The sequence below is a fragment of the Chaetodon trifascialis genome, chromosome 16 (genome assembly GCF_039877785.1).
Source record: "Chaetodon trifascialis isolate fChaTrf1 chromosome 16, fChaTrf1.hap1, whole genome shotgun sequence".
In the NCBI taxonomy this organism is placed as follows: Eukaryota; Metazoa; Chordata; class Actinopteri; order Chaetodontiformes; family Chaetodontidae; genus Chaetodon; species Chaetodon trifascialis.
In genome coordinates, this window is record NC_092071.1 from 10,891,492 (window position 1) to 11,004,058 (window position 112,567).

The following is a 112,567-nucleotide window of genomic DNA, read 5'->3' on the forward strand; positions in this document are numbered from 1 at the left end:
CCTGGGACATAAGTGGAAGAGTGAGAGGGTGCAAGAACTGATACAAGGAGGATTTTAATATGAGAGCCTGCGTATAACTGCTTCATCACACACAGGCTTCTTGGCTGTCATGCCAATGAAGCCTCTTTGAATGGTGTGTGTGTGTGTATGTGTGTGTGTGAGAGAGAGAGAGAGAGAGAGAGAGAGAGAGAGAGAGAGAGAGAAAGAGAAAGAAAGGGAGGGAGGGAGGGAGGGAGGGAGGGAGGGAGGGAGAGAGCTGTTCTGCCTTTCATCAGTCACATCTCGCAGTGGGAGGGGGATTGAAGCGGCTGCCTCGGAGCTCTCCGGTAACGGAGACAGTAGACAGCACTGACTCACACCGTCTATCCGCACACAGCACACTTCAGACTCCACCTGACCTGCACCCCGACAGGGAGACGATGATGGAGACATAAAGGAACTTTCCTCTGATTTTTGGGCTCTTTCCCATCCGCGCTCGACAGTATATTTCTCTACAATTCAGGCGTCAACTTAAGTCAGAATGCATGTTATTGATCCATAAACAGCAGATGGCGGCGAGTTGAAAATATCACTGAAACACATCTGAGCGTGTTGGGACGGGACAAGGTGTTTTTTCCCCTCACCTCACACCAAGAGCGGAGAAAACTTCGTTTCTACCAGTGGCGGACCTTCTATTTTCGTCCTTAATTTTGTCAAACATCATCCGACCCCCTTTTCTTCTTCTTCCTCCTCCTCCTCCACCACCACCACCTCCTTCTCCTCCTCCAACCGTCTTCACTTCAGAAAACAGCCACCGAGGAGACAAGACTACAGCTTGCCCGCCAGCGGTCAAAAGGAATCAAAATAACAATTTGGTGAACAGCAGCAGAGGATCGGACCCTCACAAGGATGCTACTCCCGCACAGACACTAGCCTGCTCGACGGTCCAAACAGCCGCTGCCAATATGTTTATGCGAGGTAAGAGAAAGAGGCATTCACTTGTTTTTGTTGCTGATGCTGTGGAGCGCGTGCGGCCGGGCTGTTTATTGGTGTGGATGTGTGGGTGTCTGTGAGTTGGTACACATTCTTGGAGTGTTCTTTCCATTTTATTTTATTTTATTGAATTCATTTATTTTTTTTGTGGCTAAATGGAGTCTCAAAAGGAGCCTCATGCTGCTGCTCCAACAACTTACCAGCCGTCCTTTATCCGCTCTGACGGCCGAGAGAGGAAAGGGAATTAAATATTTATCCACTTCATGTAAAAATCATTCTTAAAATAGCGAATCGCTGCCGCACTGCAGTTTGTAGGACTTACCTGCATGAGGATGGCTGGTGCTGTTGCTGCGCGCGCCAGTGTGCGTGAGGGATAAAAAGGAAAGGGAGCGCGTGAGGATGAGGCTATTAAGGAGAAAGTTGTCAATTGTGCTTTTCGTTACGAAAAGTTTCACGCGTTTGGGCACTTGGTGAGCGCGCGCACGCATGGCTTGAGTGCGCGCGCTTATGTTCGTGTGTGGTTCCAGTGGCGTGGCAGCACGAGGCGCTCAGCCTGCCGACAGCACGATATTTTGACTTTTGTCTGCACTATAGGGAGAGGGTGGACCGGCGCGCGCCCTGCTCCTCGCTGTTTACTATCACACACACACGCGGCTGCTCTGTGGTGAGAAAAGGTATTAAGTTTTACCACAATGACCTTGCCCGTGTTTGTGTGTGTGTGTGTGTGTGTGTGTGTGTGTGTGTGTGTGTGTGCGTGTGCCTGATGGGGACGCACCAATCCAATTGTCAACCTCCTTTCTGTGCATACACGCGCACATGAGCGTGACAAAGAAAAGGTCCAATTACCATCACTTTTAACAAATCCTAAGAAATCCTTGCGGTTATATGTTAACACCACTCATTCAATCCTAACTGAAGATATAATGCAAAACATAAAAGTAGCTACACACACTTGGCTACACACAAACACACACACACACACACACACAGATAGATAGATAGATAGATAGATAGATAGATAGATAGATAGATAGATAGATAGATAGATAGATAGATAGATAGATAGATAGATAGATAGAGAGTCGTGTTTCCATCAGTTTTGGGGACAGTACATAAACTTACATCAATTTCCTGGAAACTTACCCAAACCGTAACCACTGTTTGCCCTTAGCCCAAGTCCTCACCCTAAAAATGGACATTTTATGTTACGGGGACTTACGTTTTGTGCCAATTTGGTAGATGCGTCCCCACAAAGTGACTGTGTGAACAGACATGTGTCCCCGCAATATGAGTAATACACGCCCACCCACCGACACACACAGTAGTGTTTCCATCACCTTTGGGGACATTACATAGACTTGCATTTCTTGGAAACTTACCCAAACCTTAACTTAACTTATTGTTCAGTTTTTGTTTGTTTGTCTTTTCGTCCTGGTTGAGTTTGAGTGTTTTTTTCTTCTATGCAAGTACACTGAGTGGGATGTTTAAAACAGAGTCAAAACACACATTCTACATGATTCTGATAATGTTAACCACAGCCACTCTCTGCCATGCCCTGACTCTAACCTTAACCTCAACCTAACTTCACCCAAATCTTAACTCAAGTCTTCACCCTCAAATTTAATAATTCATGTTATGGGGACTTACATTTTCTGCCTATACGGAGGAAGAAGAAGAAGAAGAAGAATCGGAGGGACGTGTTCCTATAGCGTAACTGTGTGAGCGGATTTATCACCCCACAATGTGATTAATACCCGACCACCCACACACTCACACACACCCACACATGACGTGTTCCCATCACTTTTGGGGACAGTAGATAGACTTACATTCATTTTTTGGAGACTTACCATAACCCTAATCCTAACTACAACTTGCCTAACCTGAACCCATTTCAGGGACATTAACCCAAGTCTTCACCCAAAAATGTAAAGATTTGCCTGATGGGGACTTGCGTTTTGTCCCCATAAGGAAGATGCGTCCCCCACAATGTGACTGTATGAACTGAATTTTGTCCCCACGACACAACACACTGTCACACACACACAAAATTGCACCATATGCAGATACATTTTAAAGAGAAGTATTTGTGGAGTGGTGACTCATCTGCCAATACCCCCCCCCCCCCCCCCCCCCATATAAATAAATACAATACAGAGGGATGGCGGTGAGAGGCAGATTGTCAGGGTACTGTTTTGTGATGAGTGTAGCGCAAGGCTGACTGAACCCTGAGAACATAATAGAAAAACATTCTTTAATAGAGACACTGGAAGTCTGTCATTTGTCATTTCAATGCAGCCCAACGCGGAGGAGGCAAACAACACTCATACATCCATGCACATCATTATCTATTAGCTCACTTGGTTGGCCCGAGTCAGGGCACAAGCTGGGTGATCTCCTCATTAAGGGTGGGACCTAATGGGCTTGACAGAGGGCTGATTAGTGCTGTCGTTGTGTGTGTGTGTGTGTTTGTGTGTGTGTGTGAGTGAGAGAGAGAGAGAGAGAGAGAGAGAGAGAGAGAGAGAGAGAGAGAGAGAGAGAGAGAGAGAGAGAGAGAGAGAGCAATAGCTTGCTGGCTAAAGTGAGACAAGCTTTAATTTTAATCTTCCTGTAATTTCAGATGGATAGCACCCACCCACCCACCCACACACATGCACGACACACGGTGGTGATGGCTGATGCGTTGCTTTGTGTCTCCTCCTACAAATATGTGGCTGTCAGTAACAATAATAAAATTCAGAGTAATTGTGCAGTCTGCCCGAGATACAGTTATCTATGTCTGTCACCTTTACCCACAGTATCTCTCTGCGGTGGGATAAAACAAGAGCGAGAGAGGGAGAGAAGAGGGATAAGTGTTTCTGTGTAATGAAAACTCCCTCTCTCTTTCTCTCGTTGTCTGTCTCTCGTTCTTTCTCTATCTCTCTGCTTGGCCGGTTCCTGCTGCCAGCCTCAGTCTGAGAGGAGAGAGGCCTGGCAGGCTGATTGGCTACTGGCTGGCTGGTTTGGGTCGCTGCCGAAGCTTTGTTTCCCAGCTTGTTTGAAGCTGGATTTGTTTCCCTTACTTGACTTTGCCTCTGTCTCCAACTCTTCAGTTGTCTCTCGTTTTATCTACAGCGTTTCACAGTCATGTACGCGCTGACACTGCACGAACAAAAAAACATGCCAAACCTTAAAACTTGTTATGAAAAGAAAAGCTCTTTTATTAAGAAAGGCACAAAAGAAAGGCTTTATTATCCCCTGTCACAGCCTGTAAAAGTGCAGGCCCGTCTTAATTAATCAGTGTCTATTAAATGTCAGAAAATTGTGCTGCTAAATTCTAATTTCCTAAAGCTGAACTCTTCAAATTGCTGTTTTATCCAGTTCAAAACCCGACCCAAACCCAGTTCACTATCATATATGACCAATAAAAAACTTCTGAGGAGCTGGAACAAGAAAATATTTGGCATTTTAGCTTGAAAAAGAATGACTGAAATGATTAATCTGTTGTCAAAATAGCTGCAAATTAAATTCCATCAGCCAATTAATAAAGTTATTGACTATTTGCTTCACCTCCACTTTCCTGTTGTCTTTCTACATATGACTGTGAGCAAGGAATTTAGTTATGTTCTTAAAGCTCAAGCTCATTTTGATGCAGATTGTGCCAAAGCTTATGACTAATCACGTAGTTTTCCTTTTAGGAAATTGCGTAGAAAATTGATTTAATTAATCTTTCGTCACATCCAACACATAATTACAGCCATAAAGCACAGGTAAACCCAGCATTTAATTCAGAAAACACCATCATTCAGTGCAAGCTGATCAGCAGCCTGAACGTGTGGATGAAATTAAGAGTGAACAAATGCGTGAAGCTTTCGAGTCTGTCGACTGTCGTGGATCAGACAAAGAGATCAGCTGGAATTGATCAAAACAAAAATCTTTTATTGGGATTTTAAAAGCATTTGGATAGACAGGATATTCTTTAAAGAACTGGAGAATGGCTCTGCTCCACCTTACTCTGCTGCAGCTCCTCTATGCTACTTTAAAACGAGGCTACATCATCTAGAATAAAATATACAGTTAAATTGACAACATCATTTTGAGGCTTTCTGGGGAAACTCCTGAGAGTATTGGTTAATTAGCAAACTGCCATCCAGTTTCAGAAATATCAGAGACTCAAAATCTAAGGTAAGAGTATGCAAACATTTACAAATGGCCTGCGGAAACACTTTTTATGCATCACATGCTGGTGGCTGAACTGGAGTGAGAAATAAATGCAGTGATTCTGAAAACATTGCAATGCATTTTGATTAAAGCGACGACATTATAAGTTCTGGCAAGTTCTAATGATTTTTCTAAGATTTATGGATTTTAAAGAGTACATATTTCACCTCACGCAGTATCTTTGCCTCACATCTCTCCCTCCTTCAAACTCTGATCGACACAATCCATGATGGCTGCAAAGCAGTATGTAGCGTCTATGGATTTGATGGTGTAATAACAGGATACATAAGTTCAATTTATATGTAAAACAGCATAATTTGAGTCGGGTTTTGCATAAGCAGTTTGAGTTTGACCAGATAGTTTCACATTTTTGCGGAATAATGTCATGAAATACACTTGAGAAGTACAACTCTTACTTCTTGAGTTGTGAACCTGAACTTCTAAAGGCTCGACACTGTCTCTTCTTCTTCTCCTCTTCCTATCATTACATCTTAATTTGATTCCATCCTCTCGCTTTCGCTCTAGGTCCCGCCAAAGAATATCCACGAAAAATTTGCAATATCTGAAGTACTGAAATGTTCTGTGATATTACCTTCAGCCATGATAATGTATAACTAACTTCAGCTCAGTACTGAAATTCACTGATCAATATCAATATGTGATGGTAAAATTGCTCGTCACTGTTCATTCAGACTACAGTCTCGACCTCGCTCGAGGGCCAATGGCTTTCTCTGGGCCCAACAGTGTGAATAAAGTCTGGCCTGATTATGAAACTTTCCAGCAGCATCGCAGACTTCCTGCTCAACTTGAACCTAAACGAATGCGAAGTTTGCCCCGATTGCACCCAAACATTTTCCGTACGTGCTGCATGTTCATGCTGAAATGTTGACCATTCGTGCTAATTCGGCTGAAGCAATGTGTCATCTTCAAAGGCGCTTTCTCATAGGATGAGTTTCATTTGATCGACGCTGTTATAAACATATTATCGCACAGTGTATCTGATGGCACTGTGACAGAGACTAATGTCACATCCTTACTTTCTCTCTCTGAGCTGACAGTTGCGTTGGCACACATACATTTTGCCTGCAGGCCACTGTCAAAGCTACAGTCAAACAATTAGAAGCTGCTGTTGCTGTTTTGTCTCTCTCTCTCTCTCTGTGTGTGTGTGTGTGTGTGTGTGTGTGTGTGTGTGTGCACGCATCTATGATAGCCTTGGTGGATGATAATAACATATGGATTAGTGACAAAATGTTTATTCGGGTCGTGAAGCACCAAATGGTGGGATAATTGAGTTCTGAGATTGATCCAAATTTGCTCTTGCAGTACCGCCATTCCTGAGGCAGTTGACAGATTTTACAGATTAGGCAGAGAGACACAATATAGGTACTTTGTGTGCACTCTGTGAATATATTAGATAACTAAATCATCTTGGGATTTGATGACTGGAATGGAATTCATATGATAATCAATTAGATGTCTAATGCAAGTCACAGTGAAGAGCAGGATGAAACGCATCACCACACACACCGCCACACACAGCGAGCGTCCGTGCGATGGCCGTGCATATCAATGACCTTTGCAACCGCTCCTTCTGCCTGATCTCAAGGTCACTCACAGACTCCTTCTTTCTTCTGCTGTATCCTGAGCTCAGTGCGGTCCGCCTGCTGAATTCTGTTTTATCATTAAGTTGCACAACAATTTTCTGGAATGTGTATAGCATTTACAATCAATACACCGTGTTGAAATGCGTTAAAATAATTACAGGGACCGATGTTTTACAGCGTGGAGCTCATAAACTCGCAAACTCACACAAACGCTATGCGAAAAAAAGAAAAACTGGAGCACTGAATGAGCAGGAATCGCTTTGATGGTAAATAAACACCAAGTGCTACAAATGATGCTGTACAGACCATGAAATGGCAATTCACAATGGCCCTGTGGTGTTTTACTCCAACTTTCTTGGCAAACAAAGCTCCATGACACATTTATCTTTATGTGCAAACCTACTGTTTTGCACTTTCAACATTTTTAACCAGGTCACAGTGCAAGTTAATGGAGCCAGCCACAGCAAAGGAAGCATTACTCTGCACATTGTTACATTGTTCAACCCCCCCTCCCCCCAAAAAAAGGGGGGGGGGTGTAAAAACCATAAGGCTAGCACAGCAAAATGAACAAAGCAGAAATGGTTTATGTCTCAATTGCCTCTAATTAGACTTACTCTACTTGTTTAATTGCAGCTGCAGTAAGGTTACTGATGAATTGTTGGTAAATACGGTGCGCTAATATGCTTATGAATCTCAGTGGTTCACCTTGAGAGTCGGCTGCACGCACAGCAGGATGGTCCTGTGTGAATAGAGTGCCCAATCAATTGAGACATTACTCCGTAACAGGTGCCCTGTGGAGGCCTCTGATTGCAGGCTCACTTAGCAACAGCTAGGGCTAGCCGTGCATGTACTGTGTGTGTGTGTGTGTGTGTGTGTGTGTGTGTGTGTGTGTGTGTGTGTGTGTGTGTGTGTGTGTGTGTGTGAGAGAGAGAGAGAGATTCAACAAGGCAGAGAGTGAGATGCATGGGTGTGTGTACTTACATGAGTGTTTTGAATGAAAGTGATACAAATAAGTATGATTGCATAGTGAGTATACAGTGACTTTAAGGATTATGAGTTTGTGTGTGTGTGTGTGTGTGTGTGTGTGTGTGTGTCTCAGGAATCATTAGTGTAAATGTCAGAGCGGGAGGACTGCAGGAGTTATACTGTATATCAAGCAGATGCTGATGCAGACATGTGGAATGAGAGGAAAGGCAGAGAGAGACAGAAAGATGGAAACAGGAAGAAAATGATTATTTGGAAACAGGCTTCACCTCGGGGATAAGCGAATGCACAAGGAGAGAGAGAGAGAGGGGGGCGGGGGAGCCAGTGGCGAGTGAAAACTGCGCTGACGGGAGCTGATTTTGTGCGTGTGTGTGTGTGTGTGTGTGTGTGTGTGTGTGTGTGTGTGTGTGTGTGTGTGTGTGTGTTTCAGGCTGATTTTCACTTTCTCCGTCTCTGGCCCAGGAACTTTGGTATTTACTTGTCTCCAGAGGGAGAGACACTTGGACAAACCACTCGCTTCCAGCAGCTTCCTTGTTTACTAACTGAAGTGAAGGAGCCTCTATTATTTATGTTAATGCTGGCATGTCTTATCTTATAATCCGTCCACTTAAAAAAAGTAAAGAATAGACAAAAATACACCTACTAACACCTCTAAAGTTCATCAAATAACAGGCTGTACCCTGTTTGTTTTTGAGCCAGTTCATCCACCCGGTTGTAACCGAGGTTGCCAGATCAGTGACCACTGGTTTTAGTTTGTGCGCAGGCACAAAGACACCAAACTCCTCACTGTACACTTCTCATCACAAATTTGTCAAACAAACGAGGTGCAATATGTCAGTTAGTGAATTTAGAGGTCATGAGGCTCATTTTTCCTGTTGGACAGAGCAAGACAACCTGAGCACTGACTGCAGAGCCAGATTGATTTCTCGGGATCAAAGCAATGAAGCGTATTTCCCAAAATGTTGAACTATTCCTTTAAACGAAAGCCATTAACATCAACCTGCATCTGACTCATTGTCAAGTTGTTGAACTGGCACGAGGCTTAAAGTACCTCATTTGCTCCTGGTTGCTGATACATTAGTCAGGAAGTGATGGCTGCATTATCGATGAGCATGCACGATATAGCATGTTTCTGCACACATTTTCACACACACACAGATAAAAATCCAATCCTTTGTGACAAACCCCCACGCAGGATATATCTCCTCTAACCCCCCCTCCCCTCAAATCTCCTCTCCTCCCATGTCTTCTCCTCTGTAGCTGGTTCGCTCTGTACCTGTTGAATAATTGATAGCTGTTTTGGTTTCCGATAAGGCGTTTGGGGTCCACAGCTCTCAGCAGTATGGGCTTGCTGCTTTCCTCACGGCAGATCACACGGCTCAGTCCATCCTTTCACTCCCTCTCTCTTCCCCTTCTTCACTCTGCCTCCCTAGTCTTTTTATCGCATCTTTTTATGATTTTTCCTTCCACATGCCAGTTATTCTGATATGCGCCACTCACGTTCTCTGTAATATGTTTGCATGCATGTACTGTATTGTAGCTAACAGCTCCAATTCCAGGTTTTATTTTAGATAAGCTTTTGATATCCATCTTCTTCTCCTGATTACAAACAACCCTGCCAACATAAACAACTGGATTTTTTTCTGGATATTACCATGGAAACAGAACTTGTCGAAACGGAAAAATAAGTAAATAGGATAAGGTATTTAACATGCCTCCATAAACTGGCTCATACTGCAGCATCTCTGCTATCACATGCAGATTGTTGAATGGGATCTGAGCTTCACCCAGGTGCTTTCAAGGGGTAGGCAAACTCAATGTGAAAGATTTCCAACTTGAAAGCAGCTGAGTCATCAGAAAGGTGGGTCAAATTGTCTGCATGCCAATTAGCAGCATTAACAAACTCCCTCTATACTGTCCATCATATCCCTGTTGGTTATCTTCAACCTGACACTGCTGTTCCTCTGAGATCAGGCAGCATCTTCACACTGTCCTCCTCAGAGATCATGGTTCATAGTTGTTTGTTCAGATGCCCACCCCCATTTGTCGGGCAACAAATGGCGCATTCAGCCTCCTATGATTCATTCACAGTGTTTAAGTTTAAGTCACTTGATAGTTGATTTTTGACTTGATTTTTCATTCATTATTGATGTTGTTTTGTCTAGCCCCTGCAACAAATCTGAACTGGAGCGACTGGAGTATCTGACAATGCATTGGTGTATTAATATGCATGTACCAAAATTGCTTTACAACCTATATTTGTTCCCACGGCGTCTAAGGCTCTCTGCTCTTCTGGCTCTCTCTCCTTTTCTGCTACCTCTGCGCGGTTAAGTGTTTAGAGCTGGCATTGGCTGTTACCCAGCGTGTGGGGAATTGAAGGAGATGGGTTAAAGAGGGAGAAGAGTTCATCAAACCCAAGACAACAAGTCAATTCGTCCTGATTTAGCACATCACTCCCATCTGTCCCACACTGTTCCCATACACACACCTGAACACGTGTGCACACACATAACCACCGGAACAGACAAATGCAGACACACACGGGGCCTTACTCCCAAGATCTCATTTACATATTCTCCCTCTCCCCCCCCATCTCTCTCTCTCTCTCTCCTTCTCTCTCTGTCTCTCTCTCTCTGTCTCTCTCTCTCTCCCTCTCTCTCTCCTTCTCTCTCTGTCTCTCTCTCTCTCTGTCTCTCTCTCTCTCCCTCTCTCTCTCCTTCTCTCTCTGTCTCTCTCTCTCTCCCTCTCTCTCTCCTTCTCTCTCTCTCTCTCTCCCTCTCTCTCTCTCTCTCTCTCTCTCTCCTTCTCTCTCTGTCTCTCTCTCTGTCTCTCTCTCTCTCCTCTCTCTGTCTCTCTCTCTCTCCCTCTCTCTCTCCTTCTCTCTCTGTCTCTCTCTCTCCCTCTCTCTCTCCCTCTCTCTCTCTCCCTCTCTCTCTGTCTCTCTCTCTCTCCTTCTCTCTCTGTCTCTCTCTCTCCCTCTCTCTCTCCCTCTCTCTCTCTCTCTCTCTCCCTCTCTCTCTGTCTCTCTCTCTCTCCTTCTCTCTCTGTCTCTCTCTCTCCCTCTCCCTCCCTCTCTCTCTCTCTCTCTGTGCTGCAGTACAGACAGACAGGAGCGGCAGCAGTAGCAGGTCTTACATAACTACATCACTGCATTAACGAGCCCATCTGCTTCTGACTGGTGCTTACGCTTCGAGTTGGAGTTCTGTTCGAATGATACACGTGCACACATTATAAGAGCACCTGAAGTGTCCTCACAGGCAGACTGACCAGGTGAAAACAGACTGAAGACTCCCCGTTTTTTGTCTCACCTGAGCACATTTTCATTGTTTAAAAGGAGATGTAATCAAAACAAATGAAGCACAAATGCAGCTGTTTTGCAGCTTTATCGCCACTTTTAAATTTGAAGTTACAATCAAGGCAAAATGCTATTGGCATGTACACTCAAATTGCCAGTTTATTAGGTACCCCCAGCCAATACTGATGCAGTCTTACACAACAAACCCCATGAAGGTTTTAATGAACCAAATGTTTTAGAGAGGTTCTCATGCTTAGTGAACCCTCATTGATATAAATGTGATCTAGAAAATATTGGAAGCACCTGTCAGTATTCAGTTCAGCGGGAGCATAAACTTCAACCTCAAAAGTGACTGCAAATTATGATCAGTACCTCTCCAAAACAACTTCAACAAAACTGAACATTCTGACATTCACGGAGACCAGATTTTCTGCAGGACTGTTGTATGAGAGTGCATGAGTTTTAGCCAGGTGTACCTAATAAACTGGCAACTGGGCCTGTCCTTTGGATTGCTTCGCCAAGGCCTTACCAGCTCTATATGGAAAGTGTCCTGAGACAACTTCTGCAGTGATTTGGTGTCATATAAATAAAACTGAATTGAATTAAATTAAAAAATTCTGTGCCTCTGTGCAGTTCTGAAGCAATCATCAATTAGCTGAGCGTCAGAAAAGAAGTCTACAACAAGTATGATTACTCAGTAATTGCCAATTGATATTTACTAAACAAAAACGCCTGATAATTTCTAGTTTCAACGTCCGTTTTTCTTTTGTTTGAAGACATCACAATGGGTATTTTTCAGTTTTCTGATGTTTAATCATCTAAAATATTTATCAATAGATAATTAGCAGATAACAGCAATAACAGAAAGAGTCATTACTCGCAGCTCCGTCTCTATCCCTTGTATACATATGTGCTTTTTTAGGGATTTAGTTTGCATAACAACAGACTCTCAACACACACACATCCACACACACACACAGGCATTGCCAGGACCCACCAGTGGGTTTAATGAAGTTCGTCCTGATCCATTTTTACTGATGCTAAATCCAAGTCCTGACTAAGTTCCTAAATTAGCCCTAGAGCAAATAGGGAAAAAAATACCCACACATAGGTGCACCAGCACACACACACACAAAGACAGTGACGCATGAAACGGCTGAAATTAGAAGAAGTGTCTTTTTTGTGGGAGCTTGTGTTTGATGTGTGCTTCAGAGTGACGAGAGGAAGTAAAGATGGAGTGATGTGAGAGAACAGGAGATGAGGGACGTGTGAGAAAGTGTTGTTTGTCTGCTGCCACAGCTTGTTTGTGTCTTCGGTCTGAGTCTCATTATAACACTGAGGCTCGTGTGTGTTTGTGCGCATATGAGTGTGTGTATTCACGTGTGTGTATGTGCATGTGTGTGTTTCGCACTTAGTCTTACATAACAATCAGATGCTCAGCTGGGACACTGTACAGATGAATCCCATGACGCCCTTTTATTGGATCTAGTGTGGAGGTTTTCTGGAACACAACTAAAAAAGTAATCAGAGACGAACTTTTACAGAGCTGGAAAAGTCAGAAATGTGTGCTCACTCTAATATTCAAGTAAATCAGCATCATTATTATACATCGCTGCACAAACCACAGTCATTTTCATGACATTGCATTTATATTTTAGGCGTTGCTGATGCTCTTTTCCAGAATGACTGAGTCAGAATACTTCAGATGGGCTTTTACATATTTAGTTTTTAGCTGTTTTTTTCTTGCCATATTGAATTCAAGCCTAGAAATGCTATTTTTGTAGCTGGACTGTAATAAAATAAATGCACTAATAAATGAAAGTATAATGAATGAAGCTCTATATACAGTATGTTTTAAATCTTGAACATATCAAAGGATAAATACAAAACACTAAACCAACCCTGCCCCATTTCTGCTTTGTGTTCAGCAAATTGGACGTGATTTGTACATGATGAGCTAAAGGTAGCAGCTGTAATAATCCATAGTGAGTTTTTCGATTATGTAGCGAGCTTTGATTTTATGTCAGCAATCATTCAAATGGTGGCTCATCGCCGGGAATGAAACATCTCATTTATGCCACGTACACAACTGAATCATGGGCAGATTACTACAGGTTGATATGGTAAGAATGGCCCAGAATGTTCACCCCGAGCTACAGTATGTGCTGAGAGAGACAACATTAAATATAGAGAGCTTTAAATAAAAGTGTCAAGATGGTATAGCCATTGTTGATAGAGCTGGTTTATGGGTGTGCTGCTGTCCCACGTAAGTGGTGTTTATGGGAGACTTGTCCCTGCAGCATCTGTGTCGGAGGGTGCTGCACAGTTAACGTAGAGGGTTAGGGTCTGTTAGAGGATGATTACTACAATGCAGAGACCAGTGTATGCTTGTCTCACAGCTGAACAGAGTGTTCAGCGGTGAGAGGGAGGAAGGGTGAAGACATCCACAGTGCACCCTCCGAACTCCCTCTCCCCCTTTAACCAATACTGCATTAATCTTCTTAAGCTGTCAGCGTGACCTAAAACTGATGATGCACAAGTGCACAGAGAAGAGGGAAAAACTCTCACCAAGTAGACAACAGCTTGTGACTAATAGTGAGTTTAGCACAGCTCACCAAGCTCATAACTGAGTTGTAGCAGCGTCACCTTGGCACAATTCAATTACTGCTTTGAGAAAGGTGCTTACCTCAGATGTTTCGGCTCACTCATACTGTAAGTCAGTCCAACTCGCTGCCTGCTGCCTGGTGTGTGTGCATGTGTGTGTGTGTGTGTGTGTGTGTGTGTGTGTGTGTGTGTGTGTGTGTGTGTGTGTGTGTGTGTGTGTGTGACCTCCCTGTGAACCAGGGTGCACCACAGAACACTGTGAGACTTTTCAGACCTTTTTATCTCCAGATGTGCGATTGAACAGATGGCACCACCGGATCATAAGTTAATGTCAGCTCACCCACACAAAACGAGACACTCATGTGCTTATGCAGGTGTGAGTTAATGAAAAGTGTGCATGCAGAAGAGGTGTGAAGCAAATGCTGTAACGCCGGGGAGGATGTGTGAAATAGTGAAAAAAGGAAAATGAGAGAGAGGACCAGAGGTGCGCACAGGAACAGAAACATTAATGCTCATGAGCTTCACAGGACAGAATTTTTACACCTTTGCTTGCACCTGATATTTAGTGATATGATGACCTAAGAGATAATCACAACACAACAGATGCCTACCTAACAATACAGTGAATTCCAGAAAGCCTGAATGACCCATGTTGTTGTTATGATTACAGCAGTGCCACTGCCCCAATAAGGATCTGGATACACTGCAGCACAGCTGTCATGAAGATGGGCTGCCTGCCCAGCTACACCAGCTGTGCCAGCCCAACCATCACTTAATCACCCTGGGAGGCAAGGAGGGAGGGGACAGGAGGATGAGTTGCGAGGTTAAAAAAAGAAGAGCAAGTTACGAGGGTGAAGAAGTTGGAGTCAAGAAGAAGAGCGTTGAAGGCAAAAACTGCAGAGAGGAACAATGGAGGAGACAAGTGAAGAAGTGGTGAAGGGGGGAGGAGGATGGGGACACTTAAGCAGGAAGGAAAAGGTGATGCAAAGAAAGAGGAATGGATGCAGGGAGGAAAAACACAGAGGTGTGAAGAAAAGTGGAGCAAGAAGTGAACAGTCTTGATGGATGAGGGTGGGGTGGAGGGTGAGTGTTGGGGAAAGAGCGATGGCGGCGAGAGCGATAACATGAGGAGAGGAGAGGTGAGGGAGTGATTTGTAAAAGGAGGTGGAGAGGTGAGGTGAAGGAAAACGGCCCGTGCTGTTGAATGATGAAAACGACGGAGGGCATAGTGTGAAAGAGACGGAGCGGGATGGACGAGAAGACGATGTCAAACATGTTTTAGGTCGATTTCTCAGCCGGCCAGATCAATGCCGCTGCAATCAGTCTTGTAATAGCAAGAGCAGTATGCAACCACACTGAATGCAGCTCACTGTATTCAGCAGCCGGTAACTTCTGACAGGCTTTCAGCACCTGCTCAGGTACGAACACAAGGTCTGACTGCAGTTAACATCTCCTAATGAACTAGACCAAATGCCACAGTAAACATTAAACTGAGGATGAATCAGCTGACCTTTGAAACAAAAACAAACATCATTATTGCGCATCTCTGTCTTTCTCTCTCTGCCACCTCCTGACTGGCCTAACTGCCTATCCATCATATTCCTCTCTCCCCTCTCGCTGAATACGTGCCACTAACATCTTCTCGGGCGACGGCTCTCAGAGCAAATTATGCGTCTCCAGGGCAGATTTGTGCTGCGCTGCTCAAGATTTAGGGCAGCCCAGATGAGTAAATTTGTCTATATTGTAAAGACAGGTTGTTCTTTATCTTCATGCTGACGATGAATATGCGCTGACGGGAGGATCACTGATCACTGAATATTAAACTTGGCCATAAACATATTTTTTCTGCCAAAATAAATGTGTTGCATAAGTTAAAGGGAGCCCTTGCATTAACCTGATCAGTCAGCGGCCATTGACCTGAGCACATGCAATCCTGGAAAGCTTCACATTGTGCTGAAACCACAGAATCTCATGTTGAGAATTGATGGAGACAACTGACACTGCTGCAGCGCTGCAAAGCCCAGTGTAGTTTATTTAAATGGAAATCTACCTGGGGCCATGACGGCGACAAGAAACACAGTATTGATTTCTGTGGATGATAATTGCCATCAAAATAAACCAAATTTTTGTGTTGGAAAGCAGAAGACTAATCTGTTTTCCACAGGAGTGGAAAAAAAGCGGGTTTACGTGGAGATCAGAACAAATGAGCAACGAAATGAAACATGAAAAATTTAATCAAAATGAAGAATGGTTTTTCGCATCCTATCAGAAATGTACAAAATGTGAAACCATTAGAAATATGACACTAATACAGAGTGCCAGGGTTCCTGCCTACCTCTCAGGATGTGTTTTGGTCTGCATTTCCCCCTGCCTCCTCCTACCTGCCCCGTCTCTTCCCATCTGTCTCCTCTGCTAGTCTGAGGGACCTTACACGCTCCGCTCGGCAACAGATCAAGACAGCTACATCGTCTCCAAATGTCATTTCACGAGCAGTTCCCCAGACACGTTCAGAGAAGAGGTTTTTCATGTAGTCACATGTGCATGTGCGCTGCTGGTTGTACAACATGCGGGAGTTGAGCTTCTGAGGACGCCGCAGGAATAACCAGTTAAGTCTTACATGTGTGTCATCAGCAGAGATGACATGTTTCCACGCCGGGAAGAGACGCAGGATGTTGGGTTAATAAAGTATTGTGTTGTTTAAATGGTGCAGTCAGAGATGGAGGGACTTAATCCTGAGATGTCACCAGAAAAGAGGGTAATAACATGTAATCCACTTCTTCAATCCCCTCCCACTGCTGCAACTTGTTTGGACGCTCGTTTGGTGTTTTACTAACGATAAGAACACTTCAGCAAAGGTAGATACATTGGATTAAACCTGTAGTATAGATACAAAAAACACTGCACAAACTCTGTTGTGTGACTATTTTTGCACCTTTAGCCGGGCACTGTTTACCACCACACCCCCAGCAATCCCTCAGCATTAACCCACGAGCCCCCCTGTGGTCCAGAGGCGACAGAGCACAGGCTTACCTTAAAGAGTTAGCATGGTAATACTTTCTGGAATCAGAGTCACTCAGCCAGGCCGGAGCAGAGTTAAGCCCTTGCTCCGCTCACATCAAAGGGGATGGACCATCCACAGCAATCTCCCAGAGAGAGAGAGGGAGAGAGGATGGAGGGAGGGAGAGAGCGAGAGGAGGGCTGGGGTGGAGGAGGGGGGGCTGTCATATATATTCCCTTTATCATGGGGAATTTTATGGTTCAGACCTGTGATTCTGAGGGGAATTTTATGGCCTGGCCAAAGATGGGCAGCTTCAATTCAAAAGTAGAGCTGTCTCATCACTTCCCAAGGTGTGTGCGTGTGTGCAGAGTTTGTGTGTGTGTGGTTGTGTTTGTGAGTTTTGGCCCATTTGTGCCAACCTCACCTTTCTTTACTTTAGGCATATTTTATCATGCTGACAGCTTATTGTTTATCAATCCCACTCTGCACCAGCTGACTCGTGCATGGCTGTCGCCTTCCGCTCAGAGCTGCATTTTTAATTGAACGCTTCTCCCCAGGGACAGAAAAAGAAATCAAATCATTTTGGGGGACAAAGTTGTGGCGTTTCTCTTGCCTCGGACAGCTGCATCGCTTTAACGCCAAACCTGTCAGCACTGTTACTTCTAGATGCTCTGGTGATGTTTTATGGCTGGATTATCAGACCACGTTGTTTTTATAGCCCGACAGAGATGTTATCACAGGATGACGTCGGGACAGTTATGTGTCATACATAAATGTTGGAGTAAACGCACCAGTTACACTGCGTTAATGAAACATGTTCTCTAGAGATTATTCACATTCAGTTTTAATTATGAGATGGTCTCACTACACAGTAAGCTTCTTATCTGACTGCGAGTATCAGTTTATTTCTAAATGAGCCACTGATATCCAAAGCACACACACACACACACACACACACACACTCACACACACACAACATATACAGCACCTAATGCAACCATTGCTCTCTAGAATTTCAATTATATGCAAATATTTAGTTTGAATTTAAAGGCCCTGAAAACATTTTTTCTCAATCTGCTTCTTATTTTGAGTGAGTCCTACATGAACACACTGGTTCCTGTTTTGTTTATTTCACATGACGTCTTCTCGCTGGTTTAAGATGGACAGGGCTCAGTTTGGGCGGGGGGTGGGGGGGGCGGCAAAAGTCTGCTGAGAGCTGTGCAGTTGTTTGCTTTGTTGCCAGCCGCTGTCAATGACATCTGATCAAAACAGCCCTTATGGAGATTAGCTGACTTTCTGAGTGTTAAACTCTTAATAAATAATCACCAAAGGCATTTTTTTTTTTCTGAATTTTAACACTGATTGTTACTCATTTAGTCATGAATATTTAAGATTTGAGACCTAGTTTTCAGGAGCTTTAGTACATTTTGGGGGAAACATAACTCAGACTGCTTTTATTATGCTAACATATCAACAAAGCATTCCTTCTGAACACAACATGTTTACTGCCAGCGCCAACGATTTTGCAGAAACATTCACACAGACCATCTGCAAAGAGACAAGTCGATGAGTTCCTGGGAGAAAGGATTGGCTAATAATTACAAGCTCAGTCACATAAGCACACTGACTGTAATCACTGTGGTCATAAACACATGGTGACTGTGTTTCCTCACGGTGCACATCTGTGTCCCTCCACTTCTGCTGTCCTAAATCATAAATCAGTGGCACACGTTCGAGTATTTCTCCACATAAGTAGATTTAAACAGGCATTGACAATGCACTCTGCATCAGCAACAACTTTCACAGATATATACTTATCACAGGTGAAGTAATGTCGGGTTGCAGTATTTCCGGTACAGCTAAATACCAAAAACTAATGACGTTTCAGTCAAAGGGCAAAAGCTTCCCACTCTTCCACAGAAGACGTAGAGAGGGCAACTTCTCCATTAATAGTAGCATCTACAGAGCATGCTGCAACATCATGCAGCTTACAAGCAAATTTACGACATTTTTGCTTGAGAAATTGACTGAAGTGATGCTATCACTCTCTGATAATCGGCTATCAACTAATCGACTAACTGTTTCAGGTCTATAGTATGTTTTTAGTCAGAATTAGCTTTCATTTATTAGATTTTAAAAGACATGGGAAGTGAAAGTCTCCTCTGAGGGGATTGTGGGTTATGACTCAGACACTGCTGTCCTGACTGGAGAGGGAGGTCACTTGATCTCCAGGGAGCAGAGGGATTAACAGTTCAGACTGAGTGGAGCGGCAACAGGTCACATGTCATCCAGCGGTTAGCACAGAAACCGTGAAGTTGATATTTCTCATAAGCCACATGTGCTCATTACAGTAAACACACTGGAACAGTTTTATCTTTGGTTTCTTGTGCAGCTAGTGATGCATAAATAGAGGCTTAGTCTGCTGTAGTGCTGATTGCTAAGTACTCAGTGTAAGAGCATCATCATAGTAAATATTAAATGCACTGAAGTATTCTCAGTAAAGAGCAGTTCACTGTGCTGGTTTCTATTATAGAACAGGCTAGACCCAAAAAAGTACTGCATTATTTTTAGTCTTTCAAACTCCACTGCAGATACTCTGTCTGTCTCAGTCTCACACAAGCACAGACATACTCACACACACTAGACAACAACAGAGTATTGGCCGTACTGAATGAAGTTTGTTCCTGTGAGTACGTTCATTGACTGTGTCACCATGGTATTTGGGGTAAACCAATCAATTCTCCTTCATCTAGAGAAAGCTAGAGAAGCACTAAGCCTGTCTACGCAGTGGCAGTATAGACAGACCAATTAAGAAAGAGAGACCGAACTCTGGACGGAGATGAGACAGTGAGGCAAAAGACTGAAATGCAGGAAGACAATGACACAGGGAGACTATGCATAAAGTCAGATTGATGGCGTCGAACAAAGACGAGATGGAAAAAGAATGGTTTGAATAGATGAGAAAGAAAGCGACTCATCGAGCCAACACAGCGAGATCGATGCAAATGAACAGCGTTAAAGTCGAGAGTGTATTGGAGCAGAGAGTGGGTTTTTGCAGCGATATAAACCTGGTCCAGTCACTATCACTCCTCCAACAGGAAGGGAGACGGTACAGTGGAGTGGATGCTGCTGTTTTAGAATATATAAGCACAGCTGTCGCCTGCAGCTAAAGCAGAACGATTACAGCTTAACTCTGTAACATCTGCTGCTCCCGGGCCGGGGAGAGCAGACCGCTAGAAAATACCGTAGAGACAGGAATTAAAAACAAGGGTAGGTGTAGGCCAGGGGTCCTCTACGCTATGTCACTGTGTCCATCTTATCTGTGTCACCTCTACTTGTGATCGGTGTCATCGTCCCACTTTCCTCAGAGGTAGAAATGAGAGACGGAGAGGGAAAGAGTGAGATGTGTAAAGCACTGACAGATGGAGAGGAGATTTTGCACCAAAGCCACGAGGGTCTGCAGCACCACCCTGAGAACTGATCGGGTGTGAGCGTGCATGCATGAGTACGTCTGCACGTGGGTGTGCGTACGTGTGTCCGTGTGTGAAAACGGAGGTTTGGCCTCATTAGGAGCTTGTTTGGTAAGAACAGGGCAGCGCTACCGTGAGAATGAGGATCAAGAGGGAGCAAAGAGGAAGCTTGAAGTATAGCGGGGATTGAAGGCTAGTCTCTGCAAAGACTGAAAGAGAAGGACATCAAAGAAATGCAAGAAATACAAAGTTAATGGGCTCACTCATATGTGCAGGGCCATTCATGTAGCCTTGGCTGAACAAAACCTTTTAAGTAAGTGGAAAAGCAATGGGGATCCAGAGGAAATTATTTCATTTCCCATAATAGATACATTTTACAAGACCATAAATAATTTCAGTATTACATATAATGGCTACTTCGAATCCTGCAATTAAAACAGAGGGGCTTACAGTCTGAAAAACAGTCCTAAGACTCCAGGGTACAGCAGAGCTGGAATGACTAACAGAGTGATGATTTTACAAGTTTTACAGCCTTTCCAGTAAGGCGACCAAAATGGTTTTAACTGAGAGTGGAGCTTGAGGAGAGGCCAAGGGGTCATTAAAACCTAAAAAGGTTTATCCCCATGATACCATGAACGTGCTCAGCAATGTTCCCGGTAATCTGATGGTGTCAGACTAGGACATTTCTTCATGTCATGTTGTTATTGTGGACTAGAATTCATCCTCCGGGACCATGAATGTCCTTGGTTTTGATAGCTTTTGTACACAGTTGACAATTTGACACAAGAGGAAAGCATCTATTGTCTGGGTATCGAGCAAATCAAGTGCAAAATAATGGAATTTAATTCCAATAAGTCAGAAGTTGACAATTTGGCCGGAGGGAAACATTAACATGGCAAGATTTCATCTTTTAAGCATGAACAAGCTCATGCACACACAAACACACGCACATATATATAGCTGTGTGATGATTTAGGGGACCTTGTGACACAGTTTGATGTCAGTATGACGAGTAGATATGAAAATATTATGTTGTGGAGCTGCACAGAGATGAACGGACTGACCTCCACCGCCCCCATCCTGAGGTAAAGGATTGAAAAATAACATATAAGAGCTGATGATTCATCAGGAACATAGTATGAGTCAAAGTGGAATACAGTTCCATATACATATAGGATTTTTATGGCACATAAAAGTAATCATGCTGCTAATTCTTTTTTTCTTTCCTTTATTGTTATTGTGAGCTTTTCCTTCCTGCCACATTATGTTACCGATGGAAGCTTTAGAAACCTGCAAAGTGCATTGTCAACCTGTTAGGTTGTTGTGCTGTGACTCTCAAACCCACAAAGCTTCACACACGCTCGCACATACATCCCAGCATGCACTGGACAAGAGAAAGAGATGCACGCTGAGCAGGTCGTCGGTTCAGCAACACAGACGGAAAATGATTGCTTCCACAGCAGTTCATCTTGCCACTGGATCTGATGTGTGATATAGGAGACAGTTCACAATCCTGCTGCATTTATCTCACACCGTCACACACACACACACACTCACTACAACTGTACCAAACAGTAGAAAGTGTATACTGTCAGGGAGGTCTATCACAAACACACTGTCACGTCAGTTTTAATTTAATCTCTGCAGCAAATGTACTGTAGTTCCACAGGAAATGGGCACCTCGGTGCACAATTATATACACATTACCACGTTTTTCTATATTTCTGGAATCAAAGATAAGTGAACTCTGATTTTGTTTGCTGTGACGAATATTTCTTTTACTGTGACCATCACTGTAATTGCAAATGCTCAGAATACAATGCTATAATACACTGGCTGTACTGTGTTTGCCGTAACTCAGCTCTTTGACCATTGTGCATATCACAATACTTGTACTGTGAGTGCAGTAAGATTGAATTCAAGTCTAGTAATCTTTGTCACAAAGACTAAGTAGACGGCGAATTAAAAACCACAGCGAGAGAGGAGAGAAAAGAGGAATTTGGAGCAGAATTGATGAGGTGTAAAAAGAAAATGGGGCTGCGGTGGCTTTGATGTTTTCACACAGCATCCCTGACAGCCATGCTGCAATGGGACTAGGAAATTTTCCCATTATTTAAGCCGTGAATGTGGAGACTCTACCTAGTTAACATGGAGGAAAACCAAAAATAGCCATGTGAAATCAAGCAGACTTCAACGTAGAGCTTTGGTTTGTTGAGAGGTTTCTATTGAGAGGATGCATCAGGTCTGAGTGGCTGCAGAGGTGGCTCACACATCCTGTGTTTTATCTGCGCCGTCATATCTAAAGGGCTGTCAGAGAAGCTCAGCTCTCTGAGCAATACAATATTTGTTTACATCATTTTAACAGGCACTTGGCTCCCTGCATATAAAGCAGCTCTGCAACAGGACTCCTCTCCCCAGTGGATTTTATTGTGTTAACATTTTATTTCTCTACCTGCTCATCTGAGTCACCCTTCCTTTTTTTAAACTGCTGCTGATTCCTTGCTCACGTGAACAACGTGATAAAAATAAATAGTGGGAAAATAGTCCAATTCGGTGGTAACGCTGCAATATGAAAATGCTCATAAAGATACGAAGTGACAGCATGAAAACTTAAAGTTTTACCGGCAGCAAAACTGAGAGTATTCCCTCTGGAGGACAGCCCTGTTCAGAGAGCAGGATTACTGGTGGTCACGCAGAAGCTTTGTCGGACTACTTCATATTAAAACTGCAGCAAAGGTCAGGTATTAAAACCTCATGGTTATATTTAGATTCAGGAAACAGAAGGTTAAAGTTCACTCTGGGAGCCGTGATCCAGTCTGAGAGAAAGAAGCAGAATTTGGTACCAAAGTACTTCATATATGGCACTAAAAGTCCTTAATTATGCCTCACTTCTAAGAGACAATCACAGCTACTTTACAAGAGGCAGCTTTGACAGACTAATGGGCAAAACACATTTCTCTACAGAGAAGCAGCACAGGGGAATAATTTGCCCACAAATCTGAAATGGAGTGTTTCATAGAGCATGTTTAAAGAAATGGGGACAAAGTAGCATTTTCGACTCTAATTTCAACTTTCCGTGACCACAAAAACACGAGCGTGTTGAAAGTGCCACCTCTCCGCCTGCTACTTCTATTCATATGTTGATTGCATTGCTTTCGCTTGTCTTGTTTGCTGTTTTGCTTTTATCTCGTGGTGTGCTAAGTGTTATACAAGAGGACCACAATGGAAATAAGCCTTCAGGCTTTATTGTGTTTTCATCCTCTGTGATTTTTAATTATATGTAATGACTTCAGTGCGACGTTATGTGTTTTTAATCAGTGAATAAATTCATTCATTCATTGGGTAACCTCAGAAGGACCGATTGAATGCTAGAGAAGCACCACCAAGAACATGTCACAGAGACACATGCACACACACACGCACACGCACACACACACACACACACGCACACACAACCTGTCATGCACAACTTAAATATAGAGAAAGCACACACACCAACAGGTAGACAGAAGAAGGAAAATAAACAATTTCTCTCCCCACACACACACAGACCCACACACACCCACACACACCCACACACACACACACACACACACACACACACACACACACACACACACACACACACACACACACACACACACACACACACACACACACACACCCACCCACACCCAGACTTGTGGAGGTCAAAGAGGACATGCTGCTGATTACAGAGAAGAGGTTTCATAACACCGTCCACTGCCAGAGTCTACAGAATTAGACACAGGGTGTATGGGGCTTATGTTCTGTATTATGGACGGAGGAGCAGGATCAAGAGAAAATAGAGCTCTCCCGTTTCTTTCTGTGGAAAGAAAATAAGTGTTTTGATACAGATGTGACTGCATTGCACTGTGTGTGTCTAAGGGTCAGGGGTTGTTGCATTGTTGTCCAGGGTCTTTTTGACATCTGAAAGTCTGACCCAAGGTTCATGTTACAGTGTTTACATCTGATCCAGTTAGTTTTGCTTTCACATTGCAGTTATTCTACCGCAGTAAAAAAAACTGTCACGGCCTGTCCTCATCTCCTCCGTGCGCTGCGTCTTCCTATACTTGCAGTTGATTGGCTGGTAGACAGACGTGTGTCTGACGTCGGCGTGTTTCAGCTCGATTCAGTTCCTCTCTCTCTGATCCTCTCAGAAAGAGAATGAAAGGTGTCTGATTTTTTGTGAGTTTTTTCCAGCTGGCTCTTTAGAAAGGTGACGGACCAAATGTCAGTCAGACATCTGCTCCCCTCCTCTCCCCATGTGCCACCGCGGCTCATTTTGCTTTGCTGCTTTGTTTCTCCTCTTTCTGGATGCAACAATGGGCTGCCAGAACTTCCTGTAATTGGTCCCAAAGTCCGAAGCATCCAAAAAAATACTAGAAACAAAGGGAAACGGTCCAAATTGATCTGGAGCGAGACAATATCTTTTCTGTCGACCAAGGTATGTGGTCCTGACCACGATCCAGGGGAGGTTTCAAATTTCTAATTTTGGTTCGGACCAAACTGAAAAGACTGAAAGTCTGAACCAAACAAAGTAGGCAAGAAAGGGCTCAAGAAACTCAGCAGAGGTTCAGCTTGAATTCAGGTTGGATATCCATCCATCCATTATCTATACCGCCTATCCCTTTCGGGGTTGCGGGGGGCTGGAGCCTATCCCAGCTACAATGGACGGGAGGCGGGGTCCACCCTGAACCGGTCGCCAGCCGATTGCAGGGCCACATGTAAGGACAAACAACCATTCACACTCACACCTACGGACAATTTAGAGTCATCAATTAACCTAATGAGCATGTTTTTGGTCTGTGGGAGGAAGCCGGAGTACCCGGAGAGAACCCACGCATGAAAGGACCAGCCTGACCCGGGGATCGAACTGGCAACCTTCTTGCTGTGAGGCACACGCACTACCTGCTGCGCCACCGTGCAGCCCCAGGTTGGATATATAATTAGATATTTTTCTGTACTTTTGTATTGCATATCAGTGAGCAAGACTGCTTTATTCAATTCAATTCCAAATACTTTGCAGTATGTCAATATTGGATTTCCAGAATTTTGCATCAGTGTGACCCTAAAGGTACCCTGTGCTGTTTTTGACCACTAGTGGTGCTATGAAGCAATATTTTTCCATTCCATTCAATTCCAGTTTCCATTTTTGCACAGTGCAAGACTTCGGCTTTGCAAATGTTTTATGAAGAAGGAAATCCTCCTTAAGGACACACGCAATATGTTTTGGTGAGACTGCTGTGTATTCTTGTCAGAGAGCGTGTTTTCTTGTACACAAATGTGTAACTTAGCTCAACTTTCTGCAGCTGGCTGGTCCCCCTTATGTAACACTGTTTCATATTTCATATTCTTCTATTTCAGCCCCGCCGCTTGACGTCGGAGGGTTCGTAGATAGAAGATGAGGAAATGTCTGAGGTGTGACAGACGTGTGGAGAAAAAAAGGGAGGAAAGAGAGAAAGAGGGTGAAAGAGGCAAAGGCAGACAGCAGAAATGGGAGTGGGCTGAAGTGACAAAATGCAATACTCAGGCGTACACACAGACCTGGGTCAAACAGCATATACAGAAACTTTTCATAGTTTGCCATGACTTTCTGGGATGGCAAATTTAGAGGTTTTGCCACTCAGAGGAGAGCATTTAAGAGGCCTTTCAGCATACTTACCATGACTGACTACTTACCTGATGTGACCCGACGGTTTAAAACCCGCGTATCTGCCGAGGTTAAACCCAATGCTAATATTTACACGCAAAAGTGATTCGTGCCAGGTCTCTGGGCGTTTTAAGTGAAAAAGTTGACTTGGTGATGTAACATCACGCCTGTAATCCTATAAAGACACAAGCAGGAAGAGGCGTAACATTCAAACCCTCAGCAAATATTGTTCAGCTGTCATATTCATCAGAGTCTGATCCCATTTGCAGGGATCAACACCCCAGGAACATAATCTCACAATAATCTCTCTCTGTGCATAAACACAAGTATCCCACTGTTAAATCAAATGTGCTTTTTGTAATAGAGGAAAATGGACTCACATTTTATTTCACGTGTTAGTGTCCCTGTCCAAATCAGAAACAGAACTTATTTAATACCGTAGTATTGGCTATTTAATGCCTTCGTGTGAGATGCTTTCTCATCATCTTTTAGACTCCATCGCCTGGAGGTTCACATTAAATCATCTCCCCATATTCCTCAGACAACAGCCGAAACACACACACACACACACACACACACACACACACACACACACACACACACACACACACACACACACACACACACAAAATCTAATCCTCCTTTATTGTCCCCATCCACATCTTCTTTCACGGGGCCGCAGGAGGAAGGCATTTATGCAAAACAGGCCCAGTGCACCAATAAGGAGATACACAAGTACATTCACACATATGTTCATATCTACACATGTGCACGCACATGCACGAGCTCCTTCTCTCCAATTGTGTCCCAGATGAAAATGTGCCAATTACCACAGCAGTTTTACAGGAGATTTCATTGCCATCACTGTAAATAAATGCCTTCCCATCAAAAAATAATTTGCTTCGTCCCCCTCCTTGTTTTTGTCACACACGTGCGCCGCAGTCATACACACTCGAGCACACCAGCACGTCAGCACAGACAAACTATGAGAGTGAGCGGCAATAAAAAAAAATCTGTCCAAACTGGAAACGATAAGACAGCTGTGGCAGCACATCACAGCACGGCAGCACGTTCATTTGTAAGTAGCCTGCAGAGACACGGGGGGACTGTGTGACGTCTGCATGGACGTAGAATATGCATGTACACAGGTGTGTCGCGTGGAGTGAGCAAGCAAATGTGCGTAGATTACAATTAATTGCAATCAGCTGAGAAGGTCTGCGGCAACACAAGCCGTTTCAAGGCTGAAAACAAAGCAATTAAAAGGAGAGATGACAGCGTGCGGTCAGGTACAATCAGAGTTAATGTTAGTGTCAGAAATTTCAATTTCAGATGATTCTTACCATATTTTCCCTCGCTGAGGAGCAACTAGGCTGAATGTGCAAAACATGAGGGACATCTTCCTGATCTGGAGCTGCTGTCACATTTTAATTATCATGAGCTTTTCACTGGAACTCATCTGCTTCTGTGAGCAGCATGTTTGCGTGTTCTGTTTAACTTGTGATTGATATTTAATAAGGGAACTCCATAAGAGATAATGGCTCTTGCCTGGATTCACCTCATCAGTGTACCTGATGAAAACAGCAACCATCCCTAATGTGTTGTGCATTCAGTGCACAGCTACACACCCACTGTGACTTGAGAATATACCAGGGTCCCACCAGCTGTGGCAGCTCTGTCCATTTTCGTACATGACTCTGGAAACCCTCTCTATTACTACTGACAAATGTAACGTATGTCAAGATTTCCTCCACACAAAAACAGACACAGTTCCTGCAGCCCAATGCTTTTCTCCTTCATCTTCTCCTCCCCTGTCAGTTTTCACCTCTGTGACAAACCTCCCCTGTTCTCAAATCTGTGAGATCTCAGCCACTGACCACGCCAGGCTGGTTGCAGCGAACGTGAGAGGATGCCCAATAGAGTCGTGACCTCAACCACCTGAGTCACGGCCCTTCTCCCGTCGCCGCTCAGAAGAAACTGCAAAGAAATTGGAAATTCAGCCTCGATGTGAGTAGCCAAGTTCCTCCATCCCAAGCTTTCGCTGTCACACATCGCCTCAAGCAATCTGCATCCTAAGTAAACACAGACCCATTTCCAAAAACATTTTGTTCCTTCACAGCTATAAAACCTACCTCGACTGCTTCTTCCTACATCTGCCACTTTCAGCATTAAACGCAGCACACGAATTTAGTAACTAACAACAAAAGTTTTTCCCGTGATGGAAATCACATGGGCAACAAGTTAAACAAACTTGAAATTGGGGGATTGTCGCAGTAAACACTTCATTTAAGCACAAAAAAAAGCATTATCTTTTGTCTGCTAAGGAATAAAAAATAAGTTTCAGGGACAAACAATAGGGCTGCAGCTGTGCTTGGCAGTGGTTGGTTGAAGTGTGGGAGGTGTTAAGACAGTTAAGACAGTTCTGCTGAAAAACACTAAAACATTTAGAGCTCATAAATATTTTAATTCCCTGAACTGGCTCCTTAAAGCTTTAACTGAGATGACAGGCAATTTTATTTCACTTCGCACGACTTGATGACATTAAATACAAAAGATATACTATTAGCTCATTGTGCCGTGTTGGTAAATGTTGGCTGTCTATTTAAAATGCTGTATTGTTGTTTTTTAAACACTAGTTTAAACGGTCACACAGTAAACACAACAGAAATAATAGTGAGCAACAAGACTCCGGTGTTATTATTTCTTAAGTAGGTGGCTTTCTGAGGGTGCACCATCAATTTTGTGCAATCAAATAATGGAGAAGTTTTGCAGTTTATAATGCGGATGGATGAGGTTTCTGGATACAAGAAGAACATATTGCAAACAGTGTGAAGAAAATGCTTTGATGTTGATAATGATGGCGACAGATCTTTCAGCACTCAAGGGTTATTCACAATGCCAAACCCATCTCAGGGTCTGAGACAATTTCAAAATGACCTTTACATCAAACAAAGAGAGCTTCATCTGCTGTAAAATTGAAAGCCAATGAAGCACAAAGCCAACAGCAGCCAATGCAAAGGAGGCAACAGCCGAATAGGGAAGCTCAGCGTTTAATGCAGCCAGCGTAGACAAAAGAATGGAAGCTATCAAAATATGTTCGCAACACAAATGGATGAAGTATCCACTTGACATCATAGTGCAGACGGATGGACAGTAGTTCAAACTTAAGGCTTATATTCTCAAACCAAGCGGTGCATGAAGCAGAGATTCTCTGGGTCATCAACATGTTATATCAAACTTCTTATTCAACTCAGGCTCAGACTTGTCTAACATTCATGGGCAAATGTTTCCAGACACTGAACTTGCAAAGTTATATTCATGTTGTGCAACAAAAACAGCTTCCCTTTCATGTTTTGGTCTGTCATCTTACTTCAGAGGGTAGGCACTCAACTATGCAAGGTTGTCAAAGAGCGATGTCATGTCTTTTGAAGAAGGTTTAAACAAACTGACACTGTCTGAAAAGATAGTTTTACAGTGCTGGAGTGTTAAATAAGGAGAGGTTGTTGTGCTTTACCTGGATTCAGAGCTTGTAGATTTGTGATAAAACTATTTTTTTTTTCTATTTCTTCAATGTCCGTCTTCAAGCACCCCAATCTCTGTCTGGAAGTTTTTAAAGATTCTAAAAGCATAGAAGTCCTGAACACCCAGACATGTCAGAGGTTTTCAGTCTTGGCAGATGTAGTCCACAGTGCACTGCAACTTTCATCAACAGTGCAAAAAGGCCAATATTGGAAACTGGGTGATGCAATGTTCAAATGTAGTCAGGCTGGCATCTTGCTGCCATCTGTCTGCATTTACTTGCATCTGGAGTTCAAACATGACTCATTCAAACAATGGAGGAAACTCAGTCACATGATCACGTCATACCCATGCAGACCATATTACCAAACATATATTAAAGTTTGAATTCTTATGATCAGTGGATTTGCATTCAGTAATGAGTCTGAATGTAGTAGTTATCATTTTTAGTGACGCAGTCTGCCTTTCCCGCACTGGACGAGGGATTCTCAGGAATTGAGTTGTTGTAATTTTATCCAACTGATATCATCCTTACTGTTTACTGTTTGCTCTCCTTAGACTATATTAGAACTCCATCAGTTTGCTACTAATATGAACAAATGGAGCAGCTGCAGTGAGCCGTAATATTGAGTCTGTGCCTGCTACTACACATTGGGGTTGCTTTAGGACTCAAGATGTAAGTCAGTTCAGATGGATGAGAGCAACACTTTAAGACCGCTGAAACGACCAGAGACACTGGGAGCCCTGAGAGCCACTTGGAAACTTGGCAACTTTCCCCTAGATGCACCACTAGATGTTTTTGCACATCACTATTTCCTTTCAAATTTCCTTCAAAGTTTTGTGTCAACGGTTGAAAAATGCAAGAGCTGAGGAGCATGCAGGAATACATTCACAGCCAGAGAGGACTAAAACTTGCAAAGCAGAAGATGTCAAAGTGTCCTCATCAGCATCCTACAGTACTCTGGAAAAGGCCACTGCTGCTCATGGACATGAGTGGCATGACAGCAGGTCCCCCCATGCGGATAACCCTTTGAGGCAGAGCCACAGCTTTTTCTTTGTTTCAGTGCAGCTAAAACATTTCTGAAATTTCAGATAGATGTCCCAGTGGTAAGCTTTTAGGTAAAGGAACTGGAATACATGGAGGGGGCATCCTATTAACTGCTGCAAACCTCCATGAAAAAACAGTGCAACGAAGCAATATGAAAACAGTCTATGCATAAACGCAGGCTATCGAAACCACCAGGAAAACCAGCAGAGCTTTAAGGAGATGACGACAGAGTGCTTCTCTCCCACTCCCACCATCAGTGCAAAGTTGATTGAGAGTGCTGCTCTGATGTGTGCTGCTGTCAGACGCATGAGCTCCCTTGATCCTGTGCTCACGATGCAGCATGCCAAGCAGTTGGAGAACGTCCTATAGATTCTACTTAAGTGTTGATCTGCTTCCCAGAGTGGCAATATCTTCACTGAATACAAACCCTTTGTGACAGAGATGATTATAAAGTACAAAGCACTGTTACATTTTGTATACAGCGTCTCCTGCTGAGCCGCATGATTGAACAGTTAAAAGGAGGTAGTCTGTACATCCTGTTGGGCTTTTGAAATCACACATGCTGCATAGTGTTAAAAGTAGAGTTTCCCAGCCACCCACAGACACACCATTTGTCACACAGTCATATCTTGTAATAGCATTTTTACGAACTTATTTGGCATTTGTCTTCCGATACATTTGCATGCATTTGCACTCATGCATTCTCATCTCCTCTAATAACGGGTGACTCATCAACAGCTACGTCAGTCTGAATCAGGCTGTCCGGTGGTAAAGACTTCTGTGCGAGCATGCTCCCTTAAATCTGTGGCTTGAATCCTCTGTCCACAGTCAACAGAACTTCAGCACAGGTGTCTATGCTTAGTCCACATTGTCTTTTTGCACAATGCTAAACGCTTGGACCAAAATAATCCAGAACTTATTATGCATATTATGAAAGCAGAAGCATAATTACTCATCAACATGGCAGCAGAACGCTGCTCATGAATCATATGTGTTTTGTAACTAGCTCCTTTTATCAAGCCAGTCATTAACATATATCATGGTTTTTGTGTGTGTGTTGTTGTTTTTCTAATGAGAGGCAACATGTTCTTTTTTAAACTGCTCTGGCTCATATGCACCAAGGTCAGCGATGTGTGCGGCACATCAACAGCCCTCCACTGTTCTTCCCCTTGACGTTACTCGCTGATGGAGGATTTCCAAAGCCTGTCCTTCCTTTAAAACACCTACATACTTGGCTAACATGTATTTGTAAATGGTACACACTGTGATTTATTGTTTGATCTATTTCTAAAATCCTCCTCCACTCAAAGATGCGTTTCTCATTGTTACTCCACCTGGATGTTTGACCTTCACTGTGCAGAGTGATGTACGTGAGTTAGACACTCGAAGGCTGTTTTCACATTCATCTCTACAGGGACTTTTGTGCTCCTCTTAAATCTGAATTTAACACGTGCGCATACAAGCAATATTTTGAGACATAATGACGAGTCTGGTAGCCAATCATGGCCCCATATGAGGAAGGGAGGGAGGTCATTTTAAGAAAAAAGGTCATTTTTTTTAATAGCCGTATAGGTCGCCTGTCTACAACCGATATGGCTGTGGTCTACGGTGACCTCTAGTGACCATACTAATTACGACGGGAGCAAAGGAGGAAGTCCGGTGACATAGTATAAAGAGCAAGAAAGGCCACATATGGAGGAAGGTGGGACGGATGGAGGGGTCAAATAAACACAGGACTTTCACTCAGGAGACCGCCGTTCACATCCCATCTACTACTGGAAGCCAACGTCGACTTTTTTTAGACCTAGGTTACATAACATATTTAACAGTAACATTTTAAACCCAAAACATGATCTTTTCCGAAACCTACGACGTTAACCACATGATGACGAAGGTGCAGCTGCTGGTTCTCTCCAGCGGTCATATACTGTATGTCATTCACAATGGACCTATTCGGTCATTTAGGAATGAAGATATGTTGATTTCAAGTGCAATAAACAAAAGACTATAAAATGCTAAAACTTAAAGGAATAATGCTGAAAAATGAGAGTAACAAGACGTGACTCAGATTGGCTCTACGTCTCTGCTAATGCGACAGGGGACTACAAATTCATTGTTTTATTAAACAGTTATTGCTTTTGGCACAGTGTATCTTTCAACCACAGTAGCTCCATCATTTAGTGCATCATTTAGAAAGGAAGCATGTCCTTGAGCTAGAGACTAAATCTCTGAAGTGTTTTAAGGAAATGTGGAGCGACGGCCCTGTATGTGCATGTGAAGTAACTGCAGAGTGTACGCATGTGTTGTCTTTTTTCCAGTCAAATGTTCCTCATTGTCAAAACCGCCACATGTTAAATCCTCAGGGCATCCTGGTGGCTCAGTTGGCTCAGCAATTAATGCGTACCAGTGATGCCCCGGTTTCATGTCTGTGACATTTGTCTCACTCTACTGTCGTCTGTCACAAAGGAAGAAAGACTAAAGGCCATGCGGTAAATAATCTTTGTGCTCAAAACATATTTTTATCTGCAGCGAAACCTTCCCACAGCAGCACAGTTAACACTCAGGACTTACTAAACCAGAAATTTGAAACATTGTGCTTCCAACGAGGTACTGCAGTCTCCTTTCTATTGCTGCTGTGCTCCACAAGGACACCACATTTAGTACTGTCAATGCTGCTGTAAGCTCTGACCTTTTAAAGTCTATTTCCATCCCGTGGATCTGTATCTTCAGTGGTTAGTGTGCACGCCTCGTGGAGCAGAAACTCTGTTCCCCAATAAAGCAGAGAAATGACACAACAGTCATCTCGTGCTTGTGTTTATTGCGCCCTTTATAATCTCTGCTCACAAATAGCTGGACATTATGTAATGATTTATGTTTGTGTTCATGTTATGTGCTCTAGATTTATCGCCAAAGTTCGTGGTCACATATTTGAGCAGGTGCTGAAAATGACTATTCATTCAGTTCAATTCAATTTATTCTTCCCTCAAGAGGTGATTCAAGCACATGTAGACAATTCATTTACACACATAAAAAACTAAATCTAAAAATACAAATATGAGCGATGTGTGAGAGAGACATACACCTGACATGCTAAGGTGCTCTGATTTCTATTACATATATTTGAGTTTTGGCCTGTTGGTTTGAAGATGTGTGGCTTTGAGACCTGGATGTTTTTTGCATGGCTCTTGGCATTATAAATATCTCAAGCATTTGATGGATTACCATGAAATTTAGTACAGGCATTCATGCTCCCCTGACTACGGTGACCTCCTCACCTCGAGTGCCACGTTGAGGTCAAAGTTTTACTGTGGTTTGTGCTCAAATCCCTGCGTCCCTGCCTCAGCTGTGCTTTGTGTTTTTAGCTAATTTACAAATGTTAGTATGCTAAGGCGCTCTACAACTGGCAAACGTGGTGAGCACAACCTGATAAATGTAAGTATGTTAGCATTGCCATTGTGAGCATGTTAGCACGCCAACATCAGCATTCAGCCCATAGCGCCATTGTGCCCAAGGACAGAGTCACAGAGCCAACAGCAATAGCATAGCTAGTTGCTATTTTATACATTTTATGGACTAAACTATCAATTCAGCTGTCAAAACAGTGATCAAGAGCTCAATAAGGAAATGTATCATTAGCTGCAGTCCTAGTTTAGGTAATGCACAACTTGATCAGTGTTCCTGCTGTAATTACAGTCTCAGGTCTGTTTTCCTCTCTGCATCACAATGAGCATCTCTCCATCGCACATTCACAATTACAGCCTCTCCCGCTATCTGTTGATGTGACAGTGCTTCAGTTTACATGATCACTGTGCCTCATTGATCCCAGTTTGTTCCTCCTTAATCTTTCTCTCCTACCGTTCATTTTCTCTCTCTGCTCCTCTGTTCTCCTACTATATCACTCTCACTGTTTCCCTTCAGCACTCAGGTGGACTCATTATATTGCAAGGCCAGCTGGTAATTAGTGGTATTTTAACAAGCTTGTGAATTGCTCCCAGTCCCACCCCTCTTCACCTTGGTCTTTCTCTCACTATCTCACAACCCTCTCCCCCCCTTCAGCTACCAGCTTTCTCCTGTCCCAGCCTCTCTCTCATGTCCCAATTTCGCAAATCAGTTATCAGATAAACACCACAGATGGAGTAGCTGCACTGAACCTCAGCACTCTGCATCCTCTGACTGCTCCATTATCATGCTACCTTTGTGCATCCGCAATTAAAAACAGAGGAGGAGTTTATCATCACATCCGCGGTATCATATCATATCACGTTTTGGCTTGTCTCATCTGAGCCACTCCATGTTGTTTGCTTGGCCACCTTTCTTTTTCGATCTGATCTAATCTAATGGCCCCCACACTGTTCTAGCATTTGGCTTCATCATGTCTCCCCTGACTAATCCCCCCCCCCCACCTCCCTGTGGCTCTTTTCTCATTCTGCTTGCTATGCCGCTCACACAGAGCTGTCTAATTACAGTGGAAAGACAAAAAAAAAGAGACTGAACAAGAAAGAACAAGACACATCCCACTATACACACCTCCGAGCCTCCTTTCTCTTGTTCTCTCTGCGCTTTCTTTCATTTTAGCCTCTATTTTTTCCTCTTTACCTCTTGTCACACACACAAACATGCACACACACACACACACTGTTAAATGCAAACACAAAGAGATGTACCCTGGGCACATATTGTCCAGATGGGCGAGGAAGACGTGCGCTGTTGTCATCAGCAGATTTGAGTAACTGCATATGAAAAAAGAAAGAAGAGGCAGCGATGGGAGCGCTGCTTGCGTGTGTGTGTGTGTGTGTGTGTGTGTGCGTGCGTGTGTGTGTGTCTATGTTGTTCTCACACAAGTCACCTATTCTTTGTGAACTTCATGCAAGCTGACAAAAAAAGAGAAAAAAAAATCAGAGATAGAGAGAGATAGTGTCCTTGAGCACTACACTGTATCCATACCAGCTCCGGGGATCCTGTTCTGTTCTGAGCTTGCCACGCTGACCTTCCTGCGCAGAGGAGACGCTGAAAAGTGAAAAGAATTTCCCTGCAGGAATGAATACACTCACACTCAAAACTACATGCCAAGGCACTGAAGCTCTACTGCTGGCTAACTCGTGTTTGATGACAGATCCAGATGTGTGTCGAACCTGCTGTCATTGCCTTTCGAGTTTAACAGACTGAGTCTGAGCAGCTCGATTAGCTTGGCCTTTGCCTCACATGGGGGACCTCAATTAATTTAGCCTGCTTAGCCAGGGCTGGTTGCCATGCCAATTGGTGATCAAATCACACCGCTGCTTCTATAACCTCTGTTCTTCTCATTGCAGCCGATGCGCAACATTTAGCCCAACAGCCGGCTGTGATTGTGTTTCTCAGCCTCTATTTGCTTTGAACAGACAACATGTTCTTCTAATAACGCTGCTCATTTATTTCCGGCTGGATGAATACTGTAAGTGAAACCAGCCACCTACCAGGAGGAAACAGGCAAGATGAAAACAAGTGATTCCCCCCCCCAAACCATAGCTTCGACCAGCGATTAAGTAATTGTGGGCTCATTATTTTTGCATTTTATTTTTCAAATCAAATTATCAGTTGTGAAATTGGATGGGAGTTTAACTGTTTAGTTTATTATTTTCCTAAATTACTTCGAGGCATTCTGGTGCTCAATCAGCATCTGATTTGGCTTTTCTCATCATTTTTGTCTTTTGCCTTTTTGATTGCGTGAAGCGCGTCGTGTGCTGTTGAGATGACCGGTGTCGACTGGCAGCAGAAAACACAACAAAATGCTTGCTGCATGGACGACCATAAAATCTAAGTAAAAAACTGTTTAAAGGAGCAGTTCAACATTTTGAAAGTAAACTTTTTTTCATGAGGGTCTAATGAGGGGTTTGTTTTCTGTCTCTGTGCAGACACAGCGGCAGAAAACATGGCGACTTCTTTATGGTGACACCACATTATTCACAAACTGTGTTTTTCGCATTTATGAACGGGTTAAACGAGATGTTAGACTTGGCGAGCTTTTCCCTCTGCTTCCAGTCTTTATGCTAATCTGCTTTAAGATAACCAGGTCCTGACTCCAGCTTTATAATGTATGAATGATTAAGATTAGATTAATATTGATCTTCTCATCTCACTCTTAGAAAGACATTAAATGTGTCTTTAAACTAGCCGTCTCCACACAGCTGTCAGCTAAAGGATGCCATTTCCCAAAGTGTTGAACTATTCCTCAAAAATTAAGTAAATTTTTAAAAATCTGGTAATTTTTCTGTAAAAAAAACCCAAAATTGATGAGCTTTATGTACCTGAAACTGCACCTGGAGTAATCCATGTGTATTATAGGTGTCATCATGTGCGTGCGTTTAATATTCAGAAACGGTATTATAAAATGTTTATTTATGGCATTACTGTCATTACTGGTGGAAGGTAGCGCTGATAAGAGTATGTGAGCATGTGTGTTGCGTGTGTGCACGTGTGCTTGTTTTTGGATTACGCTGGGATGGCAGAAGTGCTGAAGATGAAGGTTAGGGTTGAGCTAATGGTCGTTAAAGGCCCCAGTGTTTATCTTGTCCTTGTCAACATGAAATATAACCCCTCTCTGCCTCTCCCTCTCGCTCTCTGTGGCAGTAGCTGTGTGTTTTTGCTGTGGGTCTCGGTCGTCTGCTCACCTCCGAAAGCCGGATTCGTGTGTAGCCACCGCAGCGGATCATTGGGAAATTTAATTACCCGTCTGAAAGCTCTTTCAATCAGACAGATTACCCGCTCTGTGTGTGTGTCTGTGTTTATGTGAGTGTGCACCCACACCCTGTGTGTTTGCAGGCACATACGGTCACTGCGTATGTGTGCATGTGCATGTGTGTGTTAGCACAGGCTGCCCACTGAGCACCCCTCCTGGGAGCCCGGAGAGGCAGTGAGAGGGGAGAAATACAGTTGTTTTTTTTTTTTTTAATGCTTTTTTTCTCATACAAGTGAGAGTAAGATTAATGGAGGGTGTATTTGATCGATTTCCGTCACGCAGAGACAGATTTCTCACAAAGAAAATCAAAAGAAAACTGAACCTTTGATATTCTAACCCCAGACTCCGTTTTATTTAATAACAGTGCATGATTCTAAGCAGCCCATGAAAGCAGCAGATTCCGTACCTTGGGCTAATAAAATAGCCTGAAGGCCTTTGTACAGCTGGATGGAAAATCGAACACAAATCAATTTGGTATTGAGGTCCTTGCTTTCTTTAAGCTTTCTGCTGAGGTCTAATCCCTTAGTCATGTGGACTGGCTGTATGACGTGCTGTTTTTTGTTTTTTTGGTTTTTTTTGGGGGGGGGGGGGGTGTATTTGGTTTTTTTTCCACTGGACCAAATAATTCTTGTGATTTCTGCTGAAAGACTGCAGCCAGAGGGTTCAGTTCCAGTGCAACAATGACGGCATGGAGGCTGAGGTGAGGCCTTTAGTGGTGTGTTTGCCTTCAACACTTATGAATACACTTCATTTTTCTTAATTATTTAAATGTGAAGAATTGCATCACTTTTTGTTCACATTGGAGCATCAGCTCCACTGTGAAGTACTTTGTGAAGTATGTTTCAATATGAGCCCTATGAATTAGTCATCAATTATCCTTCTGCTGTTTAATAATGATGATTGATTACATATGATGAATTAATGATACAGGCAGTATAAATAGCCACAACTGTGTGTATCGACAGCTGCCCCGGCATTGTTGTAGCAGCTCGTAGATGTGACACAAACCTCTGAAACTGCACCACTTCTTTGTAGTGTCAATATCCAAACTGGTCATTTTTATCTATATCCATTTATGACTCAGTACAGGAGTGTAAATCTGTCTCTTTCTACAGCGTTTATTGATAAAACATAACCATGTGTAGACACAGCTTTATGAATCTGAAGGAAAGAAAGCTTTTGCATATTTGGGTCTTTGTGCGCAAGCTTTGGAAGGCACAGACAAAACAGATCAGATCAGGAAACACTCGGATCTGTGTCACAGATGACAAACAACATACTTTGTCATTGAATTTGAAGGACTGTTTGGACTGTTGAGATTTTGGGTCACCACAAGCCCACAGACCAGCTTTAATGTGCCTTGGCAGAAATGCTGTCTAACACATTTGTGGGTTGGGATCTGGTGACTGTGAAGGCCATAGCATGTGATTCATTTCATTTTCATGAAACCATCCAGCGAGACCTCATGGCCTGTATGGGAGCTTTTACATTTTTTATGCTTCCCCACTCATCTATTCAGATTTCTCCTGTACTCTGTGAAGAGAATCATAATCCTTGTGGCAATGCGTTCCCTCAAAGTTGATTAGCCTAACAATGGAGGCTGTATCAGCCTCCACACGCTGGCTGCCAATAAGTTTAAAAACGGTTTCTCTGATTGTACTGACAGCATTTAGCTGCATGGTTTAACCTCCTGCTGCATATCAGACCTCTTAATCCCTTATGAGCCAGTATGCAGCCTGGACTCCACGGGGAGGATGGTCCTGGCTTTCTGAAGTCAAAGAGAAAAGGTGAAGGGTTTTTGTAGTCAGAGCCCCGGAGCTTCGGATGACATGTCTGAAGAACTAAAGGAAAAGTTAAAAAATAATCTCTTAATCTCTTTTTTAAAAGGTGCTTTCATGATCAAATCCATGCAGAGCTGTCAATCCGAGAACTTCCTGATTGAATTATCTTTGATTACGTTTTACTTTGAACCACTTCTAATATGACTTTGTTCTGTAACCTTGTCTAACCTGTCATTTCTTTCAGTTTATCTAATATATGTTGCAAAAAGCACAGCATAAATGAGTTATTATTATTATTATTATTATTATTATTATTATTATTATTATTATTAGGAGGAGGATGGGGGTGAGTACTGCCTGTAGCAGCAGAAGCAGCAATGTGGCCTCTGTCTGTCTAAACAAGTGATTTTCTCCCCCAAAAATTTAAATTGGATTTCCATTAAACTTGGTGAACTGATAAACCTTGAGAGGACAGAACAGTTGATTAAACTTTGTGATCTAGAAACAGTGTGCTGTTCATCTAAATCCAAGTGCTTTGCTGAAAACAGTTTGAAATGTAAATGTTTTTGTTGTGACGATGTGTGTTCTGGTTATTCGTGACTGATCTGTGCTTTTATTTTGGAATCAAGCGGAGCTGCCGGGTCGTTTCTATTTTTATGCGACTTGATTTTAAATCCATACCATCAACGTCACATGAGATGTAATGGCCAAGAATGATGCTCGACGCTGTGACAGCCACTTGAGTATTGACCAGCATTGGTGGAGATATGCACTCAGAGTCCATTTCAGGTTACTGATTGATTGATACTGGATGATTTCCCATAATGCAGTAGTTGATCGATATCTTTACAGTTTAGCAAAATGTTTTTCTCAGCTTTGGTTTCCAGATGAAGTCACTTAACTCAAGTCAAACTTATTGACAATGTTGAAGCATTAGCTGATGCTTTTACAGCCACACGTTCATCTGCAGTGGCTTTCAGTGAGGGAGCAGGTCGGGATTCAATCTTATCCTCTGACAGGACTCGCTGTGATATGGAAACAGTTTGCAGCAATTGAACTCCAAGTTACTCAGTCTGGCCTGAAAGCAGACAAGGAACAGTATGTCCATGTGAGAGGAGATGGAACGGACAAGCTGCATGACGTTTAGAAAATAACTCCACACTGTCACTGGCTGGACGACGAGCAGATGAAATTCAGGAATATCAAATCTCTTCGCTGTGCCTGACTGATCTACTGTTTGCCTGCTGCTTTGCATCCTTCTGTTGCCTTGGGCACACACAGAAACAGTGCAGATCAAAGAGCGAGCTAATGCGCAATGTTGCAACAAGATTTTAAACAAGATTATTCACGACTTCTCATTTGGACTCCTCTGTAAAATACCGTCATCTCATGACAGAGTGAGAGCCAGAGATGCATTCGACGTCAGTCTGCACACAAGAGGTCTGAGCAGGGCGACATACTGAAAGACAGCTACAAACTATGATTGGTAGGTGCTGGACAGAGTGGAAATGTCATGCAAAAGTAAAAAGAAACACTATAAATATAGATTTTTTTTAGTCCTAAAGATATGACACCACCAAAGAGTGAAAACAGAAAACTGTGCTGACTTTTCAACTTATTCTTTATTAACGAAACACGTTTTAAGGATTCTAGTAACAAGTGCTCACATTTATGGGAGGCAATGATAAGCAGAAGGCTCTCAAAGTTAATGAGGTTCATCGTTAATAATTTGATGCTGAATTTAGAATCTCCTCTGGTGCCCCTCTGGAGAGCTCCAAAAGTCCTGGAGGTACACTTACCCCAGTTTGGGAATAGTGGTACTACATACAATATGCTCCTCAGCGTAGAGGGGGAGAAAAAACCCTCAAAAGATCCAGGGGCCTAATTTCACATTCTTACACACAGTGTTTTTTTTTTTTGTTTTTTTTTTGCCTCCAAACAAATCAAGTCAAAATGGTGAGGCATGCTGTTTATTACTGAAGTGGAAAATCTGCCATTTTTTTTTAATTTTTCTATTATTTTTTTCTTTAACTTTTTCTGTTTAAATGGTGCACTCTCAAGCTGCTGCAGCACATCTGTTCCATTCCCAGACCTGATTGGTTGAAAGCTGGGAAAGACCAACGGTGGTATGATAGCTACAGGTTGACACCGCCTCCTGACTGGAAGCGATGCGAATGAGCGAGCAAGAGAAGAAGAATTAAGTTGTTTCTGTTTTTCGCAGTGACAGAAGTCTTTCGACGAGCAGTTGCCCTGATTCTTTTTTTTTTTTTCAAAGTTTCACGCATTTGCTCCACCTCCATCTTATTCAAAATCAGTCAAAATAGGTCAAACTTTAATTTCCTTTTCCCTCCAGTCAGCAGGCAGCATAGATGATGAGAGATTAATTTATAAGGTTGAGGAGCGCCACATTTATATGATCCACGGCACCCTTTTTACAACGAGGTTTGGAAGGAAATCAGGGGGGTACTGTCCTCCAACTATAAATAAGGCTGACAAAAGGTAACGTACTTTAGCAAACATTAGCTTAACATTAACTATTTGCAGAGGTAGGAATCACAAACATCCCCCCGTCACGATGCGACATTGCTCGTAGTATCTGTGTAATTGTTTGTGCTCCATTCGCTCGCTCATTGTATGTCAGGAAGCAGCGTGATGCTGTATTCTTACATGGGGCCACAATGCCTAATGGAAATGCAGCTTTCTGAGGGATGAATTCATAAAAGGCAACAATGCATCATTATTCAGATATTGAAATTACCCATTAACTTTCCCTGCCGAAATATTCTCAGTGAGGGGACTCAAACCAAAAGACAAAATCACTTCCTGAAATTTTTTTGACGCGATCATCCACTGCACTCCACTGTAAAATCAATGTATTTTAGAGAGAATAAACCCACGATTTGACAGTAAAGTGACACGAGTGAGCAAAGCCAGAGTATGGGCTTTTTGAAGTGAGCGCTGTAAGAGAGGCAGAGCAGGGAATTGTGAAGAAAGGGATATTATAGAATTATCATTGTTAAGAACATGTATTGTTGCATAATGCAAGAGTCAACGCTTTGATTCTTTCAACTGCCTGTGTGCCTTAACTTCCAGCTGTACAGATGCTGTCTCTCAGCTTAAAACAGTATGCAAATGTACTTCTGGGAATCAAGTGCTTTTTTTCCTGCATAAAAACATTCTTATTCTGGTTCAAACCTGTTTTCAGTTTGCATTTGTACTTGAATTAATTTCCCCTAAAGCCCATCTTGAGCCTGAATGCAGCAATTCTTTAACTTTACTATTATACAATGACATATTTGCATTGTTTCCTATGGTTATCTCCATATTCATATTCACACTCTTATCCCCATGTTTCCATAATTATGACTTGTACAGTAGCATTTGCCACTGTCAATATTCATGCCATTGGCATTTGCCTGCAGCACAGTTCTATAGTGAGCTTTATATGTATAGCAAGTAGACCGTTTTGAAATGACAGACTATATTAGCTTGCACATATTTGTGTATGTATGCATTACAGTTATGCACCGCTGCATTGGTCCATATGCATCTCACATCATGTTTGACCCACAAGAGTCAGTCTGCATATACATCTGTGTTTGCTTCAGTTTTATGATGTACAGTCAGGACCAGTTACAGTTCAGCTATGGAGTTGGATGCTCAGTATGGATGAGTCACATCACTTCTGGTTCCCGCCTGTCACCGTTAGCTTCCTCAGCTCAGCCGCTCCACAATTGTGTTGTCAACTTGCGCTCTAATGCTGCAGCTCCCAAACTTTCAGTTTGTGACACCTTAAAATGAAAAATCTTTTCATGTGACCCATTTTTCTTGTTTGTCCTGAAGAGGTCAAATTGACCAATTCACAACAAGAATAGCAGAACAGAAGAAAGTCACATTAATTTTTTCTAACCTGTTTGTGGTATCACATCAGGTTGGGACTGCTCTAATGCACACTCACATTTTTTAAATATTGTGTCTACATGTTGCTTTGTTATGGTTCATGCAGGAGGAACCCAAGAAACCCAACTGAAATATCTCAACAAATGTTGCCATTAATTTTTGGACAGGCATTCAGGGTCCCCAGAGGATGAATTGCAATAACTCTGCTAATCCCACAAACCTTTCTCACGTGCTACAATCAGCTCAAAATTTCACTGTGTACAATATTTCCATTTCTGACCAAATCAGTGCATGACACTCCCGTATTTAGCAAATGCTAAAATTCAAACGTGCCATATCAACACCATACCTGCTAAACATGGGCGCGTTAACATTGCAATTGTGAGCATGTGATGCTAACACTTAGTGCTGCTTCATCTTATTATATAATGTTTATTTTACAGCTATAATTTTCTTTTCTCTCTCTATCAAAATGATAAAAGCAGCCCTGTTTGCTTGAAAGAAGTGGAGATGCTATGATTCATTACTGTTATTTGTTTATTACACAAAATCTCCTGTATACGTACGGTTTGTTGTTTGCACCAACATCTGGCTCATGGATACAGTTCATCTGGTGCAGCCTGAACATTCGGGTCTTTACCGTGGAGCTGAGCTGAGAGCTGAGCGATGCCATTATAGAACACATGTTTCTTAAATCCCCACAGCGATGCACAATTATCATATTCTCTTTCCATGTCACTGGATGTAGGTTGAAACTTTTGATTATGCTGGTACTGCGTGTTCATTTCGCAGCTCATTCACGTGTGATGACTTCAATGCTTACTGCAGCACGTTTTTCTCAAGGCAGTATGTCAACAACATGTCCACACATGAAGAGTCATAGTCTAGGGTTGTGTTTGCATGACTCCTGCGCACAGGGTTTGGCACTCTGAAGCTGACCTACTTGACATCATGTTTAAAATACATCCCGCTCTCCATCTTGCATTTTCTCTGCGTTTTTTTTTTTTCTTTCTTTCTGTACTTTCACTTCTTTTTTCTCACAACTGGGTCATCGCTCAGACTTCGGCTCCTCCCTCCTTGGCTTGTGACTCTTCTGATTTTTGTTCCCAACCCTCTCCTGTCTCTCGTCGCCTCTCACCTCCCTGCTGCATCACCATGCACTACCCAATGCCACGCTTCATTAAGTGATCACGCAAGTGTGCGGAGAAACATTTCCTGTTCTTCAAGAAAATCGTTAGTTTTGACCTCTGCCTGCTCGAACGCAGACCACAGTTTTAATCTCATGAGCTCAGAATGAGGGCAAATTTTCTGACCAGCCGATTTTTACTCTTCCTCTGTTGTATTATAATGTTTTCACATGTTTTCAGTGCTCTCGGACCCTGTAGGGTTAATGTTTATACAGTCACATGTATGGAAAAATGACACCAGTCTAAAATAGACATGCATGCTTTGAAGGAACAAATCTGTGACGTTTTTCCTTAATCAGTAATCTCTGCACACAGAACAAGCAGCACAGTTAACAGGACATGATGTGCCTCAGCTGCACTGTTCTGCTTTGTCATATGGGGTCTTTCCATGTTGGCAGGCAGGCCGGCTCATTTATTAAGCATTATCTCATATTTTATCATAGCAGTTAATCTTAACTGCACTAATACCCATATGCGTCAACTATTATATCCCAGTGTATTTAAGGCTTACGGCTTTATCAAAGCTTTTTTTAAATACTTTTCTTCTCTCAGCAAAACAAAAATCCCCTTGCAAACAACTGTATGCATGCTACTGTGTTGCTGGGCCTGCAGCTAGTGCAGGTCGAAGCGCACGTAACATGCTGGACTCTCTCATGTGGCGAGCTTTTGATGCCATTGTGCGTTAATTTCCTCCTCGCAGTTAAAGCTGCAGCAGATCAGGGCAAGTAAAGCGGGATGTTTACAGATGTGTGCAGAAAGCAAGAATTCTTTTGTGAATGCAGGCGCAGCAACAGCAGATTATTTACTTGCGTTTTAAAGGTTCCGTATAATTTCTCTGCTTTCGTGATGGCTTCATTTAGTGACTGTGTGTGTTATAATCGGCACTCCTGGGGACTGTTTTCAACACACTCTGCTTTTAATCCTGCTCTAATTTCTGTCTCTACCTCGCTAAAGGTAGAAAACGTCCCACAATAAATCCTATTTTTCTCTATCCTTGATAACCTCTGACCTTGGCTCAGCCAGAGAGAGGCCTCCTGGGAAATGAAATATGAAGCCAGCTACCTGACGCCTTTTTACAGATCCCTGCACACGCAACATTCATAAGGGTCTCGAGATGCACACACACACACACACGCACGCACACAAATGCCCACACTGACCTCTACACCTGAATGACTATGAGACTGACTGTTTAACATGAAGAAGATGCTGTGACCCTGAAGTAACACGTCTCCTCTTTGGCATCACTGGTCAATCGTATGTATTGATGGTGGTCTTTAGCCGATGACTTTGATAATGGAAGGCCTGTGTGAAGAAGACTTGGGGGGGGGTGGAATTCATCCCTGTGGGAGCAGTTATTCTGAGAGGGAATGGATGGTGTGTCACATTGTGCTGTGTAGGGCAGAAATACAACAGTTTTAGTAATGGCAACCCACTGACCTTTCCACTAATGCATCTCCCCCCTTCACAGAATCACAACATCCAACACCTCCAAAACAGCACAGTCTGGTAAAATGTAATGAAATGCAGAAATTAAACTCTGATATGCAGATTGTGAACTATGTGCAGAAACTGCATGAATATTTTTTCCCCTAGAAAAGACCTGAGCTCGCTGAAAAAAACAAAAGTTTTTTGGGGGCGGGGGGTGGAAAAGACACGCTGAAAGAAATAATGATTTTATGCTGTTGTTCATTTCGTGTGGATCTCATGTCAGATCAGTGATAAGCGTGGTCCACGCATCAGCTATCAAGACAAGAACGGACCTCTGACCCATTCACACCATACACACCTCACACCTCACACCTCTGATCAGCCACAACATTTCAGAATAGATAAGAAACATCTTCCAACAAAGACAAATCCACGGTATGACAGATTAGGTGAGAACAATAGCACAAGTTTGTCTCAAAGTGGTGAGTTATGCATTTCATAATATTTGGAATGAGGCAGGGACGACGTCTCTCTCTCATCCTGAAGCTGTCCATGCTTCTCACACATTTTCTTATGGCTGAAACCCCCCCTGAAAGTGTGTATTCAACACTCTGTGGGAACAAGACAGAGATGTGATCATTGGCAGTGAATCCCTCCCAAATAAAACAAGCAGAGCTGGGTTCAGACGACACGCTATCAGCCCATGACATCCCAACAGAGGAAGGGCATCGGTAACCAAAATGGCCATCGTTTGCTACGATCGATTGCTTTATGCCATGTGTTGTATCATAGTGGACAAGTTCGGGTGCCATTGTTTGTTTACGTTCTTGCTCCTGGAAGTCAGTCTCTAGCACCCTAACAGATGAATATCATGTACTCAGAATCCAATAGTGTTCAGTGCGACAGTACAGGAGCTCGGGTAAAGTTTAGGTCCATGCTGGACGATGAGTCATTACAGGACATACCACGTGGTACCTGACAGTAGTTTTCATCTTGACACTGACCAGTGACACATCAACTAATCCTGCAACTGCTGCATGTTTGAGAATGATTTAATTGGTGCTTGACTGTTGCCAACATCGAGCCAGTCGTGAAAACTAGTCTCTGTCACACTCGAGCCGCAAATAGCCTGAAAATGAGGGACAGCATATAGCCTGCATGCACTACAAATTTGCATCACACCCCTCTGAAGCTGGCAGGAATATGTAACGTGTCACAGTGTCCTTGTCTATGTGCTCACAAACAAGGACGACACCCGCTCACCAAAACATTTCTCCATTATGCAGCTGGCCAAAATCTCCACAGCATAGAGTACCTCTAAATAACAAACGCTGGAAATGTCAGATTTTGTTCATAAAGTGAGATATCCCTCACCCTTACTTTCTGTTGTGCCATTTAAAAGTCAGAAATAAATGCCTGTTTCTAATTCGGTCTCTCCGCTGTATATTCAGTTTTGCTCTCAGTAACATGTTGAAACCGTCTTGTGCGATGGCTGCATGAGAAATGCCTCGTTTCTCTGCACATTCTCAGGTGGAATCCATCTCTATTTTCAGAGCTGATGGTTCAGAACCAATTATTATGATGCATTTGAAATTATTTGAATATGATATTCAAACAATCATGAATCCTCAAATTTAGTCTCTGATTAACTGTGAACTGAGCGGCACCAGGATGTAAATCAGCATAACATCACAGACTAAACTCTTGATTTTCTGGTTTCCAGCTGTGGGACAGAGATACACACACATATACACACACACACAAACACACACAAGCTAATGGCGATGTCCTACTTAAAAACAGAATGAGTACTGTCAGCCTTGAAATGACACATCTGTGTGATCATTATAGTTGTTATGTAGACTTTACTTATTCTTCCTTCCACACTGAGGTCGGTTTTGATCATTACCAGTTTATGAACTGTCTTGATTCCTGCCAATAGTCAGCAATCTAAACACCACTGTATTAATAATCATCTGTGGGTGAGGACTTTGTCAGTCTCCTCTCAAGGTAACAAAACTGGCAAACAAAAAAAAAAAAATTAACTGCAGCCTCAAACATTTATCCAGCATCTTTTTGTTTTGCATCATCAGTCAGCAGGGAGACTGTTAGAGATCCACACATCCATGCATCTTATAGTAATACTCAGAATTTATCATTCAATGGAGAAACACTGCCATTAATAATTTCTCAACAACAGAAGTCATTTGTACCTTTTAACCCCCACACCCACACCATTGTACATGTGGTTTAAAAAGCAGCCAACAGGAGCTATTTTAATGACCATCAACAGCTAGGGTAGCTGCAGATAATTGTGCACAGCACAACAGAAGTCTTGTCCTGACAGTGAAGCTGCAGGGTTCAAACAGTGTCCCCAAAACGCCGTGTGACTCCTGAATGCAGCCTTGCCAGCGGCTAGCTAAGAAGACACAACATGTAAATAAGACAGCTTTGGAGGCCTCTGCACCAAGCTAACGCATCCTGGACCAGTCTGTCCGCTGATCACATAGATTAAACTGGCATGAAGCCTTCAATCCAACCGCTGGTAAGAAAGCAAACAAGCTGACCCCTGAGATGTCTCAGTAACAAAACAATACTGGGATTAGCAACTGTAATGTAATTAGGGAACAGCCTTTTTATCCCACAGCAGACGTTTCAGCATGTCACAGTAAGAAAAGCAAGTGTAAATAATGAAATGAATGATGGTTCAGTTAATTAGCTGCCTCACTTTCAGGGTCCTGGTGCTGTTCATGTTGCCTCACAGTGTCATGAGTTCCTGGGACACTTGAATAGAACACATCCATCGTTAACGTTATTAGTAAAATCTGTGCTTTTCCTACTCTGATGAGTCAAAATGTCTGCGTCCACTACTCGTTACCAACAAAAGTCATCACAGTACTGTAATGCACAACTCAGTAATAATGCTCGTCTCAGTCAGGATGCGACAATGATTTCCATTTTAGTTTGGGGGTGTGACTCCGGGACAATGTGGGCTGGAGCTTGATGCAGACTCCTTGAGCTGGTCTGGCATCAAGGATCCAGAGGTCAGTGTGTACACGTCAATATGTTTTGAATCAATCTGCCCATTCCTACAGTATATGCAGCACGGTGATAGAGTGATGGGCCTGACAGTCAGCTTCCTATTCCCTCTAAGCTGCTGAGTGCCCAGCTGAATATTACCTTCATGTTATAACCATCAACAAACTGGACAAATCTTGTCATAATAAAAGTAAACCCTGCTTACAACAGAGTTCATTTTGCAAGAGGGTCCATTTTTCATGTCTCCCTTTGTGTTTCTGAACACACACAAACACTGACAGCTTTTATCTTAGCTTATGCCTGATGTGTTTCTGCATCAGGCATAATCTAATCTAATGTGATCTGTCTGGCTCTCCGTCTGTCCGTCTCCTTCTTTCAGTCTTCTTTCACTTTCTTTTTTTTTTTCGTCCTTGTCTATCCTTTTCTTCTTGCCCTCCCAGCTTCAGCAGCATGTCAAATAGATAATCAATAGCCTCTTGTGGCTTTGTCCCCCTGCATGCTAGATAATGGTTAGGGTTGCCAGTGTGCTGAACACACCTCATTAACCACTGGTTGCAGTGGTTTAGCTTTTACAGTGCAACAGTATGAGTGATGCACCTGACAGTCACGGCAATGACACACATATTTCAGCCCTGCTGCCACTGCATGTGTGACAGTGTTTTCATCACACTCTGACGCACTCGCACTCAAGTCATGAAAATCCCACGATGGCCTTTTCTTTGCTTGTTTTGCATTCCCTTATTTGTCTTTTATGCTCAATCATGCACAAATAACAGCACTTATATGGCTTTCTGAGCAAGTGGTTGCACTGTATGTAGAGGGGGGTTGAAATCAGTCACAGGCTGTGATAAGTCTTCTATATGTACACGCCAGCTGGCTGAAAACCAGGATGTCCATCTTCCAACACACATACTGTACCAACACGTAGGTAAAAAAAAATGAATGTGGGAGGCCGAATGCAAAACAAGCAGGGGAGACAAAGAGAATGGAGAAATGGACAGAGAGAGGCAGCGATGGTTGTGTGAATCGTGAAGAAGGATGGAGAAGCTCAGAGATAATCCAGAGACTGCTGTCAGCAGTTCTGCCTCAGAGTGTGTGTGCATGTGTGTGTGAGAGAGAGAGAGAGAGAGAGAGAGAGAGAGAGAGAGAGAGAGAGAGAGAGAGAGAGAGAGAGAGAGAGAGAGAGAGAGAGAGAGAGAGAGAGAGACCTGCATGTGTTGTAATTTAAAGCCACACATTTATGGTGTTTCTATTGTGGGCTGTCAGCTTGGGAGACAAACATCACCTCACATGTGACACTTGGGCCGTGTGTGCTCCGCTGTGAGGAACAAAAAGCTGACTTCCAATCAGCTAATCAATACACTTAGCTCAGCTGTGAATGTGAATCAGAAAACTTTCCAATTCTCTGCGGTGTTAACGGTTTATTTACACGTTATATTGCACATTCGCACATCTAAAACTCCTGCAATGTGGACAGGCAGGAAAATAAGTGCAGACAGTTCAATACAAACAATGCAATCAACATGGAAACAGCCAATTTTCAGAGTTAGTAGCATAGAAGCACTACCAGGCAACTGAAGATTAGAATGATCATCCTCAGCTACTGGAGATAAATTGTGGGTATAGTTTTTTTTTCTTTTCTTTTTTCTATTTCAATTGTTAGGATATGTTAGCTTTAAGCTTCATGTCTTTGGAGCACAAACATTTCTGTCTCTGTCTCTTGCCTCCTCTCTCAAATTCCTTTTTTCCTCCACCTCATATCCCACCTATTCTTTGATTGGACAAGCTCCCTCGCTGCTGATTTTGATTGGCTCAGAGAGCATTGTCGTGCACAGTCTGTGTCATACGGAGACGAGGCTGTGGCGTCTCTATTTCAGACACTCGCGGAGATGCACAAAGGTACACACACGTTTGCGCTCTTGGGAATACAAATGTGCACGCATACAGACTCACACACAGGCTAATTTTTCTCCTCTTTTCAGCCAACCACTCCACTGTTATGATATTGAATCTAAATAATTGAAATGGAGTCATATCTGCACTCTGTGCCCCAAAGTAATTAGGTGAAGCGGAGATGGAGACTGTGTGCATCAGGTCCATCATGTCATCATGTTAGTCATCTTGATCATTCCATTTCATTTCCTACACGCAGTAATATTTTACATTCAATGCTATGCCTCAGCAAAGCAAATACATATTTGGTTGCTCAGATCATTTCACAATAATGTTGTGATTCTTTTGGTGGAATTGCAAAAAAAAAAAAAAAAAACAGATGTAGACCAAAAGCACATGGAGGCATGAAATGTCTTTTCCATGGAATGATATGATGATCTTTATTTCCTCCGCTGAAAGAATCTCTGTCGGAGCACAGTCAATCTCTGCTCCTCTTCCAGTATTATTGTTCATTATTAAACCGTGTCTGCAGTCAGCACAGTGTGGAAGATGTCACTCCTGCCACAGCTTTGTACAGTGACACCTTAATGGAGATCATTTCTGGTTAGGAGTTTTTGCTCTGAAGGAGTTATGTGGTGATGAAGAGACGCCTGCACTATTATTACCTCTGACAAGGAGGATGTGTTTCCAGTCCTGGTTGTTTTGAAGTTTAAGAGGAATAGTTCAATCAATAGTTTCAAAGTCTCTGTTGGTTGCCTGGCAACCTCAAGGTGATGACAAGACTCCAAAAAAATACTCAGTTCATTTTTTTCACTTTTGGACAGAGTCAGGTCTGCTGGCTTTATGCTTAGCTAAGCTAACTGGCTTGTGGCTGAGGCTTGTAGTCCCGGCAAGAAATCGAATAAGCATATTTTCATAAGAATGTTTCTTCTTGTGATATATAGTACATATTAATATATACATATATATTGATATATACATTCAAGTATGTGAAATAATTATGTTGGCATTCAATGCAATTAATTACCTTCCACAATAAAACATGACATGAGGGAAATCTTATAAAATATGTAAAACAAAAGCATCAATAACTCAGTCTATTTTTAATTTAATCTGCTTGGAAAGACAATTTTGTAAAAACACAATATGCCGATATCATCGCAATACAATACCACTGAAGGTCATTTTTTTAATGCACATTAGGACATTTTTGAATGTTTTTACCACTACTAACCTTACTTAGATAGGTAGTACACGCTGATGATTTTCTACCTCCATGTGTCTGAATATTAAAAATTCATGTTACAAGATAGAGGGCTGAACAGCCTTAGCAGAGGTACGGATTGTCTGAGTGACTGGTTTTCACTGTATAAGGCCTCCCTGCTTAGCAAAAGTTACAGACACAGCATAAAGTAGCTGGAAACTGCAGGGCAGAAGCAAAGCAAGCAGACATCCTAAAGTCAAGACAGTAGACAATATATTGAATGTTTTACCTCATCAACTTTCTCAATTTGAGCCTGGAACACTTCATGAAACTGTTGTCGTTGAACACACACATATATATATATTTATATTTTACACAATCGGGGTTGTCCAGTTTCAACAGTAGACGAGCAACTTACAAAGAGAAATATATGAAACGATATATGAATTAGAAATAAATTATTTCTACCCCCAGATAAGTTCCTTCATTGGATTCTTTGTACTGATCATCTATCACTGGAGCTCTATGAGGCTCAGCAGAGCATGTTTCACTCTGCTGTATATCAGACAGCTAACTAACAGAGCTCCTCTGAGCTCTTCTCTTACTGTACATCACATTAACTTATATAATCCGCTGCTCTGTGAACCTTTACGTTAACATTTCCAGTACAGTTGTTCCAAAGACTAAACCCACAGATTACAAATTATTCTAACATCGTTAGATGACAGGAGAAGGACACGAGACATCAGAGGGAGAGGGGAAGAGATGAAGGGAGTGATGGAGAGAGTGAAGGGTGGGGGCGGGGGGATGCACAGATGGGTTCAGGATGAGGAAGGGGAAGAGAACTGTTATTTGGATTTGAATGACAGAATGACACCAACCAACACACACGCCATGTATACAGTTATGGCTCCCCTAAAATGTTTTGTTACACAGGGCGAGCATTTTCAGACGCTACTGAATGATGATAGAAATATTACAGGAATACTACAGGCAGCAGAGTGTCTGTATGATCCTCTCGCTCTTCCACTACCACATGTCGCTACTTGTCCCTTTGATCATTAAGGTGAGACTACTCCATAGATTATATAGGCTACAATATAGTACAGAATTGAGTGTTTATAGATTATAGATGGATAATATAGATCCAAGATTAAACTGACAGAATGGGGGACCGAGAGAAAAAGGCACAATTACAAATCCCTCTGCCACTTCAGCACCATGGACAGCACCATGGATTTATCAATACACAGTGAAGCTGCTGATATTTCAGAGTCATGGCCGAGGCCACAGATTCTAACTTGTACAAAGCTCAGTCAGATAAAGGATCAATGAGTCAGACAGGCTAGACGAACATATTCAACTGAACAACCCCGCTGTCCCTGCACTCTCTCTGCTGCTGGGGGAGGGAGAGGGGGGACTGCAGGTTAATGCAGTTTGGTCATTTTGCCAACAAGGGGGATGGCATCCCACCTCAAACTGACTGGTGATGAGGGAAAGAGGTGGGGAGACTTACCAAATAATCCATGTGTGCATTTTGTGATGTGGCGCATCAACAGGAGAAGAGTGCTCGTCAGTGCCTTCAAAAAGCTTAAGATAACACCACATCCTGATCCACCGCAGCTTTGGTTAATGTTTGGCTAGGCACAAAACCACTTGGCTCATTCTGAACAGTTACATCATCACACATTTTAACTACATTTACCAAGGATATTAAGGACACTGGGAAGTTTTTCGCCTCACATTTCAAATATTATTCCACTAACAATAGGTTAAATTACAAAAGAAAACTTCCACAGACAATTCTCTGTCACTCCTCTCTCTGTCTTCTCAGCTCAGCATCACCTGCTCACCTAAAACTTGTTTTGGTAGTTTGTTTAACAGAGCATTTTGAAAACAGCTGCCTGCCGCAGCGGAAAATAATTGATGCATTTAATGCTCAGTGGAGCTGAGGGAAACCACGCTCAGGTGATAAGTCTATCACATTACACAGTCATTTGTATATTAACAATGGATGAAATATTGATTTTAGAGCGGCGCTAAGTTGTCATGGTCTAACCTGATGGAGCAAATCAATAGTTTAAAACTAGAAAAAACCTGCTAAGAACTTCAGAAGGACTTCACACCCAAACGTAGACATGATTTTACAAATCGCTGCAGTCCTGTGCACTTTCCCTCTCTGTCTTCTCCACGCCTTGTTTGCTGACTTTTCCCCTTGCTCATGCAATCACTATTTTCTCCTTCCCCTCAGCCTCCGTCTCTCTTTAAGTCCTCCTCCTCTTTTTCTTTTTTCCCTCCTCGCTCTCTATTAAAAATGGTTGCCTCTTCTCACCTCTGCTCGGTCTTGCAGATTTATTTTGGTCCTGTGCCTGTTAGCACAGCAGCACACAGTGGTTGTCGCCCTCACCCACCACTTTGCTGCCCACCCCTCACTCTTCCCCTCCTTCCTCTTTACACTGGCCTAAATAATTTTCTTCCTGGTCATCTCTCTCCTCCTTTCTCTTTTGATCACCTCCTCCCTCCTGATTCGTCAGTTCAGTCCTGGCCAACTTGTGCGCCTTCTTCCTTTTGTTTACGTTCTCTCCCTCTCCTTCCTCCTCACTCTGTCTGTGTCTCCTCTCCCGGTCATTTGGTAGGTATATTTTCAGCAGAGGAAGCTTACATTTTGGCATTACCCTCCCTGCTGGGGTTCATCAGTGCTGGGCTGCGAGGACTCAGCCTGAGAGGTTGCGCGGGGGTTACTGCCACTGTGGAACTATAATTACCTCAGCTGTCCGTCAAACAGCAGTGCATCCACACACACGTGCATGCTCGCACACACACATGCACACGCATATATATAGACTCTTATGATGACAGTCGAACTGTAATTGCATGCTTGAATCTTTTACTTTATGTACGAATATACTGACACTGCTGCTTTGCACAACATCCTGCCGTGTGTCGGCGTTCCACTTCTGGTGCCAACAAAGGCAGACTTATGAGTAGCTAAAAAGGGAATTATCTGGTGCGTAATGTGTAAATGTGTGTTAATATTTGTGGTCCTGTTTTTGCATATGCATATATCTGCTTGATGTGTAGTTTTTAGAATAATGCTAAAGTCTCTGTGGGGCAGTTTCGTCTCCACTGACTCATGCATAAGATTCTTTCGGGTCACCAAAGGTCATCTTTTTAGATTTGCCTTCTGCATGTGATTGCATCGCTTGAGGAAACCTTCAGACATCAGGAAAATACTGAGCTAATTAGGGGATCTAGCTGATATTTTTGAAGGAATTTTCCTATAAGGCTGTGCAGGGATAGCGGTGGGCGTACTACAGTATAAAACAAAATATCTGTAGGCCAGGGATTTAGTATTAACTTAATGGTGTGCAGGATTTTACACAGAAAGACATCTTTGGGGTATGGCAGCAGTAAATGGTGAAATGTACAATGAAAATAAAAACCCAACACTCCCGTTTCTAAACAGATTGCAAAAAATACCCTGTCAGTCACGAGAAACATCTATCATTGCAAAGTATTAAATTGCTGAAATACAATTTCCATGTTGGTTGGCATAAAAAAAAACCCACAATTTCAGTTGTCATTGCATACAAGTGCAAAGCAAACCAATAACCAATTATTTTTTCTTCTGACAACAGACCCCAGCTGTGACAAATGCCTCAACTTTTTGTTTATGTTTCACTAAAGGATGCATGTTCTTTCACTGGAATATATCTCAGATGGGTGTTATTGTATGTTTGTTGCGGCATCCTGGTCTCAGCCTATCCAAGCACAACGCAGTAATTGGAAAACAAAGTCAAATTCATTTTAAATCAAGTTTTGACCCCGTAAACCTTGAACGCTGCCAATTACTGATGGGCAGCGAGCGCGGTACAGCGGAGACAACATCAACATTGTTTGGAGCACGGTTAATGCTGCTAACACAGCGCTGCTTGTACGCTGGGTGAGGATTCAGGGAGAGCTGTGTTAAATATTTCAGCTAATGTCCTTGCAGGCGTTTGCTGTGCTGAGAGAGCAGGGGAGAGAGAGACTATTGATGTGGTTAACAGCTAAAAGATGGATGAGGAGAGATCAAACTAAATCAAAATACCAATAACAATAAGGCAATAACAGCTTGTAATCGTAGGTTTCCACCATAACATTATAGCAGCTGAGATTATCAATGAAAGCGAAAATGTTTTGGACTGAGATGGAGTGATGGAAAAACTGAGCAGGTCCCAGAGAGCTGTGTGATTTGGGTCCCAGCTGACTCCTGAACAACTGTTACACCAACAGGGAAGATTCGATGTTTTGGAAAAAGAAAACACCTCAGCTGTTGCTTCTTTTAAACTCTCCTTTCACATGTCTTCTTCTCCTTTGTTTCCTCTCCCTTTCTCTGTCACTGAACTGGCCCCCACCAGAATATGTACGTTTGTTCAGCTCTGGCATTAATATCCAATAACAAGCATAAATCTGATCCAGGAAGAAAGAGTCTTTCCCACCTCCGCCTGCCTCTTTCCTGTCTGTCTGAACAACAAGGTGGATTCGGTCTCAAATACCAATACACAAAGCAGAGCGAGGCTGAAGATGTTTGCCTGGCTATTATTTCCAGCTCTCTCCATGCCGTAATATGCTCAGCGCTCTGTTTTGATGTGTACAATAAACTTACCAGAGGAGCACCACAGGAGGTCTGTGCAGCACAGGGAGTGGCACGGTAGGGAAGGCAGCTTAGGAGCTTATGGACAACCAACACAGCTGTTATAGACAAAACAACATGGGGCTGCACCATTCTACAGCCCACTTGCTGCCAAGCATGGCAAATCATGCAGGGCTGCTTTCTCAGAACAGGTGCAAATGTTTACGACTGACAATAAATGAATAAAGAAATGTACAAAATTGACACATTCTCTCTTCGTGTCTGTTCCATCAGTCATTTTGGAGCTGGTTTATCGTTGTAAAGGCAATAATAAATGATTTTTTTTACAGCTGTGCTAGAGCCGTCACTCATTGAACGATTCACTGTGTTTCAAAGGCACTATTTTATCCGTTTCTTGGGTGGATATGACGTTGCTCTGCTAAGTGCAAAAGAGTATAAACAGGTGCCAAATTTTGCACCGCAGTGTCTCTTCCCATTTACACCATTTCACTTTTTATATTCTTGTGAAAATCTGTGCTTACTTTGTTTTTCCAGTCATTTCTTCCTCCTCTCTCGCCCGCCCTCCATCGTCTCTCCTCTCTTCCTGTTTTACATCCCTTGTCCTCTAATCGGACTTTTTTTGAGAAGTAGAGAGAACGTCTCCAGGAGATTTGAGAAGCCCATAAAGTAAAGCGGCTCTCTTCCAAAGGCAGCTAAGAGGCTCAGGGGAGGATGGCAGTCGCCGTCTTCTTCCAGAACATGTGCCTCAAAGCAGTGACATGGTGTCAGAGCGAGAGAGGGAGAAGCACAGAGGAAAAGAGGAGAAAGTGAAAAAGGCAGAGGGAGGGAGAAGAGAAGAGACAGAAAGAGGCAGAGGAAGAGAAAGACAGAGAGAGAAAGAACTTGGTCAACTTGTCATCCATTATATATCGCCTATTATTCACTCAGGCCCAACCCGCCTTGTGCTGTGCTGTTCTCCCTCTTTCATCTTTACTCTCTTACTCAGTCTTTCTGTGTCTGTGTCTGTCTCTAGGCAGAAAACCCACTGTGCAGTATTTTAGGATCTCATAAGGGCAGCTCTGCCGGGTACAGTAAAGTGTAGCACAGTTCCTACGACACACACGCAGACATCACAAATATATTAGACTATGATCTCAAAGAGAAACAGCAGCTACATATCAACTGAACACGGGCTGGAGAAAAGCAAAAGGCGAGGACAGAAATTGCAATAGAGCCTTTTACTGTCAGACTTTTAGATAGATTGAGTATTGGCATTTTTCATAATTATTTGATCCCCACTGACCCAAACCGTGCCCTCAAATTGTCCCAAAATGTTGCATATTTTGTATCTGCACTGAGTTTTTGAGGCCATGTTTTATGACATCACATATCAATCCTAATGGAAATATTCTGTTATGAGCATAACGTTACAAAGCAACTTCCCCAGACTCAGCCTGACTTAATTACGCATTATTTTTGGAAAGTTTGAGATCTTGGCTCGACTTTCAAGGCTAAGTGAGCTCTAGCGACATTTGTAATGACTAACCCACCATTAGCTCAGAGATGTTTCAGAGGTCAGTTGAAAGCAGCATACAGCATGTGTGCACCACTCCAACATCCATATGTGACTGCTGTATGTTCCCATTTCAAATGACTTTTGATGGTCCTTTTGTGCCAGCGACTTCTGTACTGAGAGATATTTTCTTGTTTGCGCTATGACTGGAAGGTTTACTGTTGTTCTTATACGCTGACCTACACATTTTTCTCAACTTCACGACCTTCTTGCTCTTCATTTTCACTGTTAGATTTTACACACCGTCACAGTGTCTTTTTTTTTTTCGGGGTTGTAGCTTTAGGTTGTAGGATTTAGTGACATTGAGCAATGAGGTTGCAGATTGCAATCAAGTGAATATCCCTCACCTCCCCTCAGGACAACCCACAGTTTGTCTGTTCTGGGCTACTGTATAAAAATGGCCAGTGTTGGGAAAGTTCACTTTCTACATGAACTAGTTCAAAGTCCAGTTCACAAATTTTATAATGAGTTAGTTCAGTTCATAGTTCATGGTTCAAAATTTTGAACTAAGTTCACCGTTCCAAAAATGAACTATTAGAAATATAGAACCACAGACAGCAATTATTTTATCAGTTTTAACACTGTAACTAAGGATTTTTCCCATCCTCACCGACCTTGTCACAAAACTCGTTTAAATGATCATACGACGCCTCCTTGCTGCATTGCTGCCTCCATGCTGCTTTTTGTTTTGATGACACGCGGCGGTGCGACACTGGTGGCTGGTGTTGCCAGACTGGGTGTTTTTTCCGCTACATATTACCACCTGTTCACGGTGCGTTTTAGCCAGGTTTTCGCCTGGAAGTCTCTAGAGAAATCTGGCACCCTATTGAATGATGTTAAACTGAGAGCGTGCCGTTCACAGACACCAGAATGAACGAGTTCACAGTAACAGGCAGTAATACAGTACGTTCAGTTCACGTTCGCCCAAAATATGAACGAGTTCATGAACTAGCGTTCATGCATAACACTCAAAATGGCAGTGCAACCATGTGGAGAGGACCTGCTCCCTCTGTAGATATAAAGAGCTCATTCTAAGGTAAAGAAAATCCAGTTTCAGGCGTTTATATACTTATAAATGTTATATTCCATTTCAACCAATAAATCTAAATCCTACACACTGGACCTTTATTCCTGCAATTCATCAAAAACTTTACATTTTCCAAATTTAACAGTGACAAAGATCTCCTCCATCATCTTAGAGAACAAGAACGTACCACACTAACTTACTGTAATGTCACATAAAGACCTATAAGATCTGATTAAATGTCTCACAATACGGCAAGAATTCATATTTTATGGATTTAGAGCCTTTAACTGGAGAACAGGCGTTCAGACATATGCAGAGTGGGTTTAATGGAAGACATTTTGCTTAGGTGTAAAACAACACTGCAGTGGCCAAGGATGTGAAGTATGTCTGCATCTCACCTACGCTACTCTGCATTTGTTTTCTAGACCTTCCATGTTAATGCATTAGATGGTAAGGAAACACTGAAAGCTTCTTTCTCAGTAAATACAGTAAACATGTACAGCCATTAGCCAAAAAAGCAACCTGCAAGCTTAAAATACATCTTTGTATTAACTGTGGCACCTCGCTGTCAGTCTAAGTAGATCAGCAGAGTTCAGCAAAACAACAAAGGAGGCCAAGCTCAAGATGGATAGACTCCAAAATAACCTGATTTTTCAAGCATGCTGTGAACAGATCCCTTTAGCAAGAACAATCTGATAAACTCTGTGGATTCTGAGCGTTTTTTCTATTTGCATGAGAAAGACCCCGGACAGGTCAAAGGCGCAGCAGGCAATTCTGGAGAGAGACAGTCGACCGTTGAGTCTCGTTGCCAGATAATCAAATATCAATGTTTTGAGTCGGCTACTGGACCCAAAGCTTCGGGATTTGACGACCTGGTCAAAGAGTCAATGATAAACTGGCCCTGATTGGCTGTTTTTGTTCAGGCGGACTGGATTCTTGCAAATGCCACTGGAGCAGTCGGAGAAACTGGATTTTTTCACCGATTATCTTTCTCATGTACGACTGTCAGGATATACTGTAGTGACAGCTTCAGCAAAAATAGCAAAAAGTTATTTTTATAATCCGAACCTTTAAGCATTGCTTTGGCAGCAGCGCAGTAGGTTGAGAAGAAATCTGATTACTGACCAGATTACTACATGTAAACTTTGATTTGTGCTGTTGCGAGACTATTTGAGCATATGTAAACAGGTTATCTGATTTCTTAAAATAATCTGGTGTGTGATGCGTGTGGAAATGTAGTCAGGGAGGAGAAGTCGCTCCTGTCAACAGGCAGATTTGATTCATTGCTTTATGGTGTCACTTTGAATATATGCACCAGTTCCCCAAATCCTCTCATTCTGGATTTCTATTCTGTCAAGTAGTTTTCATTCCAGCAGTCTAATTAGGGCCTGATTTACACCTGAGCTGACAGGTGACTCCAGTTAAATACACGGTAAGACAGAAAACAGAACCGCATTTGGGGATCACTGACACGGGAACATGCCTGCATAAACTCAGACACATGACACATGCATGCTGACACGCCCTGCCCACGCATGCACTGAGCATTTCCCACTGCTCCCTTCTCACCTTCTTGTCACAGCCGGAGCTGTTACATAATGGCCGTAAGACAAGATCCCACTAAAACCCAACAAACAAATAGCTTAACCTCAGGAGACTGGAGGAGAAACAAGAGAAACCACTCTCCTGTCTGCTCCTGAAACGCTGTCAGACTGTCTCATCAGACGTCGCTGCAGAAAAGTTGCTCTTGAATGTGGAGTTGCGGGGGTGTCGTCCAGCTTTCTGTTCACAGACGCAGAAGGTTTGCTTCGTGGCAGTCAAATCTAACGTTTTCAGTGCTGTTCTTTGACATTATTTGTCGAGGAGTCTAAAGTCGGTTTATTACTTCTCACTATTTCTATTGGTTATGATACAGGTTTTCTCACCAAAGTCATTGCTGAGATCTGGGTGAAACAAAGGTAAAACTGTGAGTGTGCACAACTTAAATGAGCTCAGCAGACCAACGGCGATCCAGAAATAAGCTGTGATGGGTCTTTACTCCAGAGAGTTTGGGTGGTAATTTTACTGCTGTTTTCTCTTCCAAGTAGTTACACAGTCTTAATTTCCAAAGGCAAGGGACGTGCCATAAGCTATCTATATTATTATTTGGGGTTTCAGGTAAGGTCAGTAGATGTTTCAGTCTTGAACAAGTATTTATCTGAGTAAAAGCCAATGTGCCTCTATCTCAGAGCACAGAGCGCTCTTTATTTAGTTTTGGAAGTTTACACTGCAGCGACTCCAGCCAAACTCCCATTAGATGGTGTGACATTTGGAAAATCATATCCTTTCTCATGCAAAAGTGAAGCACGCTGTTATTTACAAACATTAAAGCATAAATCTAACCGCTGTGCTTCTTGTTCGAGAATGTGCTCCTCTAGTGAGCTTCTGAAGGTTGGGTTTGAATGAACAGCATTTCAGTAACATTTTTTATTTATAACTAGATCAACCCTGCAATAAAAGAGCGATGCATGTCTTTTACACGGATCACCAGCTGGCAGACGTTTTGCCTGGGACATGTGGCTTTAAGCTTCTTAGCATTACAGGATGTATGCAGCCATTATGTTATATGATAACTGGCTACAGCTGATCACATCAAGCTAAAAAAAATAAATAAATAAATCTGCTGTCGTCAGCTACAAATGACCTTATTTTATCTATTTCTGTATGAAATCAAAGACACAATGTTTAAAAAGTTATTGCAAATGTGTGAAATGCGTAAATCTTCCACGGCTGATGAACAGAAGGTGTGACAAACATTGGCGACAGTAACTAAGAGGCACGGGGCTTCATGAAAGATCAATTAACTTATATCTTATTTATCTTTTTTTAGTACCAACAGAAATTATGAGTAAAACTCTGAAAAGTTGTAAAGGAGTAGAATAATCCTTTAAGATGATATTGCATTGTGTTTGCCATGATTCACTTTATTATCTTTCTCGACATTTTTTGGAGTGGGCCTCTCCGCTGGTGCATATTTGTGTTGGTTTGTGTGCGTTTTCGTTAATGTGTGCATGTGGTTTGTCTCGCCCTCGCAGCTGAGAAGCATTGCTGTTAATTACTTAGTTGTTAAATGTTGTGAGGGCAATCCCAAGGCCTTATGGGATGGGATGTAAATACCAGCTGAGCACAGCAGGAAGCTTGTGCGTCTGTGCGTGCCCGAGTGTGTGCGCAGTGTTATGCACATTCTGCAAAGTCAGAGTGTAATCGCTGTGAATGTTTTGTAAGGACCAACCACAGAGAGACAAGATAGTGCACTGCACTACAGGTAACAAATCCCTGTGCAGTGAATACATTGAGCAGAGAAATCTATGGAGTTAAAGAAGTGGACAAAATGGCTTCAAAATCCAATTTCCCAAACCTGCTCTACATTCAGCAGGGAATGCATTCTCCTGAATACATTCGGCAAGCCACTCACTTTTAGTATTTTTTTTTCTACCTATCTCTCAGCACATGCGTCATACAATAAATTTATGAAAGGCAGAGGTCATATGGAATATTGAACCCAGTATTAATAAGGCGACCGTGTGCTTGTGTGTTCAGATGGACATGAATGAATCCATCCATGTCTCATCAGAGATCTGTGTGTTTCTGTACACATGCATGTCTGTGATACTGTCCATGCACGTTAATAAATGTGTTTCTGAGAATGTGTGTGTGTGTGTGTGTGTGTGTGTGTGTGTGTGTGTGTGTGTGTGTGTGTGTGTGTGTGTGTGTGTGCTCCTATTCTCAGCTCTGCAAACGCTCATTTATGGTTTTCCAAACGTTTGTTTTCTTAATCTACTTCACTTCAAAGGGGCACATGGAGAGCTGGGGGCATTCTAGCATATGGGCTCTAATTGAAGGAGAGACAGACAAACGGAAAGATAAAGACAGAGAGAGAAAAAATTGTGTTTATGTGTGCTTGTGTGTCTGTGTGTGCGTATGGATAGAAGGGGTGGGGAAGGTGCTGGCATAAAGTTTACCTGCAAAGAGACACTTTACCATCATGCAAAAACCCTGCAGCAGAAAGCAATTGTAACAACCCCTCTATCTGTGTGTGTGTGTGTGTGTGTGTGTGTGTGTGTGTGTGTGTGTGTGTGTGTGTGTGTGTGTCTTCAGGGCAGTCATAAACTGGCAGTAGAAAGTGGCATTTCTAAAAGGCATAAGCACACACATAAACACACACAGACTTATGTTACTGGCATTGCCCACCAGCCCTCTGCTAGCTGGAGTGAAAATGTCATTCTCTCTCTCTCTCCCCTCCATCTCTCTCTTGTACACACATACTTACATCTACATAAGTTTTGTTCCCCCTCCGAATTAGATATCGACACCAAAAATATACCTCAAATAAATGCATTTCATTTCCTCTTCAGGCAAAGCAGCAGTCGAACAACTTCTGTGTTTTGTGTGCTTTGCATGCTTTTACTTGTTTTGTCCAATCAGCGATCTAAAACCCAAAAGTATTCAGTTCATTATCCATCCATCCATTTTCTATACCACCTATCCCTTTCGGGGTTGCTGAGAGTTAGGGTGCACACCCAGTCGATCGCAGGGCAACACACTAGACAGACAACCATTCACGCTCACACTCACACCTAAGGGCAATTTAGAGTTACCAATTAACCTAATGAGCATGTTTGTGGGAGAGAGAACCCACGCATGCACGGGAAGAACGTGCAAACTTCACACAGAAAGGCCCCGCCTGACCCGGGGATCGAACCGGCGACCTTCTCGCTGTGAGGCACGCGCACTACCTGCTGAACCACTGTGCTGCCCCAGTTCATTATCACATATGACAAATAAAATGAACAAATCCTCACATCTGTGTTTGCCATGTTAGCTTAGAAAACGATTGAGATGTTTAATTGATTGTTAAAAAAGTTGCCGTTTAATTTTCTGTCGACCAGTGAACTGATTGATCAGCTAATTGTTTCAGCTGTGGTCCACGCTAAGCTGCTCCAGAGTGTTCACATATAAAAACTCAAGCCCTGCGCTTTAGTTTAGGGAACGAAACAGAGGCTTTGTAATATGACGAAGGTGCCTGGTAACATGCTGCATGGCAATTAAGTTAAAAAGCCAACTTTCTGTTGCCTATATCCTTGTTATGGTGATCTGATGACTCATTGTAAATGCCAATATAGCTGATTATAATAGGGCAGCCGCAGTCATTCATCTGCAATTATAAAATTTGATTGACGTCTTGGTGCAGGAGCACAGTAAATACTGGTTGCGTGGTAGTTAACAGTAGTATTTATGAGAACAACTGGATCGTGAGTTCAGCTGTGTTGGAACGGTATGTGATCATGGAGAGTAGGAGGGCACAGAACGGAGGTTTAACCTGTGATGTCGTTTAGCAGCCTGGAAAAAGGGTGCAGAGCAAGAAGAGATCCAGACGTTTTCCTAATGTTCAGGCATGAAAACAAACTTCAGATGGCGGTGAAAACACACAAGCAGCTTGTTCAAATTTAGCTGGCACAATGTGAGTGTAGACTCAGAAATACAAATAGACCAGAAACCTCCCCTTCACACACACACACACACACACACACACACACACACACACACACACACACACACACACACACACAAACACACACTGCCTCTAATTCTATCTCTCACGCACATCACACCTCCAGTTTTAGCAAAACCTTTAAATGCAGAGCATCACAAATGAAGCATCAGAATTCAGAGCCACACTGCATGGGTCAACCCTAATTCAGACACATTTGGGAGTAGAGGAGGAGGAGGAAGATGAGGAGAAAGAATAGAGGAGTGGAAACAGAGTGAGTGTGCGTGTGTGTGTGTTGGGGGGGGGGGTCAGAGGAAGGTGGTACAAAATGGGTGCGAAATTGAGAGGATTATGTAGCCAAGGTGAAGGTGGATTGAGCGGACGGACATAGTGAGCTGCGAAGGAGGACGGAGTCGGGGATACACATTCATAATTCATTTCCAGCTGGTGTGCGCATTTGTGTGCGTGTGTGTTTTTGTGTGTGTGCGTGGGATGGCATGTGTTTGTGAAACTATTGAAGTAGTACACGTTTGTGGAAGCAAAAAATGTGTGTGTGTTCATGCATGCTTCTTAGCATATAAATGAGTGTACGGTGTTGTGTGTGTTTGCACGTGTTATACTCCACCGAAGTGATGTGTGCACAGGCATGTGGGTGTGTGCGTGTGTGTGTGCCTGTGAACGTATGTGCTTTTGTGTTTCTGTGTTTTTCAAAGGGCGCTCACAGGTGTGTGCATTTGGAGGTGTTTTCGTGCGACGTGTGTGGCCTTGAGGAAGAAAATCAAAACATTTATGGAGTTGCAATGAGTGCCGTTGCCCCTGTGCTGAAAAAAGATCAGGGACACACACTTCTGTCTCTTCGTTAGTCGCCTCAGGTGAGGGAGAGAGGGGAGTCACACTGCCTGAAATAAAATGTTTTAGTTTAATTCAAAATCCTGAATCACGAACATGTCTTTTGTTGAAGAAGCCTTGTCCTTGTGTGTTTGTGTGTGTGCTTGCAAAGCTTTTTTGTTACCTCTTGAGGACCTTTTCCAGTATAAACACCAACTTTGGTCCCCAGTAGTCCCCATGGGGACCAAAGTCCAGTCCTAATGAGGCAAAACATAATTTCTGAGGTCCTGGTTAAGGTTAGAGTGATGTTAGGTTAAGGTCAGGGTTAGGCTGTACAATGAATGGAAGGCTTCCATTCAGCTTCCATTGGAAGCCATTAAAATATTCTCCCAAGGATAGCTGCGCGCAATGTGTGTGTGTGTGTGTGTGTGTGTGTGTGTGTGTGTGTGTGTGTGTGTGTGTGTGTGTAAAAAAAGACTGAATTACTTCTGATATAAAGAGAATCAAAACGAGACCTCTGAGAGAAAATTCGTTACCCAGAGTTTAGACTCTCAGGCAGCACTCACTATGTGAGTGCTCAGTAGTGACAGGTCTTTCTAGAAACCGTGTCGCAGTTAACCCTGGACAATCAATCATTCAATCTGCTGTCAAATGAAATAAACTGAATATAAACTGGGGTGTACAAGGTGTCGGTGGGGTCTAAAATAGTATTAAAGGTTGATAAATCAATCTAGCAGCAATTAAAGTCCTGATAAGGTATTAAAATGTCTGAAACACTGTTTTCTGAAGGATTACATTTTATACATTTTATACAAATTAACAATTTTTGTCAATACACAGGGCTAGTCAAAAGTTTGAAGGAGTGGGAGTCTGTGTCGTTTATTTATGAAATCCTGCAGGATTTGATGTCATCTCAAAAGGACAAACGTTCCGACCTACTGACTGACTGCTGCTTGATGACGTTATGCAAAGGACCCAGGTGTCAAACTACGTAGCTAATGGGGAAATGTAAGTTTTCGGACAAATGGTTGGAAGATGAGGAATCTGAATGGTGTCTGAGGCCCATCTCTGGAAAGAACCAAGAGGTGTAGCATCAGAAAAACGCTAAGGAATGAACACAGCAGGTCCTCATCGCGCTTTTTTGTGCTACACTACCGTCCCTACCCACCACTGGTGGACCTATTACAACGGCTGCCGCTTCATTATAATGTGCTGCTGACCTCCGAGTGATGCTGGGCGCCAGTCCAGCACTGCACGCAGAGTTACTGTGGTGTCTAAAAACAGCAGCAAACACCATTCCCTCAACTCAGTGTTCCCAGATTCAGAAATTCGCCTGTGGAGCAGATAAAATCAAAAAACAATGAGTTTATCCCCAACATAGAGTTCAAAGTTTAGTGATTAAATACTGGTTATAGAAGTACATGTAGTGAAATCTTTGACCTCCACTTCCTGTCATTGTGCCATAACATACATAAAAAAGACAATAATATAAAGAATATATATATAGTAGCCCAATAACAAAGAGTTCAAGTGTGTGTGTGTCCATGTATTACTCACATTGTGGGGGCATAAATCTGTTACACAGTCACATTTTGGGGACTCACCTTACTTGTGGGGACAAAATGAAGGTCCCCATAATGTAAATCTTTACTTTTGGGCTGAAGACTTGGGTAATGGTTAGGGTAAGGTTAGGGCAAGTAGTGGTGATGGTCTCCAGGAAATTAATGGTAGTCTATGTAATGTCCCCAAAAGTGATGAAAACCTAATGTGTGTGCATGTGTGTGAGAGAGAGAGGGAACGAGATTGTGTTTCTAGTCTTGGTTTCTATTGGGTTAGTCACTCAGTTCATTCTCTTGGGCTTTGTTCCCACCCAACCTATCTGAATTACATTGCACTGCTACAGTGGTCCAAGGAGTTATCACGTTTGGTTGTGCCATCTTACAATCAGTGTATGATAAATGTAAGTGCATTTCTTATGTAACCTGTGAGAACTGGAGGAGGTTTTGAGCTCTTAAAACGTATGGAGAGGGTCTTGGAAAAGAAAAAAAAATGTAATTAAGCTGCAGAATTTCTGAACGTATCCTGTAGTACAAGTGCAGGTATGGAGAGGCTGTAAACACGGGGGCTTAAGAATGTGGTGACAAGGTCAGTAAGACCCTGAGAGTGGAAGGAAGGAAAAGAAAAAGGAATAATTTACAGCAATGACAACAGGGAGTGAATGAACAGAGGAACGAGGAGTGATTCAATTTTGGGGGCTGGTTGTAGGAATATAAATTGTTCTAAAATCTTAAGCATAGCCTGAATGATTCAAAGTGGTGCCATGCCACATAATTTCTGCTTTGCGCCCACTCAGACGCTCCACCAGTGCAACCAAAAGCTTTGTGCTCCAATCTTTCTTGAGAAAAACACATCAAAATCATGCCATGCTCAGACCTTACAGCTACCGTTCCAAGAACAAACGTCAGCATAGATGTGATTATATATACTAGCGTGGACACAGAGAGAAAAACATCACCTTGAGATGAGTGGTTCAAATCAAGTCACCAATGGAGATTCACCACTTCGTCAACTCTCCTATCACCTGGATAAGAATCTTCACTGACAAAACATCAATTAAACTGAGAAAATAATCCTTCAACTGACTGCGGCCCTGACGACAACGTCTTTTAAAACCTCTCAATGCTGTTTTCTGTAAACCTACAGTATATTTTTACCACAGAAAAAGTGCCAACGTCTGTAAAGCTGCTGTCATTTTTTTTTCTCTGAGAATAAAACAGAAGTTATTTACAGAGTGAATCTAGAGTTTATTTTTAGAAATATCAGATTACCAAACGTGTGTATGCCAGTGTGCCTTTGGCTTATTTTTATCTGGGGTGCAAAATTCAAGAAAGTCACAATTCAGATCAGCAGTCGTCCCCAGAAAAAAGGAGTATATCCGCTGACCTTGTCTGAAGGCAAAGCGCGTGTAGTGCTTCATTTGGCCATGTCGGCTTGCTGCTTGTTAAGCAGCAGCGAGGGTGGGGAAACCTGGTTAAATGGAGTGCAGGTCAGTCAATCAGTCACTCAATCAGTAACTTTATTTGTCCCCAATGGGGCAATTGGTCAAGCAGCAGTGGGATGCATACAGTACATTTAGCACACATAAAAAGGGTGTCATACAGTATGAGGCAGCAGGTATGACGTTGAATGTCTCTCAGCTGATAATCAAACAGCAGCAGGTGGTAAGAGATGCTGTAGTAAACATCAGTCTTTTGAGAGCTTGTGAGTAAGACCCTATCGTATCTTTTCTATTTGGATACAGCCCATACTCTATGCATCATGGTTTTATTCGTCTGTATCATTTACAATGCTGTAAGTGCCCATTACATTTTTCCTTATGTGCCGCACAGAGTAGTCAATCCTGGTTGGTATAAATGGCATGTGCTGTTTTGTGAGCTGAATTCAAAAATGTGAATGGAAACCATGGCAAACAGGCACAGTGACGGGTTTTGGAAAGCACCCAAAGGTCACACTCAAAGGTGGGGCGAGACATGATGATCTTTTAAATGGGGATAACGGTGCACACTAGACAGACTGTCCCTGAAGGCATTCATGGTGTTACACTCGTTTACGCACATGAACAGTGATTTAGGTAGTTTTTTGTGAAATGAAAAAGAGATTTTGAGAAGTTGAAACCCTGCCGACTGCGTCACATACACCTGGCCAATCACTGTGAGAAGGGGGGAGGGGCTTCACCGAATAGGCTACACCCACTGAATAAAGAAATTGAACAAATTTTTTCAAACATGCATATTTTTTGAATATATGCATATTGGGTATAACTGTAGTATTTAATTACTTTAAGTTAATTGAACAAGAATATGAATTTACTGAGAACAATCTAAAAATTTTCTGAATAGGATTTTCAAAATGAAATGAATTTTGAAATTTGAACGAGAAAGTATTTACAGATGTAGGCCTATGTATGTCAACAAATGGAAGTAAGAAAAAAAAGAGACATTTTCCAATTTAAAAAAGCCATAGTGGTCAGATTTACAAGATGTCCTTGAATGGGCCATGAAGTCCCTGTCAGTGCCATGTGCTTCGCTGTTCAAAGTGTTGTAGATTTCAGAATTTACGACGTGCACCTGAATGCACTGTGAAGTCCCTCTGTGTGTATGCGTGTGTGTGTCCAACAGCAGCCACCCAAACATGGCACAGACTGTCAGCAGAGTTTTTACATATTTTGGTACAAACATTTACCTGCCAGTGCGGCTGACAGCCTTCCGGGATTTACTCGCCAAAAGGAAAATCTACTCTCCCACCTACATTTGGTGGGTATTCATTTCAGATCTAATGGTGCAATATTGCTTGATTTGCTGATTGATTTGTTTATTGTCCATTTTCATATCGCTAAGACAATGAAATTATGATTTATTGGTCAGCATTACATCAGTCTTGCACTTTGTCTGAAGCACATTGTTGCCTTTAGATACACAAAAACCACTGAAGCTGATGATTGGGTAAGTAGGACAGCACTTGCAAATAGGCAATGCTTAAAAAGTATTGATTTTCACTTACTGGGATTTCCGCATTAGGTTTGAATCATTCCTTACAATATTTTCAAACAGGAACACTCAGCTTCTTCTCAATAGAGTTAAAAGCCCCACATCTATAGTGCCTCCTCATAAGTCGTGCAGTATTTTTAGAGATTTAATGGCAGTCAGGATTGTTTGGAACGCAGCAGAGTGGATGATTGTAGTGCAGGCGTGGTCTGAGAGGCTTCTGTGAATGCTTTGATATGTTTAAAGACATTTCGTGCTGTGACTGAGTCACCATTGGACTCCACTGTAACACCAAGATGAATCCAAGCTGTACAGTTGCTATCCTCAGTGGAGGAGATGGCTACAAACTTTTCAGAGCCATACAGGCGGAGAGTTTTTTATACCCCTGACAGATTTTCAGTGAAGCTTCTCGTTAACTATAAAAAAGGACCTCCATAATGGAAGAGCTATCCGGTTCATGATGTAGAAACAAAACACAGCCTTATAGCACCCACAGAGGGAACGTGGTGGGATCAGCATAACAAACTAGAAAGCAGAAGAAGAGCAGGGCGAGGCAGATGAGTCTAACCTTCACAGAAGCCAAACACCGTGACTGATGGCGGACTTTAACCGGCAACCTTCAGATTAGCCAGATGCGATGACTTATTGAGGGAGTTTCACCGACACGCGCTTCTCGCTTCATCCATCTCTCTTTAGCTGATGGAGAAAAGCTGTGACACCTCCTCCTGCTCTCCCGTCATACATCCTTCCTCTCCCTTCCACTGCCCTTCTCATATTTCCTGACTGATGTCTCCTCTCCGTTATTTCTCTGTCATTTCACCTGAACATTTTTTTCCTCGAGCGGCGCGGTGTGAAAAATGTCAACAAGAAAAAGCAGGCCAAAGGGGTTGCTAAGCACTTTGCTACTCTAATATCATGCTAATGGTGTTGTGAGAATGGCTGAATTGCTGTCACTTGAAAGCAGTTACAAACAGTTCAGATTGACACTCTGGATTTAGATGGAGGGGGTTGATCCGGCAATTTCATTGCAGCACAGTGCACTGTATATGTAGTTGTGCTCTCAAGTCATTAATCATTTTGTTGCTGTGGGTCTCACATTTGTCAGCTGCTGGATAACTCATTTTGGAACTGAACAGATCGCATCAAGCGCTGACAGTTCTACAGTGTTTAAAATCATTCTCCACGGGGAGCCCGTTTAATGAGAGACCTGATGCCGATCTCCCCCCCTTTATTGGGCCAATCGGACTGAAAAATGGCCGATGCCTGCCCGTGATTGGCTCAGTCAAAGGCAAGTGTGCAAGAACAGCGTGTTATCCGATAAAACAGCCCGTTGACAGATGATCCCTTGGACATGTCACCGCGCTGAAATCGCTCACTTCACTTGTCATTCTGGATATTTGGATTTGCAACCCTTCATCTCGCTCGCCTTCTGCCGTCTTCCGCTTTTCTTCTCTCTTTTCTCGAATCTGTGCATGTCTGATTTACAAGTGTAATCCCAGAGCATGACGGAAATTTCTCGCTCTGAGAGCCTCAAAAACAAATACTGTGGAAACAAGGTGCGAGAGCGCAGTCATTGCTATGAAAGATGCATGCAATAATACGCCCTGATGTACTTTTAACAGTCTTTGTAATAGAGACAGATGGGAAACTAAACGAACAACAGGGAGGAGAGCGGAGGAGGGTGACAAAGGGTGATTCATACCTGCAGTGTAGAGAGCAGGGAAAGATTTAGTCACAAGAAGAGGAAGAGAGATTCTCCCTGTGCTGGGGGAATTGGACAAACAGCTATTAAGAGAAGAACCAGTTCACCCCGATGTTGCACTTCCTCTTCCTCTTCCCATTGGCCTGTTGGACAGGCTCATTTCTCGCCGCTCTCCACTGAGAATATCTGCCAAAGAGCGTTCCAGATCCAGTGATGGTAAGACACAGGAGGGCAGCCAGCACCTCAGCCATAATCGCTGTGGAGTGTGTGTGGATGTACACACACACACACACACACACACACACACACACACACACACACACACACACACACACACACGTTCATACACACCATCTCAGCAGTCACAGATGCCTTCTGCCAGATCAGGGTCAGTCAGTTGTGAAATTCCTGTGATTGGTGTGTACTGTATTTGCTCCACTGGGGTATACATTTGTGTGTGTGTGTGTGTGTGTGTGTGTGTGTGTGTGTGTGTGTGTGTGTGTGTGTGTGTGTGTGTGTGTGTGACTTTGCAGTTTGCATTCATTGCTGAATGCTTTTATTTTTTTTTTTTCAGTAAAATACTTTCACCTACATTTTCACCCAAACATTGGGCTCTCTGCTTGAAGAGGACTCTGATCACCACAATTTACAATAAACAACGTTTTCTTTGAATACCAGCAGCTCGGATACTCAGAGAGAAGTAAGACTTCTGGTAATAGGGAGTGAAGAGAAAAAAGGCGAAATAATGCAAATGAGCGACTGACTGTGCACCAGAGTACCTTAGAAGTAATTCAGAAACAAGCGGTTTAAATACCGCTCTATGCACTGCAGATGTTATTCTCAAATTCAGTTGTTAAGGAGTGCGTGGGTCTCAAAATTAGTCTCTGATGCCTAAGGAGGAGGTGCCACACCTCCTCGCTGAAGTCTGAACATGGCCTCTCTTTCCCACTGACACATGTCACCCTGTCTGTCTGTGTTATCATCGTGGTTTCAGTGAGGCAGGACGAGACGGAGGGCAGCGATAGCAGCAGCAGCAGCAGCACTGTACTCCTGCTCACATCTTTCCTCCTCTAATAGGCACGAGTTAAATAGGGAAAGCTGTGACCTGCATCATCTGATTATGCATGGAGAGTGTGTGTGTGTGTGTGTGTGTGTGTGTGTGTGTGTGTGTGTGTGTGTGTGTGTGTGTGTGTGTGTGTGAGAGAGAGGGAGGGGTGGGCAAAGTTTTTCTGAGTATAATTAGAGCTTGATTAGTGTTGAGATAAGCTTAGCCTTTCAAATGACCCAATTACTGCATGCAAAGAGGGTAGAGGTTATTTTTGCATTTTCTCTCTCTCTCTCTCTCTCTGTCTATGTCTCTGCCTCACTATCTCAGTCCCAAACACACACACACACACACACACACACACACACACACGCACACACGCAGAGAGAGAGAGACATATATGCTCGCCTGATCAGAGTAGAGTGTGTGTAGTTTTTAATGGGCCAGGATGTTGTGCGCTGAACAGCTGTCACAAGGCCGGGCCAGGGGCCGAGGGGGCCGGAGCAGAGAATCAGACGACTGAGAGTGCGAGGCAGTGGAGAAAAGACCACACAGGACCAGCGCTAATTAGAAGATACCTTGAGAAATAGCTTTCAAGCAGGCCTTCTTGGATTTGTTAAACAGGCGAGGTACCACTTAAGGTGCTTCATGATAATGAACATCGATTTTTCTTTCAACTTTAAGCACTTTGCTTCCCTGCTGGACAGAGGCAGACAACACCGCTGTGCTGGAGATCCTGAGGTTAAGGAGTCTGCAGTTTCCCATTATAATGCAAAATCTAAAGGACTATAACTGGAGGATTTGCAAGTATTAGCGCATTAATAATGGCTGTTTCCTTTGGTATACCAATCTGTACATTTTTAGATTTCATCCTTTCCAGGCAGCCACTGATGTTCTTGTTATGGGCCTCAACTTGCGAGAGATGTGCATCCATCACTGTGAGCACTTCATAGCTGTTTATTTGACACCGCAGATTCGCGAGTGAGGACGATTTTGAAAAGTTTGGTGGTGTGTTCAAGGACACTTCAGTCGGCTGTTGAAAATCCTTGTATTCGGTAGACAGCTGATGAGCAAATGTGGATGTAAAAAGAGGCTCGCATCAGTTTGGTTGTTTCTGTTTGGCAGGCAGCACAATCAGGAACACTCTTGGTATCCAAGATTTCAAAGTTCATTTTCATGGTGTAGTGAAAGAAAAACACAGTCTGTCTGGAGGGTTCAGTTCAATCAAAAACGTCTGTGCTGCAAGGAAATTATATCATCATCATCATCATCATCATCATCATCATTTATTTACCATTTGTTTTTCCATTGATTGTCTTGGGCTAAAAAATGTTAGAAAACACAATTTCTAATTCCAAGAATGTAAATTAAACCCAAAAGTCATTCAAGTTTACTCTCATAGAAAATTGCTGATTAATGTCTGTCAATGGCCTGACATTAAGTAAAACAATAAAGGCACGACCAAATTCCACAATGTAGACATGAACAAAACACCAAAAAAAAAAAAAAAAAAAAAAAATAGAAAGTGAAAAGAGAATTCTGATGGATTTGGATCCATAAAGTCTTTTTGGGTCAGCAATATTTCATTCTACAACTGACAGGATCAAGACGGGGATGTAGTTACTCTTGTGTCTGTTTTCAAGAAATCAGTTGTGACTAACAGCGATCTGCTTGTAAGCTTTTTTTTTTTTTCCTTTTTTTGGTGAGGAGAGTCGGTCACAGAAGAAGGACTTTGAATAAAAGAAACTTTTGAGAGACCACAAAATAGTAATTCCTAGGTCACAGAGGATCAGTGGTGCAGAGCCGGCAATATTGACCTGATTTGTCTCCAATATGAAGATGGATGTAATGGTTATGTACTATATTACATGAGAGGGGAGGATTATATAGCGCAGAGATATTTCAGCTGTGTCTTTGAGGCAATGACGCCATTTAAATCTCTCATTAACTCTGCCAGAGATTTATCACCATTTGAATGAGCAACGCTAAATGATCTTTGGGATTATGCTAAGCTAAATCAACCACCAACAAGAGAGGAGCAGCATCTATATTGAGTGTCTGAGCTCGACGTCGTCCCTTCTGCACCCCTCTCTCACTCCCTGCCTTCTCGCCATTTTTGTAAATTCCCCTCTTATTCCTCTCCTTTTTCACTCTGTTTTGCTCTTGCTTTTTTTAAAAAAAAAATTGTATATTTTCTCTGGTTAAATCCTGCCACTGCTGCTTAATTAAGGTTGATTATCTGTGTCTGCATGTGGGTGTATGCGCCTGCGGCCAGCGTGCATACGTGTGTGTTTGAGTGTGAGTGTGTGCCTGTGCACCTGGATGCACAAGAAAAAGCGTCTGAGCGTGACCAAATGTTTTCTTCTTCAAGTGAGTATGCGCGTGTGTTATGTGTAATCAATTTGCAAGTGTTTATCGGACTCACCTCGCAGAAGGTCATAGATTTAGTTGGCAATTCAGCGGAAGTCACAGTTGTGTTCTGTGCGGAGCAGACAGACATTTACACACCTACCTATATAATGCTCTACGCTTTGCAGTAGATCCCTGTCATCCCCATCATCCTTTTTTAGCTACAGTCTCCCTCGCTCTGCTCTCTTTCCCTCCCACACCGCCACACTGTGCCTCTCTTCCCTTGCCTCTGCTTTCATGTTTTAAGAGCTCCTCATTCCCTTTGAGTATGATATTGCCCATTCCTCCCCTCCCTGGCATTCCTGCTCTCCTTTTCCCTCCCCCTTTTACTTTCCCCACGTTCTCCTTGTGTTTGCCAGAATGAGTGACAGGTGTCTCCTCCAGATGCCAAGTTGTAGTTGGGAGGTGTTTGTGATGATGGCCTGACAAGCAGCATGTGTATGTGCTTATGTGTTTTTTTCCCCTTTTTCTTTTCTGTGTGTGTGTGTGTGTGTGTGTGTGTGTGTGTGTGTGTGTGTGTGTGTGTGTGTGTGTGTGTGTGTGTGTGCGTTTTTGCGTGCACATCATGACTGGTGTGGAAAGAAGGGAGAGAGACAGAAGAGGGAGATGGCTCTTGTAATTGAACCCTGGCTGTGCTTGATGAAGCTCTCAGCAAATATCTAACCGGGGAAACTAAGATGAGAATTTAGACAAACAACCAGCAGGAAACTGACGCAGAGACAGAGCGAGCAAGCGAGAGCACGAGAGAGAGAGTTTTGATTAAAAAGGCACCACTTGCTGAAATGGACAATTACTGGGATGAAGTGAAAGCAATGCGTGTGTACAAAAGGACAAAAGGACATCATCACCCGTGTGATGATTAGGATCCAGTTTAACATCTTTGACTGTGTGGTGCAGTAGACAGTAATCCATTACCTTACTGAGAGCAGAACTGCACAATGTGCCCAAAAGTATGTGGACACCCCTCCAGCACAAAGTGATGTTAAGCTTTTCATTTCTCAAAAAAGGATACAAGCTGTTAGCCTAGCTTTCTAACCTTAGCATTGATTCCTGCTGGACTTGGTGTGTTACTTAGTGTTGTGTTCGTCCTGCCTCATACAAAGGAGGGGTTTAGGTAGCTTAGCGGCCTCTCTTTCATGGGTCCAGTTGTGGTGATGGCAAAATGTAAACACTAACAACTTTGGTTTGGTTCCTAATATCACATGTAAGTGATATTATTAGCCATTTCTCAATATTTATGCTGATTTCTGAGAAATTATTTTAACATCAGTTCAATTTTCAGACAATAACGTGCTTCCAATTTTCCAATTTTTTGACAATTCAGGGAAGGCGATTCCCTGCAGCATCATCATCATCATCATCACAATACACTCGTACACAAAGCCACGTCCATGAAAAACTGGTTTTCCCAGTTTGCTGTGCAGTCCAGGCATGCACAGAGCCGTGACCTCGGACCTCAACACGATCCAACACCTTTGGGATTAACGCTGACCTTATCACTCAACATCAGTGTTTGATCTCACAAATGCAAATCCCTGCAGCCAGGTTCAAAAATCATATGAAAGGCTTTTCCAGAAGATTGGAGGCTGTTATTTGGTAGCAGCAGATTATTTTTTTAAAGTATTTTTGTGGCATTTTAAGCCTGTATTACAGACAGTGGAGAGACGACAGGAAATGAGAGAGAGAGAGACTCAGCAGAGGTCTCTGGATGGACTCACACTGCAGACACTGTGGTTCACAGTCAGTGTCGGAGCTACATAGCAGCAAATTAATGCCCATGGTTTTGGAATGACATGATCAACAGTTACTTGCCGTTTGGTGTCCTGCTGTATGTATGTATGTGAATGTAGTGGCTGTGAAGTTTACTAATTTAATTGGAAAGCATTACCGTTCAGCTATTTTACACATGTTAGATGACAAGTAAGTCTTTGATTGGTCCCTTTTCACTTTTCCCACTTTCATGTAATCAAATTTGAAAATGATTTAGCACAAGCAAACATAAGACAATTAAGCTGCAGCCCACATACCACTCTCCATCTTTGTTCAACAGAGCACCTGGCTGACAAAACCGCTGAAAAATATTTCAATCTTAAGAAGGTGTTAGGTATCAAATGAGCTTTAAAACATTACACCTCTTCACCAGAGATTCATACCAGGCACGAATTGCTTTAATGGAAACTCGCACTCATTCATTTTCCTATTTAACAGCAGTATATGGGGAAATGCTTCATGGAGAATAACTGGTGAAACAGATTTTTATGTACCTTGATGCTCCTTTCTGGGAGCCGTTACAGGTTTGAAGCTTGGCTTAATGCCACCTTGATGCCTCGGCTAATTGCTCTTTCGCAATTAGTTGTGTATTTATGCACGTATTGCAGGCTGCACCAGAGCTGTGGAGCTGACAGTCAAAAAATCAGTGGTAAAATCCAAGGATGTGCTGACTTAGAGTTACAGTAAGGTGTGTGAAAACACGTTTTTAATGCTGGAACACAAGGTATCAAGAATTTGTTGTTGGTGCAGGATTGGAGATTTTGCTTAGAACAGCTTATGCATTATCTAAATGCTTACACTATTGAAACCTCCAACTGCAAACCATTTTTTTTCTCTTTTGCAGCCTTACTATCAAAAGCAGACTAACACTACAAGTGAACAGAGATAATTCCATGTTTTACGAGGCACATGATAAATAAATAAAGTGACTGGAGGCTGGTTGGAGATTTGATGCCCCAGGTGTCAAAGCCATATGGCAGTCAGCAGTTTTTCTATCTAATATCATCACTTGAGTCTCCCAATCTGTAAACTTTAATAGACCCACAGTTAATCTGCAAGTGGAGATGTACACACATCTGCACACATTTCCCTCAGACGAGCAAGAAATGTATACATACACAAGTAGGGTTTAATAGCAGAAAGATAGAGGATATAATGATGGAAAGAATGAAGGAGGCAAAGGGGAGGAAGAAGGAAAATGAAGATATAAAGCACTGATGATGAAAATACAAAAAGGAAAAAAAATGAAAGACTGCGGGGGTAAACAGACGGCAGCGAGGACGCAAAAGCGATTGGAAATGCAAACTAATGCTCCAGGCACTATCAGAAGTACATGTCAAGCAGACTTGTACTGAAGACGATTTGAATGTAAAATAAATAAATAAAGAACGGGACCAGTGGGAGCACCCGATCCATGTGTGTAACATCACAAACTTACACTAACAGCTGACAAGTCGCAGTTGCCATTTGTGACGCAGTTGAGGTTTGAACACAGAAAATGACTGCGATACCTCATTTCCAGAACCCGGTCCAGTCACATGTACAAGCGTACTTCACCAAGACATGACGACCTTAAGATGTTAAACAAAGAGCTAAATGTCACTGTCATGTCATTTTGATAATAACATCTTTAAGCTCAAAGCATCTAATAAAACCTGAGGCAAAAGGTTAAAACAGGCCCCTGTTCAATCCAAGAAAATACAGCTCGGTTAAGAGCTGTGAGGTTCTTCTCACTGAGGAACACAAGGACAAAAACTCACACATACATATAAACGTGCCTGTATGAATCACATTTTTACACGCGTATACATGAGCAGCAAATGGCAGCTTTATACCTAATTAACACACACAGCAGGCGGGGCAGAGCAGCATATGAAGATAAAGCTGTGGAGGAAGGGAAATGTAAACGTTCTGGAGAAAGGAGGCAGAGAAGCATGAAGCAAAGGGCAACACAGATGAACAGATAAAGCAGAGGAGTAGAGAAGAGGAGGAAAGAATAGAGAGATAAAATCACTTTGATGCCCAGAGGGACTGAATACACACTGTATGTTCCAGCTTATAACAATACTGTTTGACCAATCAAACCTGTGGGCAGACTGAGGGAAAAAAAAAATCTGTGTGAAACAGATAACAGTTTAAGGAAGAGGATCGGGGAAGAGAGAGAAAAGGGAGATGAGGGAGGGAGAGGGTTGCACGTGAAACGCTGTAAAGAAGCATCAATAATAAATGTGAATTGATCACCGTTAAATATTTATTAGGCAACCCTCCTTCAACCCATCAGAGGGTCTATCAATATAGATGCATGTGACGTGGCCAGACTGTTTAAATCAAAATGTCTCGTTACAGTGAATGAAAATGTGAATAAAATTATTCTCCATCTGATTTCCTTTGATTTAATGTAATGTGCAAATGTAAATATTTCACCTGACACAGCTGCAAAGACTCATAGTCATTGAGTTGTTATAGTTGTCAAACATGTGAAAAATATTTCTGTTAACTAGAGGGGCAGCTTCTTTCTTTGCCCATTCTTTACGTTTACACCAAGTTTCATGAAAATGGGGCCAGTATTTTTCCCATAATCCTACTGACAAACAAACATAACTTCTTTGGTGGAGGTAACTCGCAGTTAGTTGATTTAAGTTTGTACACTGGCTAATTATGAATGTAAAATGATCAAATGGCACACTGTATATTAACGTGTCTATAATATTATGATTAATGTATCTCCGTCATGTCTATAATATTATGATTAATGTATCTTTGTCATGTAGACTGCAGAGGTGCTTTTAAGTTAAATGACAATGCTGATTATTAGCAGGTATGATGTTTACGATGGTTACATCTTAGCATCTCAGGTGTGCTAACATTTGTCACAATGTCATTAGTTTTGCAGGTTTTAAACCAAAGAACTGGACAAATCAAAATACTGACTAATCCATCCAGTAGATGGACAGACATGTCACTCAAAACCACAAATATCAACCTGCTGGTGGCGCTGAAGGGAAAAGTCAGAGGAGTGAATAAAGTAGGGTTCATGCTCCCGGGATCATGAATGTCTGTACTAAATTTATATGCAGTACATGTTGAGATATTTCTGTCCGGACTGTCCGAACAGAGCTACACAGGCAAAATAGAGGGTTTAATAATGTTTTCAGTAAATAATAAAAGTATGTTTTATTGTTTCAAGATAAATTTTTTTTTTTGAATCCAGTATTAAAGATGATTGCACAGTATTGATTTGTTGTTGGCACAACAGGACAGATGATGGGCTGCTGTGATGGCAGCTATGGTGTGCGAGGTGGGGTTTTTTTGTTTTGTTTTTGTAGGGATGAAAAAGGTCAGCCTTGTCAAATACAAGAGACACACTGCTCTCACAATGTGTTTCAGTTAAAATGAAACACATATAGAGAGACATTCGGACAAACGCACACAAACACATCGCGGTACTTGTGGGTTCATTCTTACGCAAGTGTGCAGAGCTATACAGTGCAGACACATGTGCACCACACAGGATAATACAGATCTGTCCTCCACTAACATTTCAGAACATGTTGTTCTTTACAGAGCAGCAGTGTCCCGGTCATCCTGACATCTGTCCATCACATCTGTCACAAACACACTCACACAAGGTTGGACAGATGTCAGTACATGATGTTCATATTGTGTCGTATCTCCCGCTCTCTGTTTGGGAATTACTTCCCGGATCAGCATTTCTCCACCCTCATCGCTTTTTCTTTACCCCCTTTTTTTCCTCCCCAGCTCCACAATACATCAAACACTGGAATGATCCAAGGCAGGAAAAAAAAAAATCAAATGAATAAGGACTGAGAGGAGGGGAATCTGAAAACAAAAAGTAATATCCACTTCACAGGCATGCTGCAGATGATTCCCGCTTCATCCTCCTCCTCCTCTCTCCCTCTATCTCTTTTTCTCGGTTTCCCTTATTGTGGGAATGTATTACAGGTGTGGTGCGTGTTCACTTGTAAGCAGGAGAAGCATCGATTTTCTGTCGCCTTTAGAGGATAACCAAAGGATATAACACTGTGCAGTGTGTGACAGGATGCTGTGTGTGTCTGTGTGTACCGTATCATCAAGATTTGTTCAAGGAACACATAAATAAAAATGCGCCTTGCTCTGTGACAATCATACTACAGCATGATAAAAAATGAAAAAAACAAAACACAAGACCGCACAAACTCTGCTCCAAAAAGTGTTTGTATACCTGAGCAGTGTTTTAATGCATCTGAGTGTGGCGGTAAAGGGGCCTCTTGGTATCACAGATTTTCAAGGTTTTTGCAGAACATGAAAAAATGGTCCCCTGGGTTTAGATTTTGAAACCGTTTAAGATGAAGATAACAGTAAATGCTAGGCAAGGTTAAGGTTAAGTGGTAAACAGTTTGGGAATGATTGAAAAATCCGTGTGGAGAATGGGCGCACGAAACAATCCCTGAATTTTGGTGCGCGCTTGTGTGTGTGGTTGTGTTTGTACGAGATTTGTGTCAGCGTTGTAATTTGTCTGCACTGAACCATGCCCATTGTTGTCCTTGTAAACTGAGAGCAATGAGTTTTTCATTTAAGATGCGTCTGATAACAGGAGCTCTGCTGTATGAATTCAATTAATTCTGCTTGTCTTTCTCTCACGCTCTCTTTCCCTCCATCTCTTTGTATCTTTGTTCCATTTTCATCCTCCTCTCCTCTCCTCTCCTCTCCTCTCCTCTCCTCTCCTCTCCTCTCCTCTCCTCTCCTCTCTCAGGTTATGGTGGGGTGGAGTTACTCTTGGTGCTGTGTGGCCTGGATCTCTCTCTGCCCTGCCCTCGCCACTGCATCTGCTACACTTCACCTAGCACCGTCTCCTGCCAGGCTCACAACTTCCATGCCGTGCCGGAGGGCATCCCCGCCCAGAGCGAGCGCGTCTTCCTGCAGAACAACAAGATCCAGCGGCTGCTTCGTGGCCACTTCTCGCCCACCACCACCATGTTGTGGCTTTACTCCAACAACATCTCCTACATACAGCCGTCCACCTTCCACGGCTTTGACCGCCTGGAGGAGCTTGACCTTGGGGACAATCGGCACCTGAAGGCCATCGCCTCAGACACCTTCCTGGGTCTGGGTCGGCTACACGCCCTGCACCTATACCACTGTGGCCTGATCAGCCTGCCTCCAGGGATCTTTGCAGGCCTCAATAATCTTCAGTATCTCTACCTACAGGTGCATGGATAATAACCTCCTTTTATCTCTACTGTATATTGCATCTGCAGCCACAATCGCATTACGGTGTAATCTGTCCATCAGCCCGGCTCAGCACTTACTGCCTATGAATTGGATGCTGATCAAATGTTAGCTGTTATCCTGAGTGCTGGGAAAATACTGCAAGGCAGCCCTCCCACTAAAGTAATATAGCTTCTGCTGTGAACCATAGTAGAAAAACAGTACAGGAATTGAAATCCAGGATGGAGTATGTGATTTCATTAATTACATGGTGGGTTTATGAAGAGCTATGACAAGCTTCTGCGATATGGAAGGGACATCCAATCATATGATTCATTGGAAAATCAATTGATATTGATGCAGAGTGAGGGGGGTAAAGGTTACAGCTTGAATGTTTGACCGCTTACTTACGTAATCAAGAACAGTTTGGCTGTCAAACATACAGCAGACGGCACCTAGTTTTGAGTAAATCACAGTGCTCCACCTGAAACGTAGCACTCAAAGGGCAAAGATGATCATTTCCATCCATTTTTTCCTGGTTAATGCCTTCTGGAAGCTGTACAGATCACTGAGTATCCAACCATGTACATCAAAAAACAACACATACTCCCTTGATAATTTGTTAATGTATTCTGTGTAATAAGACAAATCTTTGTGTTCCATAATACTTATTAATGTGATATTACTGGTTTCTTGTGTGAGGTCTGAACAGAGCTATAAGCTACAAATGTATACTGTTACTGAAATCAGTGCTACAACAATATTAATAATGTTTATACAACTATATATCATAATACAGTGAGTGGATGTAAAATGAATCAGAAAATGATGTGATGATCAGTGTGATGCATGGCACCATGTTTCAAGCTTCTGTTTTAACCTTTCCTCCTTCCCCAACATCCTCGCAGGACAACCAATTGGAGTTCCTGGAAGACGATCTGTTCATTGACCTACTGAACCTCAGTCATCTCTTCCTGCATGGTAATCGACTTTGGAGCCTTCGCCAGAATACTTTCCGTGGTCTGGGGGTCTTAGACCGCCTGCTTCTCCACCAGAACCGAATCCAGTGGGTTGACCGCCAGGCTTTCCACGACCTGCGACGCCTTACCACCCTTTACCTGTTTAATAACTCCCTGACCGAGCTATCTGGTGGCAGCTTGACTCTACTGCCGGCCCTGGAGTACCTGCGACTGAACGACAACCCCTGGGAGTGTGACTGCAAGGCCCTGTCACTCTGGGATTGGCTGCGGAGGTTCAGAGGCTCCACCTCCTCACTGATATGCGTTTCACCACCAGAGCTTGCGGGAAAGGATCTGAAAACGGTGAAGAAAGAGGAGCTGCCCAGTTGCTTATCAGGTGAGGGTCATGCACGTGGTGTGCCAGGTGGGGAGCTGGAGCATGGAGAGTCTTTGAACCACCTAAATCGTCACAGAAACCATCACAACCACCATCAGCGGCCGTACTTGCCCCACGGGGACCAGTACAGCTTGCCATCACCCTCGCCCCTGCCACGGCCACCTAAGGGAGGCCGCAGAAACTGTACCCGCCGGGGCCGCAAGGCAAAAGGGGGGCTCAATGAGGTGCAGGTACTACGGGAGGAGGGTGAGAAAGACTATTCTCCAGATGGGGGCAAATATGATCCATCTGCAACTGCAAGAAGGAAGAACAAGTGCATCCCTAGAACTTCTGTCGGCCCACCAAGTGGGGTCCAGAGAGCCAATAATAAAGCTGGGTCACACCCTGCAGATTATATTTTCTGTTTACCATCAGCTCTGCTGCTGTCACTCATCTCTGTGATCCTACGCTGAGATAGGAGATTGACACTTTTGTGCTGGTGATGCAACCTTATGATTCATTCTCCTGAACCACCCTGCCCTGGCTCTTGAAATGAGGCATGCGTGCATAACTGTGTGTGTAACTGACTGTGTATAAAGAACATTATCAAATATCTACTGTGGAAGTGTCCCTGCAGTATTAAGGCAGGAAACTTTACGAGTCATAATCAAAACATTGAAGTCAGGGAAAATGATTTAGCCCGTAGCTTTGATGATGTCACCAAGGGAAACAACAGGAAAACTTTACATTTGTCTCTGTGGCATCGATTGCTTCACTGAATTTATGTACTTAGAAAACCTGTACAGCCAAATAGAATCAAAAGCCAGTGATTTACTGGAATAATAGCGAGAAGAACGCACAATAAGGATCAAAACAGTTCAAGGCTGAGTCTCTATGTTTAGCCCTCTTGACACAACAGTGTTCTCTCAGCGTACCCTCCATCTGTCATTCACGCTGAGACAAAGGCAAAGTCATTCATAACTGTCACACTGCTCACCACAACAGCACCTTAAGATCCAGAAACAAAATACTGCAAAAACAAGAAGCAGTCAAATGAATCATCGCTTCAGCAGTAATAACTATAATCACTACATTTCTACTAATAAAGTGGTTTTACTTACATGTCTCACATCAAGGTGAACCCACGTTATTGCACATCTGTATCCTTGGCTTCTAGTCTGAACTCTAAAAAACACCACTAGAGTTGTGACACATTTATATGACTGACAATTCGTCAAACTAGTCCTGTTGAAAGGTGCCTGTTGTCCTTATCCTTGCAACCCATCGACGTAAAAGCCATTCAGAGCTAACCTATCGTAAGAGGCAACTGGCCACAGTAGTGTAAATGAGCAAGTGAGTGAATGAGTTTTTGTGTTACTGTTTGTGTGAGTGTGTCTACTTAAAAAAAAAAAAAAAAAAAAAAAAAAAACCTAAAGCCATGCGGGTAGAGCGACACTAGAGAGCAAGAGTGCCTAATGAGAGCCAGTGGCCAATGAGGACAAACCAAGAGAGTTTCATTCACTCTTCGACCTCGCTGGCTACAAAACAGAAGCCTCAACAAGCCTGAAAGGTCAACTCATGGAGGCCAAGGAGAAGCTGAGCCCTGAGCCTCACTCACAAACCTTCTGACTCCCAGAAACTCTTATGCACTTTCCTCCTGAAATGCCGTGGAGGATAATAGAAAGAAAATGCATCCTTCAAGCAGAGATGATTCAATCCAAATAGCCACAGGAGGGTTTCAAATGCTGGAAAAAAAAAACGGCCCTGCAATCAGGGAGGAGTACTGATGACCACCACAACGCCGCAATACATCTCCTGCAATGGTAGAATCAATTGCTGATACCGGAAAACAAAAGCAGTTGAGAATCTGTGATGATCATCACAGGGCAAAGGGACTGACAAACTGCTACAGAACTTCTTTATTTGTCCTCTCTGGCGTGTTTAGTGCACTCCAAAGCAGATGGACTTGGCCATATGTAAGCCCTGATTGGAGAGTTGGATTTTAATGCTGCTACGCCTGAGAAGAGCCCTTTCTGAGGCTCGGGAGTCTTCTTCAGGAAATAATAAGGACAGAGAGGACTACGGGACACAGTGCCCTGCATGAACTGGAGCAGGTCAAGCACACACACACCCCTGATAAATCCTGATCACCTTCACAGCCTTCCTTCCTGTCTCACTGCAAACTACTAACCCCTGTCAGTCCAGGGCTTTCAAATGCCAGAGCAGAGCGCCACAGATTCTGTATAGGTTTTGACTTCAGACCTGAACTATTGCGGAGTCATTCACCCAAAGTCTGAAGTGCTCGATTACAACATGTGAAACCTGTACAGATGCACACGGGCCGTCCAGGAACCTTAACTAGCCAGTAATGCTAAAAGTCTCTTTATATCTTCTAGCATTACACGTTATATTTTAAAAAGGAGCTGCCACTGTATGCAAAGTATGACCTAGCTGAAAAGCTACAATCATGAACATGCTAACAAAAAGCACAAAAAATGATTCGTATGGTTCGCTGACAGCCTAACAACGCGTGGTTTGGATGGGAATCCAAGAGCAGGGGCCGCATTTGTACCCCGCCTGTGCGTGTTTCCCGCGGAGCCCCGCCTTTTCGTGTCTATCTATCTAAATGTTGGGGACGAACAGAAGCCCGTCGCTGGTGTCGTTCTCCTGACATGTAGGATTAGAGACCTCTACTGGTGAACTTGTTCGTGCTGCTGTGAACCCAGAGGTGATGTAAATTGTGTCTGTTTATTCCTGTGAGGATGACTTTTTTTGAAAAAAAAAAAAAAGAAAAGAAAAAGAAAGAAAAAAAGAAAAGAGAAGAAAGAAAAAAAGAGAAACTCTCCGTCGTGTCTCGGTAGTTCCCTAAAAAATAAACAGGGAGCTAGGGGCTGGAAGTTTATTTTTTATTTAATATGATTACTATCATTCTTTTTTTTTTCAGTTCTGTCTTTTTTTTGTTTTGCTGACTCATTCAAGATAAACAGCACACTGCACTGCCCCCCTCCTGCTCCTCCTCTATTCTTTTCTATCCTCCTATTCCTCCCCCTGTCTTTCCCTCCCTCCCTCCCTCCCTCCCCGAATGTCTGCTTATTCTCTTCCTCCCTCTCCACCTTCTTTGCTCTTTTCTCTTCCATCCTTGTTGCTCCCCTCTGTCCCTCATCTATCTCTTTATTCTTTTCCTCTCTTCTCTTCATTTGTGCAACACAAATGTTTTGTATGTGGTTATCAAACAATGCCAGACTCAAAAGCTGTTTATAAATAACATTAAACAGAAAGTGTCCTCGAATGGCTGAGGTGGTCTCTGTTTGTTTGCCTCCCTTTTGTCAGAGCAATGCACATCTGTCTGTGCGTATACGTGTGTGTCAGTGTGGCTAATAGACAGACCTCCAGAATGAGCCCTGAGGCTGAATGATAAGGCAATGAAAGGAAAGAAAAATGGTTAAAAAGTAAAAAGGTAATGGAATGAGTACACAAATTCATCTAGTGCCAGAAGAGAAACACACCCACATTTAACCAGGGTATATTCTGGCCTCCTTCATGTCCCAGTTTCACTCATACACTCAGCAGCCTCATATAAAATATGCATCAGAATGACTCTAAGCGCACGCACGCACACACAGACTCACAAAAACACACACCTGTCGAGCTTTATTAGCTGTGAGGGGGCGAGGGAGGTGTCGTGTGTCAGGTCAAGGTGAGGTCAAACAGAGCGCTCGCGTGTGCTACGTCTGCTTTGATCGTTTGCACGGTGTTCACATTCATGCATGTGCGTTTGCACTGAATTGCTCCATGTCGGTGCGTGTTTGTGCACTATATGTGCGTGTCCACCGGTGTGTACCAAGCATGCCCACTGTCACGGCAGATCCAGCCTGACAGCCGGCTAGGGCAGGGGAAGAGGTGTGCCTCTGAGAGACAGTATCACTGCTCTGTTTGTAAAACAAAGCTGACAATTGGGAGGGAGAGAGAGAGAAAAAAAGATGGAGGAAAAGCACAAGGATTTAAAGGCAGCCGGGTGGAGATATCTGCAAAAGAAATCCATGAAGTAGTTATCAGTGCCAAACAGACCAGCAGCCAGGGGAGAGGAAGTGGGCATAATATGGTTGGCTGCGGCATCAGCTCCGAGCTGTGTTCAGTCGATCGCTGCATGTGTCCCATGAAAAGCCTGGGCTGCAGTTTACATGTGTTCATCCATGTAGAGACACTAGATGTGATGAAGAGCAGCGTTTAAATCAGAGCTCAGAGCTCCTGTCTCAATGAGTTCAACGACAATGTGAAATATGAATCAGAATTCACATGAGTAAAGGCTGATTAATTATGAAGGGACTCAAAATAAAAGGTACAAATATGTGAGAGCATAAAGAATGCACAGGTAGAGGTAGAAGGCAGGAAAGACGGGTGAATGAACAAATAAATGAGCTAAGTACTGAGGAAAGGAAGGATTAAAAGTAATGAAAAGAAAGCAAGATCTTAAGATATAACAGAGAACAATGAAGCATGGGAGAGTCGCATGAAGGAGTTTATGGATGGAGAAATAAGCTAGGAAGAAAGATAGGAGGAAAGTGAAGGATATGAGGAAAAAGTTAAGGACAAAGAAGGTAAGTGAGGAGGGAAGGAGAAAGAAAGGCAACAGAGTGAAAGAAAGAAGGATGAAGAGAACAAAGGATGAGAACAACTAATGATAAATGACAGAGGGAGGGATGAAAGGAAGAGAGCTGAGAGAAAAGGAATAAGGTAGAGCTGGGAAAGTGATAGGAGGCACAAGAAATCAAAACATATAAAGAAGCTGCTGAGGACCATCAGAGGAAAGTGAGTTAAGTTAAGGAGGGAAGGAATTAAGGGAGAAAACAAGGAAAGAGCTGTGGAACGAGGGATGCATGGGGAAAGAGAGAAATCATCCATAGAGATGCATGTATACAGGCTTCATGATCAAACAGAAGAACAGCTCATCCACTAGTTCAGTCCCTAAGCTGAGGATCTGAAATAGCCGCATGTGAATATTTATATATGCCTATGTTCCCTTCCAAAGGCAAAGAGGCCAAGCAAAATTGATTTCTCTGTGTGAATCCCTGAAGAGTTGAGACTCAGCAAAAGAAAAGCTGAAAAGAGCAGGGGAGAGTGGGAAAATAAAGAAATAAAGCGCTGCTAGAAAGAACAGTAGTGGATTTTGTGAAACAAGTGGAAAACTAAGAGAAGGGAGACCTCTTCAGTGGGATGCAAAAGTGTCCGCCAAACTGATGCGTACACCATTTGTCCTGCATTCACCTTTTTCTCTAGAAAAAAAACACAGAATATTTCCATTATGTGATTTTCATTCGCATCGCCATCCAAGCACATGGCATCTATCATGCACCGGCTCACATGCCTTACAGTTCCTTCCTGTCAGCGTCATTTCACACCAGACGTATTTTCACCGCCATAACACCATCAGGCTGCATTTCGCTCATTATAGGCAGATAACTGATTCTAATTAGGAAGAAGGTCAAAGTGTGGAGCCATTTTGAAGCCAAAAGAGGACGTGTAGGCATGAAACCACAGGCCTATACTCCGTACATCTGACTTGAAGCACTGGAAAAATGTATGCCCGTCTCTTTCCAGTCAAAACTTTCACCACATCCTCGAGCACTTTTCACATTTATTGACAGGTCCTTTAACGCCATCTCAGTCTCAACCCGCCATACTGAGTGGTTCCTTTATTCAACGTGTCTATTACTGTCACTTGACAAGTCCAAATATCACCTTTTTAAAGGGTAACAAAAGTTCATGTGCAAATGAACAAAAAGGGGAACAGTCAGCCACAGCTGGAGACATTTTCAACCTTTCAGCAGCAGAGTCTTACACAAGGAAATCTGAGAAATGGCATTTGAACATGCAGCCGGTGTCTTCATCGTCTGTTGTGTTTTCATTTTAAATCAAACATGTGTCAGTGTGTCTTCATCAGTTTTGGAGTCTTGCTGCAGCTTTATTAAATGTTTTATCATCCTCGATTAATGTTTTAGATAAGTGAAGTCTGTATCTGTTCTGCGTTGTCTCAGAAACAATATTTGTGTTTCTAAGTAAATTTTTAATGCGCTGTTGCCTCAACCAAACAATCTCCAAACAGATGTTGAAATTAGTTCAAATACATCATGCACACACATTATTGTCACCACGCTGGTTCCGACCTGAGAGCTGAATAGCACTGGTGAACTATGATCAAACGCAGGTTAGAAAGTATGTGTGGGTCTAAATAATGAATAATGTGGAAAGTGAAACAAAGAATTAGAGTTGGCAAAAATGCATTTTGGACCAAACATATCTGAACAATACAGCCAAAGAAGCAGCTCTATTTGACTGTACTTAAGCATGGTGCATTGAGCTAATGCTAACATCAATATCTTATTATGCTGACAATGACATAAATACACTAATATGCTGAGTACAGCTCAGGCTGTTGGGAACGTCATTAGTTTTGCAGGTCAAAGGACAGATTAAAACTTTGACCCGATGGTGGCACAAGAGAAGTTAAGGGATCAGCATAGCTGTTAGAATTCATCCCAAGGGGAACATGAATGAGTGTACAAAATTTCACATCCACCCAAAAGCTGTCAAGACAATGCGCTCCAAATTCCTCAATGTCAACCTCATGGTGGCGCTACAGGAAAAGTCAACGAAGGTCTGTGCAAAATTTCACAGAAATGCTTGTTGAGATATTTCAGTCTGGACCAAAGTCCAGCCTGACCATCAAACTGACAGGCCGACTGCCACCAAAAGTCTGTCAATGGTGGTCAATGGTTGCAAACTGTGTAGGAAAAAGTCTGGAAGACATCTCAAGGCTTTGTCCATTCCTCCCCTTATGGACTGTCCACATGAACTGTGCATGATTAGCTGGTTGCCAGAGCAATGACCTTAGTTCACAAAGGTGTTTTCAGTTGACCTGCCTGATTATACCTCTGCAGAAAATGCTTGACTGTCCTAGATTATACGCATCAAGATCTAAAATCAGGTCGGACACTCGTCAAGCATCAGTGTAAAAGGGTTGTCCTGTGTCCAGTGGCCTGTGTAGGTGACCCACTTCCACGTCAAGGTGTGAAAATAAAAGCATCATGATGGCAAGAATCAACACAACTGGGGATGCCATACATACTCAAAGCACCTCCCACTAAAAACCTTCCCTGAGAAAGATGAAAAAGGCATTTTCTGTATTTCTGCATCTGTATTTTCCTACTTTTTTTCTAAAAAAAAAAAAAAAGAAAGAAAGAAAAAAGAAAAAAAGGGAAAGTTAAGAACATCACCCAGAGCTCCCTCGCTAATGGGGTCCTATCTATTATTTCTGAGTGCTCTGCTGTGCTGGGTGGTTTGAAACCATTCCTGGAGGAGACAGCATCTCACTTTTAGTCCCCTACCTGTCATCTAGATGCTGTCCTAACTTAATTCCTTCACCATAAGTTCTTCTATATTATTAATTATTTGCAGCTTTTTGACATTGAGTCATTCTCTTTTTAGTTTTTAGGACGCTTAAGTTCACCCTCCACATTGATTTTTGATCTTGTCACTAACTATGTCCCAATTTCTGAGCTCATGTTTCTATGAACCATTGCACTTGGCACGTGCAATGAAAGCACAAGGAGATTTGCTTGGGCGAGTTCAGTTTTTGGGGACTGTATCCTCTCCCCTGTTTACTCAGAGTGAGCAAGCAGGATCTCATCATTCAGTTTGGGGGTATGGGAAAGACTAAACTGGCTCAACTGCTTTAAGTTACGTGGATAACTATGCAGCTCCTGTCAAAAGCAGGAAGTGTTACTGTAATTTCTACATTTATGAGCCTGTAATTCTTACGGTCCAACTGCAGTTGCCAAGTCAGGACTGCCATGTGAGAAAGCAGTCACAAACACACATGCACACATACAACACACAACACAGAGTGAGACAGCTCTCACAGACTAGATTCCTGTGAATACAGAACATGGGCCGAGTTGATATTTGATGTCTACGCTCTGATCTCATCACTCACACCAAGCTCACACCAAGCTCAGCTCAGCTCAGCAGAGATCGCACTGTGATGATAAACTTCCTCCAAAACCACATTAGATACAGAGCCCAGCAGCAGATATTACGTGGGCACCATGTGCTTATTCCCCAAAAGAGCAACTCCAATCAGTGCAGGGAATAAACTCTTTAATGTACTGATATGGGTAAATTGAAAATCAACAATCCACCTGATTTGGAGCTGCAGGCGAAGACATCTCCACTGCATCTACAGTAATTATTCACTTAGCATCAATTCATGGCTTGGATCAGACAATGACAAGCAGCAGATGACCATCAGTACATGGAAACAAGCTTAAGACTGACTGAGTACAGCTGTGCCAGCAGCAGAAACCACAGAACATGACAGATGTATATATATATATATATATATATACATACATACATACATACATACATATATATATATATATATATTAGAGACCCAAGTTTGCACTAAGCCAATAGGAAATATTCTAAGCAGCAACAACTTGTAGTGAAAAATGTTGCAAAAAATTTTGCATCAGCAGTTTAGGACACAACGTTCATAATACCCAAACATTATATTTCACCTCTTGTAAATCAGTAAGCTTGAAAGCATCATAATGCAACATCCAAGAAAAATAAGCCACAACAACAAAGTCATGCATAATGGACATCAATGCAAATAATGCACAAAGGCAGATGGCAGCAGCAAGCAGACACCACAATATTACACACAAGAGACGAGACAAGCCAGGCCAAAACTGGCAGGTACTAATATTAACATGAGAATTTTGAAATGTTTTCTCAATATAATACATGACATAAGCAAACATTTATGACAAGGATCCCTTAAATTAGGTTACGAAAGAACTGAAAGCAAGATGTGCACTGAGTTGGACGTGATACAGGGTTAACCTTGTCAGGCGCTTTGGTGGACAAAGCAAACAAAGGCGACACAGCATCTAACTGATCTGTCGGAATCTGATCAAACAGCACAACACAGCTCTTGGACAACAATAAGATAACCAGCAGCCATATTTCAAAGCACACATACAGACAGAACAGGTGGCAGACATTCACTCATGAAATGTTTGCATGAACATAAGATACTTACCTCTGTGAAGTGAATCAGTGACCCTCCTGTATCACAACAGCGCTTCAGCTTAAGGCGAATGGCTGATTCAAGGAGGTGAGAAGCAGCCGCAGCATGGAGTAGAAACACAGGATGTTTTCCTTCATAAAACCATCCTGGAGTGACATGATTAGACTGTTGGCAGGTGAGTGTCCTTACAAACGCTTCATTAGCAGCCAGTGTTGGTAACGGAGTGTGTACACAGAGGCAGACAGCAGAGTAAAACGAACGAGCAGGCCGGACACAGTCGGTTTAAATATACCGCCTTAACGGAGGGTGCGTTGGATATATATGTCAGCAGGTATACTATGTCACATGTCAGTTTAAACGTTAGCTACTGTCAAACCGTAAGAGCCTCAATATTACATTACATTATTAATATCTTGGCAAGCTGTTAGACATGAAAATTTAAGTTGACGACTGTCAGTTTCACCAGCTGAAATAATAAACTAATAAATTAAGCTGGCTATAGCTACCTAATCTTAACGTTAGCCAATGACTTTATATAGTTAGTATGTAAAGGGTCGATATTACCTGAATACCAATACCAACTCATTGCGCAGAGTTGAATCAAGTACAACACACCACTCATTGTGATATTGCTGTTTGAAAAGAATGAACGTTTTATCTTTTTGCTTTTCAAAAACACGAAGTGCCACGACAACGCTGACGTAAACGATGTACGTGTTCACGTCATTTTCAGACCGTTAGCCGCAAACTCCGCTTGTCCGGTGCGGAAGTGGTTATATGTTGCGGAGCTTAAGAGTTGTGACAAATATTTCAGTATATTTTAACAACTTACAGGTTGGACTTTTTGCTCAAGCTGACTTAAACTGAACCTTTCCTGAAAATTATCATTTGAAAAGTTGATGCAGGACGTAATGTTTAAAGGCTCATAAGGGCAGAAATTCAGAGGGAGAAGTGGCCGTTTTTTTGTTGTTTTTTTTATCAAATCCGGTCATATTATGTAGCAGTGTGCGGTCGTGAGTCTGAGCGGTAATTTCTTTCTTTCCGTAGTTATCGCAACAGAAGATGTCTCAGTACACTTTCGCTATAGAGCAGGTCATATTCTTGAATGTGCAGGGACCCAACAGTTGTCCCATGAGCAAGTACTTGGCGACAGCCGCGCGGAAAAACTTTGACCGGCAGAAACCTTGAGCAGAGCCGGGCTCTGGGTGGGCGACCATCTGCCTCAGCCGGCTTGTTAGAGAGGTGGAGAGATGGGGGGAGAGAGAGGTATGGACAGATGACAATGATAATGACAGCTATGATTCTAGACATGTGACTAATAATGAAATAGGATATGTTAATATTAGTATAGGGTATATGCATAGAATGTGTATATATTAATATAAGATAGTATATGTACATAATAACTATACTCTGCATCTAATAATAATAGAAATATGACTGGTTGCAGTGGTTTTGCATTGCATTTCATCATTTAATCATTTCTCGTCTTGCTGAATTGCTGTAGCTCCAGCCTATCAGGACATCAAGCTCACAGTTATCCCTACAGGGCTGGCATCTGCCCCTGGGTGCATGTTGTGCAGTTGAAGTGAGCTGGGTATTTTTTAAAGCCCACCATTTGTTAAGGCATAATTGGTGACTTAAGTGTGCTTACATTAAATCCCTGAAGTGTATTGTATTTTCATGTGCTCTTATGTTATCACGAAGGGACAGATGCACCTACATCCAGTGCTGCAGTGCCCTGAAGCCCAGACCGAGAGACCTTTCCACCGGCTCCTCAGCCACCATCTGTGCTTCACTGTGGCTTGCAGTGTAACCTCAAACCTTTCCATCATTCAACAGGTATTGTGACTTCAGTCTTGGGCTGAAATTATTCCTTGAGAAACTTGATTACCAAAAATCATTTGTCGTTCGTTGAACCCAGTCATCGGTAGTTGATGTGAAATGGGATGGGGGGGTGGCATCCCCTTTGTTAACAAAGTGACCAAATTGCATCCACTGTGGCTTCGTGACTCATTTATCCTTTATCTGACTAAGGTTTGTGCAAGTTAGAATCTGTGGCCTCGAGCATTGCTCTGAAATATCAGCAGCCTCACTGTGATGTGAATTGATAAATCCATGGTGCTCTCCATGGTGCTGAAGTAGCAGATGGGTTTGTAATTGCACCTTTTTCTCTCAGTCCTGCCATTCTGTCAGTTTCTTCTCAGCTCTGTAATACCCTCTAACCTATAAACTATAAATACTCAATTCTATACTATAGTGTAGCCTATATTCTCTGTAGAGTAGTATCACCTTTAATATCAAAGTGACAGGTAGCGAGTGTGGTCACAGAAGAGTGAGAGGATCATTCAGACACACTGCTGCCTGTTGTATTCCTACAATCGTTCTATGATGATTCATTAGCATCTGTTCAACTGAAAATACACCCCAGAACAAGCCACCTGTAACTTTAGGAGAGACATTACTACAGGTATAGTTTTAATTAAAGGCTTAGTTAAAGCTATCTCAATGACTCCCCCTGCCCCCTGCTGGTTCAACTGCCCGGCCATCGACTTGGCAGTTGAACCAGGCAGACATGATAGGTAGTTGACTTGAAGGCTAGTTATGGCAACCATATAAGATAGCAACGTTTTGCTCAAGAGAGCAGAAAATAAGAAAGATGCAGTCAGTTCACACACACCTACTCCCCTCCTACCGATGCATAAGATACCCCAGAAAGCAAAATATCAGGTGGAGTAAGTAGTAATTGAGCTGAAATGCACCAATCCAATACAGCAGGTATATCCACTTTAGTTTGATTGCAGTGCAGCCAGTCTTATGAACTTAATATATGATATTTAGGCCTAAGAATAAATATCAGTAATAGTTATAATTTCACCTCTTTGTCAGTAAATCACAGTGTCAAATTGACAGCTTCATGCAGACAGCTGCACTACGTTCAATCGAGCGAGCAGCTGAGTGCACAGACAGCATTTTCAAAATGACTGTCACAGACATACACCCGCTGTCCATGAAGGATGACGGCTTTCAGAGGATGATTTCCACTTTCAATCCCAGGTACACACTTCTTGCAAGAACCTGCTTCATGAAAATGAGGGCCGAGAAGTATGAAGAAATCAAAGGCAAGCTGAAGAACTCCCTTAAGGAGACTGACAGCATTGCAGTCACAACTGACTTTTAGATGGTCATTGTTACGGAGACGTGCCTGGGGGTGATGTGTCACTTTCTTGGGTAGGTTTGGGAAATTGAGTCCTACAGCCTGACAACAATGTCCCTTGAAGAGAGACACGCTACAGCTACAAATATGAATATGAAAATGATGCTAATGTCGAAGTAGCAGTGACGATTTTGGTAAAAAAAAGCATGGATGGATTGCATCCAATCGCATTGATGCGATGTGCAGGTCGCACCCTGAACGTGGTCGTGCAAAGCGCTTTGAAGAACCACCAAGCCATCTCCAAGCATGTGGCTGCTGCAAGGTGCCTTGTCACATTTTAAGAAGAGTTAGGTGGCATGCATCTGGCTAAAGGACAAGCAGCAGCAAACAAGCACTCCACTACACATGCTGGTGCAAGACGTAGGAACCCGCTGGAACAACACTTATCAAGTGCTATCCAGACAGCTGGAACAAAGATGGCAAGGGACTGCTGCTCTCTCGGACTCACCGGTGACTCAGAGAGGAAAACACTGCTACTCGAGGTCAAGCCAGAGGAGCTGAGCACGGCTGTTGAGCCATTTGAAGGAGAGCGTTTGAGTGGTCAGCAGCAGCTCATGCAAGAAGTCCATAGAGTTCAGCTTTTGAGACTACACCAGTCAAGTTATACCAGGCTCATATGGCAGACCAGATCACAGAAAAATGGCAAGAACTATCTCTATTTCAACCTGAATCTTCAAATACAGCCCTCATTGCTGCTGCTGCTGCTGCTGCGGCTGCTGCTGCTGCTGCTGCTGTTGCTGCTGCTGCTGCTGCTGCTGCTGTTGCTGCTGCTGCTGCTGCTGCTGCTGCTGCTGCTGCTGCTGCTGCCGCTGCTGCTGCTGCTGCTGCTGCTGCTGCTGCTGCTGTGGATTCCTGGTTCAGCAAACTTTTAGCAAGAATTTAAGGTCAAAAGCACAGCACAAACCATGGCGCCTGCTGCCAAAAAAGAAGAAAGGCAGCCCAACATAAGTGAACATGGAGCCTCCCGCACAGCACAAGACAACCCAGTGGGATCATCATCAGACTCCAGCATAAGAGATTAAGAGGATGAGGAGCAGCAGTTAAACGAAATTGTGCAGAAGGAGGTCGTGATGTATCCCCTGTCCAAGAAGGAGAACCCGCTGTTATGGTGGAAAACAAATGCAGTGCTTGATCCAATGCTGGCAAAATGGCCAAGTCCTTGTTGTGTATTCCTGCAACATCCACACCATCAGTGTCTGTTTGGTCGTCACATCACAGCTCAGTGCAAGCCTGAGGACTTCACATGTTGATATGCTTGATATTCTTCATTGCAAACATATCCCCCTTTAAAGGCTCACATGTACACGCCAGTGTGTAGAGAGACATTTAAAGAGGCACGTTCTCATGAATAACTTTCAGTACATTACAAAGCATTCAAAAGAAAAACGTGATGTAATTGTACGCATGGATTCTTGTTCCAACATTATTTTTTTGTGTTAGGTTTATGTTATGCTATAGTTAGGATGAAATTTATATTTCTGAAATTTAAGTTGATATTTACATAACATAAGAGGGCAAAATGATAGAAACATCTCAGTATGTGTAGTCTGGTACGACTGAACACTATGACTTTGTCCTCAATGATTAACATATAATTGAATTAATACATCTCAGACCAAATGTCAAAGAAAACTAAGCCTCAGTCAGAGGCTGGATTTTCTGGCTGTTGGCAGTTTGGTTTAAGTTGGCTGTTAATAACTTTTCTTTTTTAACATTTTCTGTCTCTGTTCTGAAACAGCTCTGGAGTTGTTTAATCAAGTTTAATCATTGCCACGTAAAAAGTTTGAACAAAAAACATCGATGAAGATAGAATTTATTACAGGCTGTTCTATTAAAGTGCCTTAGTTTTAACTCAGTATCTAATCAACTGGCATCCACCGTGTTTGAATCTTCTGTCCTGTCAATGGCCTTGTGGCACTTTTTAGTCACAGGGTGGCAATGTGGCCTCAACACTCCGCACCAGCGACAGTCAATTGGCGGCCCACGACCCACATCTGGTCCACTAAAGCTTCCCATCCGGCCCGCAGAATATTAATGAATTCAGAAATTGCAAGCAGCCCGTCCAGACAGCGACCACTGATTAGCTTGCCAAACCATGGCAACAAGCCAAAAAGTCCGTAATTCTACAAAATCAGATAGCTGTCCAACTTTATCCTTTCGACTATATGGACCCACAGTCAAACAGCTCAGCTTTCAGCCCGACCATTCCCTGAGCCGACGGCAGCGCGCTGGCTGGGCTGTGGGAGTTAACTCTGGAGTTATCCAGGAATCACTAAGATTATCTATTTGACACAAGAGGCGTCACTTTGGTTTATTTTCATTGGCCGGTTGTTGTGTCGAGTATCAAACTGAGTATTTTTGTTTACTTCCTGGGATTCCAAAGAGGAGCTATTCTTGAGACGAGGACTCATTCATTGGTAGTTGAACTGTGGGTTCTGTATTGATCACTGACAGCCTCCTTGGCAGTATATATGTTGTCTGTAGAAACCAGATGGTTTATTCACATAAGTACAACATGATCTACTTTTTGAACAGCCCTCTCTTGGCAGCCCTGCAATTACACAATAATGGCAGCCAAGCGGTTGCTCCATCCAGCGTAGGTGAGTTACATATACAGTATGATGCTTTCCTGACTCAAGATTCCCCAAAGGTGTCTGGGTAGTCAAGGAGAGGCTTGTGGTAAGCAGTTTCAGTCAGTTCCTAAATATTTTTTATTATGTGAGTCAAATATACAGTCACCGACTGACCTAAACATTTGTTTGCTTCCCCCAGAATATTCATCAGCCCTCTTGGACTTGCTGAGAGAAGGCCAGGTCACCAGAGACTCTATGAAAGAGCAGCACTGTCTTGTCTTTCACTGCACGTGCTCCCCTTTCCAGATCCTGCCAGAAGATTGCCGAGGACGAGGCTGAATATGCAAAGTAGAGCATTTTAGAAAATTCACTCTTTACTAATGCATATTATACTCAGCTGTCTGAGTTGTCATTGTCTATGTGTGCATTTTGTTGTGAAGCCAGATGCATATTTTATATATTTCTATGTAACATAGTTGAATCATACAGTAGCTGTATCGTACAGCACTCCTCATGCTGATGATACAGTTATTTATTGTACTGCTGATTCTGTACAATTAGCAATTAGCTGCAGCTTTTCTTTAATGCACTAGAAGGCACTCTTATTAATCTTAAACTAGTACTTACTGCAGATAAGACAATGGAGGTGTGATTTATAGAAATGCTTCTCCTTCAACTCTTACATGACCAGACTCGGTCCATCATTATGCCCTCAGATTTATTACTGGTGATCGCTGCAGTACTGGCTATTGTATCTTGCATGATAAACTGTATTGGTCGTCTTTGGCTGAGAAGCTTAATTTGTATTTGCTTATCTATAGAGCCCTTGTTGGAAAGCTACTACCTATCTCAATGATGCTGGATTGGAAATTTGTCCCAGTCAAACTCCCTCAGTTGACTGGCTTGTGCTTCAGGTCCCCATGGCACTGTCTGAATTTGGAAAGTCAACCCAAAATTCTTGGAATGATGTTTAACACGTGCAGGGCTTGTCAGGTAAAACGCAGTTAATTTACTCTCCAAACTGTTGTACCTCTAGTAGGAGGCAGACTTCTTTCTATTTAAAGTAACTGTCCCAGTACAGCAGCTGCAGAACTTTGAGATGTGGAGGTAGTGATCATCTGGTTGCAGAAGACAAATGCACCATATGGCCGACAGGAGTTTACGCTGAAAGTTATGAATGATTATGAATCTGTAGTCAGGAGGCAGCGGGCAGTGTTTATGTCTCAGTCCTCAGCGTAAGGTTCAACACTGTATCGAACTGTACGACAGCAGAATAAACAGAATGACAATATAAGGTTACATTCCCAGGCAGTGCGGCAGCTTTGGTGCAGCTGTTAACAGTGGAGATACTGTGAGTATCTCAAATTGCTGTAGGCCAGTGTACAATAGGGCCAATCAGGCCTGAGAGCACACAATACTGAGACTGTCCTTCTTAAAGTCAAGAATGACTTTCGTCTGGCTGCGGACGCTGGATGATGTTCAGCTGTAATCCTCTTAGCCTGGAGTGCAGGTTTCAACTCTGCGCCGCTCCATTTTGATCGGCTGCCTCAGAAACCGGCTGTAAGGTTACTCACTGGGCCAAAAACATGTTTTCATGCATATGTTACATCATCAATTTTTTGTAGTGTCTGTGGCTTCTGAAGCAGAGATTTCATCATATCACACACTGTAGTTTATGACTGAGTGCAGATAGACAAAGTTATATTTAATCTATACCTCCAGTCAGCAGAGGCGGCGCACACTGAGACCCTACAGGGAAGAGGTTGCTGTGCAACTTTTTACATTTTTACTACTGCATTTTCATTTTCAGTATCATTTGTGTTTTCATTTAATGTAGTGTATCATTATTGTTGTTTACATTGTCATTCTCAAATGTACAGTACAATCACAGGTTTTACTGAGAATTTGCGAGCAATATTATCCTGTAAAAAAAAAAAAAGCAATTGCAGTACAGCACTGTAGATTATGTTTTTTAGCCAATTACTCATGAATATACCTCAAAAACTACACAAGTGACTTTTTCCATACCTGTGTGCCTGCACAGTTATCTGAGCAAGTTTTCATTTTGTACAAAGTCCCACAGGTGTATTATTTCATAAATATTGGGAAACTTAAAGAATCTGTACTTTGTAAATTTGTATTTTAAGATTATCCAGAGCTGTCTCATGTAATGTTGATGAGAACATGGCATGAGGAGTGGGAGGCTTTGCTTGGGCTTTGTGCTGCTGAGACAGAGAAAATGGAGCAGTCCTCAGGAGCAGTGGTTGATATTCTCAGGAATGCTTTCAATTAAGGGCTTCTCTCTTTCCCTTATTAATTAAAGCCTAAGCATTTGGAAAATTAAAACCACATAGAGGGAGGAAGAGGGAGAGAGAACAATAACTTAAGTGTAGGTGGCTTGCGCCTTGAGCTTTTTTTGTGTGTGAGTGCACATTTTCAGTGTTCACATAATGGCAGGCAAGCGGGGAGGGGAGGGGAGGAGACGGGGTGGGAGCAGGACTCAGAAAATTGAGGAGAAACAAAAGAGTTTCCTGTCATTCTCATTCCTATTTTCTTTCTCTTCATAACCTCACCCTGTTTATCCGACTTCTGTTGCAGATTCCCTGATCCATCATGTTTTAAACTGTTTTTTTATGAGCCGCCTAAGCCTTGTGTGTACCAAACACCCTCGTGTGTGTGTGTGTGTGTGTGTGTGTGTGTGTGTGTGTGTGTGTGTGTGTGTGTGTGTGTGTGTGGCAGGGGGCTACAACAAAGAACGCAATGTTTATTTGGTTATTATCATTTCCAAGTCACAGGACTACTCGGTGCACCCTTAGAGACTGGGGCTAATGTGGCATTCATGTAACTCCTCAAGGCAGAAATACTGACAACGTGTTGCCATGGTATTTACTGACACATCCTTAGCGGGGATGGTTGCCACGGCATTTATCATCATTACGGATTAGATTTTTGTTGGGTGGGCAGTTTACTTGTAGACCAGCAGAAAGTAGTATACAGTTCATGTGACCTTGATTTGAATTCTCAAGTGACCGCACAAATAATCTTAAATAATCTACAATAATTTTAAAAACTGAGTAATCACCTCCGGCACGTTCAACCTCAAACCTCAGTGACCGAACTTCATTCGAAATTCTAGTGGAGATGCCAAAGTTTCCAAAGATACCAAATATGTCAGGCTGAAATTTGAGGAAGTTTGCATGAAACTGGGTGTATTGAGAATACTTTCATTTGATGGAAATATTCTCAAGGTTCCATAAAAACAGAGTTTATACAGCTTCAATGAAGAATCTGTATACAAGATCATCATGAGACGATTTGTGGGGGTGAAATGCCTCAAAAACTGCATTATTTGTTTACTTTTTCCTAAGAAGGACTTCTTTTGGATGTGCAAATTATGACCCCTTTCTGTCAGGAGCAAAGGCAAACCGTGGAGGGAGTGACGCCTCCTTGAAACCTTGTGAAGTCTGTAACTTTTGACATTGACCACTGTTTACTTCCTGTTTCCTACCAGCAGTCGCTGTTTCTCCTAACCATCCATCCATCCATCCATTTTCTATACCGCGTATCCCTTTCGGGGTTGCGGGGGGTGCCTCTCGCCCAGCCGTCAATGGGCGAGAGGCGGGGTACACCCTGGACCGGTCGCCAGTCGATCGCAGGGCACAAACACACAACCATTCACACTCATACCTAGGGGCAATTTTACAGTCACCAATTAACCTAATGAGCATGTTTTTGGTCTGTGGGAGGAAGCCGGAGTGCCCGGAGAAAACCCACGCATGCACGGGAAGAACATGCAAACTTCACACAGAAAGGCCCAACCTGGGAATCGAACCGGCAACCTTGTTGCTGTGAGGCACATGCACTACCTGCTGCCCCACCATGCAGCCCTTTCTCCTAACCAATGTTGGGAAAATCCATTTAGGTTCAAGCCTATAAGCCTATGTGATAAGCCTATGTAACAGCAGTAGTCCATAGTATTGCAAAAACTATCCATCCATCCATTTTCTATGCTGCTTATCCCTTTCAGGGTCGCAGGGGGGCTGGAGCCTATCTCGGCTGTCAACGGGCAGGAGGCGGGGTACACCCTGGACCGGTTGCCAGCCGATCGCAGGGCACAAACACACAAACATTCACACTCACACCTAGGGGCAATTTAGAGTCACCAATCAACCTAACGAGCATGTTTTTGGTCTGTGGGAGGAAGCCGGAGTGCCTGGAGAGAACCCACGCATGCACGGGAAGAACATGCAAACTTCACACAGAAGGGCCCGACCCGGGAATTGAACCGGTGACCCTCTTGCTGTGAGGCACAACAAATAGTCACCGTAACTGGAAAACATCCCAAACTAGATATAGATATATAGATATAGATATAGATCCTCATAAACTGTTGCGCTGTCCCTTTAAGTGAGCATTTAATTTTAGGAAATGTAGTGTTTCTTATCCATCTGGTGAAGCTAGGTGGAGAATAAGCCCTGTAGCAATTAAGGAGGTAAATGTTACAACCACTTGAGCTTAATGGAGCGAGCATCTGGCATAAATCCAAATATATTACACAAAGGGTTGGGAGGAATTGTTCAACAGTCATGAGTCCTGAGCGTGAAAGTTCATTCTTGAGTTTGGGATGAGTATGCGTGACAAAATAATCTCGCTTGAGTTGAGATTATTTCGCCTCTTTATCACCCGTCGTCCTGTTGATAAGGACGTCTCGTCTGCAAATGCTCACGGGGGTTATTTTTACAGGCAACGAGAAATGACTTATTTTGTCGGTTCATTTGGAGGACTTGTTGAACTCTGACAACGCAGAGAGCTGACATCTGCACACCAAACATCACTGTCGGCTGTGGCATTTTTTATTTTACCCAAACTAAAATAGGATGATTTTGATCCAATGTTAGACACAACAAGCTTTTACCTTAAAACTGTCACAAGATTATTGTTAGTTGCACAAAATACATTATAACCAATCAGAAACAAGCAGTGATAGGTAACCTAAAACTAAAAGAACAAACACTCGGGGCTTTTCTCCCCGTGACCACTCAGTAAAATAAACCCAGTGTTGTGTTGACCCAAAATTGTAAAACATCATGACAGAACGGTTCATACTGGCTCAGAAATGAACTCACAGACAACAAAACAAAACACAAAATCAGATTCCTTGACAATTCAAGCTGAACCTGAATTTAACCTGAGTTCAAACAGGCACATCATCAGAGGCAGAACCTGCAGGGAGCCCTTTGTAGCTGAAGCCCCCCCCTGTGTTCCTGCACCTAAAACACAGGCAGCAGCGCTCATGAGAGTTTTATGGTGGCTCATGCACGTAACATGCCTTCGCTTTCTTTATTGTATGCAAAAGACCGGTGGAACTCTGCAGAAACAGAGGGAATCGATCCATGATGTGCCGGTTGGTGATAAACAGGGCAAAGCTGTGAATTGTTTATACTCCGCTAAAAACTTCCTGAAGAAAGCGATTCAATACTCACTGTCACTCACTCACTGTTTCTCTCCAAAGCTTTTCTCAGCTCCCCATCCGAGAGCTCATTAATATCAGGAGGAAAATGATGGAATTGAAATCTTTTTTATTTATTTATTTCTACTGGACAGAAAAGCTGTCAGCAGATTATGTGGGAGGACAGCAAGTTGACAAGATTTGTCACATTTCACTCTCTATCTCCATCCTTCTCTCTCTCACACACACACACATGAACACACGCACACACACAGCCAGACAGGGGAAGCCCGTCACCCTTACAAGCCCTAACCAAATAAATAAGAGGACATACAGAAAACATGCTGATTTACATGAATTTCACTCTGTTTGCCTCTTTCTCCGCTCATCATCTCTGCCTTACTTGCTGCTTTTTGTTCCTTCCATCAAACCCTCTCAGCTTCTCATTTTCTCCATCATTCTGCCTACTTTTGTCTCACTCCCCCACTCTCTAACTCTGTCACCTCTCCTTATGTCTCACATCTCAACCCCCCCACCCCCCACCCCCCCACTCCTTTCCTGCCAGATGCCTATGATTCACATTCGAAGTGTTTATACCTCCTGCTGTTCCTCTCTTTCCTCCCACCCTCACACTCTTACCTCATCCTTACAGTTTCTCCTTCTCCCTCAGCTCTGTTCCTCTCTGCCTCTCCCTCATTTCATTGCTCTCCTCATTTCTTCTCCTTCTCCCACTGTTTTTCTCCCCCCTCCTGCGCTTCTTAGATAACTGTCTTCGCCGCTGACACTTTCATCACTGTAAGACCAATAGAACCGGAGGAGGGTGCAACACCCATCCATGTCACCCTGTCACTCCCCCCTCATCCCTATGTGTGGAATCCTCTCGTCTTTTCTTCTTCTGCAGCTTCCTGAGATCCATCCCTTCCTCCATCCTTGTCAAGTAAATCACCTCCTCCCCCTCCACGTGACTGTGAGACATTTCTGTGTTCTGCTGTGACAAAGTTGCTTCAACCTTGTTCTCATGATGCAGACGTTACACGCTTTAGTAGTAGATCAAAACAAAAAAGACCTTAAACCATAATGCATTAACATGAAAGACTTTGAGCAGGAATGATGCATTTTGAATTTCTAACCCTTTTATTGCTCCATAGGTGGCAGCGAGGGCTAAAAAAAATACCACTAAAGTTAAGATTATCTTGATGAAATACAATGCACGAGTTCAAGTTGCGACAAAAACAAATCACTATCTAACCCGAGGCTGCTTTCCAGGCAGTTTATGAGCTCCCCGTGACCTTCTCTAAAAGCAGACTTCAGTGGAAAAACTTCTCACAGGTCACTACTTGTTAGTGATTGTTAAAAATATGTGTATCCTGTGCAGTTTTGAATTAAACAGAGGGTTCACATTCAGTTTGTGGATTCTAGTGCTGCCAGGTGTGCATAAATTATAGAAGGAGCACTTATGTCCAAACCAAAAACATGGCTGCATAATAAGTGCTTTGGATGCAGTTGCAATTTTCTTTATATTTAAAGTTGCTATACTCCATGTTTGTGGATCAACATTGTGTATGTGAAAGAGGCCACTCATATTGACAAGCCCACAGAGAGTTATTGCCCAGCTCTACAGAAAATATCAGCATTTTTCTTCTTCTTCTTCTTCTTCTTTTTTTTGACTTTTTTTTGGGGGTTTTGCAGCCAACAGCCTGCTGTTTTGGTTTACTCCCACAGCTCCCATCAGTGTTGCTTCCTGCCGCAGATGTTTTCAGCAAAAAAGCTCTATAAACCCATTGTAGGCTACCTACCCAGCACCAAAAGGCAGACAGACACCGTTAGTGACTAGCCGGTGAACATAGTGGAGCATTTAGCAGCTGGAGAGCCAAAGACTTCCCACAGGAGTTGTCAGAGACCAAAAGCAGAGCAAAAAGAGAGACTTATGTTCACCAAGTGACCAAAAACTGAAATCTAGTGATGCTCTGTATCATTATAGAGACTGGATGGTGTAAATATGCACTTATGTCAGTGTTGTGTTTCCGGTTGTGTGTCCGCTGCCACCAAGTGGATGCCGTTTTAAAATGTATCTAAAAAGGCAACAGACAGGCAGAAGTCATCGTCTATGATTTGTGGTCTCCTGTGTGCTCTAACTTGTTTTCTATCTCTTGAAAACTCCCTTGATTTAATACCTCTGCATGCACGAACAGATGTTGAGGAGGCTGCCAGGTTGCCTGTTGTAGCACTTACCGTACGTGCCATTTCTTTAGTCGCTAATTTAGACTGAGGTAGAAAAAGAGCTTGATTGTATTTTCATGACATATTTTGTTTAGTTTTTAGTTTTTTATCGCATGATGGATTACATCGAGTGCTAGGTCTAATCAATCTGTTTTTAGCAGCCCGATGAAGACCCTGTGAGGTAGAAACCATTCTGCACTTTAAACCATTAATAAGCCCCACTAAATGAAGCCTTTTAACCTCAGCGTTTCCTCTTGCTCTGCCCAGGACTGTATGAGTAAAAATAGTCGTTCGCACTAACAGTCTGTGCTGTTCAAGCACTTCAGCCTGATGTAATATTTGGCCTCACTGCAGGCAACATATTACAGCATCCAATAACCATATCCAGCTTCTCCACAATCACTTCATGCTATGTGACTGCTGCGTGGCTGTTGTTCAAAATTTAAAAGAGAGCTCAGAGAAACACAGTGCATTTGCTTTTCGTACAATTTCCCACAAAGCACAATGAGTTCCAGCTTAAGTCACACACACACGCAAACACACACTTGGATGACTCAGACAATGTGCTCTGGTGATACCAGATTGGGGGGTTTACAGCAGACAAATACAGCTGGCCATGCTTGTACACTCCACTAAACCATTTGTTCTGCAAACACACATGTCAGTGCTCCAGACACAAGAACAAACACGCACAACCACAAATGCCCACATGCGCATGAAGATGTTCACTTAGCACTAAGTTCTGTCAAAAAAAGCCCTGTCTAGTCATGATCCCTCATGCAACATTTCACAGTTGAGTTGCTGTTTTTCTATCTATCGAAATGTACGGACCATGGAGCTTCTTTATGATGTCATTTCATTCAATCACCAAACACAATATTATTTTATCTGCTGAGATTAAAATAATGCTGATCTGATAAGGACTGTTCCAATACGACCGCTGACTGCTGAGGCACGTGCTCGTTTTGTCCTCATGCGCAGGCCTTCAGCGTTTCCAGCTCAGCATTTCCAAACACTAATAAAGATTTGTCTATTTTTAGACAGAGACAACTGTCAGAAAACTGACCCAAGTTTTCCTTTCACATAACAAAACGCCGTCCATTAGAAAGTCGAGCAGAGTCATGCTGTGTGAAGTGAAGATCCATCTGGCTCCGTCTTCAGTCCTCGTTATTTCTGCCTGCCCAGTGGCCCACACAGGCGGCTATTTACTGATGACAGCTAACTCACTCCACGAGCTGGGGAACTTTTGCTCACGTTTTCTCTCAGGACTTATGGGTAACAGGAACACACACACATAAACATGCCTCTCAGGTATTACTCTTTAGGTTATACACACACACACATTGTCTCTGCTGAATTGTCCCAGACAGACAGTCCTGTTCTCTCATAAGTGCTAACCTACATTATATGTGTGTCCTAGTTCTGCATGGTGGTCTGCATCCCCCCTCTATCTCACGAATGTGAAAACAGATACACACATAAAGAACCTCTTGGCTACAATGCGGGCAACCTTACGAGTCCTGTGAGCCAGTTTTTCGGCTGAATTGCATTGCAACATTAGAACAAATACATCAGCCTTTATCACCAATCAAGAATTAAAGAACATACTGGATGGATTTAGAAAAACTTTCATCTTCGCTTGGCTCGTCTACTGTGACGGCGTCTGCACAGGTCTCTCTGAAAAGTCCGTCCAACAGCTTCCATTCTTAGATCTGCAGACTGGCTTCCTGTGTGTATTTTACAATCAAAGAATTTCAAAATACATTTAAAACCTGCTGCTATGTTAAGAATAGTCCAGATTGTGCGGGATGGGTCTGCTTATACTGTCCCCAGTGTCAAAACTAATTTGTTTTCCACGCACCACACATTTGGAATAAAAGTCCCAGAAAACAAAAGCTGACAAGTTTTCATTAGACACATTTTATCAGATCAAATCTGGGACTGTTCATTCATGTCTTACACTCCACTGCTACATTTTTTTTTATCTTACACACCTGACAAAGTGAATTTCCTTTTTAAATAGTAAAGGAGAAAGTCCACACAGAGATGCACTAGATTTACTTAAAGTTGAAGTTAACACAAAATAAACAACAGGGTGTGAGACTAACAACTTCAGTGAGGACAGCGTGGATGTGTGAGACATGTGCTGTGGAGGTGTTGAAGGTGCACAAGGAGAAGAAGGTGATGCTGGGTGGATGTCAGCTGAAGGAAGAAAGGCAGGAAGGAGCGCACGGGTCGGCTTTTATAGCCCGGGAGCCCAGGCGGACTAGATGAAGTGACGGCCCTCCACTGTCAGCCAACTGTCTGCCAAGGACAGCTCTCTGGACGGTGGTAGGGACGTCACACCCTGTCTACTAAAAACAAGGTTACACTTCGACATCTCAAACATAATACAAAGTTAAAAATCCAAGTCAAAGGCAGTGTAGAAATGATAATGTGCCAAACACGAGGCAAGTGAACTGTATCACATGACAGAACTAGTTCATAGGTGCTATTTTCTGCACATGGATTTTGATATGACAGCATGCCACCTCAATTGATTTGTTTTATTTTTCTGCAGGCAACACAAAAAAGTGAGGAGCACGGTCAGTATAAAATGAGATTTAATCCCTGATCCAAAGCGCACATCACCATGCTGATCTCGAAAGAGAGCTTGAACTTGAACAGGTTGCACACTCACTGGCTGAAATCAACTAAAAATGGCTTTGCTGCTCTTGATGCTGCTGAAATGCGTCTGATCTGAAAGAGCTGATGTGCTGACACGGCCATTTTAATGTTTTTGACTGGATCTGTACTTTTAAATTACATACAGTTTGTTCTCGGAAAAAAAAAAGCTGCACAATTTTACATCTATGGCAACATAAGAAGCCTATGAGAAAACACAAATACTGTACTGATGATTAGATATGGATTAGTGTGTGAAATAATATGTAGATAAATAAATGCATACCTAATCACTAAAACATGATTTTTCAAGCCAGAAAGGGACACATCAGAAAAGTAGAGGACTAAACCGTAGCGGGGGAAGCCCAGTTCAGAGCTGGTGGTCCTCCTCTGGCCGCTGAGGTTGGTCTATTCAAAGGTATTCCAGAGGAAAAGTGACTGTGTGAGCTGTGTGATTTGGTAGAAGCAGAAAGCCAGTCCCATTTTCTTTTGTGCTGTACAAACGATGATGATTTAAGAGAGTTAATTTTCCATGAAATGGCTCGACAAAGCCCCAACATATTCTGGTGTGTGGATGAGCAAAAATTGGAACGGCTTTGTAATTTGTTTAAGTTTGCTAACTTTGTCTCAGAAGCCTGGAAAAGATGGCAAGAGGGACTGTTTAATTAATATTTATTCTGCTTTCTTGAATACTACATAGCTTATGTTTTTGTCACGATTTCTGAATTTCGTTGCAGGCGGGGATGGTCTGTGGATATGATTATGAAAGAGGCTTCATTTGCTTCTCTATTTTTGGACTTTCCCTGTTGTTTAGAAATGAAATGTGCCCGCAGAGCTCTGGACCTGCCTCATATGAATTTATGGTACCTTGTAGGCCCGTGCAGGCAGGTCAGAGTTATATAAGCATGACACAGTGATAAAAAATTCAGACTAATGCTTGTAATGTTACGCAGCAAATGTAGTGGCAGACTTACCTCCTGCATTTGCTGCTTCACTTCGGACTTCAAAACCTTACACCCGACTCCACTTTTTAATCATAGCCCTAACACTTATTCCAACAGCGTACTCAACCCTCAGATCAATTGTAACCCAGACACTGAATAACTCCACTGCTCTGAGCATCACCTGCAACTCATTGGACTCTTCACAATCACTCGATGTTAAGTGGAGCATCAGCAGCGGACCATCCAAAAATGGCCAGATGCTTGAATGACTTCCAACTCCACAGAGGATTCACATTCAGCCGCTGACTGAGATCATGAAGCGAGTCAGTTTAGGTTTAAAGTCCAACTCTACAAACGGGAGGTTTAACTTTCTCTGAAAGCAGATGAGCAGTAAAACTTAACAGCTGACACATGCCTTGTACACAGAATTGTGAACTGCAGTACTGTACTTCCTCCCCTGACTGCTGATGCAGTATAACACGCCCTTCATTTTCCTCCCTTACCTCTGTGAAGCAGAAGGAGGTGTGTCACTGATTTAAGCGGCCTACTCACAACATGTTGCCTTCTGAGTCAGTGCATTTGGACAGCCATAAATTAGCTCATCATTTAGCAGCCACACTGATCAATGGTTACACTGCTTGCTCTTGAATGCAGCACACTGTGTGTGTCCTCTCTGGCTCTCTTGTCCTCAGTGCTGTGGTCTAAGGGATAGGAGGAATGAACAATATCCTTTGTGAACAATGTCCTCCCGCAATCTTAAGACAACACAATAAGTCACTATTCCCCTGAACAACCTCACTACAAGACTATCCATAATGAAATATGTTATTATTCCTCTGTGAAACACCTCTTTCAGCTCGCCGTCCACGATGCGATAACCTTCCCTCCAATTACGTCTGTGGAACAACGCTGTGAGAAGAGAGTTCTTTGTGTTAAAGTAATCTGCTGTGACTCTTGCTTCTTTTTTTTTTTTAATGGAAACTCACTTGTGAGTGATCTCAGCATTTCATTGGTTTCTAAGTGAAATGGAATGCCTGATTAAGCTCAACTCATTAGCAGAAGGTTCAGGATAAATGAGAAGGCGAAGGACTGAGGAGAGAGTGATTCTAATTAGACTGAAGACAAAACGACCAGAGAGGGTCTTGGTTATGTTATTACAAAGAAGGCTAAATTTAAAAAGGGAAAAAGAAGATGCTACTTACAGAAGATTAAAAAGGCTGGTACTGTTAAAGGGTATATGCCCCTTTTAAAACACATCCAAATCTACACTTTCTTTTTTGTTACCATTCATTTTGATACCTCCTTTTATGGATTTTCCCTCGTTTTGATATGTTTTGAGCCTTGATGAATATGGGCGCTTGCTGCCAAAATCAAATTTAAAAGATTTAAAACACTGAAATATCCGAGAAAGGAAAAATAAACATTTCACTGGGGACGCCCACGTCAAGGTTTTAACAATTTATCGCAACAATAATGTGTAATTAGAGTTTGGCGGTGTGGCTCTGCACAGACTTTGACACTTCTCCCCCGGCAGAGCTGAAGATACACAACATTTGATTTGATGAACATGAGCGCATGTTAAAAGAAACAATTTACAGCTATACTGATAAAGGAGGAGGCTGGGGAGGGGGAGTGGGTTTCATTTCTCAAAGCATGCGGCAGGTAACAGCGAGGATGTTCAGCGTTGTTGCATGCAGACTGAATGAGTGAAAAATGTGTACATGGCAGCTTGACAGAGGCGGGTCGTGGACATTCACAGCTGAAGGATGTTTGGAACATGTGACATAAAATGATCATGAGGCTGCATTGCTGATGCCGTGTGAGAGGCTCACAAAATTCATTCATTCATTCATTCATTCATTCATTCATTCATTCATTCATAAAAAATCTTTCCAAAACTTCTTCCAAATCCCTTGTAGGTTGGCTGGTGTCACCTGGATGTTAATATCACTCTATATTGAGCTTTGCTGATGGGCGAACCAGAAGGCTCATGTGCTGCTGCATTTGGTGATTACAGGAAACCCTCACCCCAAATGTTAAGAGTTAAGTTTATTGGAGTAAATTATCTCCAACATGCAGGAAATGTCAACACAACCAGCATGAGGAGGCACTGGTGCAAACGTATGTTTATTAAGACTGGCATGTCTGCATGACTGTGAGCCAGCGAGTGTTTGTGTTTTAATGCCTAGTCTGAACTTCTTAAATCTTGTAAACAACAAAAACTAAATAGAATTAACTCTGCTAGACTTCTGGGTTTTTTCACTTCATTCTTTTCCATTAACAGTGACAGCATAAACATAAAAACTGACAATAATCATTTCTAAGACATCGAGAGAACAACAGGATCCATGGGAAGAGGATGAGAGCAGCAGAGTGGTCACAGTGTAATGATCTTTAAGTGGTGGTTGAACTGAAAAACTTCAAACCTTCAATATGCAACTTCAGACAGGAAGCGTACTCTTAGTCCTGCCCTGCTCGCCCATCATTGGCCACCCTCTTCGTTTGTCAAGGGCACTGGCATCCATCATGTCCACAAAAGATATACAGATACCAGCCTCAGTCTGCACAATCACTCATCTCCTGCCGTGAAGTTTGGATTAACAATGGGTGAAAAAAGGATGGACAGCGGTCCATTAGCCAGTCACAGGGTTTAATCACGCACGGACAGATTCAAGGTCCTATTGTTTTATTGTGCAGTGACAATTAACCAGCATGCTATCACTAAACGTGCATTAAATAAGGATTATGTAGGTGTAATCTCCTTTATAGGCCACAGACATTTCACGGCATTTAGGATCAAGCCTACATGATACTAGCCAGCATGAATGATTTAAAGCCATATCTCTAAACCTTATCATCAGGAATATTCTGAATAATCTGTCAACAACATATCTTTGTAAGCACACAACCACAGGATCTCTTAATGCTCCTGATGTCATCTTGAAATGCGTGTGAGGTACAAATAATGTGGACAAATTACTCACCAAAAATCAACAAAAGCGCTATTAACAGTGAATAACATCCACCTTTAAGGTGCCTTTATATGCAGCCCTATCTGGTTGCCACTTGGTGAAATTACTTTCTAAAAAGGATACTCAAGTGTGTCCTCCAACAAAGCTGCATTTTCCATTTTCCAACAATACTGGAACAGTCTGCAAGATGGAAGGGCAAACATCAATTTTTATGGCACAAAGAAAAGGAGCAGGCAGTGCAGAGTGACAGACACTTGTACCATGACAGGATGCATCCTATCTGCCTTTTGCTTTCTCTCTCTCTATTGAGCTGGATTATGCAATACCTTAGTGGAA

General features: G+C 42.7%; 1 protein-coding gene across 1 annotated transcript; it reads left to right on the forward strand.

Annotated features, from left to right (window-relative positions):
* Positions 1 to 273: 273 nt before the first annotated feature.
* On the forward strand, positions 274 to 86,391 carry LOC139344800 (reticulon-4 receptor-like 1). Its single transcript, XM_070983185.1, has 3 exons — positions 274 to 957; positions 81,309 to 81,763; positions 82,672 to 86,391. Exons 1-3 carry the CDS (start codon positions 945 to 947, stop codon positions 83,569 to 83,571), a joined length of 1,368 nt encoding a protein of 455 aa, XP_070839286.1. The 5' UTR covers positions 274 to 944; the 3' UTR covers positions 83,572 to 86,391.
* Positions 86,392 to 112,567: the final 26,176 nt, after the last annotated feature.

What these genes read in the sequence shown, in the direction of transcription:
- LOC139344800 (XM_070983185.1), top strand. An exon ending in TTCAGTATCTCTACCTACAG is followed by an intron (nt 81,764 to 82,671) that starts GTGCATGGATAA and finishes ACATCCTCGCAG; the next exon opens with GACAACCAATTGGAGTTCCT.